Source organism: Xenopus laevis, chromosome 4S (assembly GCF_017654675.1).
Source record: "Xenopus laevis strain J_2021 chromosome 4S, Xenopus_laevis_v10.1, whole genome shotgun sequence".
Classification (NCBI taxonomy): Eukaryota; Metazoa; Chordata; class Amphibia; order Anura; family Pipidae; genus Xenopus; species Xenopus laevis.
Window position 1 is genome coordinate 100,944,012 of NC_054378.1, and position 144,179 is coordinate 101,088,190.

At 40.6% G+C, this 144,179-nt stretch overlaps 4 protein-coding genes across 15 annotated transcripts in view; 3 read left to right on the forward strand and 1 right to left on the reverse strand.

Annotated features, from left to right (window-relative positions):
• Positions 1–5,045, forward strand: part of sgsm3.S (small G protein signaling modulator 3 S homeolog) — a 51,019-nt gene extending 45,974 nt beyond the window's left edge. For 6 of the 7 annotated variants that reach the window (XM_018259257.2, XM_018259258.2, XM_041591110.1 and 3 more), the window contains 3 exon segments: positions 701–823; positions 3,067–3,127; positions 4,581–5,045. In XM_018259257.2, the coding sequence (XP_018114746.1) occupies positions 701–823; positions 3,067–3,127; positions 4,581–4,664 (268 nt within the window). In that variant the 3' untranslated portion in view covers positions 4,665–5,045. 7 annotated transcript variants of the gene reach the window in all.
• A 10,800-nt stretch (positions 5,046–15,845) lies between these two features.
• rangap1.S (Ran GTPase activating protein 1 S homeolog) lies at positions 15,846–39,372 on the reverse strand. The gene is given in 16 exon segments (NM_001172197.1): positions 15,846–16,956; positions 18,568–18,689; positions 18,847–18,935; positions 19,034–19,136; positions 21,210–21,329; positions 22,120–22,294; positions 22,581–22,665; positions 23,238–23,337; positions 26,996–27,109; positions 27,591–27,749; positions 27,850–27,984; positions 31,863–32,042; positions 32,138–32,197; positions 33,855–33,982; positions 35,012–35,140; positions 39,343–39,372. Coding segments are annotated over 15 exon segments (1,752 nt in total). The 5' UTR covers positions 35,124–35,140; positions 39,343–39,372; the 3' UTR covers positions 15,846–16,886.
• On the forward strand, positions 38,529–73,989 carry zc3h7b.S (zinc finger CCCH-type containing 7B S homeolog). Of its 3 annotated transcripts, none has more exons than XM_018261241.2 (23): positions 38,529–38,669; positions 45,858–45,918; positions 46,003–46,042; positions 47,751–47,948; positions 48,711–48,869; positions 48,954–49,034; positions 50,831–50,890; positions 52,663–52,705; positions 53,670–53,812; positions 53,982–54,261; positions 55,357–55,406; positions 55,875–56,016; positions 56,738–56,893; positions 57,683–57,882; positions 59,694–59,785; positions 60,370–60,551; positions 60,738–60,805; positions 62,180–62,298; positions 65,205–65,307; positions 66,719–66,827; positions 68,518–68,654; positions 72,364–72,527; positions 73,527–73,989. In XM_018261241.2, exons 2-23 carry the CDS (start codon positions 45,866–45,868, stop codon positions 73,717–73,719), a joined length of 2,772 nt encoding a protein of 923 aa, XP_018116730.1. In that variant the 5' UTR covers positions 38,529–38,669; positions 45,858–45,865; the 3' UTR covers positions 73,720–73,989. The 3 variants fall into 3 exon arrangements, with proteins under 3 accessions (XP_018116730.1, XP_041417584.1, XP_018116729.1); XM_018261240.2 differs by lacking the exon at positions 38,529–38,669 and adding an exon at positions 42,516–42,715; XM_041561650.1 differs by lacking the exons at positions 38,529–38,669; positions 72,364–72,527; positions 73,527–73,989 and adding an exon at positions 42,515–42,715 and having other exon boundaries at positions 68,532–68,625.
• Positions 73,990–87,697: 13,708 nt separating this feature from the next.
• On the forward strand, positions 87,698–105,622 carry tef.S (thyrotrophic embryonic factor S homeolog). 4 transcript variants are annotated; one of them, XM_018259675.2, is made up of 5 exons: positions 87,700–87,837; positions 98,407–98,712; positions 100,653–100,879; positions 102,425–102,636; positions 104,695–105,622. In XM_018259675.2, the coding sequence occupies exons 1-5, from the start codon at positions 87,747–87,749 to the stop codon at positions 104,714–104,716; spliced, it is 858 nt and encodes a 285-aa protein (XP_018115164.1). In that variant the 5' UTR covers positions 87,700–87,746; the 3' UTR covers positions 104,717–105,622.
• Positions 105,623–144,179: the final 38,557 nt, after the last annotated feature.

Below are 144,179 nucleotides of genomic sequence, written 5' to 3' on the forward strand. Positions count from 1 at the left end.
CATACAATCATGTTCTTGACAATTCTGGGCTTCCCACTTTGCAACAGTTTGGGGAAGGCTCTTTCTTGTTTCCAAGCAATAATGTCCCCTATACTCAAAGTAAGGTCCAGACAAACTGTGATTGTATAGAGGGGAGCGGAAGCAGGATTGATCCCCAGCATTAGTCCGCAACTTCTTACATATGGAGCAAATTAGGGATGCACCGAATCCAGGATTTGGTTGCAGATTCAACCCTTTTCAGGATTCCTCCAAATCCAAGTGCCTGGCCAATCCAAATCCTTACAATCATGTGACCTTTCGTCACACAAACAACTGCTTGCAGCGCAGTTCTTTGTAACCCCTCCCAGCTCTAATATGCAAATTAGGGTTTGGATTCAGTTCGGTATTCAACCAAAATCGTTCATAAAGAATTCAGGGTTCAGCAGAATCCCAAAATAGTGGATTTAGTGCATGCCTACAGCAAATCCCACCAACAATATTTCAACATCTTTCAGAAAGTGTTCCCAGAAGAAGAACCACTCTTAAAAGTACAAATATGGAGCATAATGTAATTTTTATATAAGAAAAGTAATTCATTGCCAGTAATTGTCCCAATCTGAACAAAAATCCGGAGCCATTTTGTTTACCACTATCTGACCCAATCATTTATTGTGGATCTTTTATATGAGGTGTCCTTATGAATACCCTGTTTTTGCCCCAGTGAGCAGGTGTTGCACTTGTGGCTTGAAGTGTTGTGTTCCAGCCTGCCAACAGTAGAGAAGTGGTACCAGCCGTGGTCTTTCTTAAGGAGTCCTGGGTGGGTGCAGATAAAGTGTGAGTTGAGGTAAGTGCCAGTTTTTTTTTTCTTCCTATGTGCCACCCGCAACATTAGCATAAACATGACACTATTAAGATACAGAATTATACAAACATTGTCTTAGGAGGGATTTTACCTTAAAATTAATTTTCTTGGAAATCAGGCTGAAGAGCTAATTATCACTTTATTAATACTTTACCACTTTAAAGATCAGTGGTGTAACTAGAGCCCCCCTTTCAGTCTGTGCTACACGCATGCGTTTACCTTGGGACCATCATATAGTGCACACTAGTGATGTGAGGGTGGGGCTATTCCCCACCCGCACCCACCGCCATCTGCCCTCCCATCACCAGCCCGCGCCCGACTTCCGGGTTCCTTTTATAGAGCTGACCCGCCCTGCCAATGAGGTCACAAAAGGGGCGGGGAATTTCAGCCCAGAAGTCGGACACCGGCATTTGGAAGGTCACGGCCGGAAAAGTAAACCCCGCAAGCATTCTGCCAATATTTGGGGTCACCCTTTCATTGGTGTCTATGCATGATTTAATTTTAGCACAGCAGTATGGCAATACAAGAACTGGGCAGATATATAGGCTTTCTGTGCAGAATACTAGCAATACAACATAGATGCTTAAGGGGGAATTTAATTAAATATCGCAAGCAATGTTTAAAATTGCATTCTTGCGAATGTTTAGCACTGCTCGCAATGTGAAATCTGGCGACTATTACATCGCTAAGCAAAGGTTAGCATTAACACCTGCTCTGAAGTTTTGTCCCAAGATGCATTTTGCAATTGTGTTATTTTATTACATACACTGAGAATATTCGCAAAAGCCATTTGGTTGCAAACTTTGCGAGGAAGTCGTTGAGGTCTGTAATCGGTCAAAAAAAGACACAAACGCGGTCACTAATATTCGCAATGGTCTTTGTGAAAGTTTTTTGCACTAATGAAACTTTACATTCCCCCAATGTTTTATTACAGTTTAATAAAGTTTAAAAGCCAAAAGTACAAAACACAAAAAACACTTTGTTGTGCATCTCTAAATGTGCAGTTGGAGATATAAGGGCTCGTCCACAATGCTCTATGCAGTATGCAAAAAAAGGGCTACAATTTGGTATATTGTGCAAATAGCCACAGGCCTCAGACTGTATATAGAACAGAGTTCAAATGAGAGCTTGATTCAAATGAGGAGGGCAGGAGGGAGACATGTAGGCATCCCCCTATCTGCCCCATACTTTGCATGCCAGACAAGGTACAGAGTGTGAGAAGGTGCAGGCTGCAACAATAAGGGCAAAGACACACGGTCAGATTAGGAGAGATTAGTCGTCCGGCAACAAATCTCCTCTTCTTCAGGGCGACTACTCTCCCGAAACTGCCTTCCCCTGCCTTCCAGCTGGCTAGAATGAAATTTGCCGGCAGGATGACGATCAGAGCGCTTAGTTTTCCGAATTCGCTCGAAGTTTCCATTCTAGCCAGCGGGAAGGCAGTTCAGGGAGATTAGTCGCCCTGAAGAAGAGATTTGTCAGAGTCTGACCGTGTGTCTCTGCCCTAAATTCTGAGTCAGCATAACACTCCCCAGGAAAACTGTTGTGGCCACAGTCCACCAAACACATAACTTCAGTGAAGAACAGTACCTGTTATAGATTAAAAAGATTTATTATTTCATGGCTTAGACCAGAAAATACAGAACCATTTCAAGCCGTTCCCTGGCTCTTTTTCAAGCTGCAGGCTGCCCCAGAGCCCTGTCCTTACCTCCTTCCATGAATATCCTGTAAATTATTTCCTTATAATACACAAAAGCCATGAATATCCTGTAAATTATATCCTTATAAACGGTGAGTTCTGATGTCATCAGTTATAAACGGTGAGTTCTGATGTCATTTCTGTCACATGACTCACTGAAACTTGTGTATTATAATAAATAAAGTACCCCCAGTTGCAAAATATGAGGATATTAGAAGTTACCTTGGAGTTTCATGACCTGTATAAAAACACTCGGCCTTCGGCCTCGTGTTTTTATATGGTCATGAAACTCCTCGGTAACTTATAATATCCTTATATTGTACAAGAGGGGGTACTTTATTCACTATATAAATGCTGTTAGTGATGTCACCTGTTCAATAATCAGATCTTAGTGTCACATGGCAGCACATACTGCTCTCTCCAAAAAGCTCTTCCTCCACCCTGTCCCCCTCCTGACTGACGTCCAGCACGTCTCCATTTCATACTGACTGTTCAATCTGTTAAAATCTGCGTTCCCTCTGTTTTCCAGAGTCCTTTCAAAATTTGCCTTCAGTTTGTCTCCAGACTGGGAGCTGCCAGTGAAACGAGAGGTAAGTTTCATTCATGTTTGCTCAGGAAATTGTCTCTGCCCTCCAGCCTTTTGCCAGAGGGTTCTGTTTAATTGTGACTAGTTACAGGTATATTGGATTGATCCATGCCATTTAAGCTATGGATAAAGTCTCAACCATAACCAGTTCCACCATCTCAATGCATTAGATGACGATTGTGCAGCTCAACTGTATCCCAGTTATAGATGTTTAACCTAAACTTATACCCTGTTTTTGACATGAATTCATTAATTTAGTTGGGCTCATGTAAGGGGAGCAGCCATATCCATTTGTGAACAATAGTGATCCACGTATCGCTTATACCGTATATACTCGTGTATAAGCCGACCCGTGTATAAGCCGAGGTACCTAATTTTACCTACAAAAACTGGGAAAACTTATTGACTCGCGTATAAGCCTAGGGTGAGAAATGCAGCAGCTACTGGTACGTTTCAATAATCAAAAATGGAGGCATGAGTGGGTTAAATCACTTGATTAATAAATAATATTAAATTATAAAGTGCAGTGCAAATGAATTACCATAATTAATCACCATAAATTGATTAGGAATTAATTTGAAAATCCCAATTTAAAAACACCTAGATAAATAGTACTCATTGGTTTAATAAATTGATTATTAATAATTAGATTATGACTGAGGACAATTTAAACAATTAATTAAAATTGAGTCATAATATACTGGTGATATAAAGTGCAGTGCTAATAAATATAAGTTAATAATAGACTAAAGTAGATTCTAAAAATATTTAATAGTGACCATCAATTGAAAAGGATAAACACACCCAACTGCTTGATTAATGAGAATAGGAGGAATAAGAGCATCTTGAGAAAGTAGTAAATGTTAAATGAGGGAAATGTGTTAAGCACACACAAATGTGTAGGAGTAGTTTGCAATGGTATTGTTTCCCAGTCCCTTCAGGCTGCCTCTCCAGACTGCTTCTAACTCTCTCCCCCGCAACCCCCCTTCTCCTGAACAGTGGCGCTTCTCTATTCTACTCACATTCTTGTGCCTCTTCTCCAACTTTAGCCAGCCTTTCTTCCGAAACAGCTTCTTACACACTTACTCTAGCCCCCACCTTCTTCAATTTAGCAGCCGCTTCACTTTCCTCGATGTGTTCTTTTGCCACGGTCCCTGCTGCTCCTGCAGTCCAGCACCTCCCTATCAGCGTGTCACGTTACACGCACGCTGCATCCATTTAGAGTTCTAACAAGTAAGTTTGTGCACGCTGCATAGAAAAGGTGTTTGCTAATAAAATCGATCGGTTCGCAAGGGACAGGGGACTTACGGCAAATTGGGGGTTACACTGTAAAGAGCTTTGTTTGTGTTGTGTGACGCGTGTATAAGCTGAGGTAGAGTTTTTCAGCACATTTTGGGTGCTGAAAAACTCGGCTTATACACGAGTATATACGGTACTTCATTATTACTTTATTGCAGGACAAAGAAAAGAAGCCACTGAAAGAAGGAGTACAAGATATGTTGGTAAAACACCACCTTTTTAGCTGGGACATTGATGGATAATATGTGGAACTCTTCTTTGCTTCACAGGGTACATTTTTGACCTGTGGAGCCTAAAGAACTTCACTCCAAACTGCACTTTTATAGACCTGCTGTACTGCCAAGAACATGCTAAATGCTCTCATTCATACAAACTGTGTTGGAGATCACTCCAAGCTGAATTTAAGGCAGAGTTGCACCTGGGGATCCCTCACACACACAACCACATGAAGACTAGACGAAGGCACAGGGGAAGAAAACAGTATTGAGTCTGTGTGAGGAGCCTGCCCTTCAGCCATATCATGTGACTGTGACAAGATGGCTGGATGTCTCCTGATCACTTTATCCTGCTGGAAATGCTATGCCTGTGTGTATATAAATACATATCAAGTGTATATTTTGTGACCGATGTGTAGACTTTACTTTCCTACCTCCTCATATTTCCATTCATGAAGAGAACACCTACTATAGGCGGAATTCTAGTGTAGCCGACAGCATGTCTGACACAGTCGCAGAGATAAACAGGTAGATTCTTTGTTGGCAGAGACTTGTCCTGATCCTCATGTCATTGCCTATAACCAAAATAAATGGTCACTGTGGTTTCTAAGCATTTTAGGGCCAAAAACCAGCTGTCACCAGTGGTTTCCTATAAAGCCAAAGATAGGTGGCACGCGATGTGGGTGCTTCTCTGCCAGCTGGAAATTGCTAGTGGAGGATTTGCTCTGTGTGGCAACAGTCTAACATGTATTGATAACAAGAAAAGAAAAATTAGAAGGCGCTTACCCAAAACATCAATGTGAGGTGCAATACTTACAGAACTCCCCAGGAGAGTCACCAAGGTATCCAGAATATTTAAAGAAAAGCGGAGATTACACACTCCAAAATAATAAAAATTAAAAATAATTTATTGCATCAAAAGAACATAATTACAAAAATGGCCCCAAAGCATAGGCCCTACGCGTTTCAACCGTTAAGGTCCTCATCAGGGGAAAAAAATACAAAACAAAAGAAAAGCCAGGCCCCTGATGAAGACCTTAATGGTCAAAATGTGCAGGGCCTTTGCTTTGGGGCCATTGTTGTAATTGTGTTCTTTTGATGCAATATATGATTTTTTAAAAATATTTTGGAGTGTGCAATCTTCGTCTAACATGTATTGAGGCTCTAGCAATGCAATGGGGCAAATTCACTAATGGGCGAATTTTCACCAGCGACCGTTTCGACACACTCCACTTTGCTTCGCCGGGTGCAAACATGTTACACTACGCTAGTTCACTAAAATGCGAAGTTGCGTCTCAGCAGCCGAACGCTACTTCGGCAGTGCGAGCATTTCTAAGCAAATTTTCGCTAGCGTTTTTCTTCCTACTGAAACTTCTCTAGCACTCTTGTATTAGGGTACCTAAAAGTCGTATGGACGTCTTTAATAGTAATGTTGGTGCAAATGCTTGAAGTGGCCACTTTTTCAAACACATGTCCAATGAGCCATAATAAAGACAGAAGAGATCCTCTAATGCCCTAGACATGAGCACACCCTTGTATAAATGTGGCCTGCCCCTCAGATTCATTTTTATAAAATTGTTCACACATAAATCTTTAATAGTTTGGACTTTTGAAGGCAATCCCACTTTAAAAAGAGAAGTCGCCAGACATTTCCGGCATACAGGATATGATGTCACTGACATAAGATTGAGGAAGATGCAGCTTCATCTTATCAGTTCGACCTTGTCTGGGGTGGTGAAGGAAACTGTGACGAAAGAGGTAACCTAAAGTAAAATTCGAATTACTTTTGTGGATTAATGGCCTATAACAGAGCGATAGGGTGCAATGAACGCTAGCGACAATCTTGTTTGCTAGCTAATTGTCTTCTACGCCTGTTAGTGTATTGGCGATGTCCCTGTGGATGAGATCTCTGGCTAATTGACACTAGCGTCGGCCACTTCACCCTTTAGTGAATCTGCCCCAATGTATTTGTTGAGGCACTGATACATACCTCCCAATTGTCCGTTTTTAGAGGGACAGTCCCTCTTTTGACAGCTCAACCCACAGTCCCGCATTTGTACTGGAAAGTCCTGTTTTTCTCTTCACTGAACAGCCAGAAAAAGAAACAAAGTTTCTAACCTAATTGGCTTGTTAGAGAGCCCAGAACAGCCACATCAGCAGATAAGATACTTTTGTAACAATTTTGAGATAAGCAAATAAGTAATTGAAACAATATAAGATAACAGGTCTCTTGGGAAAAGTTAGACTCACAGCTTAAAGGTCAATTCACCTTCATTAGCAAAACTGTAACAACAGAAAAAAACACAGAAATATGTTCAAACTTTCATAACCTGCCAAATTTTGTAAAATGAACATGGTAATTAGGGAGCATGGCCCCACAAATGGGCGTGGCCAAATGCTTGTTACTTTTTTGTTTTGTATTTTTTTTAAAGAATCATCACTTAAAATGTTTTCAGTATTTTGATGATATCAGAAAGGGAAAGCCCATATCTACTCTGTGCATCAGGTAACTGCAGAGCTATAAGGGAAGCAGCCTTGTGCTGTGTATAAAGCCTGATTCCATCCTGCTCACCTGCTGACTGGACTATACCAAGGAGGAGTGGGGGTGGGGTTATACTGAATGTCATGTCAATAAACTAAAGCAAATCTACATTTCTTTATTTGTTATGGCTCTAGGTTGCGCAGTGCCTTATTGCTCCAGCTGCAAAAATTGCATCTCTGTGGAATAAGTGAAAACTTTATAAATACAGGATGTATGACAATAATATATGGCCACACTTGCCCGTTTCTGTGCATTTTTCCCCACTGTGTAGGACGTTGTGCAAATAGAGCTTTGAATTGAGCACAGTCTGTGTGAGGCCAGATAAATGCAGGCCAAGAATCTGCCCCGAGGCTCCTAAAAGCTTTTCAATGTACCTGCACCTCATGCCATTGAATCAGCACAGAAATCCACTCTGCGTTTCTACTGCCGGGCCAATGTTCCAACTCCAGGCACATCAAGAAGGTTTTAGGAACATGGGGACAGATTAGCCCAATGCTGTTGGGACTGCCATGACTGTAAGTGTAAGGGGGACACAGACTAATGAAAGTTAAACTCTGGACGATGAATGTTTGTGTGGGTTTGCTGAAATGTGCCCCTGGTTATATGTTTGGGTTGATTAAAGTGGAGTAGAACCCCTTATGGTGATTGGATGACTATGTATAAATATATAAGGGCTCCAGAGTATACATGCTGCATGTGTGCCTACCCCTGGGTGTTGAAAAAGGACACAAAAAGGTTGGAGGTCTTTGCAGTGACGTAATTAGATATTACTGGGCCCCAATTTTTGCAAATAAGTAAATACAAGGCTAAGGGTATGAGACTGGTCCAACTGCTTTCCAGTGAGGCTATTCTAAGAAATTATGCAATGAACATTCATTATTATTTGTTTATTTTTGTTACAACAGCGCCACCAGTTTTCGACCAGTCTGACCCCAGAGTAGTCAAGAAAGCACAGACAATCACTATAACAGGATTTTTGTACTCACCGTTAAATCTGTTTCTCTGTAGTCGAAAGGGGGACACAGGGACCGATGGGGTTAAGCTCCATCCTCCAGGAGGCAGGACACTTGAAGTAATTAAAGTGGGCGTGCCAGGTTAGGCTTAACCCCACACACTGTACTCAGACTTCAGTTTGTTCCAAAGCTGCTACTAGAATTACTAAACTTATAACAGGCAGAACTAGTAAACCAAGGAACCTATTCAGAAAACCAAATATGGTCTGTAGCTCGTCACTGGGCGGGAAGCCCTGTGTCCCCCTTTCGACTACAGAGAAACAGATTTAACGGTGAGTACAAAAATCCTGTTTTCTCTGTCGTCTTTAGGGGGACACAGGGACCGATGGGGACTTATCAAAGCAGTCCCAAACAGCAGGGTGGGTGCGAGCATAGACCGAAACTGCAGAATTACTTAATAACTGCTTGCAACACCTTACACCCGAGAGAAGCCTCGGCCGAGGAAAAGGTGTCAACTTTGTAAAACTTGGTAAATGTGTTAACGGATGACCAGGTAGCCGCCTTGCAGATCTGCTCCAAGGAAGCAGAGTTACGCCAAGCCCAAGAGGCACCTACCGATCTAGTGGAATGAGCCCGGATACCTTCAGGCGGTGCTCTTCCCTTTGTAGTATATGCTTGCTTGATAGTTTCTCTAATCCAACGAGCAAGAGAAGTCTTAGAAGCCGCCTGTCCTCTTCGAGGTCCAGAGGGAATCACAAACAATGACCTTGAAGTTCTGAAGGCTTTTGACCGTTCAACGTACCAGCGAAGAGCTCTGACTACGTCAAGGCTGTGGATCCTGCGTTCCTTATCGTTCTTAGGTTCCGGACAGAGGGAAGGAACGATAATCTCCTGATTCAGATGGAACTCCGAAACAACCTTCGGCAGGAAATGTGGAAGTGTGCGTAGAACAGCCTTGTCTTTGTGAAAGATGAGATATGGAGAGTCGCAAGACAGAGCGCTAAGTTCAGATACTCGTCTAGTAGAGGATATTGCCATCAGAAAGACCACTTTCCACGTCATCCATGCATCGGAAATTGAACCCAGGGGTTCAAAGGGAGGATCAAGTAAGGCTTCCAGCACCAGATTGAGATCCCATCCAGCTGTAGGCGGTCGGAATGGGGGTGCCACGTGAGCGACTCCCTGTAGAAAGGTGCGAATCGTCTCCTCAGTAGCTAGGCGCTTTTGAAATAGGATAGAAAGGGCAGAAACTTGCACCTTGAGGGAGCTGAGTTTAAGCCCTAATTGGAGGCCCCGCTGAAGAAAGGACAAGATTCGAGGGATACAGGGCTCCATGAACGAAAATTCTGACTCATTGCACCACTCGAGGTAGGAGTGCCAAACTCTATGGTACGACTTGGAAGACGATGGTTTTCGAGCTTTGAGCATAGTAGCAATAACCTCTTCCGTCAATCCCTGATTTCGCCAGATGGATGCTTCAACAGCCAGCCCGTCAAAGCAAACAGACCGGGATTGTGATGAGCTATGGGCCCTTGCTGCAGAAGGTCTGGCCTGCCGTCCAGCCGGACCGGTGGAGCCACGGACAGTTCTTGAAGATCGGAGAACCAGGTTCTTCGCGGCCAGAAGGGAGCTACTACGATTACTGTGGCTCTGGACTGCTTGAGCTTCTTGAGCACCCGAGGGAGCATTGGAAGTGGAGGGAAGACATAAGCCAGCTTGAACTGCCAGTGTTGTGTCATGGCATCTACCCCTGCCGCTAGAGGGTCTCGGTATCGTGCAAAGAAGGTTGAGACTTTTCGATTTCGCCTCGACGCCATGAGATCTATGCTTGGTCTTCCCCAGATTGACACTAGTTGATCGAAAGCCTCCGGGTGAAGCTCCCACTCCCCGGGATCGAGTTGATTTCGACTGAGGAAGTCCGCCTTTGTATTGGCCACGCCTGGTATGTGAATGGCTGATAGTCTGACAGAGTTCTGCTCTGCCCACTGCAGAATCTCTCTGGCTTCTGCCAGAGCTTTTTGGCTCCGAGTCCCTCCCTGTCTGTTGATGTAGGCCACCGTGGTGACGTTGTCGCTTTGGATGCGGACTGACTGTAGCCGAAGGAGGTGGCTCCACTGACTGAGTGCCAACTTCACTGCCCTGAGTTCCAGAATGTTGATAGGAAGTCTGGACTCCGCGGGAGACCAGCGGCCCTGCGCAGAGTGGTTCTCCCAAGTTGCTCCCCAGCCCTGAAGGCTGGCATCCGTGGCCATCACCCTCCAATCTGGCGTCGCCCAAGATTGTCCTACTGCTAGGTTCTCGGGGGACAGCCACCACCGTAGAGCTTCTTTCGTCGCCGGAGATAACCGGACAGGTTGGTTCAACGATCCCCCCTTCCAGGTGGCAAGAATGCTGGACTGAAGAGGACGAAGATGTATCTGTGCGAAGGGGACAGCCTCGATGGCTGATACCATCGATCCGAGGACTTGCATTGCTCTGTGTACTGTGGATACCGGGCTGTCTATCAGAGACTGTACCTGACCCCTGATTCTGTTCTGTTTGACCAGAGGTAGACTCACGGTCTGCGTGAGGGTGTTGAATTCCAACCCGAGAAAGGTCATGTGATGGCTCGGAGTCATATTGGATTTGGACCAATTGATGGTCCAGCCGAAGCTCTGGAGAAGTGAAATCGCCCTTTGGAGATCCACCCTGGCCTTCTCTACTGACCGGGCTTTGATAAGTAGGTCGTCGAGATAAGGTGTCACCGAAATCCCTTGCAGTCTCAGGGTGGCTGCCGACACTGCCATTAGTTTGGTGAAGACCCGCGGGGCCGAGGACAGGCCAAACGGTAGTGCCACAAATTGGTAATGTCTGTTTTGAAATGCAAAGCGGAAGGTAGCGATGATGAGGAGGCCAAATGGGAACATGGAGGTAGGCATCCCTTATGTCCAGGGACATCATTAGTTGACCCTGTTCCATGCCCCGAATTACTGATCTCAAAGTCTCCATTTTGAAGCGCACAGAACGGATGTACTTGTTCAGTCGCTTGAGGTCGAGAACAGGTCTGACCGTGCCGTCCTTCTTTGGGACTGTAAAAAGGTTGGAGTAGAACCCGGAGAATCTCTCCGGCTGAGGTACTGGTGTGATAACCCCCGATCTCTCCATCTTGTCTATGCACTCCAGAAAAGGTCTTTGTTTTAAGGGATTGGAGGGTACCCTGGACATAATGAATCTCCTGGGAGGCTGTGCCGCCAGGTCGAGATGGTAGCCCCCAGAGACGATCTCCTTGACCCAGGCATCTGAAGAGTGACGGATCCATTCCTCCCGGAATCGTAGTAATTTTCCGCCGATCTGTTCCAACGATTCCGGAGGGATTGCCCCGTCATGCCGACGTGGGCTTATCAGCGGATGGTTTGTTGTGAGGTCGATTACTCTTCCACGGGGGGCGGTTCTTGTCGTTGGTTTTGGAGCGAAAGTGGGATCTTTGTGGCGGACTACCCCGCCGCGCGAACCGGCCACTCTGGCCACGAAAAAATTTTCCCCGTCTGTTGGCTGATGATGCTCTACTTCTGGCTTGTGGAAGGAAGGTGCTCTTACCACCTGTCGCTTGTGAGATAATCTTCTCGAGTTCCTCGCCAAATAATCGTTTGGCCCTTGTACGGAAGAGAAGTTAAGGACTTCTTGGAACTAATGTCCGCTGACCAATTCTTCAGCCAAAGCGTTCTGCGTGCGGCTATTGACAGAGCCGAAGTACGTGAAGTAAGCTGTGAGGCATCCAAGGAAGTATCACAAAGATAGCTTGATGCTTCCGCAATTGCTTGTGCAGAGGATAGAAGATCAGTTCGGGGAACACCACCCTGAATGTCCTTGACGAGTGACTCGGACCAAGCCTGAATGGCTCTTGAGACCCATGCTAAAGCCAAACAGGGCCGCAGTGTAGATCCTGCTGAGGAATATATTGCCCTTAAAAAACCTTCTAGTCTTTTGTCAGATGGATCCTTGAATGCCGCTGCGTCAGTGACTGGCAGCGTGGTAGATTTAGAAAGTCTTGACACTGGTGCGTCGACCACCGGGGGGTTAGACCACTTATCAATAAGCTCTTTAGAGAAGGGATAGGACTTTGTGAATTTCTTAGTAGCTTGAAACTTCCTTTCAGGAGCGTCCCACTCCTCTTGAATGATCCCTAGTAACTGATCATGTTCAGGAAAACAGACTGTAGATTTATGCTGTCGTTTGAAAAGAGATTTTGTCTCCCCTGTTTTAGACTTCGGTGAAATGTTAAGTACATCGAGTACCCCTTTAATAATGCCCTCAACATCATGAAGGCTATCCTTTTCCCTTGCCTCATCTTGTTCTTCTTGCTCATCATCAGAAGAAGCAATAGATGCCGGAAGTTCTCCCTCTGACTGGGAAGAACCCTGTTCAATAGAGGAATCCTCAGAAAAATTGTGAGTAACAGAATCCGCTTTTTCGTCATCAGGACGTTTGCGTTTACCACCGGATTTGTGGTGAAATTTAGCCAGCGCCTTTCCTAGATTATCAGCAATGGCTGGCAATCCCTGAAGAGAAGCCAGTGACTGTGACAACTGTACTGCCCATAATGGAGGGAGTGGGTCTGTTGCTGGCCCATGAGATAATTCCTGAGAAGTGCCTTGCACTGTATCTTCAGCTTGTGTTTCTGGTAGAGCCCCAGAGACCATAGCTGCCCCCTGCCCCATGGTGCAAGTTCTGCAAAGCGACTCACCCTGTGCCCCCTGAAATTTTTGTTGACACTTAGCACACACAAAAAAATTCACCTGTGCTGTGGGGACTCGTCCCCCCGCCCTGCTGAATAGCCCCCCTGGCCTACCTTCTGCCATCCTATGTAGAGGGTGTGGGGTAGCCAACCTGTGCCGTCACCAGACAAGAGCTGCTGAGCCGCGGGAAAAGACCCAAAATGGCCGCTGGAACGCACATGCGTTCCACTCGGCGCGCGCGTGTAACAGCCCGCCGAGGAAACCCAAAATGGCCGCTGGAACGCATCATGCGTTCCACTCGGCGCGTGCTGTAATACAGCCCGCCGAAGAAGCAGACAGCCGCCATTTGAGCAGTGCTGGAACGCTAGACGTTCCCTCGCTGGGTTCCTCCTATCTTCCTCCACCCACACTACTAAGGGAGAGTAAGGTATGGCTAGTCAGTGAGGCGACGGACGGGCGGGCGGGCGGGCGGGCGGGCGGGGGGGGAAGTTGGGGGTGAAAGGGGTCACCGGAGACAAAGTCATGCAGAATCAGCAGACATAGTGAACATACATTATATAACATATATGTAGTCACTTACCCCCCCCCTCACACCGGCCAGACCCTCTGCGCTAGAATTAGAACAGGCATACGTCTGGGTGGTCTGTATAGCCCATAGGCTAGAGTTATGACCCCGGTGGATGTCCTCGCGTAGGGGGCTAACCATATAAGTACAGGTAATCCTGCCTTAGGTGTCACCCCTGGTGTCAGTCACAGACTGACCGTAGATTTCTCTCAGAGATAGAGATGTCCATCCTCCAGGTAGCAGGACACTTAAAAAACTGAAGTCTGAGTACAGTGTGTGGGGTTAAGCCTAACCTGGCACGCCCACTTTAATTACTTCAAGTGTCCTGCCTCCTGGAGGATGGAGCTTAACCCCATCGGTCCCTGTGTCCCCCTAAAGACGACAGAGAAATATAGATGCATGATCCAGAGCTGGGGACGGTGGGCTCCAGCAACAGTCAGGGCTAAGACCCCATTAATGAGGTTCAGCCATTGTAGGACTAGAGCCCTGTGGTGAGTTTGTGTAGGAAACAAGGGAAAGTTGTGCTCACCACTATTTTTTAAAACCATTAGGCGGGGGTGCAATGAGGCTGTGACCACAAAATACATATAGTCAAATACAAGAGTCCTCTGCACTCAACCCATTATCAATATATTTAAGACAGAGACATTTTGTGCATACTGCTACTAGGAGCAAGAGTTAAGCTGCCCATTGATTCAAAGATCTGATCGTTTGAATCCTCGAACGATCGGACTTCCCCATCTCCCGACCTGCCACTAACCATTCAGATCAAATAAAGTAGTAAAAGAACAGATCAGCCGATGTTCTGCCCCTGACAGCAATCGTATGAATGTTATGTCCGACAAAAGCTAGTGACAGTCTCCCACTGAAAATCGTACGATCGGCAATACATCCAGAGATGCCCTGGAGGTTTATGCTGAAAGCAGGTAGTCTGATACAGAAGCCCACATGTTCACAATCGAAGGAAAGAAATGTGGTGTCTCTTTTGGCAGAGCAATATTTCTTTGAGGGTTGACTGGTGTATTTATATAGACCTTTCTGATAAAGCTTCCTTAGTTTTAACCTTTCCTTCTCCTTTAAAAGAGATCTAAAGGAGGAAGTTGGGTTCTGGCATCTGGATGTCCGGTTAGAGATCCAATCACTGCAGCCATTATAGATGACATTTTTGGCTAACTATATTGAAAACATCTCATTTTCCACAACCTATTTACCCAGTTTTTACACTGAACAGTTCCTTTAAAGGGCATGTAAAGTCTAAAATAGAATAAGGCTACAAGTGCTGTATTTTTTATACTAAATATAAACATGAACTTACTGCACCACAAGCCTAATCAAACAAATAATTTATACCTTCAAAGTTGGCTACAGGGGGTCACCATCTTGTAACTTTGTTAAACATCTTTGCAAGACTAAGACTGTGCACATGCTCAGTGTGGTCTGGGCTGCTTAGGGATCATCATAAACAAAGCTGCTTGAGTTCTGCATGGCTGGGAAGTAAGGTGGGGGCTCCCCCTGCTGTTCATAAGTATGATTGTTTCCCTGCTCAGCAGTTAGGGACCGTCTGACAATTCCTATCCACAGCAGTAAATGAAGGTGCATACAGTCAGGTTTCTTATAAAAACTGTACACAATTTTTTAAATTATAGTATATTGGAGATATTTTTCATTAAAGAAAGTAAAAATGGGATTTAATTTTTTTGCCTTTACATGCCCTTTAAGAACAGAAATGAGACTAAGTGGCTGGATCTTCCTGGCTGGCCACAGTCACTGCATAATGTGCCAAAGTTACTAATACCCAACAGAGTATTTCTCCACCCCCCCCTGCCAGATTAAGCAGAACAAGTCACTTTTGCATTGGAACCAATGCTGTTTTTATTATCTTCAGTTGATGATTCAGACTCCTTACAGCCACTAGAATTATTCATCAAAATGGAGAACATTTACATTGCACTCGGTTTTCCAGTTTGTGTTGTTTTATAAATGCAGGTGTTTGAGGAAAGAGAGCAAGTCTATATATACATACACAAGCCAAAATGGTTTATCAAGGAGAGCCATGATAAGATATGCACAAATCTGAATATCCATTTTGGAATAGTCCTTCTAAAATGTCTGTAGATGGCCTGGATGACTCCTAGAAGTAAAGCAATATCTGCCCTGAAGCAGTGGGGGCTTTTCCTTGGGAAGAAATACAATTTATTTCCAAATGAAATCACTGGCGACACTGATTCATATGAGTAAGTACCTCAGTAGGCACGAAACGCGTTAGGCGGTCATCTGTATGTCCTAATACATTATTTGAATTTTTAATTATAATTCTGGTCTTTACTTTTGGAGAAAACTCACAACCTTTTGCTGTTCCAGATCTTTGCACCCATGGACTGCGGTCAACTGTGAGTATTTTTCTCCTCTCAAAATTGTTTTGGACACTTTTTCTTTTTTGATTTATAACGGTACAGTTACTGACAAAGTCCACCAATTTTTTTTAACGTTTATAAGAAAAGTCTCAAACACTTCTGCCTGCAATTTCAGTGAGTAGGCAGAAGCATTGCTGGATGCGTTTTGCTTTTGCAAAGTTACTTTCAACTCTACTCCAATAGATGTAAAAAAATTTTTAGATGACTAATTCAAAGTCAAATGTCTATAAAAAAGTAGGCACCGAAGAGGATTCAGCCCTACATACAAAACTATACAGGAACAGCAGCAATACCTTCCAGCCATCAGGTATCATCATATTATGTATCTGTAAGGCCCACGGTACATCCTTCCTGTAGAACAATTACAGAATAAGAAGGACTGAGCATCATTGCAATTCTATTGTGTCAACTAATAACTGCACAGGCATTTCAGAACAAAGCTACAAGTTAAATAAAACATGAATATGATTTGCAGTGTAGACAAATGTAAATAAGAGTAACCGGTTACCCTTTGATCACTATCCTTGAGCTTTCCTTAAGCTTTAACCCTTCCAGACAGACAGGCCAAAGCATAGAGCAGGAACAGAAGTAGATTTTCTGAATTTACAAGGGCTAAATATGTAACTGCACCAGATTTCCAGAATAGCTTCACGGTTCCAGGAAAGAATACAGTGTATACACATTCAATGGCTTATGATAATGATGAAGTAGCATACAGTACTTTTACTGTCCCTAAAATAATTTACAAAGTGGCATCAAACACAGGCGTGCCACTCAATGTAACTATGAGAACTGTCCAATGATATTACTCGATGAACCTATAAAAATGTCCTCATTGGAGTCCAATCTTGGCCTCTGGATCCTCAAGGTACTGAGAGGTGAACAGTTCTTTTCAAATGTAAACAGAAAGACTGGAATGGGGGCCCCTGTAGGTAAGACTAGAAGGAACTGATTCACCATCTATTTGGCCTAAAAAATCCTTGATTTTACAGAACGTGATTCGAAGAGCTTTTACATTTTGTGGTCTGGGTAAAGTTTAGTCCAGTTGAAGCAAAGCAGGTTACAGATTATGAAGGTTGCACAGCAATGTGTGTCTGGCACTGGCGTTATTTTCCAGGACACCGTTGGGCCTAAAATGTTAAGGAGAGAAATCAAATTATTCCTAAAGTGAAGCAATGAACGGTGCTGCCAATATCATTGAGATTTTACATTTGCATTAACATTTGGTTAGAGTATGTTGAAAATAAAAAGTATTTTATTAAGATAACATATAGTAATCATAAGCCATCATAGCTGAATATCAACAGCACCTTACGGTATTTTCAGGAACAGTCACTTCTAATAGAGATTATTTTTTTTTTTTTAATTTAAAAATCTTTTTCTCTTCTCCTATATTCCTATACACAGGCACCATGGGGATCTAGATCCTGCAGCTTAAGAAAGGACACTAAGAGGGTTATTTTTCAAAGTCCAAATTTATCTCAATATTTTCTGCTACCAACTCCGATCAAATCTGGTCTGGTTTTTTACGCTTATTTATTATTGCATTTTCCCGAATATTTGCTTTGCGTGAAAAAATAAATCATATTTTCACGATTTTTTCATCCGATTTTCCAGATTTTTCACCCGAAAACTTCGGGGTATTGCATGAAACCCAGTGCACATCAAAAAATCATTGGGACTTCTCCTATTGACTTATCTGCAACCTCGACAGGTCTGAGATGCCGGATTTTCTGATTCAGACTTTTCCATGCTCAGGGTTTAATAAATTCCAAAAAATTCGTGATTTTTTCCAAAGTCAGATTTTATAAAAAAAAATCTAATCTTTTGTGATTTTTGCATTCGGAGTTTAGTAAATAACCCCCTTTGGGTCAGGTCACACACTCAGATTCGGGGAGATTAGTCGCACAGTGACAAATCTCCTCTTCTTCTGGGCGACTAATCTCTACGTACTGCCTCCCTCCGGCTAGAATGTAAGTCGCCAGCGGGATGGCACTCTGAGTGCTTCGTTTTCCGAAGTCTCCCGAGTAAGGGCGAACATCCGACACCATTAAATCTTCTTCCTAAGTTGTTTCAGTCACACTGAGCTGGGAGCAGCGCGATCCTTCCATAGGCTAATTACAAATGAAAACAGGACTCCAGCCTATGGAGGGATCACGCTGTCCCCAGCCCAGTGTATCACTTTAACTTTGCATTCTGGTGCATTATTGGAGCAGGCCACTAGATGGCAATACTCTGTTAAGAGAATTGTTAATATGTATTTCTATGTTTCCTAACTATTTTAATAGTACAGATGAGGAATGTCCAACAATTTACTGTGTGCCTATGTCTTTATAAAAAAGCAATGGTGACATGTAGTATATGTCCTGAGAGCCTTAGATTTCCATAGCCAGTTGAAACAGATTGTGTGTAATACTTTTTAGCATCTTACTGTTTAATGGTTGCAGTTTAATGTGTCCCAATGATTGCCAAAAGGTACAGATCTCTGGTCAGAGATTTCCTTAATACCTTAACCTGCATATTCTATAAAAAGTGGGGCAACCATCTATTTATTCCCCATATTATTGTACATCTGAATTACAAAAGATGAAGCGCTCAACTCCATTAGGTGGCCCATATCTTTGTGGCTATTTGTGGATCTTATGGTCTTATTCATTAATAACACATACTCCAATACATTATGTAGATAAAACTGCTGAAGTATTGTAAAGAAAATCATATAATGTGTTATATTTACTTACTTGGAGATGAAAGCAAGAAGAGTAGAAGCAAGAGACTTTGGGAAGTAATTCTGCTGTACCATGTGATTCAGAGTTAGCAAAGGGCCATTTAAGTGTGGTATTGTTTTCATTTTGTCTTCACTCTGAGCATAAGGAAAAAAGGATATAGAAAGTATATATTATGTACAAGTACACACACACAAATTGCCCATGCCCTTGTAATCTAAAGGAGAAGGCTAATTAGCAAGTAAAGGGGAGATGGTAAAGCACTCGACACTACACAAACTATTCATACAATACCTTAAGAAGTCCCATTTGCACCAGTAGACTAGTGATAAACACATTTGCTTGGAAACCTCTGTTTTCAAAAGCCTCCTTCATTAAACCATCTAAGGTAATCAAAGGGAGACCATTAGAATAGAATATGCTTTCACAAGTTAGTGAATAAAGCAGAGAAAACTGAACAACAACAGTAACTATAACGCACCAATAGTTTCTTCAACAGCCGCCTTTATTTCACCATCCTCCCTATACACAGAGGAGACCTGAATGAAAGCTTGGACCACCTTTTCTGTATCTGCAACATTGACCTGAAAGGAGGGGTTAAAATATAATTATATTGGAAAGAAGTTACGTCAGCATCCTAGTATGTATTTATTAACAACTGGATGTGAAGTGATCATCTTTATTCTATTTATGTTTGGCATTATGAGTGGATATAGGCATATTACATACTCATCTCATATAAAAACAATTCTCAAACATTATAAGCTGAGCTGTCCCAACTGCAAAGACATGGATGAATCTGAAGTGGGAGAACAGCGCCACAGGCTAAGGAAAAAAAAAAAATCAGAACCTACCACAATATTGTAAATATTTAGTGCAGGCACCAGTGTGTTACAACACAAATCTGTGTGTGTCTTGAACCATAGAAAGTTTATGCACAGATTTATCTTGTGCGTTTTTTTTTTTTAACAATTCAATTTTATTGATTAAACACATGATCCAAGAATGACTTTTGCGTTACATATTTTGACAGGTTTATACATTATGATGTTGCATTAACAATAAACGTACTAAAAACCTGTGTGGTGTGCTGTTTGTGTGTTTCGGGCAAGGAGACCACTCCATGGACTATTATAAAGTGTTTTAATACCTATTATAAAGTGTTTTAAGTGTTACAGTCTGCCCTGCTACTATTTTCTGTTTCCTTTTATTTGAACAGGGGGGGGGGGGTGAGGGAGGGTAGAGATAACAGGGACAAGGAGGGGGGGGGGGATCATCCAGGTCTTTACTCCTGTGCATAGGGGTATTCAGGGGGGTACTACCTGGTAGTAGTTCTGCATATGCTATAACAGATATAGAGATACTATAGGTCCTACAGTTTACTCTGTACAGAGTGCTTCCGTTTTGCACGTTAGCTACACTATTGTTCTTGTGCGTTCTTAAGTACAAAGTGCCATCTTCAGTTATAAAAAGCTACAATTAAATAAAACAAAATGCTTGAAGTGCTTTTTTCAAATGGTAGAATGAAGAAGACTCTGGACAAACAGTCATCAGTGAAACAATAAACATATATAAAAATAGATAAAGTATCAGCACACTCTGTATACTGTGACACACACACAAACACAATTACGCCAGGTTCTTTTTTTTTTCCCGTAGCCTGTGGCGCTGATCTATAATCTAATCTTGATTTGGTGATGCAGTGGAGGAACTGTGAATAAGATCATCAAAGGAGAAAATTCTGACGGTTTACTTTCCCTTTGATCTTGCAAATTTTGCTTTTTTTGCAATTTTATCTCTGCTATACCTTTAGTAGACTTGCTTGGGAACAGCTCAGTTTTTAATAGGAAGTGGTTTTGACCACAAAGATTCTACCTGAGGGACCGTAACATTTAAAATGTGCCATGAGCATTAAAGGGCACCTATTGGGCAAAATTATCCCCAACAAAAGGTGTGGGCAAACAGAGCCGGTACTCCAGTTGGGGGGTGGCAAGTCGCACTCTGAATGAAGTCAGAAGCACTTTCCGGTGTCCTATTGCTGGCAGAGGGGCAATTTAAAAAAAAATGCCAAAAAACCCCCAAATCACATGCTACTTTTACACCCAACCGGAGTGCAGGCTCTTTTAGCCCACACCTTTATTTGGGGATAATATTTTTGCCCAACAGGTGCCCTTTAAGCACAACATTCTACATTATTTACTGCAACTTAAAGCCTTCAGTTATTTACCAATATCTTTATATTACAGTAACACAACTGTTTAATAGTCTGTAAGCCAATGGCACCCAGTCTATTGCTCTACAGATAATGCACATTTAGCATTATAAATTAACTCATTAACCACAAGGCAAAACAGAAGATGAAAACAGAAGACACAGAAGACTGTTGTCCAACTCTGCAGATTTATAGCAGGTCAAGATACAGGGAGACTTTAAAAGAAATAAGTGCTGTGGGGAGGAAGCTTGGAGGTGGGTAATGGGCCGGCATTGGAGGGGGGCTAGGGTTTAGTTCTCCTTTAAGAAAATAATACAATGATCATGAGACGGAGGAAAAAGGAATATTTTAATACTTGATTTTGCTATAGCATGATCTTTTTTTGGATCAGAACTGATATTTTGCAAAATAAAACCATACTGCAAAACTAAACTAATACACCAACCTGTTGTGCTATCATTGCAGAACGTCTAGGACCCATGCGCACAAGTTTCTCTGGGGAAGGAAAGCTAAGAAAGGTGGATGCATCAACAGGAAGTTTAGGTGGAGAAGCTGGTGCTGATCCCTTAAAAAAAAAAATTAAGATTCACTCCCAGTGTTAAAACTCAATTACAGGTAACTGCCATAAACTAAAATATAGGTAACTATATCAGTATATAGAGCTTAAGACTGGCATGTAGGAATTCATACAGATGTGAGGAGATGCCATGCTGTGTGCTGTATATATTATATTATATAATTTAACATACTCAGAAAGTTTCATTACACCATATGCTCTGTCATTAAAACACAGGGCTGCTAGTTTCTGAAGATTTGTTTCTAGTAGCAGAAGGTTGTATTACACTGTACATAAATACACATCTATATCAAGGTGCCACATCCCTTTAGAGACCAGTATATATTAAGATGCACAAGGACCAGTCCATTTCAGTTCCATAACAGGGACTTTTCAGTGAAATCTTTGACTAATATTTTTGTCAGAAAACCACTGTACTGTTTTGGAAGAAGTAGACCATATAATAGCAGCTCTATAACTGGAGCAGGGACAAGTTTAAAATATGGTTTTCAACACAAAGTCAGAGAAGGAAAGTATATCATAAAAATGCAAACAACTTAATTCTTTTCTGAAGCAATATGAACAATAGAAATATGCTCTTTAAGAGCAATGTCACCTTTGTGTGGTTGCTTATTTATATCTTGTACGTAAAACATTCCTATTGCTTAATCATTTAAGGCAGAACAGAAAATGTTTTACAAATGGTGATTTGAATAGACACCTTCAAGTGCCATGCAAATTAGTTGTAGCAAATTAGTTGTAGCAAATTAGTTGTAGCAAATTAGTTGTAGGCACTTACACTTAAGCATGGAATTTCTTTGGACTTCTCTTTGTTTTCATTATCTCCTCCTTCCTCCTCCTCTACTTCTTCTTCCTCCTCCTCAACTTCCTCATCATCATTTTCATCATCATCATCTTCATCATCATCATCATCATCATCATCGTCATCCTCATCCTCATCACCCTCATCATCACTGCAACATAGTTAAATATAATGATAGATAAATGCTTAAACAAATTGTAAAATCCACATGATTGCTTATTTTTAAGGATGAGATTGTCTCATTGCTTCATAAATTCCCATTTAATAATTAAACACACAATAATAATTCCTGTTACTTAGGGTATCATTTTTATAGACTGGCATATTTTAAAACACAGGGAACTGTCACATATCACTTTCCATTATAGGTGCCCCCAAGTACAACTACATACAAATGACTGTATTACAATATGAAAGAGAGACGTAGAATATTGTACCTTAAAGAGCCTAATATGTTGGCCATGTTAATGCTCTCTAGGATTTCCTGCACCTGCTCACAGCCCTCCTCACCAAGACAATTTCCTGCAATAAAGGTAAAGAGTAGCTGATGACAAATTCTTGAAACATCACACATACCTATATAGACTATATATATAGCCTGAGAGAAATGTGCAATTTTCTAGATAGTTACACTCCATATAAAACTGCTTCACCCAGCCAACCCAAATACATGATGCAGCTATAGATATACCAGTAGGCACCTGGCATCCAATTTCCACAGTTTATGCCTAAAACAAAAATACACTTAGCCCTGTAATGTTTTTATAAGTTTTCTAATGATAGAACACAAACTTTAAGTAACATTAAGTAACTGTCCCTTTAAAGAATAAGTAAACCCTTTACTTAAAATCCCTAACAAGACTAAGCCACTAAAATAGACACATAGAACACATGTGAGAAAATAATTCAGGAGATCGGCCACCGCACTGTTGCACTTCAGTGGGGGGGGGGGGTCACAAATTTGCCTGTGTGCAATTACCCATGAGTCGTTTTAGGGATTTTAAAATAAAAGGGCAAACCTATCTTTAAAAACAAAACCTTTACGTTTTTAGAATCTACAATTACTTTTACTGCCCGATAACTGCAGAACATACCATTTAAATCCAATTTCTCTAAGTCAGACTTATCTTCCACCGATTCTGCTAAACTCACGGCTGCATCTGCTTTAATTTCACAATAGGAAAGGTTAAGATCCTACAAATTAAGAGAAAAAAAAAAGACAGTAAATAGGACACCTAAAGGATGCCAAACAAAATTTCTTTTGCAATGCACTTGATTTGTTAGTTTTGACTCTTGATACGACGTGGCAGAACTCTGCTTTACTCCAGCAATTATTTCAAATTCCCATGATACCTTGCATGCTTTTTTAGAGTGTGTTCATAAGCTAGCTTGTGCTCCATTCTTTCAGATCAAGCAATGCAGAAGGACATGCTCTCATTGTAGTGTCACATTTTCACATTGTGACACTACAGTGTAGTAAATGTCAGCAAGGGATTAAAAGAAATAGAACACCCTCGCCTATTAACACGTGGCAGTATGAGAAACACTGGCAGAGTTCCTGAAAGTATATCTAGAATGCCTAAAATAAAGCAAAATAGGACTTTTGTTGTTTGCTAGAAAAGAAACGAACACTCAAAGCCCCAAAACATCCCCCCCCCAACACCACTTTATTGTACAATGTTAAATATTTAAATATGAAGAAGAATCCATTTTAAATAGGTTGTTCACCTTTGAGTTAATCCTTTAGTAAGATGTAGATGTACCCTAGCTGATTTGGATAAGATTAGAATATAAGTAGGGGAAGGGCTGAAAAGAAATATGAGTAATAAAGTCACAATAATAATAATAAATGTGTAGTCTTACAGAGGATATGTTTTTAAAATGGGGTTTATTTGAAAGCTGGAAAGTCAGAAAGCAGCAAATAATTAAAAACTATAAAAAAAAAAATGACGACCAACCGAAAAGTTGATTAGAACTACCCATTCTATAACAGTCAAAGTTAACGTAAAGGGGAAGGAAACCTAGTCGGCGCAAACCCCCCTCCCGTTTGTTGCCCACCCTCCCTCCTCCCCCCTGGCCTACCCGTCCCGCTGGGCAAATGCCCCTAACTTGTTACTTACCCTTCGGCGCAGGTCCAGTCAGGGAGTTCATAGACGACATCTTCTTCCACGCGATCTTCTTCCTGCTTTGAACGGCGCATGCGCAGTAGGATCATTTCGCCGGTATGATCTACTGCGCATGCGCGTGACTTTTGGCGCATGCGCAGTAGATCCGTACCGGCGAAATGATCCTACTGCGCATGCGCCAAAACGCCGTTCAAAGCAGGAAGAAGATCGCGTGGAAGAAGATGTCGTCGGTGAACTCCCTGGACTGGACCTGCGCAGAAGGATAAGTAACAAGTTAGGGGCATTTGCCCAGCGGGACGGGTAGGCCAGGGGGGAGGAGGGAGGGTGGGCAACAAACGGGAGGGGGGGTGGGGGGTTTGCGCCGACTAGGTTTCCTTCCCCTTTAAAGGTGAACCACCATTTTTATAGCAAAAAATCTTTTGCTATAGAAGTTCCCTGGATCTACACACCATCTCTTCTATGCTCATTTTGTATATAGATAAGGGCTAGTTTATAAACAGGGGCATAGCAACCAATCAGTGATTAGCTTGCCAGTTGCAAGTAGAACATTGAATGCAACAATTGGATTGGTTGCCATGAGTTACTGCCCACTGTTGAGGATGACCCCCGAGCATCTTCTACAGATCAGGAATACCAATCTGTGCCAAAAGACAGCAGCTCAGTTAACTGAATAGAAAGGCATCTAGATCACATGGCATCCGATTAAAGAGATCAATTTTGGAGTCTTGTGGGACAGAGAGAAACACAACATATTTCCAACCCCAAGTTCAGGATTTTACTCTTGCCAGTATGACAAGAATCCTTTTTAAGAAGACCAGAGAAAAAGAGGTGGCATGAACAGGGAACGATCAGAATTGGCAAGTCTACAATAAGGGCCAAAACATGCCTCAGTAGTGAAACTGGGGCGAAGATTTGAAAACGATTTATTTAAAAAGCAAAAGGCCCAATCATGTTCTTCAGTTAACAGAATAAGGTTGTAGGTGTCCAAGTTCACAAATGGCATGAAATCACCCAGGGTTATAGCATAGTCCGACTTAAAGGGCACCTATCACAGCCAAAATCAAACACAAATTAACAATCTGACCAGTACAAGCTAAACACGTTTAATCAAACTACATATATAGTTTTTTGAAAAAACTGCAGGTTTTAAAAAAATCCCTTACTTTGTCAAATGGGTTCTTTCACTGAGGGAGGCCATATTGAGACTCTAACAGAGACTCTAATGTGCAAATTTCAGGAGCATGCTCAGATTGTAACACTGCTTTGTGTATTCTACCCAGAATGCCTTGTTTTAGTAAACTCCTCCACTAGAAGTATCCACTAGAAGTGCTGCCACCTGCTAACTTCCAGCAGGTGGCACCACACAGCAGCTAACACAGAGGTTTGGCTGATTTGAAAATAGCTTAGAAGGGTTGATAAGCAAACAAGGAATTTGAACTGAGCATGTGCGAGATTTCAGAGCTACAGTTGGCTGGGAAGATATAGGTAGGAGGAGCCAGTGAAATCCAAGATGCCTGCCTCAGCTAGAACTGCAGTGGAGATAGGGGAGATCTTGCAGAAGGTATAGTGAGCTGATCATTTACATTATACAAACAATTCTAACTGTTTTAAAAATCGGATTTCTTGAACTTTCACATAGTGTATTTACTTAGTAAATGATTTTGGTCATGATTGGTGCCCTTTAATGTTCAGATTAAAGGGATACTGTAATGGGAAAACTTTTTTTCCCCAAAATGAATCGGTTAATACTGCTACTCCAGAAGAATTCTGCACTGAAATCCATTTCTCAAAAGAGCAAACAGATTTTTTTATATTCAAATTTGAAATCTGACATGGGGCTAGACATTTTATCAATTTCCCAGCTGCCCCAAGTCATGTGCCCCAAGTCATGTGAGCCCCATGTCAGATTTCAAAATTGAATATAAAACAATCTGTTTGGTCTTTTGAGAAATGGATTTCAGTGCAGAATTCTGCAGCAGGAGCAGCACTATTAACTGATTCATTTTGAAAAATGTTTTTTTTCCCCATGACAGTATCCCTTTAAACTTAGATTTTGAAAGAAACTGTAAAAAGTAAAAAATGGAAAGTAATTGAAAAAAATTCTTTATTTCTGGGGAAAAATCTGAAAACAATTGAACTGAAAAAAAAAAAAAGTGTTTGGAGGGTGAACAAACCCTTAACAGAACTTCCATTTAGTTATTCATCTGCACAATTATTCCTAGACCAAATCACACTAGTTATTTTGTCCACTAGGGATGGTACTGGAACCTAGATGGACTCAGATGTTACTTCTGCAGAGTGAACTTAGGGTAGGACTCCACGAGCGATTTTGTCGCGATCCGACGCGCTGCGACAAAACTGTTGCATGGTGTCGCAGCGTTGATCCGACTGTCGGATGCAGATGCAGCATCTGAATCCGACAGTCGGATCGCGTTGGATCAACGCTGTGACACTTCTATCTCTTGCCTTATTTTTGTCGCAGCGTGTCGGATCGCAACAAAATCGCTCGTGGAGTCCTACTCTTAGCCCCAGTGGTTTATGGGTCTTGTGGCGGTAAATAAACATATTAAAGGGCTGCAGTGGTAATGCAGCAAAGTGATTTATGAGAGAGAAGGGAAGGAGAGAAAAAAGGTTAAATACCACATATTCTGCATTGATGACTATGACCTCCCTCTGTAGAGGTATGTATGCATCACTGTGTTACAGCACAAGTTTAAAGAATTTACCTTTAATTTATGAAGCCCTTCTTTAAGTGCAGACGCTATAGCCTGTGCTCCCTTTGAGCGGACCAAACAGTCCCCAAAATTGATTACTTCCACTTGCCTGAGTGTCTTTAATGCCTTTAAGAAGTAAACAGAAATGCCCTTCATTTAAAGTTTACATTTACAGAATGCACAACACATATTTAATATTTTCTTGTATGGACAAAACCACCAGATGGTTTATACAGTACATGATTTCTAAGCAGAAAATATTTTCTTCACTAATAAGCAAAGAAACAGAAATACATTAAGAGAAAGATATATTTAAATTTTCACATAAAATACTTGAGTTTTAAATTTAAGTGAATTTTGTCTATAATATGTACTATACTGTACTGCAGCAAGATGAAATTTAATGAGTAGTTGAGGGTCCATGGGCAACTCTCCCAAATTTTTAAATGCGCTTGTCCACAATTATTTTAAAACTTGGAATGCTAAATTTAAATGAGGCTGGAATAAAAATTAGGTAGTCAATATGTTTTATATATACAGTATGCCACACAGTATAAGACTTTTAAATACAATCCGGCCCTGCCTTTCATCAGTATAAAGTCAGTACCTCAGCCATAGCGACGCCACCCTTTTCTGTGAAAGTATTATCATTAAGGTTAATCACTTTCAGCAAAGAGTTGGCTTTAAAAGATTCTGCCAAAGCGGTGATGCCAGCGTGATTAATGCCATTTTGAGGCATGTGTACTTCCTCCAAGGTGCCGATGAGCTAAAACAAAACAAAACAAAAACTCTAAATATATACAGAGCGCATCATCGATTATTGGCTACTGTGTCAAGGAATATTACTAATATTTTCTTGCACTAACCCGAAAAGCCTCAGAGAGTGCAGTGGCACCATCATTTTCCAAGCGGTTCCTTCCTGCTATGAACACTTTCAATGCCAGAGGCTTACCATGGGCGCTAGACTTCTTGTGGCACTCTGTTAGTGCTGCAGCCAGGATCTGAAATAAACATCCAAATAACATCCGTGTTAGCACATGTTTCTTTATTTGTGTTACTGGATTAAGAAAAGAATATCATCATCAGGATTGGGACAACATAATGTCAGTCTTGGAGCACAACCTATGCAGTGTCCCAGCAGTTTTATGGAACAAATCCAGACAAAATTGCAGTACAATTGCAGAAAGGTTACTTGACAAAATAGGTTTGTTTTTGGCCAATGCCTCTCTGTTCTCTTTAGGAGTTCCTTGTGAAAAAAACATTTGTCCATAAACTTTTTATGACACCCATGGCAGAACATAAATTACTGCAATGAAAAAGGTGTGATAATGATCTATTTATCTACAGTATCATGGTGAGACCCAGCGGGCCATATTAGTCTAATGTTCTCGCTATCTGTATGGTGTATCACACATAGTGTATCACTATAGCGAACAAACACCTTTTTCTCTGTGGGACCAGCTGCATAAATATTTGGGTTGAAATAAAGACAGTTGTTAAACATCCCAATTTTTAAAAGGGAACTATCAAAAATGAAAATGTAATATACAGTTGTGCTCAGCAGTTTACATACTCTGTCAAACAACTGTGTTTACATTTATTGTCAAACAACTGTGTTTACTCTTTTTAAATTATAATCACTACACAAACTACCCAAATGACCCTGGTCAAAAGTTTACACACCCCAGTTCTTAATACCAAGTATTGCCCCCTTTAACATCAATCACAACTTGAAGTCTTTGTGGTAGTTGTGGATGAGGCTCTTTATCTTCTCAGACGGTAAAGCTGCCCATTCTTCCTGGCAAAAAGCCTCCAGTTTCTGTAAATTCTTGGGCTGTCTTGCATGAACTGCACGTTTGAGGTCTCCCCAGAGTGGCTCTTATTGTCATGTTGGAATGTCCAAGTACGTCCCATGCGCAGCTTCCGGGCTGATGAGTGCAAATTTTCCTTCAGTATTTTTTGTATTTCACCTGAAGTTATTTGTGGGTTTTTCATTGCATCCCAAACAATTTTTCTGGCAGTTGTGGTTGAAATTTTAGTTGGTCTACCTGACTGGTTTTGTTTCAACAGAACCCCTAATTTTCCACTTCTTAATTAGAGTCTGAACACTGCTGATTGGCATTCTCAATTCCTTTGATATTTTCTTATATCCCTTTCCTGTTTTATAGAGTTTATCTACCTTTTTCCGCAGATCCTTTGACAAGTCTTTTGCTTTTCCCATGACTTAGAATCCAAAAAACATCAGTGGATGAAAGATGCAAGGGTCTGTCAGGAGTTCAGAAAATCATTGACCTTTTATACACACCCACTATTTACAGGCAAACAGATCACAGTTGAAGATTGTTACCTTTAATAGCCATTCTAACCCTTTTGTGTCAAGGTGTGTGCATGTTATCAGGCCAAATCACCAGGGTATGTAAACTTTTGAGCAGGGTCATTAGGTTAGTTTGTGTAGTGATTATTGTTTGACAATAAATTTCTTCAGCCAACCATTAACCATGAGTGAAAGAAAAGTTTTTGTTTTATAATTCATATGCTCTGAAAAATCATAAATTCTGCCAGAGTATCTAAACTTATGAGCACAACCGTAAGCTTCAGCACACTGAAATAAGAAACTTTGTAAATACAATCAATTAAATACTCTGCATCGTTTCTGAAATAATCAAGTTCATCTTCACTATCCCTCTCTCAGCATCTGTTTCTCTTCATTCTGTCTTGATGCAGGAATTGGGTGTCAGATATTCATTGACAGTTAGATCCGATATATCTTATAGGGGGGCTCCTTTTGCCTGGAAGATGTTTTAGAGCTCACTATTAAAATGACCAGACATCATGTCTCTCTACAAAAAGGCAGTAATTTTGTTAGATTTTGTTTATACTGGAATCAGTTATTTGAGTGAGCTCTAATTCATCTGCTAGGAAATTAAGGCCCCCCCTATAAGATAGATTGGATCTAACTGTCAACAAATATCTGACACTCAACTGCTGCATGAAGACAGAATGAAGAGAAACAGATGCTGAGATAGGGATAATGAAGATAAACATGACTATTCAGTAACTATGCAGAATATTTAAATATGTACAAAGTTACTCATTTCAGTGCGCTGAAGCTTATATTTGCGAGGGGACATGATTACACTTTACAAGTACATTAGAGGACATTATAGACAAATAGCAGGGGACCTTTTTACCCATAAAGAGGATCACCATACCAGAGGCCACCCCTTTAGACTAGAAGAAAAGAACTTTCATTTGAAGAAACGTAGGGGGTTCTTCACAGTCAGGACAGTGAGGTTGTAGAATGCACTGCCGGGTGATGTTGTGATGCTGATTCAGTTAATGCCTTTAAGAATGGCTTGGATGATTTTTTGGACAGACATAATATCAAAGGCTATTGTGATACTAAGATCTATGGTTAGTATAGGTATGGGTAGATAGAATTTGATTATAAGTAGGGAGGGGTGTGTGTATGGAGGCTGGGTTTTCATTTGGAGGGGTTGAACTTGATGGACTTTGTCTTTTTTCAACCCAATTTAACTATGTAACTATGTATATTTAATTTTCACGATAGTGGTCTTTTAAATTTGGTTGCATACTGTGCACTTTTACCAGCTCAATAACAGTTTGATATCCAATACTGCAGTGTATGCTCAAGGTCTTAATAAAGTAGTTAAAAAAGGAACCACAGTTATCGTTCAAAAAAATATCAGAAGCATTCTAACTCTGGTCCCCAATAACTCCTAAAGCTGTAGTAATGAAGTCCAATATTCATCACTTATCGCTTTTAAAAAAAAAACAAGAACAGGCAAGGGATCCTTATCTGGATACCCATTATAAATAACAGAAGCCTGCGCGGAAAGAGAACTAATAAAATGTAACAACAACAGTAGCATAGTCTTACGCAGCAACAGATACTTGGCTACCAGAGTCAAACAAACCAAGAAATATAAAATTAAAAGCCAATGGAAAGGAATAGGACTAACATTCTAAAAGTTAACTTAAAGGTGAATTACCTCTTTAAGATACACCGATTCACATTACTGAAAGATCGCCCATCCAAAAATATCCACGTCATGCCTCCCACATAACAGATGCTAAATTTGTACTAACAATTAATTTTAATACGTTAAACCTTTGAGGTTTGCATTTACTGGAATAAGAAAGCTTAGCCAAACCATGAAAAACAGCCACAGACCATTATTCATCCACCGTCAAACTTTCCAGGTGACATTTCTCAGTTACACATGTAGATTTCTTCCCATATCGACCATAGCCAAACTTGTCCAGTCACACCTCAGAGACCACTTGTACTTTGAACACTTGTTATCGAAGGCACACTGGTACCACATTTTAACTGCTGCAAAGTCCAATGACAGGGACCTTTTCACCACTCCAGCCCACACTGAACATTGCACATAGCTGAACAACTAATAATAATAAAAAATATATATATGGGCAGGTAGGGCAGTGCTATACATAGGCGCATGGACTTCAAACTGTCAACAATGGCCAAGTTGACCGCAAATATCTGCCTGTTTATGTCTTAGGAATATGGATACCAGAGAAAAAAACACCAATGTATTAAATCATTTAAAACCAGAACTTTCTCTCCAATGATTTTCTTAACTTGTTTATGCAAGTTCTTGCTGAACGTGTACTTCTATTTTTGCTTTTTAACATCGTATTTTCATATGTACAGCTAATGAGATGATGAGTCCATGTGTGACTTCCAAGTGCCTTCTCTTACTTCATGGAGAAGTAGAGAAAGTAAAGCAGAAAGTAAGAAATAAGGGTGGTGGGTGGAGAACATGATGCAACTGACCATGGAAAATACAATGGTTTAGGAAGGACAAAGTAGATTATGGAGATATTAAATTACCTTTCCTCCCCCAATTCCCATTCCACAGTTGTTCAGTTTGAGCTCCTGTAGAGTAAAACAAGTTGGACTTTTGAGAAGAGCTTCAAATCCACGCACTCCATCAGGTCCAAATGCATTGTCACTTAAGTCCAGTTCAGTCAATTGAGCTCCAGCTGTAATCAAAGCATCACCAAGAGATCTCTAGAAGCAAAAGGATTGTGAAGGTTTGATTAATATTACACATTTTCTACAATTTGCCAAACCAATGGATCAAACATACATATCAGTATACATACCAAAGCAGTTGGAATCTCGGGCCTTAACCTCCCTGTAAACATATCACTCCAGTGGCAACGCTAGAAAGAACATCAGACCCAGAGTGGTTAGAAAGCTTATAAACAAATAAATTTTTGGACATATGCCTTGCAGACAATTAACTTGAATGGTGCTATCCCTGAAGCAGTGATTAAATGATAGGGAAAGCCTGAATTGCTGGGTGAACCAATATTTAAGGATACCCCTCGAAAAAAAATAAGTATAAGCAAAGTCGGCCATGTTTCTTACCTTTCCAATTTGCCCCTTGAAAGACTTGGACTCACTCTAGAAAACATGGCCAAATCTAAAACCTGCGCTATAGACACCTGGGAAAGATAAGTAAAATGGCAGTGGAGTTTCTTTTTTTTACCCAGGGGAGGTGCATTCTTTCCTGAAAGAAACACCAGTCTGATGGAAGTGGGTGCCTGATTGAGAAACCATTTTTTTCTGTCTATTATGAAACAGGATTTTCAATTCCTGTATCACTCAGAAGATAAAAGGCTTATATGAGTTAAGGGTAAGGTCACACTGAGCGATTTGGGTAGATTTAGTCGCCTAGCGACTAATCGCCTCCTCTTTGCGGCGACCAATCTCCCTGAATGTAAACTTCGGGCAACTTCGGAACACGAATCGGCGCGTGTTCCATGCCGCAGGTGATTTTTCATTTTAGCCGCCGCAAGACAGAGGTAAGGCATTCGTGGAGATTGGTCGCCGAAGACGAGGTGATTAGTCGCCAAGTGACTAAATCTCCCAGTGTGACCTTAAAGGGGTTGTTCACCATCAAAACCCTTTTTTTAGTTCAGTTGTTTTCACATTGTTCACCACAAATAAAGACGTTTTATTCGAGGTGCAGAATCTGAAGTTAAAATTTGCTACATTTCTCAGCATCATCTGTGGGAATATTAGCAACAATTTTATCAATTCTGCACAGTTGCCTTTAAAGGATAAGCAAACCTTTAAAATAAGTGAATGTAAAACCTTACATTCATTCTTTTTTTTTTATACCATATTAAGTTGTCAGGAAAAAAGAACCCTCTCATATCTTTTCTAAGCAGAAGAACCTCAGAGCAGCCTCTTTCTTTCTCCTGACAACTTCCGTGACTACTTGGTGGTCAAACTAGTTGGAAACTGACCAGCAGGTGGCGCTGTTGTAACAAAATTCATTCATATTAACAGTATAGATACACCTCAATATCATGGTATAAAAACAAAAATGACTGTACATTGCAAAATTTCTTTGAATAGCATCCTCATCAATTTTACACACTTATTTTAAAGGCTTATTTATCCTTTAATGAAACTCGGGAATTCTGCTCAGCAGGGCCAAAGATAAGAAATGTATCAACTAAATGCATCAATTTAGAATAGAGCTGCTTCAGAAAGACATAGGAAGGAAACTTTGAACTTCAATATTAGAAAAACAGTCACAATTTGAAAATAATTGAAAAAGTCTATTTCTGGTTAATTATCTAAAAAACACAAAAAAAGGTGTTTGAAGGTGAACAACCCCTTTAAGGGTTGAGCCGGATGGATTCTTTTTAGATTATTGCCATCATTTGATTTCCTTAGCCATTTGCACCACATTCTTTTTTTGCAATATGGAAAAAAAGCTGGCTTGAAATACTTTAACTATTAAATCACTGTGAAAACCTAAATGCATCCGGTGTTACCCCCAAACACATAAGAGTTAGTATATACCTTCAGATCAGGTTTCCTTTGCAGAACTTCGGCTATTGCTTTAGCTGCCTCCACTCCCACAGTATTGCCTTCCAGACGCAGAGCCTGCAGCCCTTCATATTCTTCAATTTCCCGAATCACTTCTTCGGCTATATATTAATTTGTTACAAAAAAAGTGCCTTTAGAAGGATTCCAAATACGTAGTTACAATTTACATTATACATTACTTAATTATTCACTACATCCCTGTCTAACTTACCTAGCTTTTTTCATTTATTCACTAACAGCACTACCTTAATATAAAAGCATACTGGGAAAATATAACATACAATTAAAGGACATGTCAACTCCTACAAAAGTTTTATAAGCGATATGCCTCGTTACATGTTTTACATACCTAGTATTGCAGCCCTTGAAAAGTGATCCGATAAGCAGCTCTGTTGATTTTGGCTGCCTGCTGCTGTCCTGCACTATCTGTCTCTCTCCCCCCTCCCTTCGGAATGCGAGCTGTAGTTTGGCGAGACGCACATGCGCACTTGTCTAAACTAATCTAGCACATGCGCAGTTTAGTTGAATCGGCCTCGGCAAAGCCTTCCAGCCGCATCATGAGTGACCTCTGGGTCTTCATTCCGCCAATCAAAAAATAGCATTGGCGGTTGCTATAGTGACTGTATTCTGCCAAGCTTTTGCTCTCTCTGCTCCCCCATCCCCCCCTCCCCGCTTCTAGCACATAGTTCTTGTGCTGACTGCAGGGAGCAGAGCAAGAGAGCTGAGACATTAACTATTACACTGCCAACCAGGATAACTACTGTATGTAAGTTACTAGCAAGTTAGCAAGTCAGACGGATGGGAGTATTGGCGCATGTGCATTGCTAATAGGAAGAGCGCACGCTTGAAAAAATGGCCGCTGGGTTAATGAAGGCACAGGGAGGCAAACAGTGCGTCGGTGCAGGGAAGGTATAGTGTTTTTCCAAGTGAAAATAATGCGGTTTGATTAGGGCTAAGGTAGGCTACACAGGCATGGTAAAAGTCAAAAACGGCTTGACATTTCCTTTAAGATGGGCGTATCTTCCACGTAGGGTGCTACAACAGTCAAGAGACTCTTGTTTGATCTTTACATGCCCTTTAAGCTTGCTTTATACACAGAATTAAGTTTCAACGGTAAATAAGTGTCTTACCATCTTGGGCAGTGTTGAGTTTCAGAGTTTTCCCTTTAAAGCTCAGCTCTCCGTCTCCAACGTTTGCCTTTGCCAAGCAATCTGCCAACTGTGCGATATCTTCAGCAGCCATCTTCACGCTTTTCCTCACTTTAATAAACCAGAGAAATAAGAAGGATAACCGAGAACCTGTTTAACAGGTAACACATGCTTGAAGATTATTTTAACAATGCCACGATCTTAAAATAAATTGGGGTGGAGAATACACGGCGATACGAACGTGGTCCAGCTACTCCAACTATAGTATCACTTGCAACTACAAGCCGTAAAATAACTGCTACATTAAGTGAATTGAACGGCTTTTGCTGGGGAGTTCTTGCAATACTTTTAGCAAAAAAGGAGATGTAATATAAAGCTTTCTCTTCTGTTTCTTCAGCTGTGTGTTCCTTGCATGTGTGCATAAAAAGTATAGCATTTCTTTGTCAAAGTGTACTGTGCACGGATCAATCACCTGCAATGAACATGCAAGAGCTTAAAGGAACAGTAACATGAAAAAATGAAAGTGTATTAAGTTAATGAAAATATTATGCAGTGTTGCCCTAAACTGGTAAAATTACTGTGTTTGCTTCAGAAACACTACTATTGTTTATAGAAATCAGCTGCTGTGCAGCAATGGGGGCAGCCATTCAAAGGAGAAAAGGCTCAGGTTACACAGCAGATAAGCTCAGTAGAACATAATGGTGTTATCTGTTATCCACTATTTAGTGTAAAGTGTCATTTTTCACCTTCTAAAGCAGCTCTGGGAAGGGGGGGTCGCCGACCCTGTCAACTGTTCTAAATTGATACTTTTAGTGGATACATTTCTTATCTTTGTCCTTGCTGAGCAGAATCACTGGGTTTCATTACAGGCAGTTGTTAGAATTGATACAATAGTTGCTACTGAGAAATGTATCAAGTAGACAGGGACATTCAACTTTAAACTTAGATTTTGGAAAAACAGTAAAAAATAAATACAGGTAATGGAAAGTAATTGTTCTGGGGAACAATCTGAAAACAACTGAAAAAAGTGTTTGGAAGGCTAACAACCCCCTTTAAATGGAAAATCCATACAGCAAGCAAGAATAACTCGAGAAGATAACTGCAAGTGAATTTATTAAGGGTAGTGGATCCTATGTTTAAGTGGAGACATTTAAAGCCGCTTGTCCAAGCACCACCATATCTCATTTACCACTGTGGAATTGGAATTTGTCCTGTTAAAGGAACAATTTAGTGTAAAAATAAAACTGGGTAAATAGATAGGTTGTGCAAAATAAAAATGTTTCTAATATAGTTAGTTAGGCAAAAATGTAATGTATAAAGGCTGGAGTGACTGGATGTCTAAAATAACAGAACAGAACTCCCTGCTTTTCAGCAGTCAGTGGCCACATGGGACATAACTGTTCAGTGAGTTTGCAATTGATCCTTAGCACGCAGCTCAGATTCAAAATAAACAGTTATGACCCATGTGCCCCCCTCAAGTCACTGATTGGTTACTGCCTGGTAACCAATCAGTGGAAACCAAGAGATCTGAAAAGCAGGAAGTAGTGTTCTGGCTGTTAGACATCCAGTCACTCCAGCCTTTATACATTACATTTTTGCCTAACTAACTTTATTGAAAACACAGCCCTCAAAGGCAACTGGTGGCATTAAAGGAGAAGGAAAGGCTAAAACTAAGTAAGCTTTATCAGAAAGGTCTATATAAAACACCAGTAAACCCTCAAAGTAGTGCTACTCTGAATCCTTTCTATCTTTCCTTACATTGTGTACACATGGACTTCTGGATCAGACTTTCTGCCTTCATCTTAAACCTCCAGGGCTAAGGCTTGAGCATGCTCAGTTTGCTCCTCTCCCACCCCCTTCTCTGCTGTAATCTGAGCCCAGAGCTATAAAAGAGCAGGGAGAGACACAGGCAGGAAGTGATGTCACACCAAGCTAATACTGCAGCTGCTATCCTAAACAAACAGAGAGCTTCTAGAGCTTTTTACTCAGGTATGGTAAAGTATTCTACAGAATAAATATAGCATTCTAGCTTTTGCAGCTAATATATTGGCGACAAAATGCCTCTGTAGCTTTTCTTCTCATTTAAAAGGGGTAGTTTACCTTTATGCTAACTATAGTACAGGGTTTTATTTTTTGGCATATTCACTTGGTCTTCCTTTTATAGGGTTTTTTTTGCCTTCTTCTGTTACATTACAACTTTCAAAGTGGGTCAGTGATAAAAAGGAACAGTAATGCTAAACTTATGATTTATCTATTCAGGACTTCTCCTATTCATGTTTCATTCTCTCATTCAATCCACTGGTTGCTAGGGTAATTTGGGCCCTAGCGATCAGATTGCAGCTGAAATGCAAAACACCAGAGCATCTGAGCAAAATACTAAAGAATTGAGCTTTAATTAAATGAAGCCCAGCTGAAAACTGTCTCAGAACATCACATCATACCGTACGTAAAAAAATAATTTAAAGGGACTTCCCTTTAACTGGAGACTAGAAAGGCAAAGAAAAAATTCCAAATCATCAGATTACTACGATTACTGAGATTCTGTTCTTGGTTAGCATCATGTCCCACGACCGTGTTGTAAAATCAAATTATCCAGTGAAAGGAAAGGGGCAGGGTTGCCAGGTTGGTGGTTTTCCAGCCAAATTGGGCTACTTATTTATAGCCCAGGTGGGTTTTTGAAGAATAAACTAGCCAAGGTACAGATTTGGCCTACTTTTGGGGCTGGTTTGTTCTTTAGAAACCAGCCAAAGTTTTTTCTTGCCTTAATGTGCCAAGCCTGCTTCTCCCAAAGCATGTTGGTTAATGTAGTTTTTGTTTAACAATTTGTCAACTGCCAAGTTTAATGTAAGACTACAATACCCAGCATGCAATGGGACTGCAGAAGTCGGGAGTTACCAGATTTTGGGATCTGTACCCCAGTCTCCCGTCATTAAGCATTCTTGCATTTTCTGGTGACTTTTCTCAATTTCAGACAATTTTGGGGCAAAAATCTGCAGGCCACCAAAATGTATAGAGGTTGAGCTGTTTTAGCAATATTCATTGAAATTGTGTATGTATTATATGCCTTATGGGGCCCCTTTAACTATTGGTAGGGTTGCCACCTTTTCTAGAAATAAATACCGGCTTAACTATATATTTATCTTTTTTCCCTGCGGGTTGCGGATAGAAGTTCCGGGAGCGGGTATAGACACGGGTCGGCGGTTCTGTGTTTTTGTGTGGGGCTTCTCAATTGCGATACTCCTTTTTTCTGGCCACGTCTACTTCTGATGACGCCACTTCCGGTTTACAATGGCAGCACTTCCTGTTTTACTCCTTTTTTCTGATCACGGCTACTTCCGAAAATGTCACTTCCGGTTTACGACAGCACTTCCTGATTCTTGATGGTCAGCGGGTCCGGTTTGCTGATAAGGTACTTGCGGGTCGGGTAGCGGGACAAGCGGGTAAGAATTAGGGTTGCCACCTTTTAAAAAAAATCTCTACCGGCTGGTGGAGGGGGCGGGAATAAAAGGGCGGGCCCTGGCTGCAAAGGGGCGGGTCGCGACAATTAAGGTGGATCCATGGCGCCATTGCCTGGGCCGGTCGTGATGTCAAAGGGGGCGTGGCCACAACGCGCGTTTGGACTCAAGCCAGAAGCAAAAAGGTTAGTTTTTACTAGGCTGGGTGCAGGCCACAGGCATTTGTTTGATGTATTACAAATTTACCAGCAGCTACATTGCCGGTAAATTTGTAATACCAGCCAGGTGGCAACACTAGTAATAATGCGGCTATGGGTCCCAAAAAAATGGACCCGCGCAGGACTCTACCTCCTGGGCCCTTGTGATGGGTTAATCTGGCCCATTTTGCTTCATGGAAAAGTTTGAAAAAGGCGTATTTTCACATCTATTCATTTTTTTTTTTACTTTTTCACTGCACATATTGTGCTATTTTTGGGCTACTTATGAAGTGCCTCTTGGCTTGTTTTGGGCTGGTAGTAGCCGACTTTGGCTGTTTTTGAAAATAAGACCTGGAAAGGTAAAGCCCCTGGCAAAGCAGGAAGCCTGCGGGTACTTCATTCTCTACTGAGCCCACACTACAGCTCTCAGACTCGGCTCAGTTATTATTCAGTAAGATTTGACGCAGTACATGATTCCCCTTGCCCAAGGTAAATGTTCTGCCATTCTGTGTAACCAGGCCGGACTTTAAGGGTCAGGAATGACAGAACACCGGCAACATCCCGCCAAAACCACGAGGGCTGTGAATAGTAGAACCTTCACTATATATCGGCTACATAAGCTCCCAGCTATAGCCTATTATAAGACTCATATACCGGTTACCTTGAGTTCCACAAGCTGCCCGGCTTGAAGTCGTCACACTGCACGATGCTTAAAGCGAGAGAGTTTTTTTCCTATTTTTTTTTTTTTTTTTTGCCTTGTAACCGGCAGATTTCTTCATTTTAGCCGCACCCCTCCCTGAATGGCCTCTTGGAACTTGTAGTCTTCATTGCTGCTAAATTGCCGGCGCCACAGTCACTGGGCCTGCGACGAACTACAGCCCCCATGGTGCATTGCGCACTTAGGCTCGTACGCCCATGCCCATTGCGTATTTCATATTTAAATAGTAGTCAGCCATTTTGGCGGCTAGGTGCGAGTGTGGAGAAAACGTGGGTCGAACTTGTGACAGGGGATAGGAAGTAGCCGCTACCTGTTCCTCTGTGGGTTTAAAGGGCAACCGTGCTCAATATTACACAATTGCGCAGCATGGAACGCATTGATGGAGCGGGCAAAGAGATTGTTAGCGCAATGGGCAGAGACCGGCTTAAAACAGTGGAGTTCATTTATAAATACTGGGCAAATTTGCAGAAAACCATAGCAACCAATCAGTGGTTAGCTTTTTTTCAGTCACTTGTAGGTTGAACACTGAAAGCAATCATCTGATTGGATGCCATGGGTTACTGCCCAGGAGCAGATGTGCCCAGTGTTTATAAGTGAACCCCAGAATATCTTATCACTTTAATTAATCATTTGCCTTCTTCCAGTGACTCTTTCCAGCTTTCAGATGGGGGGGGTCAACGACCTCCAGCTAAAAAACACATAATTTGTAAGGGCAGAGACACATGGAGATTTGGGCGACAAATCAACTCTTCTTCGGTCGACTAATCTCGCTGAACTGCCTTCCTGCCGGCTAGAATGTAAATCGCCAGCAGGATAGCACTCAGAGTGCTTCATTTTTCGAATTTGCCCGAATTCCTCGCAAAACACTACTGGTGCTATCCCGCCGGCGATTTAGCTTCTAGCCAGCGGGGATGCAGTTTGGGGAGATTAGCCGCCCAAAGAAGAGGCGATTTGTCGCCGTGCGACTAATTCTCCCTGAATCTTCTCATCTGTGCCCTAAGGCTACAAATGTATTGTTATTGCTACTTTTTGTTACTCAACTGTCTGTTCAGACCCTTCCCGTACCTCCCAACATTTTGGAAATAGAAAGTGGGTCAAAAAGGTTGATCACGCTTGTTTTTGTGGCCACACACTCGCTAATTACCATGTTCATTTTATACAATTTGGCCGGCTATGAGCCCCAACTCCAGTTGGGGGTAACAGTATATTTTTTTTAATTGCCCCCGCCAGCACTATGCCATCGTTACCAGGACAGAGTTCCCATTTCAAACGGCCATATTGGGTCACATGTATGCAAATGAGCGTGTTCCACGAGTCGCTCATTATACGCATACGTGTGTCAGGAGCGCATTTGCTCATGCACCCTGACTGACATGGCCACTTACACCTGGAGCTCCCTCTCGATGCCAGTGCCATAACGCTGATGGGGAGGCAATTTAAAGCAAAACAAAAAACTAGAGTGTGGCTCTATAAGCCTGCACCTTTGGTTGGGGGATAATATTTTTGCCCAACCAGTGCCCTTTAAAGGAGAAGGAAAGTCATTATCACTTGTGGGTGCAAAATGTTAAGCAACCCCAAGTGATTGTATTGACTTACCTGAAACCCCGGGCCGGTGCTCCTATCAGCAGAAAACTGCACCAGCCCGGGGTTATACCAGTGAGCACCACGGAGCACTTCCGGCTTATACTTTCTTCAAATTTTCCGGGGCAGACACAAACGCAGTAGAATGAAAAAGCTAACTTTTTAGTTAAAGTTCTGCTTTTCACTCTAATACGCATGCGCAGCCGCTAGAAAAAAGAAGCGATCCGTGGTGCTCGCTGAAATAACCCCGAGTCGGTGCAGTTTTCTGCTGATAGGAGCACGGCCTAGGGGGTACATTCACGTGGGGGTGCCTAACATTTGACACCCCCAAATGGTAAATGGTAAACGAATATACAGTTGCAGAACAGGGGTTGTGCTTGTGATACCATTCCATTGCTATAATTATTATTGACATGTATTTATATAGCGCCAACATATTGCGTAGCACTGTGATGACCAGGCTGCATGCCATGCCTGATAAATGTAGCATATACTGTCTTATAAAAGTATTTACACCGTTGACCAATCCTCTTATTTTAATCCATAATAACATTTGTAGAAGTTGTCCTAAATTTTGCCCTGTCCTACACTTGTATCCAATTGATAACTACCGTATATTGTGTTACCAGCCCAGTACGACCCTGAAGCATTGAATCACTCTGTGTTGTTAACTTACAATCTGTATACTGTACGGCTATATGATGCCATAGACAGTCACTATTTATTGGGACTTCTGGGTGCTATTTGGGCCTCTGTGTACATGGAATTGATGTTGTTGGAAGTGACATCACAAGCATGTGCAGACCTCTCCTGAAGCCAAAAATGCAATCACTACCCTGACGTCCACTGCATGCGCATATTGGATTTTTCTTGCAAATTGTCCAAAATATTCGGTGCGTGTATGGTGGGAGATGAGCCGACTGATATCGGCAGAAAACTTGGATATCAGTCGGCTCATCGATCGTGCTGGCCAGAAGATTTGATCGGGACCCTTTGAAGGCACCCGAATATTGGTCATTGTTAATGCTGAATCATCAAATACAGGTAGAATTCTATTGTTTCTACCTGTATATATGATGATTCAGCTCTACATGTCTGTATTTTTCAGGATCGTAATTGTTGTGTCTATGGCAGTGATCGCCAACCAGTAGCTCACATGTTGCTCTCCAACCCCTTGGATGCTCCCAGTGGCCTCAAACCAGATGCTTATATTTGAATTTCTGGCTTGGAGGCAAGTTTTAGTTGCATAAATACCAGGTGTACTCGCAAACAGAGCCTCCTCTAGGCTGCAAGTCCAACTCCATATAGAGGCTACCAAACAGCCAATCACTGCCCTTATTTGGCATCCCCATGGACTTTTTCATGCTTGTGTTGCTCTCCAAGTCTATTTACATTTAAATGTGGCTCACAAATAAAAAAGGTTGGGGACCCCTGGTCTATGGCCACTTTAAGCCAATGTAGCAGGGAGTCCCAGTGTGAGGGCGTTCTCTAAGACCCAGCAGCAGCTCAGTATTTCTTATGGGAGGAGGAGCCTCTAGCGTCTCTTTCCAGCCCCGAGCTGACCGAGACCTGGAAATGAAAGTGAAGGGAAGAAAAAAAGGAGACACATGGGAGGAAGTTGCAGCCGGCCAAAGAGAAGCATTAAACTAGAGGATTCCCTGCAGCCAGCTGGGATTGTGGAAGTGATTTCTATGTGCTGCTCCTTGTCTGCGGCCAGAGAATAGTAACAGCCTGGGTAAGGAACTATATACTGCCTCTCCAGCATTCTGCCTGCACATCTTCCCACAGGGATAGGGAATGATTCATCATACACTGACACATGAAACATGAGTTGCCCCTGCCCTACAATTACTGGGCTTTCATATGGCCGTATGTATCTATGTATAACTTTATTTGTAAAGCACTGTTAAGGAGCTGCAGCGCTGTACAGTGCATAAAAGTACAATATAATATATATATATATATATATCTAAAGTATACACAGGGAAGACAAATCACAATAAATAAATATACACAGAATTCATATCAGGACAAAGAGCTTAAGTGCTCTGTGGTAAGATACATAATGGGAAGGAGATCCCTGCCCCATAGAGCTTACAGTCTAAGTGGATGGGAGGCTAACATACAGGCACAAATTGGAGATGAAAAATTGCACAAGGTAAGGCATAGTCAGAAGGCACAGGACTAGGCTAATGTTCTAGTGCTCCAAACTGTAGGCTCTTAGTTTTTTCTTGAAGAGATTAAGAGAGGGTTTCTTACGGAGGAATTCAGGGATGGAATTCCAAAGGTAAGGAGCAGCAAGATAGAAGGGTTTGAGAGGAGAGGTGGCAGTGAATGTGGATGTTGTGAAGAGAAGGTGGCTCTGAGAAGAGTGGAGAAGACAAGAGAAGAAATGTAGTGAGGAGTGAAGGGCTTTGAATGTTAGTAGAATGGTTTTATATGCTATCCTTTGCTTAACAGGCAGCCACGCTAAGGATTTTAGTTGGGGTTGAGCAGGTTCCCTTTTAGGAGAGAGCAGAAGGATCCAGTTTTTTTGTATTCCTCCAGCCATCCAACTCCCTGTGGCCAAACAACTCCATGCTTAAAGGGGTGATCACTTTTAAAGAAATGTTTAGTATGTTTTAGAATGGCCTATTCTAAGCAACTTTTCAATTTATTGTTTATAGTATTTGCCTTTTTCTTCTGACTCTTTCCAGCTTTCAAATGTGGGTCACTGACCCCATCTAAAAAATAAATGCCTGGTAAGACTATACATGTATTGTTATTGCTACTTTTTATTACTTCTCTTTCTATTCAGGCCCTATCCTATCCATATTCCAGTCTCTTGTTCAAATTAATGCATGATTCCTAGTGTCACTTGAACCCTAGCAACCAGATTGTTGAAATTGCAATCTGAAAAGCGGCTGAATAAAAATCTAATAACTCAAAAACCACAAGTAATAAAAAATTAATACCAATTGCAAATTGTCTCCGAATATCACTCTCTTCAGCATACTAAAAGTTAACGCAAAGGTGACTTTATATGGACTGTGCCCCTTGACAGCTGTTGCAGGCCAGTAGCTAACGAGCCAGGCTTGGGCAACTGATACAACCTGTATATATGATTTCCTACAAAGATAAATATCAAAGTGTTCACACCAGAGGCAAACCTAGCCTAGCCTAGGCACCCCAGCCGGGCAGCTCGCATCCCATCCCCGTCTTCTGCGGCTGCGATTTAGCAGCGTAAGCACGCGCATTAATGGCGCTCTCGTGCATGTCAGCGTCATTCACGCACATGTGCATCCGTGGCACTCACAGGTGGAAGTCTAGTGCCATGTCCGGTCTAGGGGTACGCAGTAGAGGTAGCTGCCCAGTGCCCCCCAATCTTTGCGCCCTAGGCAGCTGTCTCTTCTGCCTACCCCTAGTTCCGGCCCTGGTTCACAGTTCATTAGCACACTCACAGTTCTTGTGTGTAAGAATATTACACCTCTTGGGGAATATCTCTATTTCTTTTATGCAAGGACTACCAGGCAGTTGGAATAAACAAATCCATCCTAATAAGATTATTTGTGCCAGTGTCAACATACACCGACAAATCTTTATAGTGAAATCAATTACTAATTAAGTGAAAAAAACTGAGTGCAAGCATATTACACTTTAAAGCACTTAGACCAAACATATGTTACTTTGTTTTTCTTGTTTTTCTTATTTTTTCTTGTGTGTAATCCTTGTGTGAATAGGTAGAAAATTAGATAAAGATCCATTTTATGTCCGTTGTACAAAATGTCGAATATCTTGACAAATCCAACAAATTTAGTATTCAAACCACTTAAATCCTAAAACCAGTGAATACGTTAATTAGCTATAAAATACATTAATACATACAATTAAATAGCAGTTAAGACCAACATTATACAAAAGCTAAGATGGAAAGACTACCTTACCCTGGTTCAAAAGCTTACCCTGGATAGTTGCTTGTTCACTGAAACAATCTATAGAAAATAAAACACACAGTTTAAACCATAACATTTAGTTACTCGCATGGATATGAAATTGCAACATTTGTTACAGATAACGGCTCATATTAAACTCCTCATTAAGTCCTCGAGGTTGTTTTGTTTATAGGAGCCATATCCAGAAACACTCCCTTTGCAACAGTTTCTTTTTTTATTTCATTTTGAGTACTGCCATAAACTTTTTCCAATATTTGCCACCTTAATTGAAAAAATTCTATGTCCTTGTTCATGAAAATGTCGTGCCAAAGTGGTTTTTCTTTCTGTACCTATTTTTTCATCCTGCTCAGGGGGTATATGGAATTACTAAAGTTTAACCTTATTTTCATATTTCTGCTCATCTGGCCGATATACACTAGCCCACAAGTACATTTAATACAGTATATTATATTGGAACTTTCACATGTAAAAAAAACTTTTACCTTATGTTTCGTTCCCTTTAGGGGATGTTGGACAGGATGTTGGACACAATCTCCTTGAATAATTCCATTACAGTGTCCGCAATTTCTACAGGGGAATATACCATTTACTGAAGGGTCTTCTATATTCCTTGACTTTTGTACCTGTCTTATTTGTTTTAGATGATCACCTACACTTCTCCCCCTCTTATATTATAGATAATATTATATATATCTATATATTATAATTATTCAAGGAGATTATGTCTCCTTGAAGTAAGGAAAGTAATGTTTTGGTAGCCGAGGATGAGTAGACACTAGTGTTCTGGCTATTATGTTTGCTAACTATATTAGAAACATTTTTTATTTTGCACAGCCTATTTACCCAGTTTTTATTTTTTTTTTACTGAACAATTCCTTTAACTACTAAATACTACTTGGCCCAAACCATTGAAATTTTTGCGGTGTTGCTTTTGTTTTCTTTTAGAGGTTCTTATGGCAAGACAGAAGCGCAAGGAAGATATTGAGAAAGGCCTGCAGTTTATCCAGTAAGCCACACGTATTTTATCAGTATGGTTATGAAACAGTGATCCCTGGTCAGGTGGCTAACATGGCTGTTTGTATTTTCACAGGTCTACGATACCCTTTCATGGAAGTCAAGCTGATTATGAGGTACTTACTATTAACAAGTTTCTGTAATATGTTTTGAGTGAACTTTGAAAAAGGCATGTAAAGGCAAGTAGAAAAGGAAAGTAAATTTTTTTTTTTACTACCACTTCTGAGCTTACATTCATTTTCTATTTTAAACTGTTTAAAGGTTGTTAGCGGATTTCTAGTGCAAGGCTGGTCCTTTGGATCAGCATCTCTCACTGGGTCAGTGTCAGAGATAACTGATAATTCAGATAGTGTCTGACTCTGCATACAGCTAGGGATATTGGGACTGTGCTAACAGTCAAAGTAAAATAGCTGCTGCTAGCGAGACCCTTGAGCTACCAAACATATTCACTCCCGAAATCTTACTCCTAGGGATAATAGATTACGTTTTCCCCATAAACCGCTATTTTGAGATCCCTTATGTTTTATGCAAAAACAATGCTAATAACGCATTGAATTTCTCTGGTGCCCCACAATAAGACTGAATGGCTGAACTATGTAAACAAAATGCTTCCAATAATTAAACTTTCATATGAAGCAAGGGGTTGCCCAACTAAATTTCAGAAGGTTTATGAAACATGGTGTTATATACACTTAGGTGACAACTTATGATGCTGTAATGTGTTACTTCTCTAAGATCATTACTTGTGAAAACGCCAGTATGATGCTGCTGTACCCACCCCCCCCCATTTTGCTTCTGTACCCAACTTGGTTTTGAAACACAATTAAAATGAAACCTGTTAAAAAAAAAAAAATAGCTGCTGCTGTCCAGCCCAGTGCACCTTGTTAATTCCCATAATGACTAATTATCAGGTTCTTTTAGCAATCTGATATTGACCCATTCACTTTGGGAGAAACCATTCTTTCCAAGGTAACTGAGTGAGCACATTGGGTCCATATTAGACCACAAAAAGGCCCCAATATTAAGCAAGTATGGCAAATGATTTTTCCCCTAAGTACAGCTAAACCCCCAGAGGGAAACAGAGATCTGTTTACAGAGCAGCTTGTCATATTTATTTAACCAGAAGTCTATTGACTCGTCAGATTCAAAGGTCTCCCTTTAGCAGTAGCAAACCACTCTTGTTTGAGAGAACTGAATATAATTTTAAAATTCAAGTAACTTGGAAAAGTGCCCCAAAAAGATCTTTGTGTTTACTTTAACTTTTAGTTTTACATATGTCTATAATTGTCTTATGTGGCCCTTATGTGGCATTTGCTTGACTCATATCTCCGATACTATTTGCCTGTTTTTTTTTCATTAAACAACCTTATGTGATTTGAAGCTCTACCAATGGCATTTGAACTATGAATATTTTGCAGATGATCATAGAATCTAAGGCACTTGTATAAAAGAACCATAGCCAGTGTTGTTCTTTTCTGGGTAGGGTCTTTGATCTGTGCCACACTGATGTTTACATCGTTACAGGTGGTACAGCCTTCTTCAAAGAGCCGACTAGCATGCAAAGAGTTAAAGCTAAATACACTCAGCTTAGAAACTATAGAAAGTAGGTAAAACTTCAGTGGGAATCATATTCTACACTTTTGTGACTCTTCTATAAACATATACTTAATTTGCCTGTAAATGGCAAGTATATGGTGTCATTGGCATGCAGATCAGCTGCAAATCAGCCTGTTTGTGGCCAGCTTTTCTGTACTGGGCTGCATAGAAATTATTTTTTCTGTATACAAATCATAATAGTGGTGTTTCCAACTTCTTTCTTTGCAGCATTTTTTGCAGCAGTTGGTCAGGAACTTATTTGCTGAGGGGAATGACCTGTATCGTGATGGGGACACCAAGCTGGCTCTGGGGCAGTATACAGAAGGCCTGACAGTGGCTGAATATGCCATGTCTGAAGAGCTTACCATCCCAGCAGAGCTGCTTTCCAAGCTGTGTGTGAACCGTTCCTGCTGCTATTTTACTATGGTGAGTGAGGGAGTGTGAGCAGCATGGACTGCTAAATAATGCATATAATGCAAATTAGTTGTGTTTCATATTAAGGTCAGTTGCGTCTGTCTCCCCTCATTCAACTTAAAGGAACAGTTCAGTGTAAAAATAAAAAACTGGGTAATTAGACAGGCTGTGCAAAATATTTTTTTTTTCTAATATAATTAGTTAGGCAAAAATGTAATCTATAAAGGCTGAAGTGACTGGATGTCTATCATAACAGAATACAACAAGCCCCAATGCAATGTGGCAACATCCTACTTTTCATTAGAGTGCCATCCCACCATCTTATTTTGACTATACGTAGAATGCACAGGCCGAGGGTGGTGCAAGGGATCCCTATACAATTCAACAAGATGAAAATGCAGCACTAAAATTGAAGTACCCCATTAATAAAAGTGTGCTTTAGGGTGGATGGCACATGGGGAAATCTGCCCTATCTGCAAGCAACTAATCTCACCTAAAAATACCTTAGCATTGGTGTCCATGTGAAATACCTGCACTAAAATATTTGAATATAGATGCCCCTGCATTTGAAACATGATTTGCATCTCATGTGGAGGTGCAAATGAAGTGTGTTTGTTGCTGAAATTTTCTAGTTAATTATATATCAGCTCTACACATTGTGACCTGAACTAGGCTGTACATTACATACACATTAATATCACCAAGGATACTGACATGTTGCTTGGCACTATCAACTAAAGCAGCTTCATCTATCTCTGTTATTATTCTATGCAGGGGCTGTTTGAAAAGTCACTGGAAGTTAGTGAGAGTGCTCTGAGCCATGACAAGGAGAACATGAGAGCTTTGTACCGCAAAGCCAAAGCCCTGGACCAACTGGGACGCCATCAGGAAGCTTATGGGTGCATTAGTGACAAACTGTTAGCGCTGGTGCAGGTGGGTTAAAATCTTTTATTAACATTCAGGTTACTGTATTTTTTTTTTCTGGGAAAGCAACCGTTTTCTGTGTTTCTTCACCAGGATGAGAGTGTAACAGAGCTGGCACAGGAACTTGTGCAGAAGTTAGGATTAAAGCAACGCAAAGCGTATAAAAGGCCGCAGGTACTACTACACCGGTGTGTTGATTTATAGCTGTTAACTTTGTTGTTCATCATTTTGCCATCCTCTTTGCTGAGATAAATTAACAAAACATGGGCTCTTTGTGGTCATCCTTTTTGAGTTATTAGTCTTTCTAAAGTAGTGACAAAATCTGCCCATTTTCCCTGACTCTTGGAAAGAACTTTATATGTAATGTTTAAGTTACATATAGTAGTAGTAGTAGGATAATGTCTTTCTTGAATTTTATAGCAACAATCTGTACAACCAAACATTGCATTGTTTATAGAGAAGTAACTGTTAAATAAATATTAATTGTTAGTGGCTACCACTGCTGTCAGACTCAGCATAGAAGGCGTTTGTGGGACTAGAACATGTTGTGTAGTCCAGGGCACCCCTAACATGTTTCATTGATCTCTACATGAGTGTATGTGGCTCCATCAGTGGGTTGATGTGTTGGGTCTGTCACAGGCACAATCTAAAATGCATTGGATTGTGTATCTCCTGTCTACTCCTCTATTTTAATAACTCTAATTTTGTTCCTGCGCATTACTGGTGCAGAGTCACAGAAAAATGTTCATATAGGTTGTATTTATGTAATGCTCAACAGCAAGTGCACTTTTAAAGGAGAACTAAACCACCCATGGTGATAAGTCTCCACTGGCCCCCCTCCCTGCCTCCCCCTGCACAGTCTTACCTCTGAATTCTTTCCCCTCTAGAAATAGCGACCACACATGCAGAGTGTGCGCAGCGGAGCTCAGTCATGGGTGCCATATTCTTCTCTTCAGTAATCTTCATGTCTTCTTTCTCCCCTTCGGCAATTTCCGTCTCTTTCAGCGCATGCGCAGTTGTCGCAAACTGGGAGATTGCTCCAACTGCACATGCGACAATACACCACTCACTTCATGAAGATTACCGAAGAGAAGAAGATGGCGCCCGTGAGCTCCGCTTTGCTTACTCTGCATGTGCGGTCGCTATTTCTAGAGGGGAAAGAATTCAGGGGTAAGACTGTGCAGGGGAGGGGGCAGTGGGGACTTATCACAATGGGGGGTTTAGTTCTCCTTTAAGAGGATACAGACAGTTTTTACGTGTTACCCAAAGGTTCAGACCCCTGAAGGTGACTGCTTTCACAGTGAGCACAGACCAACCTCTTAACAGCCTCATAAGTGATTTGAGCTAGGAATTTTGTGCTAACTAATGTACACAATGTTACCCCATGCCCCAGCTCAACTGAAAGTGCAGCTTTCACTTGAGCACAGGCACACACAGTGAAGTGGAGCGGGGGCAGGGAGAGGGTCTGCTTCTCTTGCTGACAGCAGCAGAGCCAATGCTCCATGTGCCCTCAGCTTTACAAATTATGGTAACTGCTTCCTATGTTTTATCAACCTTTTTTTTCATATGTTCTTTGCAAGGTGTAGTAATTGTTTGTCTAATGCAGGGATCCCCAACCTTTTGAACCAGTGAGCAACATTCAGAAGAAAAATTTTCTTGGGGTGCCAAATAAGTGCTGTGATTGGCCATTTGGTAGCCTCTATGTGAATTGTCAATCTACATTAAGGCTCTGTTTGGCAGTACACCTGGTTTTTATACAACCAAAACTTGGCCCCAAGCCTGGAATTCAAAAATAATCACCTGCTTTGAGGCCACTGGGAGCAACATCCAAGGGGTTGGAGAGCAACATGTTGCTCACGAGCTACTGGTTGGGGATCACTGAAATGTATCTGTTGAGTATGCACCTATCCACAACCATTTGGCAGACTGCCTGCACTCACCCCTTCGTGTTTTGTTTTTCTTTCATGCAGCAAGAGCTAGAATCAGATGGTTTCCTTAGCAATGGTACATCTACCTCCACTAGTAGCCAGGTATTGTTTCTTTTTCCTTTTCAGTCTAAAATTTAATTATTTTATTGTACCTCACCACTTACTAATAATTAACCAAGAAATAACCCAGTTCAAGTTGCAGTTCAAAATCCAGTTAAAGCTTAAAGGAGAAACAAACCCTTAATAAAAAAAAACCCTACCCCCAACCATACATAGACCCCCCTCCCTCCTCCCCCCCCAGCCTAGCTTCTACCCTGGACAAATGCCCTTAACTCTTTGCTTAGCCCTCCGTGCAGATTCTTTCCAGCAGAGTTCACGGGCGCCATCTTCAGCCACTTCGGTAATCTTCGGAATGAGAACAGCGATTTGGCAATTTTAGTGAGTTTCGGCGCATGCGTAGTCGTCGCGAAACAGAAAATTGCTCCAACTGTGCATGTGCCGCTCCACCGGTCTCATCCCAAAGATTACCAAAGAGAAGAAGATGGCGCCTGTGACTCTTATCATCTATTTATCTACATGCATTTATCTACATATCCTTATTAATTATAATTGGTGCTTAGTGATGTTATATCTGTCACATGACTTACTGATACTTGTGTATTATAATAAATAATATACCTCCTACTGTAAAATATGAGGGTATTAGCAGTCACCTTGGAGTAAAAAAAGTAGTATACAAGCCAAAAATGTAATGTATAAAGGCTGGAGTGACTGGATGTCTAACATAATAGCTTTTCAGCTCTCTTGGTTTCCATTGATTGGTTACCAGGCAGTAACCAATCAGTGACTTGGGGGGGACATAGGTCATAACTGTTGCTTTTAAATCTGAGCTGCATGCTTAGGATCAATTGCAAACTCACTGAACAATTATGTCCCATGTGGCCCTCCTTCAAGTCACTGACTAACTCAGAGTTAGAGAGCTGAAAAGCAGGAAGTTGTGTTCTGTTATGTTATGTTAGACATCTAGTCACTCCAGCCTTTATACATTACATTTTTGGCGAACAATACTAGAAACTATATAAGAAACATTTTTGATTTTGCACAGACTGTCTATTTATCCAGTTTTTATTTTTACACTGGACTGTTCCTTTAAAGGTTATTAGGAGGATATTGTGAGTTATTCTTTGTTTTATGGGAAGCCATGGAAAAGACTTCAGCCAGTGTCGGACTGGGATTCCAGGGGCCCACCAGAAAACCTTAGACCATGGGCCCACTTTCCAAACTATTATTCCTCCTCACTAAACGCCTAGTCTTTCATAGCTACTTACAATATTCTTCCATTATTATTAAGAAATAGGGAATGACCATGAAATTGGCAAAATGGTTAGAAGCAAAAGGGCCCACTGACACCAGTTCCACTGGGAGTTTTCCTTGTATCCCAGTGGGCCAGTCCGACACTGACTTCAGCAGCGGAGGGGCCTGTACCCTTTTGGAAGAGAGGAGGAAAATTCTGGCACCAGTGTTTAATACAGACTGTAAAGGGCAGAGATGACAGTTAGGGAGACCATTTAGTAGAAGTTTTCAGTAATCTAGTCTGGATAGGATGAGGGCACGCATAAGCACCTTGGCTGTAGCAGGTGAAAGAATATCCTCATATATTTTACCACAGGGGGCTATGTTATTTATTGTAATATAAATATTGTAATATGAGTTTTAGTGTGACACAAATTGCCTCCGCACCATTTAGAAGAATATAATTTCTACATACATACAGTATCTCCTGTAAAGAAAAATTCTACAAATCAGAGTTACTGAGTGGTAAAACACAGTTTTCGATCTTATGTAAATTAGAGTTTAATTTCTTTACTTTTCAGGCATCCTCTAATAGCCTGGGATCGTTAGATGATATTGATGTAGGTAAGTGGATATAACATACTTATCCTGGGCAGTAGTGTTTTAATTTGCTGGTGGCAATATTATAGTAATATCAAAAGGCCAGAATATAAATATTAACCAATTGGTAATATTATTATACCGATATTTGCAAGATACTACACAGGCCACGCTGTGACGCTAGTTTTGTTGGAGGTAAACATATATAATGTATTGCACTACACCGACAGCAGTGTCATATGTGATTTGCAGTGAAACTAGAGAGCCATAGGTTGAGTTAGTGATAGTGATGTGCGGGTCAGGAAAACCTCAACTTGCACCTGACCCTAAACCCCCACCCGACCTGTATGTCCACAAAATGTTGCCATTGTAGGACCCTTACCCACGTCATCTAGTTCTATACACTACTTCTGTGTGCCACTCTGGTTCTAAAGGTGTCCATAGACTTAAAGATCTGCTCGTTTGGCGACATCGCCAAACGAGCGGATCTTTCCCCGATATGGCACTAAACTGCGTGGCTATATCGGGGGTAATGCGCCAAGCGGCTCCGACGGGTCGGTCGGGTAAAATTCCAACCTTCCCGATCGATCTCGTGGCCAGATATCGATCGGGATGACCCATCGGAAGCCCCCATACATGGGCAGATAAGCTGTCAAATCGGTCCAAACGACCGATATCGGCAGCTTTATCTGCCCGTGTATGGCCACCTTAAGACACAGAATCTTCAGGAGCAGAGGAGGAGTGTACTTCCCCAGTTTGATCCACACCTAAATCCAAGCCAAAATTCAACCCAAACCCACCCAAGCAGTGGTCTATGCGTGGGTCCCTGCAGTTTTCAGGTCAACCTGCACATCAATAATTTGAGTCTCTCAACAGACATTGTAATTAACGCAAATAAACACCCTGTTGAAAAACTGCATGATATTCAAGCAATATGAATGTGTGTTATTAGCTAAGCTGAATGCCAAGCTCTGTCCCTGTTTTCTAGGTAGTGACCTTCACATTGAAGGGCTGAAGGCAGCTGTTTCTCCAGCCTCCACTGGATTTCCGTCAGCATCCGGTTCCTTGAACGACTTTGCAGACTGTGACATCATTGGGGATGAGCTGGACTCTTTCCTGGACACAGGAATAGTGAGAAATAGCAGGGAAAGGAGACATACAAAATATATGTTATGCTCTAGAAAAGCATTTTATGGGGTTTTGGCAATAGTATTGTGTCTGGGAAGGGGGGTTATGTTGGTGCAGATATATTCACAGATAATCTTTCTAAAGTGCATTTCATGCCTTTAATCTCTTACAGTTACAGACATCCATTCCACCCAGCCAAGTGTCCCCATTAATACCAGTGTACACCACTGGCTCCCCTTTGCTTTCCTCTCTTGGCATTAACATACTCCCAGCCCCATCCCCATTACCTCCAGCCTCCTTTGGTCTACTGGATTCACAGAAGCTGACCAGGCACTGTGAAAAGCCAGGCTATAACATGAATCTTATCAGGATGGCAGAGCCCCGTCTGGACACACTGGACGGCTTTGAGAGCATTAGGGAGCCAATGGACTGTCTGAACACCTTCCCGAATGGTAATCAAGAGGCAAACTCTGTGAGGGCAGTGCATGGCTGATGTCACACACGGCTGAATCTCGTGCTGATGAAAATGTAGGCTGAGAATCGGCACCTATGATGGCATCAGTCTTCTTCTTTGCCTGCAACCAGAATTGCATCAGTCTCTGTGCAGGCAAATGTGTCAGATTTCAGCATTAAAATGCAAGCTCTCAGAATCCGCTGTGTGTGCCAACCCCTGGCCTGACACAATGGTTCTGGGTGCAGGCAAGAAAGTAAACTGATGCCAAAATAGAGGCTACATTTTTCAGCTGTCTGAAAGTTTATTTGTTTTAGTACTGAGGAATTAGTAGTAACTCTAGTAGTAACTAGAGTCCAAATATTAAAATGTTAAGGAGAGGAGAGAAAGATACTACAGTGCCAATTTTTGGCACTGTAGCACTTTATTGATTTAATTTTCTAATGAATTACTCTCTCTCTTTTTTTTTTTAAACTGTATCAAGCACTGGCTATGAATTTCTAATTAATTATATATAATATATTCTAAATTATGAATTAAGCATCAATCCAGCACTGATTCACTTTATCAATTGTTGGCACATTTAATTGAAGCCTCAACAAAGGTTAATTATTTAATTTAATTAAATGTATGCACTAGCACTTTATATTTGTATCTAATTATTTATTTGGTGGGAGTAAGAAACTCTATATGAGCGAATTGGTTTAAGTGCTTAACACAATACATAAATAACAGTAGGGGATAACTATCACCCTCTGTTCTGAAATTACTCACTTTTTCAAATACAAATTTGTGAGTTACTTGAGACATATTCTTTGTCCTTATTGTTTAGGTGACCAAGAAGGGACATCTTTTTCTCCTCTCCTTAACTCTAAACGTACTGACACAGATCCCTTTCTTGGTCATTCGAATATATCTGTGCATAGATCTGTTTTCTTTCTAAACAAAATATTAAAATGTAGCACAAGGCTGTCTTATAACAACCAGGGTCTTTCTAAGAAAGGATACTTTAGACACCTTACATAGAAAGGTCTCATATGATAGTATGCATTTTTAATGTGTTTTTGTTTTTACCTGTTTATTTTACATTTTGAAGAGCCCAAGCATTTAATATACCCTTCAGCAAAAACAAACCAGAAGCACAAGGTGAGTACTCTTCATGGTACACAGATCTTACTAGATACAGGTCTGTACACTCTTTTAAATATGCTCCCTCCCCCATGCACAACATAGGGGTACAATAGGCCTGCCCTGGAAGTGAGTTTCAGTCACTCTTGGCTTCACTAGACATGCTGCTTGTTGTTAGAATGCTTTACAAAGAACTCTCTTTACAACATTACTTAAATTTTTAACTAAATATATGCATTATGTGTGCACAAAAAAAGTTAGAATTAGTAAAAGTATATTGTATGCATGGGGGTTTATTTTTTTTCAGCCTCTCCTAATGGATGCTGATTGGTCAAGTCTCTTAAGCTGGCCATACAATTAAAGATAGGTTAGAGTGACCCAACTGCAGAGAGGACATACAAGCGTTGTGTTACACTAAATCGATGTCCGTCAATCACATTTAGAATAGCTGTGAATTTCATAAATCAAAAAAATTCTGCTCTACAGCCTGGTGTGAACAACATGAACCACATAAAGACGGATGCTGCTTTGCTTCATGCGAGAAGGCTGTTATCAACACTACCAGCCAACCCCCTGGCACAGACCTATGAGTTTAAACAGGCATGCCCACAGTGTTTCGTGAAGACAGGTACCAGACAAGATTTTATCTCACAGGGTGAAAAAACCCCCCCACCAAAAAGACATAGTTTTAAAGGAATTGTTCAGTATAAAAATAAAAACTGGGTAAATAGATAGTATATGCAAAATGAAAAGTGTTTCTGATATAGTTAGTTAGCCAAAAATATAATGAGGGGGGGCACATGTGTCATAACTGTTGCGTTTGAAAACTGTGCTGAATACTGAGGATCAATTGCAAACTCACTGAACAGTTATGTCCCATGTGACTCTCCTTCAAGTCGCTGACTAAGTCAGAGTTAGAGAGTTCAGGAAGTTCTGTTATGTTACATCCAATCATTCCAGCCCTTAGGGTAAAGTGACACTGGGCAATTCAGCGAGATTAAGTCGCCCAGCGACTAATTGCCTCTTTTTTGGGGCGACTTATCTCCCCGAACTGCTTCCCTGTCTTCCGCCGATTAGAATGAGAAATCGCCTGTGACATGGCACTCGCAGCGCTTTGTTTTCCGAAGTTGCCTCATGAGGAAACTTGGGGTGACTTTGGAAAACGAAGCGACGCAAGTGCAATGACGCAGGCGATTTCTCTATAATAGAAAAAAATAGGAAAATATGGATTTTTTTAATAAAAAATATAGAATGTGATTTCAACATTCAGTTCCTATTTAATATGTTCATTTGTAGCAAATGTGTATTCTGGTGTATACTGTCCCTTAAATGTGAGCTGTCATTTCTAGGTCTCAAAGCTCTGGACTATGCTCACAGGGAGAAGCTGGAGCACAAGTGTAAAAGGAACATATTGCTGGCCAGACAAAAGAGCTCCGAAAATAAGACATGGCTTAGGATTCGCTCACGACCGCCAAAAGTTACTGGCCCCTATGTTCTGTGCAAAGGTGATTGAGAACCCCAGGAATTGTTCTAGTTTACAGAAAGTTTTTTTTTTATTGTACATACATGTATACTGAGGTTATTAACGAGAGAATTGAACAGGAAGCTTGCTTCCTTTATGTTATGAATAGTATCACATTGGGCAGTTGCTCCATGAAAAATGGAGGAACCATAACATATAGGGGCCTATTTATTATACTGTGTAAATGAAATTCACCAAAAAAAATGTAAAAAAATTGTGTAAAAGAAATGGGGAATTTACCATGGTGTGTTTATTTTTATTTACGCTGTGCAAATGCCAGATTTTACACTGCTTTAGACCTTTGTAAGTAAGTTCCAGCAGAAGCTGCTCAGAGAAATAGGTGTGAAAATATTAACATAATTTTTATGCCGTTTTTTTACACTGGGATGCCTAGCGATGCGTGGTGAATTATTCTTCCATTTTTTACACCACATAATAAATCTGCCCCATAGTTTTCTTTCAGTTGAAGAAATGGCCAACGACAATTTTGAGTTGTTTTTATTTTATATGCCGTGGAGGTGGTTCAGAAACTGTTCCTTGAAGCTGTTCAGAGAAGTCCCTAGTTGCACTTAGAATGACCAAAACATTTCAAATAGGGAGCATTATGATCATTATCTATGGAAGAGTGATATTTGGAGGTCTGAAATTCACATTTATTATCACGTATTAGGGCTCAATTTTCAGTACAGCTGGAGAGGTGACTTTGTCATATCTTTGTTTTTTTAACAGCTTTTTATAGATATTTATATTCCTAATTTCCTTTCCCCTACAGATATTCAAATGCGCCAGGACTGTAAATATAGAGAAGACTGCACATTTGCATACTATCAGGAAGAGATAGATGTGTGGAATGAAGAGAGGAAATTGACTTTTCGACGTGATCAGCTTTTCCTGCTCCCATCAGTGGTGAAGGCTGGCACTGTGGCCTGGTTACTGCAGGAGCATAAAGGCATATTTATCTTTTTATGCCAGGTAACTTGGCAGTATGTTAAGATTAAATAGCACCCCTATCTGCATAGCATAATGTGAGATTATAAAATAAGGGTTGCCAACTTGACTGGCGTTTTACAGGCCCACCCTTTAAAAATGGCATTATTGCAAATTTAGCTTATTGCAAACTAAAGCTTAACTAAAGAAGTAGCTAGAAATGTTGTACATTATGTTTTGTTCTTCTGTACCAGCCCAAGGCAACCACAGTCCTTTAGCAGTAAAGATCTGTGTCTCCAAAGATGCCCCAGTAGCTCCCCATCTTCTTTTCTGCTGATTCACTGCACATGCTCTGTGCTGCTGTCACTTACTGAGCTTAGGGACCCACTCACAATATACAGAACATAAAGAATAGAACTATCACACTATAGGGCGTATTAGTAATTAATACAAATAATTACTACATGATCGCACAGAAACCAGTGCAATTAGCATCAGAATTTAATAATCAGCCCTGTTTTCATTACAGACAAACCTCATTTTCTGCTTGATAATTTGCGACGACCCCTAAGCTTAGCTTCTAAATAGCTGCTCAGAGCCCACTCCAAGATGTTGACTCCCTGTGACAAGTTTAAAGTCCTGGTTCATTGCTGCTATTGAGAAGCTGAAACTTTAGGCTGGTGCAATAAGTTCAGTATATGAAATATGGCATTTTAGCTGCATTCAGATTTAGGGTTTAGTTCTCCTTTAATAAGGAAGATAGAGACAAAAGATGGCTGTTTTTTCTGCAAATAAAATGGCAACACTAGAGGTGGTGGAATATCATAACATTGTCTGAATCCTATTTATAATTTTCCCATAAATGTATTTGCCTGATGCTTTTACATGACGTTTCTTAGCCCCATGTTCCTCTATGAGGGGGCTGCCATATTTGTGCAGCAATAGTCTGTTGGCATTAGAAACTCTGACCAGTTAAGAAGGGTAAGTAACAATTACTTACAAAAGAAGAACTGTTGGTAAAAAAAAACATGACCCATAGGTAACTTTTAATGTGGATTAATATTTTGAAAATTTTTTAGAATTTCAGTATCACTTTAATGTGATTCGAATGCAGAGAACAGCAAAAAAAATAAATTATTGTAAAATACGACGCACTGCAATGTCTCCATTATCCAATTCAAGAGGAATTGACATATGACAATGGATATATTTAAAGAAGTCAGACTGTGGGAATATTTTGAGTTGGGCAGTGGAAATTTAGCATGGTATCCGCAAGAAATCCTGGATAGTAGGGTAACTGCAAGTTCATTCACTGTGAATGAAAAAGCTCACACTGGTTATCTGGATTTTACCCAATTTGCCCACCCTGGCCAAATCTGTTTGATCTGATCACCCTGTGATCCCCTCTGGTGAGGACTACTTCAGTGAACCAATGTGGTTGTTGTCCATGAGATTTTTTTTTTAATACAGTCAACCCCAATTTTACATCACCAGATTTTAAGTTTTCCCTCATTTTGCATTGTTGTTTTTTAGTCACACCTATATTTTATGCATAATACATTTCCCTGATTTGACACCATTTTTTTCTGGTCCTGAAAAACATAAAATAGGGGTTCTACTGTAATACAGGAGACTTGATACTGATACATGTTCTGCTTCCATCACTGTAACATAATGTAAGCTTAGGGCTCACATATGTTCTGGTTTTCCTGGAGACTCTGCACGATCCAGATTTTTCTCTTCTACCTTTTCAAAGTTTGGCGTATAACCCCCACCCACAATATTTGTGTGCGATTTTCTATGAAATGAAAGAATTAGCCTTCTTTTATTCAGAATACTGTCTAATTTTTTTACAGGCCTGCTTTGACAGTAAGCCTCGGGTCATTAGCAAGAAAAGTCAAGAGAATCAAACTGTTTGCATTAATGAGCACTCTTTTCTTGATAACAAGTGAGTATATGTAACCAGATAACCAAGGTATGTGATCTGTTGTCCAGAAACCAGTTATCTAGAAAGCTATGAATTATGTGGATACCATCTCCCATAAAGTCCATTTTAAATCATTCAGATTTTTTAAAAAAAAAATTCTTTTTTTTCTCTGTAATAATAGAACAGTACCCTGTACCTGAAGATATACAGGCATGGGATCCATTATCCGGAAACCCATTATCGAGATAGGTCGTCTCCCATAGGCTCCATTATAATCAAATAATCCAAATTTCTAAAAACGATTTCCTTTTTCTTTGTGATAATAAAACAGTAGCTTGTACTTGATCCGAACTAACATATAATTAATCCTTATTGTAGGCAGAACCAGCCTATTGGGTTTATTTTATGTTGACATGATTTCTAGTAGACTTTAGGTATGAAGATCAAAATTACGGAAAGATCCCTTATCCAGAAAACACCAGGTCCCAAGTATTCTGGATAACAGATTTCATACTTGTACATTAAAATAATGTCTATTTAAATTTAGACACCCATCTCCCCTAAGCATTTCTCTGAATGGAATATATTAATGTTTCCTGCTGCAGGTGTCTGGTCCATGTGTACAACTCTGGCACTATTAAATATTCTAAAATCCGTCCACTTCAGTCACATTTTCATATGGATTTGTGCCGCCATGAAATGCAGTATGGCTGCATACAGGAAGATACCTGCAGCTTTGCACACAGTCCTGTGGAGCTGAGTGTATGGATTCTGCAAAGACAATCTGGTATGAGAAAGATCAGTATATCTTGTGTGGTGATGGGTGACAGTCTGGGCCTAACCCCAGGTTTATACCAGGTTATGGTATGGGAAATATTTCTGGGCCTTCTGATATGATTAAGTGACTTCTAATGTGTTAAAGATACAATGCTTTTCTACAAAACTAAAACCTTTTGCTGCATGTTTCTGTTAGGATCCACACAGGAGGAAATTGTGCAGGAGTCTGAGTGGGCTTGGAAAGTGTCTGAACCTAAAGGAAAAGTATGTAACCATCTCAATATCATGCTTTACAATATATAGCCATATGGAACCCAAAGTCCTTTCTTAATTCAGTAGATTTAACTAGATGGTATACCATATTATGAGGTGTATGCTAACAGTATTTTCCTAAAAATGCTCATTCTGATCCATATCCAGTAGATATACCCAGATGCCTATTAGAGGGTCTCTTAGGTAGAGATCTAGGGTAAACTCTTATTTTCAACTTAGATATTCTTGGAACTGTGACTGATACAGCAATGGTTTTTATTTTTATTTAACAATGTTATAGGCTAAGGGGGCCCTGACCAAAGGTTAAAGGTCTAGTTTGAAGTGTCTAGTTCCAGATAAAATAACACCGTGTTTGGACTTAGTATTTTAAAAAGAAGGCAGGGTATAGAGTTTTTGTTCAAGTATGTATAGAATGAGTAGGAGCAGCTTGTAACTTACAGTTGTTAACTGTAACGGTTTGGTTTGAAAGAAACCAGGCATAGAATTGCATATTCACAATATATATAGTACACCTAGAATATAAATGTCACAATATAAGGCTGACTAATAATTAATACAGATAATTACTACATGGCATCCTAGAAACCAGTGCAACTAGCATCAGAATTTAATAACCAGCCTATTTGCAACGACCCCTAAGCTTAGCTTTTCAACAGCTGTTCACAGCCCACTGAGCATGTGAGTGTCGCAAGATGGTGACCCCCACCCCCCAGTGACAAGTTTGAAGTCCTGGATCATTGCTGCTATTGACTAAGCTAAAACTTTAGGCTGGTGCAATAAATTCAGTATATATAATATGGCATTTTTAGCCATATTCATTTTTAGGGTTTAGATCTCCTTTAAAATGATTTTTTTCCCATTGATTAAAGGTACATGAGTCCAAAGCCACTGCATTTACATATAATTTTATTGGGTGTTGCTGCTTTTTGACCTGCCTCCTGTTCCAAATATTGCTTGTGTGGCTATTGATATAATGGCTTGTGTCAATAGATGCACTTGCCCTTAAAGAATCATGTGCAGTACAGATGTCATTTTAACAGTCAGTGCTGGAAATTATGACTTCCCAACAATGAAGATTTCCAGCACAATTGCAGTCGGTTTATTTCAAGTGCAAGTGCTATTGTGTGCATTTTAATGCAATAGCGAATCTTCCCTTTATAACCACAGATCTGCTGAAATTATTGGAAAAACACTGCATTATGGATAAAAAGTGGTAACTTGAGCCCTGAAATTGCACTTTGCTCTTGCGGTCATAAATGACCCCTATTGTGACAATTCTATACATGTTGTAATTGTTCTCTCTTGTTACTGTGCGGTTATATTTTATTATTGCACATTTTATTCATAGTCTTGTGCCATCCACAGACCTTTCCAAAATGCCTGGATATAAAGATGAAGTTTGTCTGTAGCCAGTGTCTGAGCACGGGACAGCACATAGAATCAGATCGGGATGGAAAATACTGCGCAGCTAAAGCTAGGCACAGGTACCCTTATCAGATTACTTGCCTTTTGTGACTAATGAATATTATTATATCCAATATAATGCAAACTATACCCACAAGAACAATAGGAAGTGGCACTGTATTATGCATTATGTTTGAATTTGGCTAAAATTAGCTGAGTTCATTAAATACAGCAGAACCTCTCAGACATGGTTTGCATGCAAAGACTTGCGTGGGCTGGTGTCCTCCCTCCAGAAATATACTATTTTTATACTTTTAAGATCAATACTAGAATGTTCCATCTGCAGGTATCTGTGGGTGTCCATCTCTGTAAGTTATTGAACTGAGGTGTGTGCATGCACAATATGTATTGTACAATTAAATATCCCAAAGTGATCACTTGGTGCAGGTGTTAGAGCAAGGGACATAAGTGATTCTTAACCCAGCTCACATACACTAAATCAGGCACTGACTCATCTCTGCAGAGTTCCATATAGCAAAGTTATGAGAGAAAACATAGGACTTAAAAAGTAAATACGGTTTTCACTTCAGTAGAATGGATGCTGCTGAAAATAGACTGTATGAAAATTAAGTGTATAGTTCTAGCTCTTTTGCCTCTGAGTCTCTGGGATTTAGCTGCTGTATAGTAATGGATGAAGTTGTTGCCTTCCCAGTTAAAACCTAGCATGGGGATCAATTCAAAGTAGCCTTATGAGGAAGAGCCATTTTGGTGGGGTTGGATTTTGTTAGGGCACTCAAGCAGCAAAGCAAGCGATTATTGTAATCCCTAGACTCAAGTAGCATTATATGCAGAGACACCTTAGAAGTCAGCAAAATATTAAGTGTAAGGCTTAGGCTGGGAGTTGTCCTTATAGAGGGGTGGCAACCAGTCAGCCGGAGATGGAAATGATGGATGCCAGCAGATTAACTGTCCTTCTGTGAGTCTCAATACTCACAGGCTAGTTACACAAAATATAAACCAAAATACATTTAACAATGTAATAAGTGTAATTTATATCTTGTATTTAAAGGATCAGTAACATAATGGTTTTTTTTTAAAAAAATTTGTTAGTATAGAACGAAAAAAAAACCACAAGGACAAATTAAACATTTAAAAGTCTTTATTAAAAAATAACTTACCGAAACTCTGCTTGTGCTCCTCTTCAGAAAAGGTGACATGGCGACAATCCATCATGCGGCGCTCGATTTCTCCTCCCTGGCTATCTCATATAAGGAAAGCAGGGAGGAGAAATCGAGCGCCACACGATGGATCGCCGGATCGCCTTTTCTGAAGAGGAGCGCAAGCGGAGTTTCGGTAAGTTATTTCTTAAGAAAAACTTTTAAATGTTTAATTTGTCCTTGTGTTTTTTTTCGTTCTATACTAACTGCATTTATTTTTAAAAAAAATTTGATGTTACTGGTCCTTTAAAGGAGAAGGAAAGGTTAGGCACCCCCCTGTGATACTCTAAGCCAGTGCTCTTGTTAGCAGAAACCTGCTGTGGTCCGAGAGAATTCTGAACGAGAACCAAAGAGCCATCCTCCTCTTTTTTGCTTTTTTTCCCCCCACAATGGGCAGGGGCTGATGCATGCACAGTAGAGTAAAAATGGGTTGTTGTTGGCTTTTCACTCTACTGCACAAAGAAAGAAAAAGCAAGAAGAGGATGACTCAGTGATGCTTGCCGAGAACTACCATGGGCTTATGCATTTTTCTGCTAACAGGAATGCTGGCTCAGGGTATCTGGTAAGTGATTACAATCACTGGGGGGTGCCTAGAATTTGGCACCCCCACCCCAGTGATTTCAACATTTGTTTTCCTACTGTTGTTAGGCTACTGTTACACGGGGGGGGGATTCTTGGCCTGTGGATAAATACAGATCAAGAATCAGCCCCTATGGTCCTATAAGCTTTCTGATATGCCTGCATACTCGCATGCTTCGACACTGAACTTTGCTCTGGGTGCAGACACGTCACAAAGCAAATCAGAGTGTTCTAACTGACACTTGACCTGAGAATCAGCCCCAACTGATTCCCTAAAAGATAAAAAAAGTACATAATTTTCACAGCATCAGAAGTAATTTATTATATGATTATATACTCTCCCAAGCACACCAATACCATATACCATAGTGGTATGGAGATTCCTGACTTGTATAGCATTTTATTAAACTTGATAAACTGTGATAAACATGTGACATGGTCCTAAATGTTACACACTTATTAGACACAACCCTTTTTTTGAATATTGTATCCCTTTAAGTATGTTTTGAAGAAGGAATGAAACTGGAGTACTGGAAAAAAAGAATAAAAGTTGTGTTACAATTGTAAGTGGTCGGTTCATCACTATTTGAGTTTGCTTTTCTTTTTCATGACTTGAGAAAACAAATATACTCAAACAGCTGCCGTTTTTTAAACAGTAAAACCATGATAAGTCGCCAGAAGAAAACAGTAACGGAACTAGGTGGGGGCGGGCCCTGGTGCGAGCTGTGCAGCCGGGCTCCCCCCACCCTCGTCCATGCGCGTTTTCTTTGCGGCTGCAGCGCGCGATCTGCCGGAGTGGCCCTGCGGGGGTGCGGGCACGGGCCCAGTTGCACCCCCTGTTCCCCCGGTAGTTACGCCACTGGAAGTAAACTAGGAAAAGCTGGCGTGGTTCAATAGGAATCAATGGGAACAGCTTTAATCATACATTTCTTTTCCCTGTCTATTTAAACATTCAAGTTTTCTTAGCCATGTTGAAAATGAATGGAACAATGTCTCGCTGGCAGGCAAGAACGTGAGCAAATATTCTGTTGTGTTTTTTTCTTAAATAAGCTAGCATTTAAAAAAAAAGTCTCATGAGTCTCTGCAGTTTTATTTCTGGACCTTGAAAATTACAACAATATGTTGTTAAACGAGAAACATCAAAATTTGGGGAAAATTTAAATTTTTTTCCCTCTTCTGGTTATTGACAGTTGGACCAAAGAAAAGCGAGTTCTCCTTGTGATGTCAAAGGCAAAGAAGTGGGTCTCAGTGAGACCTTTGCCATCCATCCGCCAGTTCCCACAACATTATGAGGTAAGACTGAGTGAACTTTGTCTATACCCAAGCTCATGGTTTGATTCTAAGTAAAGAAATATACAGGAAAGTACTTTTTGGAAAGTGTGTTGAACCCTTTAGAGCAAAAGGCATGCATTTATTTTTTAAGTGCCAGATAACATAGTAGATGAGGTTGAGAAAAGTTAAACCTTTTGTCCAAGTGAAACCTATGGTGATACCATACACGACTCACACTGGTGATGTAGCTGCCCATACCCCATAGGTTGACAAAAGTGTACCCCAATTAATTGGAAGGGAACTGAAAAAAAAATCCAAAAGCCCCAGGCACTGAAAACTCATAACGGATGGCTTGCATCTGTCATATTATTGTGTGTGTCTAACATTCTTTCTATGCTGGAGGATAGTGCACATAGCAGCGCTTTTCACTTCTTCAATTGTTCATTTTGTTGTTAAAGAATTGTAAACACTTGTTGGAATGTGAGCCCTCATTTAGCACATACAGTGCCCTCCATAATGTTTGGAACAAAAGACACATTTTCTTTCATTTACCCATCTGGTCCTCCATGTGTAAAATTTTAAATCAGACAATTTAGACTTGATTAAAAGTGCACATTCCAGACTAATATAAGGTTATTTACATACAATTCAGTTTCACCATGTAGAAATTGCAACACTTTTTGTACATAGTCCCCCTCATTTCAGGGCACCGGAATGATTGAAACAAAGTAGTGGTAGGTATATTAATCATGTTTAGTACTTTGTTGCATATCCCTTGCTTGCAATGACTGCTTGAAGTCTGCAGTTCATAGACATCACCGGGTGCTGAGTATTTTCTCTGGTGATGCTCTGCCAAGCCTAAAAATTTTTACACACTGAGAAGCAGTGGGATCAACCCCGATTTGGCCAGCCTTTCCTCATAGCTAAAATTTTCCATAACTTTTACTATCTTAGTTGCCCTTCTTTGCACCCTCTCTAATTCAATAGTGTCCTGTTTGAGCACTGGAGACTATATGGTGTCTTACGAGCTCTCTGTACAGTGAAAGAATGACCCTCTTCCCCCGCGTATATATGCCCCTTTTAATACAACTCAAGAGTTTATTTGCCCTTGATGCTGCTGACTGGCATTGCTTGCTACAGCCAAGTTTATCATCTACAAGGACTCCAACGTCCTTTTCCATAATGGATTTGCCTAGTGCAGTCCCATTAAGGGTATAAGTGGCTTGGATATTCTTACATCCCAGGTGCATGACTTTACATTTATCAACATTGAATGGTTGGTTAGGCAAAATACACCTGCAGAGGGGAGTAAGTGATACCGTTTATAGTAGATATAACAAAATGCAAGCTTTCAGGACTACTGAGGTCTTATTGTTCATGCATGGTAGTAAGCATGCTGTACACTTTGTCCCACCTCACTTGTTCTACCCAGATCTGCATCCATGTACAGAATGGGAAGAAGTGTCAGTATTCTTGGAACTGTACCTTTGCCCACAGCACGGAAGAAAAAGATTTATGGACATTTATGAAAGAAAACAGAGGTTAGTTCTGTTTGTTGTTGTCTAAAAATCAGTTGCCACGTCAATAAGAACTTTTAATAAGATGGCTGCCTTAATATTAAATCGAAGTAACACTGGACTATACAGAAAGTGCATGTCATTCTCTTTGTAACCCAGTGTTCTTGCTCTACTAAATGCTTGCTCTACAGGGGGGTCTCCATCCTGTCTGTAAAGTTTCTCTGTCGTGTTTTGCATCCTGGCAATTTCAGAGCCCAGTCGTGTAAGAAAGGGGGACACGAGGTGCAAGGTTCTAAGAGGGAGCCCACGGTGCAGGGTCTTAAAGGAGAATGAAAGCTACCAAAGCAGTTTATTGGCAATATAATAACCACAATGGTGCGCTATAACACTATATCTATTCTGCAGAATGCTTTACCATACATGAGTAAACAGCTCTAGAAGTTCTCTCTGTTTGTTTAGGATAGCAACTGCCATATTAGATTGGTGTGACCTCACTTCCTGCCTGAGTCTCTCTCTCTGCTCACTTATAGCTCTGGGCTCAGATTACAGCAGGGATGGGAGGAGGGAGGGGGAGAGGAGCAAACTGAGCATGCTCAAGCCCTGCCCTGGAGGTTTATGCTGAAAACAGGAAGTCTGATACAGAAGCCCATGTGTTCACAATAGAAGGAAAGAAATGCAGTGTTTCTTTTGACAGAGGACTAGGAGCAGCATTACTTTGAGGGTTTACTGGTGTAAATGGTAGCCCGGTGCAGCTCTTGATGAATAAAGACATAAAATATCTTACTACAGTAATACTAAAATAATTTGGAACATTTATATGGAACATGTATATTTCACATGTGTTGTATTTATACGTATTGCTGCCGTAGACACGCGAGAAGTGTTTTCCCTCCTTTGTGCCCAGATTGGTGCACGCACACATTACACAAACTGTGAGGTTTATTATATCTCCCTAAGAAGCAATTAATCTTAGCAATAGCCAACTACAAGGGGCACATTTACTATGGGTCGAATATCGAAGTTAAATCCTTCGACTTCGAATATCAAAGTCGTAGGATTTACCGCAATTCGTTTGATCGAAGGAAAAATCGTTCGATCAAACGATTAAATCCTTCGTAGGATTTTAATTCATCGATTGAACGATTTTCTGTAGATCAAAAATTGCTAGGAAAGCCTATGGGGACCTACCCCATAGGCTAACATTGGTGCTCGGTAGGTTTTAGGTGGCGAAGTAGGAGGTCGAAGTTTTTTTAAAGAGACAGTACTTTGAATGGTAGAATAGTCGAACGATTTTTAGTTTGAATCATTCGATTCGAAGTCATGGTCGAAGTAGCCAAAAAAAAAAACTTAGAAATTCAAAGTTTTTTTCCTTCTAATCCTTTACTCGAGTTAAGTAAATGTGCCCCCAAGTGTGTGGCATACTAACACCGTAGCTGACATTAGGCGCATTAGTGAATTTGTGCACTGGTTTGTTAGCATTCATTCATTTTTTTGCAGGTAAATCTCCAGTGCTAATATATTGTGAAAATAGCACATTCATTTACTTTCCCTTTCTGTTCCCAGCTTATTTAAGCTATTTAATTTTATTTATTTAATTGTGTTGGTTTTCTCTTTACCAAGACTTTTTTTGTAAAGTTATGGTTAAAGAGTATTATTATAATATTTTAATCTTGATTCTGTCCATCATGCCACCTTCTTCTGCTTCACTAACTAGTGCTTGACCTTCAGCGGGTTTTTGAAGTGTGTCAGAAGAATAACTGCCCACCTGAGAAGGCTGAAATGGGGGCTTCAGGCCCACAGAAGGAGTTGGAGAAGCAGATCCTGATGCCCACAGATTATGCTGATCTGATGGTAAAATTTACGCATCTTTCCAAAATAATTGTGGGGTTTTGGGAACTCAGTTGCCATACTAAGAAAGCACTCTCCAGCAATAATGGTTGATATGGTGCTACTTTCAGAAAATTTAATGTTTCCAGCTTCATTATGGAAACTGCATAATATGCATGAGCTATTTGCCAGAATAAGTAAAAAAAAAACATAGCTGAAGCATTCACTTAAGCATAGAAATGCAGCCCAAATGTGTTTAAATGGGAAAAAACCAGAGTGGGTGAGCCAGTAACTGGTAGTGAAGCACATCTGCTTATAGACATCAATGTCAGTACTCACTTAAAGGAAAAGGAAAGCTACCAAGGCAGTTTAATACCTGCCATATACAGCTGCCATATTAGCTTATTGGCATATTATCACTTCCTGCCTGAGTCTCTCCCTGCTTGCTCATAGCTCTGAGCTCAGATTACAGCAGGGAGGGAGGGGGCGAGGAGCAAACTGAGCATGCTCAAGGACAAGCCCTGGAGGTTTAAGTTGAAAACAGGAAGTCTGATACAGAAGCCCATATGTACACAATAGAAGGAAAGAAATGCTGTGTTTCTTTTGACAGAGGACTCTGAGCATCATTACTGTGAGGGTTTTCTAGTTTATTCATATAGACCTTTCTGATAAAGCTTACTTGTTTAACCTTTCCTTCTCATTTAAGTAGCTTCAATAAGAACGAAGTAGAAATTGTTCGTGCCTTCACAGAGTTCACCAGTATAGCTGTTACTCACTTCCTGTTCTACTCTGCAAAATGCTCCTCCAACCCTTAGGAAAACACTGTTCAGCCAGAGGCGAACGCATCAACTTTTAAGCAGATAGGGGTGAGATCATAGATGCCGTGGAGAAATTGAACATAATCAGGATCGTGGCACAGTGCTCTTCCATTCAATTTAAACCCACTTTTAAAATTTAAAACCATGCAACCAAAGTCACAATCATGGTTAACTACCACTTCACCAGAAGCTGTAGTGCCCTCTCATGGTGTTCTACATTTAAAACAACCAATTTAAAGGTGAAACGTATGCCTAGACCCAGTTAAGACCACATGAAGAATCTACACACTACACTCAAGCAATTCATCCACTTCACCAGAAGCTGTAGTGCCCTCTCATGGTGTTCTACATTTAAAACAACCAATTTAAAGGTGAAACTTAAGCCTAGACCCAGTTAAGACCACATAAAGAATCTACACACTACACTCAAGCAATTCATCATGGTTCTACTGTTTGAGCACTCCAACTCTAAACCTATGGGAACATATACACCATATTTGATGTATATATATCAATAAAATGCCATATAAATAAATTTGTTTCCTAAATAGTGCAACAGTCAAAATTGTCAGTCTTGAATTAATTGGATCAGAAAAGAAGACAATTATTATGAAATCCATATTAATCATCTTAGTTGATAATACTATCCAATAGTTTAATCCAGAAAACAATCTAATTCCCATTCTCTATTCACACCATAAGGATACAGTAGTTTTCAGTTTGAAAATCCACATAGCTTCTCTCTGGAGGAGGATTTTAACACTGTCACCTCCTCTAACACCAGGAAGTACCCTATCAATAATCTGGAACATACAGTATTATTAATCTGGCCATAATGGTACTGCATACAATGTTTGGCTATTGTGGAATCTTTATCTTTTTGTGCCACACTATTAATAGGTCCTATGAGTCTCTTAGATAAATATTGTTTCGTTTTCCCAATATACTGTGCCCCAGAGGCACACTGGCCAAATATAAAACATCTCTCATTTACAGCTCCCATAGTATCTCCTATACTGTAGAATCATCGGTGGACTTGAAGGTGTGGGATGTCCCCATATGCTTACAGGCAATACTGTGCCACTGTTATATTTTTCCAAGGCATCGTTGCTCTTTTCCCGCTACTTGCTTGAAAGTTGATGGTTAGAATATGTATCTAATGAAGTGAAGAAAAAAAAATACATAGAGTAAAACACACCACTTAAGGTGGTCATACACTCTGCCAGCTGTCAAACAAAATGGCCTGGTTCTAATTACGTTTGAAAAATATCTGTATTGTAATAACTGTCCATCATCTTCAACTGATAGGAGCACAGGATGATCTGTCAAAACTGGATCTTTCTGCCTCCCAGTAGATTTTGGGGCTATCTAGGATCTGCACAATGCAGTCCTTGTTAGATTACAAAGCAGTGCATTTTACAGTTATGGATTCCATTTTCACATACTCAAAATTGATGTATCTGTTCGAATTATGAACCTGGACATCTATTCTGAGAAGGAGAACATAAACACAGTAGCATGTAAACCCTGTCCCTAAAACCCTCTCTATAAATGACCATGTAGTGTTTTCCCAAAGTGAAGGGGTTTTCATGTATGCTGAGGTTGTGGAGATCAGTGTGTAGCAAACAACGTATTTGCTCCTTATATCATATGTGCTGAAGTAGAATGAGTTATATTGTTCCAAATCAAAGGAAATATATTGTGACCATGTAGCAAGTGTCCATCAGAGCTATCAAGGTCTGTGTATCATTTCCAGGAGGCTAGAAAATCAAACCTATACTGTCTGAATCAAACTGGTTGCGTCATGGAACTAGTACAGGGGAAATCTATTAAACTGGTTCCCAATCCATTTCTGGTCCCACAGGAGGATATTTTATAGTTATGCATTGTAGGAGGAAGGATACTGAATTTCATATACCCCATACAGCACTAGAAATTCATTAGTGTACCCTCAAATGGATGTCTGGAAAATGAAAAGAAACACCCAATGCAGTATATTAATATCTGTTTTATACCAAAACATGTGTTTAGTGTTACAATAGGATAGGAATCCTGTTAAATCTGATGTTAATGGTGATAACTTTGATCTGCTGATTGCACATAATGTGATTCCCACACACCTGAAATGGATGCGGCCATTGGTTTTTGTAAGGCCCATGGCACTTAGGGTAACTTGAAACAAAAAAAAGAGGAAAAATGTGCTCCAGAATATCAACATGATTAAAAATGTAAATGCTCACCAAGTAAATCAAGTGGTCCAGGTGCACATGCTCCAGCTCCACGGAGCGGCAAACCAGTATATATAGAAAAGAAGAATAGGGCTATCTGGCACTCAAGGAATCCACGGGGCCAAAAGAATAAAGTAAAAAGACTGCATTTATTAGTTGAAGTTAAAAATTTCACATCTCCATAGGCCTTGTGCGTTTTGTACCCATGGGCTGAGGAGCAACGTGCCATGGTTTTCTCAGAAGGAAATGCCCTTTCCTGCAAAGAGCTACGGTACTTTAAAAATATTTCAAAATGCACTGTATGTCATGGTCCTTCTGGATTAGAAGGAAATTACATTATTTGTTTGTTACTGCATTAGCGTCTAACATGCACAATGAACTCATTATGAAATGTGCTGCATGGAGCTTCCGAATTTACTGATATACAAACATTCCAGTGCTACACTGTCTCTGCCTGAGTTTAATCCAGGAACTCTGATTTTACCTGTGACGATACTGACCCTATTGAGTGTTATACTAATGCTATAGCGGATTTAGATTTTAAGCTCCATTGTTGTACGAGCCCTGTTAAGCATTGCAAATATTGGTGATTTATAAGTAAAGGATAACAAAGTAATACATTGCTAGCAGAATAAAGTGCCCCATCCTAACCATTCCTGTCCCTTCTCATCTCTTCTTCCCATTTAGGCTGGTTTCCACTGTTACTTGTGTGGGAAGAACAGCAATAGTGAGCGGCAGTGGCAGAAGCACATCCAATCAGAGAAACACAAAGATAGAGTGTTTACCACCGAGAGTGAGGGCACAACCTGGAAGTTTCGCTTCCCAGCCGGCGAGTTTAAACTCTGTGATAGGTGAGGCCTTGGATCAAGAGTAATGTACCAAATGCAATGTCGGCAAATATTACCTTTAGTTAAGAAGTACCAGCAGGCAAGATTTAATGCAAGGTTTCCCCAGTCAGTTGAGATAGAACAAAAACAAATCCGAAAAGAAATAAACTTGGTTACCGTAAAGAGATTCTCTTATGATTTTATGGTGTTGTTTTTATTTTTAAATTACACTGTTTACACAGCAAATAATTCATCTACCATGTAAAATTTCATTCCTAATCCAACAGTTTATATTGGTGTGTAGGCAGCCATCTCAGGTCATTTTGCCTGATCATGTGCTTTCAGAAAGAGCCAGTGCTGCACTATGGAACTGCTATTGTTTCTCCTACTCAATGTAACTGTCGCAGTGGGACATGGATTTTTACTACTGAGTGCTGTTCTTGTATCTACCGGGGAGCTGTTATCTGGTTACCATCCCATTGTTCTGCCGATGAGCTACTGGGGAAGGGGGGTGATATCACTTTCAAACAAATTCAGGTAGCACACACCTTGTTTAATTCTTAGTAATTTGGGTGCATCCCCCTCAGTGTCCTTCCACACTTAGGAATACTTGTAGAAATCCAAAATAGGCAGTACTCTAGCATTTAATTAAAAAGCCTTTATTTTCAGTAGCAGGGCAACATTCACAGCAAAGTTTCAAGCCTGTCACTGGTCTTTATCAAGATGATAAAGAGCCGTGGCAGGCTCGAAACGTGGGGGGGGGTGATATCTCTCTAAATTGCAGTGCAGCAGTAAAGAGTGACTGAAGTTTATCAGAGCACAAGTAAGTCACATGACTGGGGCACCTGGGAAACTGACACTATGTCTAGCCCCTTGTCAGATTTCAAAATTAAATATATGTTTGCTCTTTTGAGAAACGGATTTCAGTGCAGAAGTCTGCTGGAGCAGCACTATTAACTGAGGCATTTTGAAAAAAAAAACATGTTTTCCAATGACCGTATCTCTTTAATATCATACTTGCAGGTTTGAGGAGACCAAGAGCTGCCCCCATGAAAGCAACTGTCTGTTTGCACATGGTCAGGAAGAACTTGACGAGTGGCTGAAGAGAAGGGATGTACTCCTGCAGAAGGTTTCCAGAGCCCGGAAAGATATGCTCCTGGAGCCCACCGACTCAGACTTTGGCAAATATACCTTTCTGTTAAAGGATGTGGCATGAGCTATGCAGGGATATAAAATGAATACACATTGGAGTTAGTCTGAAAAATACAGAAATGCCTGTATGTTCCATCACACTTCAAACTTGTTACCCAGGGCCAGCTCCAACCAGATTCATAGTGCGTCCCTTATTCCAGCTACAGGTATCTGTTTATATAGTCTGCAAGTTTTATGTGAGAGCAGATGTCATTTTTTGCTTCTTTCAAAATTCATTATCTAAATCAAACCCCTACATTTACCTTATATATAAATTATGGGAATTATTTTTCATGGTCACGTGTGCCACATTGGGCTCTGGAAGATTCTTCAAAGCAGCTGCCCAAGTCTTGCTTCCAAAGACTTCTGAGAAAGGGTAAAATGACAGATCAGTTGCTTGTTAGACCATAATCTAGTGTTAATTAATCACAGTATTTTGTTTAACAAAAGTCTATTGTAATTGCATGTGTTTGGCAAGTGATTTTTGGACACTGTTTTTGTCATTGCTGTCCTTGAGAACTAAATCTGAATGAGTAATAATTAGTCTGTATGTAGTACCCATAGATTTATAGATATTTAATACGTTGGGTACTGAAATCGACACAGAATTACACTGAAAATATGCTGCTTAAAAGTGAATCCGAAAGAATTCTTGAATAGGGTAAGCTGGCAGCTCATTTTACAGAGATTGTAAAGGTGGCCATACATGGAGAGATCCGCTCGTTTGGCGATGTCGCCAAACGAGCGGATCTCCCTCCGATATGCCCACCTTGAGGTGGGCAATATCGGGCTGATCCGATCGTGGGCCCTAGGGCCCAACGATCGGATCCTAACGATGCCCAAACGGGCGGTCGGATCGCGGACCGCATCAACGAATAGATGCGGCCGCGATCCGACGGGATTTTCTGTCCCATCCGATCGAGATCTGGCCGACTTTCGGCCAGATCTCGATCGGTGAAGCCCGTCGCGGGGCCCCATACACGGGCCAATAAGCTGCCGACACGGTCTGTCGGCAGCTTTTATCGGCCCGTGTATGGCCACCTTTACTGTAAAATCATCCATTGCTGCAAAGGTGTAATGTTTTACCTTTGGATGTTATCATGCATTCATTTCTCATTTCAGAATGCTGCCTTCAATGCAGAGAATAATGCTTTCTGGATGTTGTGTGTTTTATATGAAGATTTAATTGCAGTATTATTTATATATATATATATATATATATATATATATATATAGATAGATAGATAAGTTATAACTGGGGTTTTTGGTTTCAAAGCTAGAGGAATTTCAAGAACTTTCTAAATCGATGTGCACTATAATAAGTTATTGTTCATAAAAAAAGCACATCTTGGGTAAAGACAACTGCAAGGCACACTGGCAAACTCACGTATTGATCAGACCAAAAAATAGTATGTTGGTTAAAATTATATATATATATATATATATATATATATATATATATATATATATATATATATATATATATATATATATATATATATAATATATATATATATATATATATATATATATATATTATATTTATTATATAGTCATCTCTCGCCTGACTCGTTTCGTGTCACTGGGACACTTAATCATAGCCTATGATTAAGTGTCCCAGTGACACGAAATGCGGCAGGCGAGAGATGACTATATAATAAAGCTTTCAAATTTTTAACCTACTATTTTTTGGTCTGTTCAGAAAACGTGAGTTTGCCAGTGTCCCCTGCACCAACAATTACGCTTTTGTATATGGATTGTCCGCTCCCATGAGCTGAGGGCCTGGGGCTGGAGCACCTCTATTTTGGTGAGTGATTCCACAATATTTGCTTCATGCTTAAAATACTATTGGTCGAAAGACAACTGCAAACCCAGTCCAGTCGTATTCGTTGTCTAAAGAACTAGTAAAACAAAAATGAAAAATCGGTCATTTTAATAAACAAGCAGTTATTATCCCTGCTGTACATGTAGTCATGTTTCCACTGGAGCAGAAGTCCTGCTTTCAATTATAGTGTGTTTGCTCACAGATGTCTTAACTTTTGCCAAACAAAGCCCCACCCGGACTGTTGAATTCAGTGGAACCTTAGGTAACACATTTATAACTTGGGTCAGAGAATTCTATGGGGAAAAGGTACTTTAAAGTAGAAATCTAAAATACAGCTACATGGTTTGCAAGTCAATTAAACGGAATGTTAAATGTAATTGCTTACATGGCATTTTCCTTTTTTGCTGTTACTTTATTTTTTTTGTTGCCCTTTAACATATAAAAGCATGGCATTTGTTGGATTGGGCATTTTGCTCTGCTAGACTGTGTAACTTTTATTGTATGGAAAAGAAGTAGAAGCACAGGAGTACTGACTATACCAACAAAGATACAACTTTTGGCTTGTGTTTCTACCTGATTACAAACGTAAACTGCTTCGCTCTACCTGTAAAGTTAGTCATCATCATTTATTTATATAGTGCCAGCAAATAATGCAGCACTTTACATTAATCTATAACAAACAAGAATCTTACAGTAATTTAACAAAAAGGGTTTACAAAATAATAATAAAATCAGAGGGTCCTAATTGCAAGAGCTTACAATCTAAAGGTGCTATGATGGCATTGGATGCCCAAAAACAGTTGCTTTCATTTTGCTACACAAACAGTATTGAAGTCACAGCAGCTCAAATGTATATAAAGGCATTCTAGTTTATTTTATTCTGTACATAATCATGAAAAAGCCTTACGTGTTTCCTGCCTCAAGGGGGCACTTAATCATAGGCTGAAGTACAAAAGTAGACACACATAAATTAAAAGAACATTGACCAATCATATTACAGCACTGATTAACTAATCAGAGCCATAGTACTTCTAACTGATTATCTTAAATGACACAACTAGAAACAACTTCTACAGAAAAAGAGTCAAATCAACCGAAAAACATATTAGGAATTAAATCTGTTACACCACACATAAGGTACTGCCAGAACACTGGTCCCTTTCTCACTCCTCATTGGAGCCTCAACTTCTTATAAATAACTTTAAATCTCGACACCTACTGCAAGCTCAACCAATCAAACGTATCTAATGCTTTTCCTTAGTACCTCTCTTAGGTAGCAGGCCTCAGGCTCCCCAGCATACACTTGTTCTTCTTCTCATCCAAAGAGAATAGATGTCCTGTTCCCCCTCCTTATATAACTTCTCTTGGAGTACCTCTCCATCCAATAGCACCACCCGGTTACTAATCTAGAAATGAATGTCTTTTACCAGAGATAAAGGACAAGCAGCCATGCCATGTTCAGCCTTGGCATTCTTCACAGAGAAGTAGTAGCATGAAGGACCTAGTTGGTACCACTGCATGCAGATGTTTTAGCAGAAGAGAACCTGCTAAAATATATATGTTATGGGCACTTTTGCAATGAACTAATATTATTTTTGTTTTCAAGGTAATAATTGATTTTGTAATAAAAGTCTTTGCTCACTAACAATCTGAATAAGGACTGCTAATATCATGAAAACTAGGAACAGAAAATTTACAAACATTGCCCAGAAGCACTTTTTACAATTGTATATTCATTTGTATCAAGGGTTTACATCTCCTTTAAGTTTGTCTGTGTAAGGAAATTTTTGCGATTGGCACCCTATACCCAAAATAAACTCAAGCTCCTGGTCTCGGCTCACTCTTCTCTCTATAGCAGCTGCCTTTGGCTTCGGGAGAAACCCTCAGCGACTCAGATGCCACCAGGACTTAAGAGTATGAGAGTAACAGAGCAAAGGGGCCAAATCATAGCAGATGGGGAGACAGGAGGAAACACCAGTAACCCAGAAACAATGTTTCAAAAGAAGCGTAGTAGGAGAGAGGCAATGATTGGTCCAGGAGTTCACTCACATACAGATAACATGCAAAGGTCAGTCCAGGAATAGTTCAAGCAGGGTCAGATAACAGGCAAGAGTCAGTAACAGAAAGCAATCCAGAAGCACACCCAGGAACTATGAAACAAAGACCTACAATGGGCACTGAATCTCTGTTGAGATTGGTTTAAATATACACATTTTGCACCAATATGATGAAGCAAATGCCGCCATTTTTCAAAAGCCCATTTTAAGCTAACAATTCCCTATAGCCTATATAATAGTTGTACTCTGAAGAAGAAAACTTCTTAGAAAAAAAAAACACAAGGGTGTACATTGTTGGTCATCGTTGACACAGGACAGCTCCTGCCCCAACCTCAGAAGCTTCCACTAATTTTGTATCAGAATGAAGGGGGATAGGAGCTGAAACAAATTCCTTTTTCACAAAAGCTAAAAGCTGAAATAGCCTCAGTAGGCCAAATACTAGGATCTGCCCTCTCTTGGTTAAATTAGTAATAGGAGCAACAAGGATAGAAAAGTTTTTTATATACTGCCTATAATAATTTCAATTTGGCATAGAGTTGGCTAAGTTGCACTTCTCGCACATGTTGACGGTGTTCACCCAAACTACAAGAAAATAAGAGAATGTCATCAAGATATACAGTACTAAAACAAATAGACCAAATTATGGGGTATGTAGTTTTTGGTCATGTACTTTTAACACACCTACATTGGAAACCTTTTGAAAATAAACAGATTTAATGCTGAGTTTTCTGCAGTAGAAAAGAGATAAAATCATATTCAAAGATTAAGAGGTGGGGATTTTTGGATGCTTAATATTATTTTACATATTAAGGCCACTCTATTGAAGATTTTATCACAAACCCATAGTTCCTCTTTAAGTGCAGCCATATAACAGGCAAGGGTCGGTTCAGGTAGAGTTCACTCACAGTCAGATAACAGGCAAAGATCAGTCCCGGTGGCAGATTAATATTATGTGAGGCCCAGAGGCTACACTTTCCACAGGGCCCCTTCTAGGCTACAAGTTTAAAAATATATCACAATTACAACATATGTGCCTTGCTGCCTCCCCTCCCCCTCCCGGGCACCGCCGGTACCTGCTTTCTGCTGGAATTATTGTTTTTATTTTCTTTAAAAATAAATATTTAACTGTGCTGCTGCAGCTTGCATCTGCTGCAGGGCCTGGCCTGGTGTTGTGCTGCCCCCCATGCATGGGCAGTACCTGCTTTCTGGCTGGCTGGAAGAAGATTAGGCAAGGTAATGTGTGTGCGCTCAAGTTCTACATGCTGCGTATGTCTCGGCATACGGCGGTGACGTCACTGTCGCTTGACAATTCCGCCAATGCATCTTGCACAAAAAGTACAGACGTGCTTGAGTCTTGCTACCTTGCCTAATCCTCTATAAGCCAGCCACAAAGCAGGTACTGCCTGTGCAGGAGGGGGGCAGCACGGAACCCTACTGGGCTCAGCAACATCTGCAGACCTGCAGCACAGTTAAAAAGTTTTTTCTAAAACAAAATAAAAACACAAATTGAAAAAGCCCCATGGGCCCCTCAGGACACCTAGGCGATAGCCTAGGTTAGCCTATGCATTAATCCACCCCTGAGTCCAGGCAGGGTCAGATAACAGGCAAAAGTCAGTAACAGAAAGCAATCCAGAAGCACACCCAGGAACTATGAAACATAGACCTACAATGGACACTGAATCTCTGTTGAGATTGGTTAAATATACAAATTTTGCACCAATGTGATGTCAACTCACCGCAGTGTTGCGTCATTGCCGAGTTACGGGTGCATAGAGGCACTGAAAAAATGAAGGTTTGTGTGCACATCTGACATGCATAAAGAAGCTGTGGGCGTCCCCGCAATGGCAGCAGTGTGCGTCCCCGCCTCTGTCACACTAGACTACCAGGTAATCTTACAGAAATGTAAATGACAGGTTTGGTGCTAATCACCAATTACACCTAGAGACATCTAAACCAATTTTATCATCTGCATAAATGTATTCAATATTCAGAAATATATTCAAAAACATCCTTAGATTCAATGAAAAAAAATAAAAACAGAAGAAGAGGCCCAGATTTACTTAATGGGAGAAAACACCTCATCCCTCACTAATAAACAAAAAAATACTTACTCTACCTGTTTTTTTCCAGTTTTTTTTCTATTATTTTGCTTTTTGACTTACTGCACAATATATTTATATGCCCTGAAAGAAATTCAGAAGGGCATTACAATGTACATTGACACTTGAAGCATTGTTATACATTTGTTCTTTTTTATTCATTAAAAACTTGTTCAATACAAAAAATTTAAATAACACTATGTTGGAAAAGAAGTTTGGGGTATTAAATTCAGAATTCAGGCTGTGGATAATATCTCTGCATGCATTGCCGATTGTAGGATTTTCAGAGGGAGACTGTCACCAGCTTTGGTCGGACATAGCTTTCGTATGATTGCTGTCGGGCAGAACATCGGGTCATCTGTTCTTTTACTACTTTATTTGATTGGAATGGTTAGTGGCAGGTCGGGAGATGGGGAAGTTCTGATCGTACAATGATTCTGAAAAATTCTGATTTTGAAACCCACCAACAAAGAATTCCAACTCTCTTTGTGGGAATCCACAGCTTGAATGCCCCAACAGTAAAGAAACCCTTCCTACTGGTACAGAAACTGCAGTTTTAGTGAGAATTCCTGCTTGTCACGTGTTTCGTGACAGGGAGGCAACACAACAAAATTATGAGCTGATACACCAAGTTAGACAGTGTGTTCTGTGATTGGCATCTTATTTTAATCCAAGCTCAAACAAGTGGAACAAAAGAAAGGCAGCCATTCCAAGGCCCTTCATGATTAGCTGAAAACCACCTTTAAAATAAGGTAATATGGGAATAATAAAGCAGTCAGGGCACTGGATTTAGAGTCCACGTAACTAGACAGTAATTCAGAAATGTCATTCTTTAGGGGTTGATGGTGCTTTCAAAAATGAAAGTGTCAAATGGCAGAAGAAGCGCAATGGTGGGGCTTCTGACCAGCTTAGCCAACCACTGCCCACTACAATTGTCTGCAAAAATGCACTGATTATGATTTTTTTGTAACTATGAGATGTCTTGTGAAATACAATTGATGTATTGAGACAAATTTTACATAAGTAGAAAATTCACCCTCTATCAGCCAGAAAGGCAAATTTCGGTGGAGTTATATTTGTAGAAATTCACCCTCTATAAGCCAGAAAGGAGTTTGCTGCATTAGTAATGCCTGCACGGAGGTGGAGAGAAAGGGTCCTGAAATCAGAAAACAACAGACCAACTGCATAGCATGATGGCAGCTTTGGTCTGGGGCAGGTCTGGACTGAGGATTAAAATTGGCCCTGGCATTTGAGGTACACAGAGGCCCAATCAGCCCACACAGAGGCCCAAACAGCCCCCACCAGCCCACAAATACTGACTTTCTATGGGACTTTATAGCAGCCCATCTGGCATTTGCCAGAACCCACCGATTGCCAGTCTGGGCCTGGTCTGGGGCAGCACATGGAGTTGGCATGGTATGAACAGTGTTAATAACAAAGCAAAAAGAGTCATATTATGTACTGATAAGTATCATGAGCTGTCCTGAAGCTGCAATGCAGTAAAGTGTATGGTCAACAAACCACAGATGCAGTGCCGTTTTTCCTATTCCCGTCAGAAAGTGACCCTTTTGATATTGTAGGGAAGGGTAACCATTAGTGTATTGAGACAGCTGACCAAACATTGCCTTGATGTGTTCTTTCTTGCAGCTGCTGCGGCAGGCCCAGAAAAAAACCTACCATACAGCCACAAGTGGCGGCTCCTATTCCTTGTTATGCTGAGCTGTAGCATATGCTGATGCTTAATTAATAGTTTCGTCCCCTAACTCTCTTGTTATAAAACCTGTAAAATAATAAAGGAGAAGCTGCTGCCTGTTAATAGTGACCAATGCTGCATTCCTGTTGAGGAAAAAGTCAATGGCACCTTCTCTTAAAGGGCATGTAAAGTCTAAAATAGAATAAGGCTAGAAATGCTGTATTTTGTATACTAATATAAACATGAACTAACTGCACCACAAGCCAAATCAAACAAATAATTTATGTTTTCAAAGTTGGCTACAGGGGGTCACCATCTTGTAACTTTGTTAAACATCTTTGCAAGACTAAGACTGTGCACATGCTCAGTGTGGTCTGGGCTGCTTAGGGATTGTCATAAACAAAGCTGCTTGAGTTCTGCATGGCTGGGAAGTAAGGCGGGGGCTCCCCCTACTGTTCATAAGTATGATTGTTTCCCTGCTCAGCAGTTAGGGACCGTCTGACAATTCCTATCCACAGCAGTAAATGAAGCGAAAATTTCACTGCATACAGTCAGGTTTCTTATAAAAACGGTAGACATTTTTTAACTATAGTCTATTGGAGATAGGTTTCTTTTTCATTAAAGAAAGTAAAAATGGGAATTTATTTTTTTGCCTTTACATGCCCTTTAATGACCAAGCCCTGAGTGCTGATTGTGTGGCCTGTTGGAGACAGGGAATGTTGCACAGAAGTAAATCTTCTACACCCTCCCACTAGGGTTGCCACCTGGCCGGTATTTTACCAGTTTGGCCGCTAAAAATGCTGCTTGATGCTAATGTTATTAATAGGGAAAAACAGCAAGAATATAGGAAGGCCGGTATTTTTTTTAGAAAAGGTGGCAACCCTACCTCCCACTAGCCTGAAAATGTAAGTGCAGTTGTTATTTAATCATCATCATCATCAGTATAACCATTACCACTGAATGACTGGTGTAAATACAGTACAGCCATGTCATATCCTTACAGACACGGAACTGCAGGTGGGGATAGTAATTATAAACCAACATTTCTTATGGCTAATATAATCTGTCCCTGTTATAGGGCCATGTAACTTCTGTACCAGATAGAATTACACACAGAGTGAATCAGAAGTGTTCCACTTAATGCAATTATATCACTTGTATCATAATGAAGCCTACAACATGATAGACTGACCAGAGATATGAGATCCCCTGAGGCAGCTGAACTATTTATACCCTCTAATAATAAAGCAGGCAAACTGGAACTTGCTGTGCACCTCTGTACTATCTGCTGGGAATGGGTTGTCATCTCTTCAGTTGCTAAATATACAGCACAAGTCTCAACTACTGCTCCCTAAGTCTAGGCTACTGCTCCCCAAGTCAAAGCTACTGTGCCATAAGTCTGTAAATATAGGAAGAAAGAGAAAAAGTGGCCTATAAATTGCACCAACCCATAATGTTATCCAAAAGTGCCATAGACGTAGTTAAAATATAACTTTTATTGTCTGCATTTAAAAATGGTGTGTCACGAAAGAACACTTAATTAATTAGTAAACCAAAATTAAATATTAAAATCAGGGAGGAAAGCTCTATAGTATAGGTCTATAGTTGCTAGGAGCTTTAGCGTAGGAACAAAAATTTAGTATTGTGATACCGCTACTGTTATTTCACGTTTTTTTCCTACATACAAAAATCATTGCTCCCTGTTGTGTAAGTGTTTCACAGTACTAAAGAAGAATCACTGGGTTGACCCCTAAGAAAGATACACGTTTCCGTGAACCCACTACCCTCCTTCATAGGGTGGGTAGTTGCCGCGTGCAACTCATGCAGCTCATAGCAACTCATACGATAAAGCTCTCCTCCCTGATTCTAATATTTTATTTTGGTTTACTAATTAATTAAGTATTCTTTCATGACACACCATTTTAAATGCAGACAATAAAAGTTATATTTTAACTACTTCTATGGCACTATTGGGTAACATTATGGGTTGGTGCAATTTATATTCAACTCTTTCTCTTCCAATATTTACATGCAATTCACTTGGCCTTGCACACCATTACATGTCTTTTCTTTTGGATGGAAGGTGCTCCCAACTTTCTTTGTGAATACTAGTGTTCCATAAGTCTGTACTACTGTTCCCTAAGTCTAAAGGTGGCCATACATGGGTCAATAAAAGCTGTCAACAATTTATTGGCCCATGTATGGGCCCCTCCTACAGGTCTACCCAAACAATACCTGGCAAAAAATCTGCCAAATTTCAATCAAGCAGGTCCCTGACAGCCCCATCCCCATCATTGTGATCTGATACCCAAAGCCAAACTGAAAACACGAACTGAATGTAACCGTCCACCTATAACAAATCGCTAAGATTCTCTTATTAATCAATAATCACCTCTGCGTCATTGTTCCACCAGTAGTATGTTTGCTTGGTTGAATATGGATTCTACCAGCCATACCCACATAGGGAGCCATTGCCCAATGTAAGCTGAAAGTGCATAAGCTGAAAGTGGGAAGGCTGGAGAAGAGGGCAAAATGCAGCAGTAGTACCGCACGTGGAGGTTACACGTGAAATTGAATAATACAAGTTCAAAGGTGTTCATCTTACAATGTTATCTTATCTTCTCTAATGCTAGGGGAAACCCTGTCACCCAACCTACCATTCTACTGTAAATTATATGCTCCACTCACCTTTCACACAGAATATTCACATTGCAGCTTTTTTCTATGAATGAATTTAATTTCATTGTTTGATTATACTAAATACACTGGGAAAGTCTGGTATCTTGATCACTGTGGTTTTTCCTCAGAGGGTTATCTCTGGCTGTTACCCTGAAACAGAAGATGCTCACTTTACCATTGCTTAAAAAAAGAAGGCCCATACTGTCTTAAGAGCATTCTACAACCTTTACCTTTAGAGCACACGCTCAGATTCGGGAAAATTAGTCACCCGGCGACAAATCTCCTCTTCTTCGAGGTGACTTATCTCCCCGGCTAAAATGTAAATCGCCAGCAGGATGGCACTCAGATTGATTTTGCCCAAAGTTTCCTCGTGAGTTTTGCAGCCAGGCAATCTTCCCAAATCTGAGCGTGTGCCCAGACCCTTATAAAAATGTCCAGATTATACAAAAGTACTGGAAATTGCAGGAATTTCAGGCCCTAGTGCTTTGGGGGACAAGTGTTTGAGTTGGTTCCTAGAGTGATAGGGTTTGAAACAAACACACCATAGTGTTATAAATACAGGGTGTATAACCAGGGGCCACTCACTGAGACACAATGTACTCTCTACTTTGTAAACACCTACTACTTCTTTTCACATTTTCACAAAATACCACTTTCTTTTGAGATTCTCATTTCAAAACATAAAAATCGGACACACTGCTATTCGGTTACACACAGGCCATCCCGCAGGTAATTTACATTCTTGTGAGGCTCAGCGACAAATCTCGTCTTCTTTGTCTAATCTCCCTGAAATGCCTTCTCGCTTGCTAAAATGTGAATCGCTGCCGTGGATGGCACTCTTTGTATTCCGAAGTCGCCCGAGATTAGTCGCCCGAAGAAGAGGAGATTTGTCACTGCGGGATGGCGGGTGTGTAACCAGAAGTCGCCCGAAGTTTCCTGTAAACGAAGTGCCGCAAGTGCATTGGCGCAGGCGTTTTTTCATTGAATCAGGCGGAAGACACTGGGAAGCAGTTCGGGGGGTTCAGTTGCCCCAAAGAAGAGGCGTTTAGTGGCGACTAAATCTCCCCGAATCTCCAGATTTGCCCTTACCCTTATAGTTTTTTTTTATTATTTGCCTTCTGTAACTCTTTAGAGCTTTCAAATGGGGGTCGCTGACCCTACATCTTAAAAACTATTTTATTGTTTTTGCTACTGGTTGTAATTATTATTATTATTCTGTTTAGGCCCTCTCCTATTCATATTCCAATCTCTCATTCAAATTAGTGCCTGATTGTATGGGTAATTTGGAACCTAGGAACCAGATAGCTGCTGAAATTCTAAACTCAAAAACAAATAGCTCAAAAGCCACAAATAATAATAACTATTGCAAATTGTCTCTCTATATTATGCTATAAAATGTAAAAGTGAACCTCTTTAATGCAATAATCTGGCAGTTTAAATGTGGGTGTGTAAATTGCAAATAATAACTCTGTAATAGCTCCATGTTGGAGCTGGGAAAAGTAACTGGAGCTGGGGCAGCATGTGAAGTTACACAGGAGGAGTGGTTTCCTTGGCAGCATATGTTGTGCTTGTATAGGGGAAGCCATTGTACTCTAAGCTCAGCCAGTGCCATATAGGCCTGTGTATGGCAGTATGTGAGGCCAAAATCTGGGATGCGATTGGTCAGTTACCTATTAGGCAGGTTTCAAAGGCATCAATTTAAAAAGTTGTTGACTTAGCCCCAACTGACTGAATCAGCATTTTATTCATATTGGCCAATGTATGGGGAGCTTGGGACTGCTTGTTTATACAATATCTGTTTGACAGCTCTGGCCAACAACTGGATTGTCCTGATTTACACAAATAGGAAAAATGGACAGGAGGAGGCTGGGTACATCCAAGCTCCCCAGGAGGTCCAGTCCCACAGTTTGGGGACCACTGTACTAAATAACATGAAATAGGTCTCCTAAATCCTTTAGATTGATATATCCTGATAATGGAATGTCATTTATGACAGCCGTTACTGCATAGTCCAACATGATATGGCCCATCACCTGGATAGTCGGATTCAGCTAACACCAAATTGGTGACTTTGCATAGGCCCAGTTTAATACCTAACGCATTTAGGTGCCAAAAGCGCTCTGTAACTGGTCAGACACAGTGGCTCCATGAACATCTAAAAGTGTATTTTAGCCATATCTCCCAATATTTTGGAAATAGAAAGAGGCACAAAAAGATTTTCCACGTGTAGAGTGCTCACATTTTTTTAACCACGCCTATTTTTGTGGCCACACCCCTAATTACCATGTTCAATTTATAAAATTTGGCTGGTTATGAAAATTTGAACACATTTCTTTGTTTTTTTTTTGTATTATTACAGTTTTCCTAATGAAATTGAATCGCCCAGATTCCCCAAGAGACCTGCTTATCTTAAACTGTTACAAAAGTATCTAAAGTATCTATTCTGGACTCTCTGCCAAAATCTAATTAAGTTGCAAATTTTGTCTCCTTTTCTGGCTGTTCAATGCAGGAGGGCCCACCAGGAGTTTTACTTGTTATAACGAAGGGGCATTACAGGATGATTATAGGATACTATAGAGCCAGTATTAGGGTTGTCACCTGTTCAGTTTTGACCCGAACAGTTCGGTTTTTCTAAGGCCTGTTCGGGTCTCAACTTCCCGTTAGGTTTTCAGCCTTGTGAAAACCGAACAATAATCTGGCCAAATGAAAACCAGTTAATTACCAAGAAACTCACCTTGACATGTCTTGCAGTTAATTTATTGTTATTAAAGAAACAGAAATAAGCAAATCAATTAAAAATAAGAGAGAGTTTTTCTAAATGAGCATTGCTGTATTTCAGAGCTTTCTGGATAACTGATTTCTGTATAATAGATCCCATACCTGTAGTTAAAGGATTGGTCTTACTCATCAGGCAGACTAGATAGAGGTAGGGTTTTAACTGGGCATCTCATTTGGTCAAAGTGCTGTCTGTTCAAAACTTTCTGTCCCATTTACAACATTGCGAAAACTAGACAGAAATCCAGCCATTTGCATATTGCAAGTGATTAGGCTGAGGGCCCACTTTCCAAACTACTATACCTCCTCTCCTCACTCAGCCTCTTTATTCTCCTGGTCTCTTTTCTTTACATACTTTACTCTATTCTTCCATTATTAAGCCTCTTTGTTCTCATAGAAATAGGGAATGACCATGAAATAGGCCAAATGTTTAGAAGCAAGAGGCCCACTGACACCTGGGCCCACCGGGAGTTTTCCTGGTATCCCGGTGGGCCAGTCCGACTCTGATAATATTACCTTTGAAAGCAACTTATAATTTTGCCATAAAGTATTTGCACAATGCTTTCAACATGACCTATAGGTAACTTTTAATGTACATTCATATTTTAAAAAGTATTTTTTTGTGTCAGTATCACTTTAAATAAGCACCACACATTTTGCCTGTAGGCGCACGTGTTTATATGTCATTACACAAGCAGATCTAGTAACAATCCTCCTTATTTAGTTCCGGATTGGCTCATAGTACAGTCCTGGCATCTGATCCGCACCTTCCCTGAGAGAGGCGGCCGCATCCATTGGTGGGAGAAGTGGACAGGGGCTGGACAGGCGGGAATTATCTCCTCCTCTCTGTGGATGTGCATCAGCTCTCCAGCTCAGGCTCCTGTCACTCAGTAAAGTTATCTTGTCTGTGGTATCACAAAGAAAATGTCCCAGACTGAGAGCATCAGGGGATTCCTGGATATTCCAGAGATGCTGAAATCACTCTTAGACTACCCTCTCCCCCAGCACATGACAGGTATGTCTTGAGGATTTATTTATACTTATCAGTGGGAGAAAAATATTGTGTGAGATCTTCCCGGCATGCATTATTGCAGCTGTACATGCGGAGCAAACTGATCTATACAAATGCATATAATTAAGGGTTTCTCCTGCGGCCCACCTGCTGTAAGGTTTCTTATACTGCCCTCTAATATTATCTAATATGGATATATTAGATTAACACGGTAAGAGATGGAAATGCATCGTTGATCCGACGCGACACGACTGTCTGATGCAGATGCAGCCTGCAGCGTCTGCATCCAAAAGTCGTGTCGCGATGGGTCAGCGCTGCGTCACCATACAACAATGCTCTTACTTGCCGACGTGACGCCTGCATTTTTTGCAGAGCGAGTCGGATGGGGCGGAAATTGCCCGTGGAGTACTGCCCTTATTTTGGATTTTTTATACCAGAGAAAGGCAAATTTAAAGCCTGATAAACTAACCAAGCACCCCAGATAATAGGAGACGGGAGTTACAGTTCAGTGTTTGGAGAACAGCCGCTTCCCCATCCCACCTCTAAATGCAACAGGCAATCATGCAGGCAGGGAAAGGCTAATGCTCTCATGAAATCAGAAACTACGGGCGACTTTGAAAGACGAAGGGGTCCAAGCTACGCAATATGTTGGCGCAATATAAATACATGTTAATCTATAATTCTATGCCCCCCCCCCCCGAAGAAGAGGAGATTTGTCGATGGGCGACTTAACTCCCAGAATCTCAAAGTGTGTCTCTGTTCTCTGGGCGGTAATTCTTTATTGTGCTTGCGATTGTGGTGCAACTTTAGTGCAGACATCAGTAATGATGAACGACCAGATTTTTTTAGAAGAAAAAAAACAGTAACCAACTCCTACACAGAGGGGTTTTATCTGTAGCCAGTGTAGTGCCTGTGTTCTCTACATTCTAATGGCTCCCTGCTTGGCACTTTGACCTTCCACCCAGCACTGATTTTGTTTGATGTTGTGCAATGGAACAGCCTCGCCTAATTCCTGCAAGTCAATGATTGCCAGTTGCGTATGACTTCTGCTCCAGTGCTCTTTTTGGCCATGGGAAATTCTCTGAGGCTTTAGCTGTTTTAGTTTAACAACAACTTAAAGGGTAAGTTCAGCTTTAATATGTTATAGAATGGTCTTCTTTGCTCTGTATGGCTTGTAATGGACTCCTGGGAGTGCCATTCTCAGTACCTGAAATCATGAGGCTGGTACAGTTTTTTGTCCAAACAAATTTATTTTCAGAGCCACAGAAGCATGAAAAAAACAGACCCCCACCCAGAGGTTGGGGCAGTGCCTGTTATTCCTATGGGGAAACTTCCACTGCTCAGTGATGAGTGCAGCTACGAAAATACAGGGGAAAAAAAGGCATCCCCAGGATATGAGAACCAACTCCAGTCACTGTTTTTATTTCCATCCATCTGTTTTTAAAAGTTAAATAAATCCTCCCTGCCACGAATAGGCACATGTATACCCTTTTATTTTAAAGGAATTGTTCAGTGTAAAAATAAAAACTAAGTAAAATAATTGGCTGTGCAAAATAAAAAATGTTTCTAATATAGTTAGTTAGGCAAAAATGTAATGTATAAAGGCTGGAGTGACTGGATGTCTAAAATAACATAACAGAACACAACTTCCTGCTTTTCAGCTCTCTAACTCTGAGTTAGTCAGTGACTTTAAGCATACCTCCCAACTGTCCCTTTTTCGGAGGGACAGTCCCTCTTTTGACAGCTCAACCCGCAGTCCCTCATTTGTACTGGAAAGTCCCTCTTTTCTCTGCACTGAACAGCCAGAAAAAGAATCAAAGTTTCTCACTTAATTGGCTTTTAGCAGAGAGCCCAGAACAGCTAACAGGTGCAAATAAGATACTTTGTTACAATTTTGAGACACAAAAACACAGTTTAGATAAGGAGAAATACTTTCAAACTTTCATAACCTGCCAAATTTTGTAAAACAAACATGGTAATTAGGAGGGGTGGCGACAGAAAGGGGTGTGGTCAAAAAATTGCTGCGCTACATGCGGAAAAAATTTTTTTGTCCCTCTTTTTACTTCCAAAATGGAGGTATGCTTTAAGGGGGCCACATGGGACATAACTGTTCAGTGAGATGTAATTGATCCTTAGCATTCAGCTCAGATTCAAAAGCAACAGTTATGACCCATGTGCTCCCCCTCAAGTATCTTGATTGGTTACTGCCTGGCAACCAATCAGTGGAAACCAAGAGAGCTGCAGAGTAGTGTTCTGTAGTGTTCTGGCTATTATGTTAGACATCCAGTCACTCCAGCCTGTATACCTTACATTTTTGTAACTAACTACTGTATATTAGAAACATTTTTTTTATTTTGCACAGCCTATCTATTTACCCAGTCTTTATTTTATATTGAACAATTCCTTTAAAGGGGTAAAGCACCTTTCAAACAGCAGTGTAACCGAATAGCTGTGTTTCACATTTGCAGTGCAACTTGCCTGGGAGCTTTTCAATTATTATTTTGCTGTCACAGTGGCAGGCTTGAGTTACAGCATAGCTTTGTGATTATGTTGATAAATGTTACATGAGGACATCGTTTCTATCTATCTAGGTCATATTGTAAGAGTTAAAGGCATTCGCCTGAACCTGATCCAGTTTTATCCGACTGACCTACTTAGAGAGATTCAGGCTATAAAATTAGAGAATGGAGTGGGCGCAGTTTGAAGGGTGTAAATTTAATAGATCATGAACATATTAACCACTGCAATGCCAGTGTTATATGCTGTTATTGGTCCTTTTGGTATTGGAAAGGATGTTTTTTTTTTTTAATAATTGGCAGGAGGACCACTGAGGCTTTCCGTGGTTCTTATTCTATGGCTTGGGACCCAATTCCTTTTAGAATAGAAAATAGTTCATAAAATATGGTGGGTAGTTAAAGGGCAAGTCAACCCCCAAATAAATATTTGCCTAATAAAAGAAAACATTATTGTAAGCAACTTTGCAATATACATTTATTACAAATGTCCTATGGTTTTTAAGTTATTTGTATATGTATTGCTATTGAAAGAAGTGTTTATCTGTCCCTTTCTATTTTCTGCCGTGTTTTCTAAGACTGTTTATACAAGGTAAGACAAGGCAGCTGATTTAACAGACCTGTCTTTGCTGGGGAACCAAGACTGTTGCAACATTGTTTAAAAAGTACCAACTGGGAGTTAAGCCAATGCTGCTTTCAATAGCAATTTTTTTTACAAATAACTTTAAAAGCACTGAAAATTTTTAATGAATGTATATTGGTAAGTTGCTTAGAATTATGTTTTCTTTTATTAGGCAGATGTTTATTTTGGGGTTGACTTTCCCTTTAATTCTAAACAAATTAACGGTTGATGGTACTGTAAGGAAGGGTTTCTATTATTCCCTTTAAAATAGATAAATATGATTTTTCCATTGTGCTGGGCAATATCAAGCCAAACCAAACAATCGGATCATAGTAAGCATCTATGCAGGTCATTGGGAAAGGACCGATTTGACTATCCAATACGGTTCTTATTCCGACTGGATTTTTAAACATGTCTGATAGGTCGTCTATACACAAGCAAAGAAGCTGTCAACTGCCAACACATGTATGGCCATCTTAGCCCTGTTATAGAGGGTTTTGCAGGGTTGAGTTTCTTGGACCTAATGTACTATTTATTATGAATTCCACATTGGTATCAAGCACACTGTCAGATTGCAAGGAAAGCTTTATGGTCTAACATTTGGTTCTGGACACCCCTTAGCTTTTAACAGTGTTACAGACATTGCTGGCCACACGGCCAAGATTATCTAGAGAAGCAAGTATATTTATACATTTGTACTTATAGTTTGTGAGCCATAGTGTAACATATTTTGTGGTTGTTTCCTATCTGGAATGTCAATTTTAATAGATTAACCTCGGGTCAGCAGAAAAATATTTTGTTATCTAAATTAATAATTGTCCTCTTCCTTTTGTACTCCTTTAGTGATGTACAATAGGAATCCTTCCCTTTCTGTGCACAAATGGAGTATTCACGTCTCTGTACTCATGTTGCAATAATAAAGGAATAGAAATTTGTAGCTGCACCTCCTCTTGGAAACACTCTCTAGCGAATTTGCAGAGAAAGGCTACAGTATTAGGGTTTCCCATCATAACTGGGGTTTACAAAAAGATACATGATTAGTATTTTACTCTGATGAAGTGCCTAGCTTGCGGGCATGAAATGCGTTAGAATTGCACACCCACCCTTTTAATGTATCTGTATTTTCCCTTGAATAAAGCCGAGTTGATATTAAAGATATCGACTCCTAGATATGCTTTGATCTGCACTCCGCACCGATTAAGGAGGAGATAAGTATTTTAATTACATAACAATTCTGGATTAGGGTTAGTGCCAAGGAACAGGATTAGTGCCAAGCCTCTTGACATAACTACAGGATAAGTGGTAGGCAGCTGTTTGGCAAGTTCGCACCTCTGTGTATTGTTGGCACATATTAAAAGAGGCAAGAATCACACCTGAATAAGAGGCATGCTAATACTGAAGTAAAAGCAGACAGTGCAATCTACAGCTTGACCAAACAAGCCTTTGTTCATCATACATTACTTCAGGATATCTCCAAACCAACAGATTTATTGCCATAATAAGGTACAGCCTCGGCATCTGGCCGCCTGCAATTTCTCTACAGTCGGAGATAAGTCTATGCCTGCAAATCTGCTCAGCTGAGTGTGCTTACAGGCTGACGGCATGTCTGTCTCTCTGCAGATACAGTTCTGCATTTCCACTCTGTTATCCACCCCATGTGTCTGCAAGCAGGCCAGAGCTGTGCCTGGCAGTGCAGAGACTCAGCAGAACAGATAGGAGCACATCAGTTTCTCTCCGTTTGTGGAGAAACAAAGATGAAGAGAAGCCAAGGCTGCACTTTATGTGCCCTTCCCCTTATGTTATACTTTAGTTTTGTTCATTTCTGTTATCTGGTCTGCCTAGAAGAAGGTTTCTGAGTTGGTGATAGCCCGATGGGCCCTGGAAACCCCAGTCCAACACTGTCTGGTGCAAACAACATGTTACAGATAGAGCATTTATATACAACTTGGCACCATTGCAATAATTCACAACATCCAATCAGAAATTGTCCTCGATCAATGACATGAGTTAGATGAAAAACAAAACACAACATATCTAATTGAACACTCTAGTTTAATGCACTAAAGCTGCAATTGTTTACATTTCTTTATATCTTGCAAATAATATTTTTGAAACGTTATTTTTAGGCAGCCTTTCCTGATTTTTTATTTTGCCACCAGTGTTGGATGTCCTGGATTTCCTCTATTGTAGTTGCCTAGTTTGTCATTATAGGTAAATGCCTCTCTTCATGTGTTCCCTGTCTGCTCAGTCCAAGGGTGATTGGTCACAGCTCTAGCTCTTTAGGACTCAGTAATATTACTACTCAGTAAGAATGTATGCTGTGCCCCATAGAAAATAATTGGTGACAAACTATTTGTATATTGTATTAGTAATATACTTTCATATTTTATGTATCTGCATTTTGCCATAAAATATTAGCCTTATTATTTGGGATATTGTTTGGGATATATCATTAGGAGCTTTGCACACTTAGGGGCAGATCTACCACAGTGTGAAATAAGAACTCACCACAGTAAAATCCAGCCACTTTCTATTCAATCCTATTGGATTTTTGGAGGCATATTTAGTAAATGGAAAACTCTTTCACCTATTGATAAACACGCCTTTAAAAATGCCATAGGAATGAATAGAAAGTGGCTGGATTTTACTGTGGTGAGTTCTTATTTCACACTGTGATAAATCTGCCCCTAAATCTAACAGACATACTGTACCTCCCAGTTGTCCCAATTTGACAGCTCAACCAGCAGTCCCAGATTGTTACTGAAATGTCCCAACTTTCTCTGGGCCTAACTAGCTATGAACCACAGGAGTGTTAATTTACTATACAATACAGACTCATAGACATGAGTCTACAAGCTGCGTGCATCCGACACGACTGTTGGATAAAGACGCAATGTGCGGCATTCACATCTGACAGTTGTGTCATATGCACTCAGCTTGTAGGTCTGACATTCCTATTACATACATTATATTCGGAGCATCCGTCTCGTCATATCTGCTTCCTCTCATCTCGTCAGATCGGAACAGGCCGCACCGTGTATTTCAGCCCTAAATGATACAAAAGTTAATGCAACTTGCACCAGTCCAGGCCAAGATATGTGGGAAGCTCCCAAAGGCGCTGGATTTTAGAGGTGGCAGACTGCCTGGGTAACATTCTCCCAACTGTACCATTTTCTTGAGAATTCCTGATTTTGACAGCTCAGCCTGCAGTCCTGAGTTTCTTACCAGAATGTCCCAATTTTCTCCTTCACTGATGCCAGAAAAAGACAAAAAATACAAAGTTTCTGAAACTTTTAATTAAAAGAATACGCTTTTTAGCAGAGGGCCCAAACCCCGGAGCAGCTGCACTTCAATACATTTGTAAGCAAAGTTACAATCGTGAATATTTAAGATAAACGTGTCTTGTGGAGAATTGAGTCTAGTGCAGGGGTCCCCAACCTTTTGAACCCATGAGCAACATTCAGAAGTAAAAGGAGTTGGGGAGCAACAGTAACATAAAAAATACTCTTGTGGTGCCAAATAAGTGATGTGATTGGCCATTTGGTAGCACCTATGTGGATTGCCAACCTAAATTGAAGCTGTTGGGCAGTACACCTGGTTTTTATACAACCAAAACTTGCCTCCAAACCTGGAATTTAAAAATAAGCACCTGCCTTGTAGCCACTGGGAGCAACATCCAAGGGGTTGGTGAGCAACATGTTACTCACAAGCTACAGGCTGGGGATCACTGGTCTAGCGGCTTAAAGGGCAATTTCAGCTTTATTAGCAAAACTGTTATAACATGTAAAACATGACCCTAAAACTCCCAGAAATGTGTTCAAACTTTCATAACCTGCCAAATTGTGTAAATGGACACTGTAATTTGAGGGTGTGGCTATAAAAGGGCGTGGTCACACATAGATAGGGGTTGCCACCTTTTCTGGAAAAAAATAACGGCCTTCCTATATTTTTATGGTTTTTCCCTATAAATAACATTGGCATCAAGAAACATTTTTACCGGCCAGGTGGTAACCCTACACATAGATGATGTTTTTGTCCCTTGTTAAATTTTTGGAAAGGTATTTACTGAGGGCGCGCAGAAGATTTGACAACTCTTTTAATCTCCTGTGTTCTTAATTCCCAGTGCTGCAACAGGCTCTTGCGAGGGGGCGCTGGCTTGGGGAGCAGTCACAGGACACTCAGGCCTAAAGCTGGCCATAGACGTAAAGATTTGATTGTACGGATCTCCGCTTCGTATGATTTTCGGACTGTGTGTGGAGAGTCCCGACATTTTTCGTGAGATGGCGATCGGTCGTTCAGTTGATCGGACAGGTTAGATCATTTGTGTCGGCTGCCGATAATATCTCTGCATGTATTGCCGATCTGGGGATATCAGTGAGAGACTGTCACTAGCTTTTGTCGGACATAACTTTCGTACAATTGCTGTCAGGAGCAGAACATCGTCTGATCTGTTCTTTTACTACTTTATTTGATCTGAATGGATACTGGCAGGTCGGGAGATGGCACCGAACGTTCGTCGATATGAAGGTAAATCTGCACGTCTATGGGCACCCTAAGGGTCTGGCCACACGAGCAGACACAAAAAGGGGCGGACCGATGAGGGCGCCGCAAAAGGGGCGGAGTCATGGGGAGTAGCGTCACAAAAAATGTACGTTTTCATCGGCGGGCAGGGGATTTTGTAAATGGTATTACAAATTACCGGCAGCTACATTGCCACCTGGCCGGTAAAATACTGGCCGGGTGGCAACCCTAACATCGGGCGACTTCGGAAAATGCAACGCGGCGTGTGCATTGCCACAGGTAGGGTTGCTACCTGGTCGTATTTTACTGGCCTGCCCGGTAAAAATGATGGTTGATCCCAATGTTATTAATAGGGAAAAAAGATATATAGGAAGGCCGGTATTTTTTTCCAGAAAAGGTGGCAACCCTAGCCGCAGGCGATTTTCATTTTAGCCGGCGGAGGAGAGGTGGAAGGCAGTTTGGGGAGATTGTTGCCCCGAAGAAGAGGAGATTTGTCGCAGGAGCGACTGTCTAATCTCCCCAAATCTGCTTGTGTTGCCATCACAAGCCCTGCGTTTATCTATAGAGCAGGAAGTTGATGCAATGGTTAGCAATGATATCCTGGGTTCAATTCTTGCCACTATCAAGGAATTGGTTGTTCTGCGCATGCTTGGGTTTTCTTGGTACTTTGATCATAGCCAGCACGTGTGGTTGTCTTCTTATTGCCAATAGTCTAGGGGTTATACCTATAGAGTTGTAGTACTTAGTGTAGCACCTCGTATAATAATAAACGATCCTTGTTTTCATACAGCGACTCGGCGGCACAATCATGTGATCGTTCCACCCCTCCTCCCCCCCATCCGCACATGTTCTTGCCCTGTGACAGTTCTACCATAAACAGGAAGCTGCTACCTCAGTCCCAACAAACCAATCGGTGACAGAAGGCCGGCAAAAAACGCAGCCAACTCGACACCCCATTGGCTGGTAGGTTGTACTAGAGGCGGAGCAAGAAACGTGATTGTGCTTTTTGCAAAACGTGCCATCTCGTGACAAGTAGTTGCGTCACATCAGCCTCACGGGCCAATCGTCGCATTTGTTTCGAGTTGTATGCTAATAAATGTTCAGCAGCCAATAAAGTTGCGGCATTTTTAGTTAATTAACTCACAATGTACGTCTAGTTTACGGCGTCCGGGTTCTTGCTGCTGTTTGTTTTCGCCTAAGGAGGAAAAGGCGGGGCTTGGTTTTCTCTAAGCCGCCAATCAGAACGGGCTTCTTATACGTGATTAATAACCTTGCATTCGGAAGTTACTGAGCTTCCAGCCGTCCCCGCCGTCTTTGCTTTGCTCGGATCGTAGGTTGTTGAGCTCGTCATGATGGATTCCTCGTCATCTCCTTCCAGTCCGGTTGCTCCGTCTCCTCTTGTCGGCGGCTCTTTTCCTCTTGCGCTAAGGAAGCTCATAGAGAACCCGCCCAAGAACTTTCTGGAGGAGAGAGATGTCGGTGAGGGACACGGTGTGTTCGTGTTGTGTCTGTAGCTGCCGAGGGCTTGTTCACCTTTAAATGAACGTTTAGTATGATGTGGAGAGTTTGCAATCGGTTTTTATTATTTGTTGTGGTGTTCAAGTTATTTAGCTTTTTATGCAGCAGTTTTAGCAAGCTTGTTGCTAAGGTCCAGATTCCCCTAGCAACCAGGCACTGATTTGAATAAGAGACTGGAATATGAATAGGAGAGGCCTGAATAGAAAGATGAGTAATACAAAGTAGCAATAACAATACATTTGCAACCTTACAGAGCATTTGTTTTTAGACGGGGTCAGCGACCCCCATTTAAAATGTTGGAAAGAGGCAAATAATAAAAAAACGTATAAATAATGAAGTTAAATTAAAGGATGAACCTTCCTTTTAAATATCCTGCTGGGATCGCCGTCATGGTATATCGAGCCCAGAAAGTCTTATTGCTGGAGCTGCCATAATGCTTGCACTGCAAAGGCAAAGTCAGCTTCCCATAGAGTCTATGAAAGGGCGCCCCCTAGTGGTACTGGATTGGTTTTATCATTTGAAGGAAACAAGATTTTTATATCTTAAAGGAAACATTCAGTGTAAAAAATAACAATGTACCAGTGCATTGTACTTATTTAGATATAGAAGAATTGTGCTTAAAAAATAGTGTTTCCTGCTGCTTTATTGAATATTTCTGTAAAAACCCTAAAAATCCCTCCCTTCTCTTCCACTTCCAACTCCCTGAATTCCCAGGCTGTGCAGGGGAGCCAGCACTCTCAGCTCACTGCACTGTAGGACAGAAACCAATCAGCAGCTAGCAGGCCCTGATAGGGAACTGAATCTTGTCTGTGCTTGTGTGACTGCAGGGCTGTGATTGGCTGTCCCCCTCCTACTGTGCTTCTGGCAGTGACAATTAGGACACACCCACCCCTCATTTGAAACACAGACAGGGAGCAGAGAACATCTATAGGGAGCTCCAATAAAGGGGCTATTTTTAGAGATAATCATTTTTAGCACCGTGTAAAAGCAACACCATATATTGCTTACAATTGACTACAAAATTAGGATTTTTTTTCATTTATCCTATGTCTCCTTTATTTTTGTGTATTCAGAATCTGTAATTGTATCTGATAGTTTAATTGGAATGTAGCTGTGAATAGTACCCATGTGCCATTAGTAGGATTCCTCACAACTGCTGCTTGAACACCACTGAAGCCACATGATTGGGTACAAGGCACTTCCTGGACACTGGCAATTAAAACTTTTCTCACATATAATATAAATTCTTCATTCTGGGGCAAGGTGGGAGTTAGATTGCAGTCAAACAGGCAAGGGGCTATGGGTAGCTATAGGGTGGATAGTGTATGCTTGTAATAAGGAGGGTTAGATTTGGTTAGATTTGTGTCCCATAAACCCTTCTCTCTGTTCTTTTTTTAGAGAAGGACAAGACCAAGTTGGACAAGGATGATGATTATGATAGTATTGTGGCCTCTGCATCACTCATGCCCCCTATCTGGGACAAAACCATTCCCTATGATGGAGAGTCCTTTCACCTTGAGTATATGGACCTTGATGAATTCTTACTGGAGAATGGAATTTCTTCCAACCCAACACAGCTTGCCCGAGCCATTCAGGATCCACTTATGTCTGTAGCAGATCTTGAAAGTGACATTGAACCAGCTTCAACTTTATCTGCCTCACCACTGTCTCCCTCTGTGCTGCTGGGGAACTCAGAAGATAGAGGTAAGGTTTTCTATATGTGATTGCTTGTCCCATGACATGCCAGCAACCAGAAATCAATAAGGGTCATTAATAAAGTTCTAGTATCCAAAAACCCAATATCCACAATGCTCTTGAATGTCATTTCCCATAATGTTTTGTACTAATTATTTTATATTTATAAATAATTTTCATTTCCCTGTGGTGATGATACTATATAATACTTTATACTTAATGTTACAGAACACAGCATAAGTTTATGTTAATGGCAAAAAACCCTATTGGGTTTTTTGATGTTTATATTTTCTAAGTAGCCTTAAAGGGAATCTGTCGTCATTTTAAACTTTTTTTTTTTTGCATTTTTATAAAAAACACACATCCAATTCACACTGTCTGGCAAATAAAATGTTAATCCACAAATCCAGGCATAAATTATTTTAGTTTGTATTTTGTCATGGGGGCTTCCATTTCTGCTCATTACACATTCATCCTGTGCTGCTCTAACAGCAGGCACAGCATTACCTGTGTGCTTGGAGGCAGCCACTCTGTAATGAAAAGCCAGGTCGCACTACCACATGAGAATCTAGCTGTACACTCCCCCTCCCCTCTCTGCCCATGCGTGTGATGTTTGGAGGAGAGAGTCACATGGTTTGCAGGGAAGCAATTACTTTCACTTTCCTACGTTCTGCTCTACAGCTGCACTAGCAGCCCCTCCTCCCACAGACACTATCAAAGCTCCTGCCGTTCTGTAAGTTTGATCTCTGCTTTCCTTTGGAGGGGGGAACTTTCTCTCCTTGCTGCCTTCCTAGTTTGTTTTACTGGTTACTAGATGTGGTAAAGGAGCTGTGAGTTCCCTCTGCTATCCACCTCACACAGACCTTGCTCCTTTACTGCCTGCAATACTTCTTTTTTCATTAACTACTTTCTGCCCCCTTTCTCATGAGCTATTTTAACCCTTCATAGACTTCCTCTTAAGTTTTCCTGGTTTTCAAGTATGTCCATATTTTATCCTTTTTTCTATTCCCTGTCATCAGTCCTGGGAGTGTACTCCTGTGTTTCTGCCATTCATTTTTGTGTATATAAATAAACTATCTATATAAAATATTTTTTCCAATGCCCAAAATGAATTGTGTGTGTGTGTGTGTGTGTGTGTGTGTATATATATATATATATATATATATATGTATATATATATATATATATATATATATATATATATATATATATATATATATATATATATATATATATATATATATATATATATATATTTATTTATTTTTGAAACGTAAGTGGGGGCAGGACTATCTTATTTCAATCCTTCTGAAGTGGTGTCAGTGGGAGCTTATCTTGATTCCTGCCTATTGTTCAATTGACAGGCTCAGCAGACAAGGCTCTATTTACATTACAGCAGCTTGTAGGAGGGAGGGGTAATGACATCACTCCAACTTGCAGTGCAGCAGTAAAGTGTGACTGAAGTTTATCAGAGCACAAGTCACATGACCTGAGGGCAGCTGGAAAATGTCAAAATGTCTAGCCCCATAGCAAATTTTAAAATTACATATAAAAAAATCCATTTCTTGTTTTGAAAAACGGATTTCAATGCAGGATTCTGCTGTAGTAGCACTATTAACTGATACATTTTGTAAAAAACATGTTTTTCCACGACCGTATCCCTTTAAGGCTTTGGTGCTTCCTTTAAAAACATAGCAACTTATCTGAAAAGCCCCAGATTCCTAACATTCTGTATAACAAGCTTCATACCTGTAAATTAATGCAGTAGAGGCTTCTTGCCTGTGTTTTGAGCAAATACAGGTTTGGCCCAGTTCTCACCTTTGCATTACTTCTCACTTTACTCAAATGCCTGTTGCGCCAGAAATCTTTTAGTGAAAGGGGAAATGTATGGAAAATGTGTCTGTTTCTCTGACCTTTTTTCCAACTTGGTTGTGTCTTTAAAATTGCAGACTTAAAGGTTGACTCAAAGGCTGAGGAAGACCCTCCTAGTCCTGTTGAACCAGAAAAGGTAGAGGTAGAAGTGAACTTTAACCCAGATCCAACAGATCTTTTACTCTCCACTGTGCCTGGTGAGGAACTTTTTGATCCCAGGAAGCATAAGTTTGCAGAGGAGGAACTGAAGCCTCAACCCATGGTCAAGAAGGCTAAGAAAATATATGTCCCAGAAGATTTGAAGGTAAGTGGGATTATGTCCGGAGTATTGCAGTTTTAACAGGGCACTTTGTGGAACCTGTATCTGTAGAGATGAAGTTTAATTACTATTTTCAGCACTGTGGCATGTGAAGAGCTGTAGTTTAGCAGTATATGGACAGAACAGAACATTTAATAATAGTCATGTTAAACATTCTTAAGCTGACCATACACGGTGCGATAAAGTCGATAAAAAAAGAGTCTGCAGCTTATTGGCCCGTGTGTGGGGTCCTCCGACAGGCTTCCCCGATTGATATTTGGCCAGATGGGCATATGTCGATTGGGCAGGGTTAAAAATCCTGTCAAATAGTGGCCGCATATGTTCGTTGATGTGGTCCCGCGAACCGACCCGCCCATCTTGGTGGCGTAATCTAGGGCCCACGATCAGATCAGTCTAATATCGACCAACCTCAATGTGGGCAAAATCGCCAATCTCTACGTGTATGGCCACCTTTAAAGCTGGCCATACATTGGCCGATAAAAGCTGCTAACAGATCAGGTCGGCAGCTTATTTGCCCGTGTGTATGGCCCTCAAACAGGCTTCCCTGATCATTATCTGTCAGAAATTCGGCCATATGTTGATCGGGCAGGGTTAGAAATAGCGGCCACATGTATTCGTTGACAGCTAATATTGGCTGGTCATATGGCCCAATGTGGGCATATCGGGGAGAGTTTTGGCAAACAAGCGGATCTCTACGCGTATTGCCTACTTAAAGCTCACCATAGACGCAAAGATCCAATTGTATGAATCCTCAATTTGTACGATTTTCGGACCAGGTGTGGAGAGTCCCGACATTTTTTGTTCCCCGGACATCGGTCGTTTGGTCGATCGGACAGGTTAAAAGTTTCCTGTCGGCGGCCGATTTCTCTGCATGTATTGCCGAACGTACAATTTTCAGTGGTAGACTGTCACTAGCTTTGTTGGACACAACTTTCGTACGATTGCTGTCAGGGGCAAAACATCGGCTGATCTGTTCTTTTACTAATTTATGTGATCTGAATAGTTAGTGGCAGGTCGGGAGATGGGGGAAGTTCGAGGATTGAACGATCGGATCTTTGTATCTATGGCCAGCTTAAGTGAACACTACATTCTGAATTATATTTAAAGGGATACTGTCATGGGAAAAAAACATTTTTTTCAAAATGAATCGGTTAATAGTGCTGCTCCAGCAGAATTCTGCACTGAAATCCATTTCTCAAAAGAGCAAACAGATTTTTTTATATTCAATTTTGAAATCTGACATGGGGCTAGACATATTGTCAATTTCTCAGCTGCCCCAAGTCATGTGACTTGTGCTCTGATAAACTGAAGGTAACGAGATAGCAGCTCCCTAACACAAGATAACAGCTGCCTGGTAGTTCTAAGAACAACACTCAATAGTAAAAACTCATGTCCCTCTGAGACACATTCAGTTACATTGAGAAGGAAAAACAGCAGCCTGCCAGAAAGCATTTCTCTACTAAAGTGCAGGCACAGAGATGAGTGCTCTGTTATTTATACTTTTAGACCTACCCTTCATTTTTATTATAGGATGAAAAATACTGGAACAGACGGAAGAAGAACAATGTTGCAGCAAAGCGTTCCCGTGAAGCCCGGCGACTCAAAGAGAATCAAATCACTGTCCGGGCAGCCTTCCTGGAAAAAGAAAACACAGCACTGCGCTCAGAGGTGGCTGACCTGCGCAAAGAGCTGGGCAAAAGCAGGAACATCATTTCCAAATATGAAAAGCAGTTTGGACTGTTGTAAGCATTCTTGTGCACTCTTGTCCCAATATCTTTACAATCACCTTGTTTATAGCATGTTCTGACAGTTTTGTCATACTAGCATACCATATTCTATATGTATTACTGAAGACATAGTTGGTGAGACCTGTATAACAGATTGGGTTTAGATTGTGGCCTCTCTTGTACAAGGTTAAAAGTTCCCCACCCCTGCAGCAAAGGAAATACTGGAAATTTGTTGGATGGAGAACAGCTATAACTGAAATCCTCTTTGTACAGCAATACAGTGAGAAACAAGGACTGGGTTGAACACTTGTGTTAGCAGAAGTCCAATTTTGTTTTTAAGCGACTTGGGTGGGTAGATTGTTGCCCGTTTTTATATTTGCGGACAACAAGTCAGATGTATGGGTTATAACATTGATTGTTATGGGTCAACGTTAACACTTTAAGGGCAAGTCAAGCCCAACATAAAAAAATGGCTAATAAAAGAATACATCATTTTAAGCAACTTTCCAATATACATTCATTACAAATATATGTTATTTGTAAAAACAATTGCTATTGAAAGCAGCATTGGCTCAATTCACAGTTGTTACTTTTTAAACGATGTTGCAAAAGTCTTGGTTCCCCAGCAAAGACAGGTCTGTTAACCAGCTGCCTTGTCTTAAATTGTATTAGCAGTCTTAGACTTCAGGGCAGATAATAGTAAGGGAAAGACAAACCATGCTTTCAATAGCAATACATTTACAAATAACTTAAAAAGCATAGAAGACTTGTAATGAATGTATATTGCAAAGTTGCTCAGAATTATGTTTTCTTTCATTAAGGAAATTTTTTTTATTTTGGGGTTGACTTGCCCTTTAAACTACACTAGCCTCAGTTGGAGCTGATACTGCCAACTTAGACAACCTATTAATGTCCTATATTGACTTCAGGATTCAGTCGAATAAAATATGGCAAAAGGGCCTGATAATAAAGCTATAGTCCTTTTCAGTCAATGCAACTGCTCATGTTATTTCTGCGCATAAAATAAAATAATGGGTCTCTTAAACCATGAGTATGAAATGTAAAGTTACTGTAGAATCAAGTCTGTGTTTCAAACAATAACTGGAAATTGCTCACAATATTGCCTCTTGGCCATGGATCAAGTTATATTAATATAGTAAATAAGGTTGAAAAAAGACAAACATCCATCAAGTTCAACTTTTTAGTTTTTTTTTTAATCTGCCTAACTGCCAGTTGATCCAGAGGAAGGCAAAAAAAAACCCATTTGAAGCATCTTCAATTTGCCTTAGAGGGGGGGGGGAAAAATCCTCCAAGATGGCAATTGGACTAGTCCTGGATCAACTTGTACTATGAGCTATTTCCCATAACCCTGTATTCCCTCACTTGCTAAAAAGCCATCCAACCCCTTCTTAAAGCTATCTAATGTATCAGTCTGTACAACTAATTCAGGGAGAGAATTCCACATCTTCACATCTCTCAATGTAAAAAACCCCTTCCGAATATTTAGGCTGAACCTCTTTTCTTCTAATTGGAATGGGTGACCTTGTGTCAGCTGGAAAGACCTACTGGTAAATAAAGCATTAGAGAGATTATCATATGATCCCCTTATATATTTATACAAAGTCATCATATCACCCCTTAAGCGCCTCTTCTCCAGCGTGAACATCCCCAATGTGGCCAGTCTTTCCTCATAGCTAAGATTTTCCATACCTTTCACCAGCTTAGTTGCCCTTCTCTGTACCCTCTCTAATACAATAATGTCCTGTTTGAGTGATGGAGACCAAACTGTACGGCATATTCTAGATGGGGCCTTACAAGTGCTCTATACAGTGACTCTATGCCCTTTTTAATACAGCTCAAGACTTTATTTGCCCTTGATGCTGCTGACTGGCATTGCTTGCTACAGCCAAGTTTATCATCTACAAGGACTCCAAGGTCCTTTTCCATAATGGATTTGCCTTTATATTCATAGAGCATTGATTTGGGAAGCCTTCTTAATAATATTCTCTCTATGCACTGAAACTGTCTGTTTATAACTCTCTTGTACTGACACTGTTCTGCTTTCATTTAAAGTGACTTCAACGATTCAGAGTGAGGCTTCTTTCAAATTTCAATTTTGTCCAAACGACTTTTACTGTAAAACCTTCCAGCACTGAGTACCAATGGAAATGACCTTTTTCAACAGATATCAATGAAACTAGAATTCTTCCTAAATGCTGACTAAATCCATTTCCTCAAGAACAAGAAGGCGCAGATTTCTTCAGACAACCAAGCCAATCAGAATTGCTTAGAATTATATATATTTTTTTTCTTTTTCAGTGGTTTTTTTTTTGGTGTGGAACTGGAGATGGTAACGTTCTCTGAGTGCCTTGCATATAGAATGCAGTGCCGATGCCTGAGTGGTGAAATGACTTTGCATGACCAGTATATGTGGTTGGTTGTCATGAGTAGTAAATACGGTTCTAGGGTTGAACTGCAGCCATTTCAGATTATTCTGTTTAAACCTTAGTTCTCTGTAGGAATAATGGAATGTTCTTACTGGGCCAGTATAACAGCAGCACAATATAATGTTTGGTTTCATGTTCACATGACAAACAATATCAAATACTTCTTTAATGTGTACAGTTTATTCTGTTAATACAATGTGGTGTTTTTTTCAGGGTTTAGTCATTTCTTTCTATTGTAGATTGTAATTTACCTGCAGATTTCCAAACAATGTTATACTGCAACTCCCAGCATCACACCGGCATCTGTAATAAGGATTCTGTGAGTAGTAGTTCAGCATCTGGATAACTTCACGTTGCCTATTATTGTTTCATAATTTTAAAAATAGTGGCAGAACAGCGGCAGTGAACCTAAAACTGGCGGGATGCAGAATTCTCAGAGGTGGGCAAAGAGACGTAGGTAGGGTGGAACCCAAGCAAAGGCAATAGAAAAACATGTATGCAATATTTTTCTACTTTTGTGAGAATGTTCAAATTAAATTGAGTTTATTTGAAAAGAGAAGTATTTTTGTATTATTGAAGACCTGGTGGGGGGGGATCACTTTAGAAAGAAGTTCTTTACACAAATATGTTGCCTGAGAAGTCGGTAGAGTGGACGTGCTGTGGTTCCAAATAGATATTTTTCATTAAAGACTTCAAAGTTATCAGATTTATTGATTGTGGGGGAGGCAAATACATGGGTAAAGTTAAGTCTTTTTTTTCCTTGGATAATCCGCTTTGGTCCTGGTTGATTCAGAGGAAGCCCCTACAGGGAAGCTGTCTCCAGTATGTCTCAGATGGGGAGGAAAGGAATCTCATAAATTCCTCAGCAACCTACAATATTAATACCCATAACCCTTTCTTTTCCGCTTTTTCTAATGAACCAATCAGTCTCCTCATCAGGGGAAGAATTCTACATCTCCACTGTCTTTTTGTAGTTTCAGATGGAATCTTCTTCTAATCACCATGTGATGTGTTTTCTTCTAAACCCTAGAGCAGGCATGTCCAAAATGCGGCCCGGGGGCCGATTGCGGCCCGTTATCAAATTTACACTGGCCCCTCAGCCTCAGGAATCCCATAGTAATATTAAAGCACATTAGTGAAATGATCTGCCACTTGGTCTATACTGCTGCCTGTGTCCTGAAGGTGTTAGTAATGACATGTACTGGCACGTAGAGACACACTGTTTTCACATACTTCTTTAGGGCTGAAGGTGTCAATAGACATACTGACGTGCCAATACAGTAAACTAAAGAACTATTTCCCTTTACGAACTCCATGTCAGTACTTACTGGGTTAGCCTCTCCCCCATGCTCCCATCAGAAGGACCCTCCCCAAGTCTTTAAAGACCGGCCACACCCACCTACCGGCGTCTTTTTTTTTTTCCTTCTCATTTTGCTCTCATCGGAAGCAAAAATGGTTTTCTTTTAACCTTGGGAAAGCATAGGCCTGCCCATAAGGCGTCCTAGGGACAGGGGTTTTTGGGCCATGGGACCTTTTGTTCCCCAGCACTCGGCCTCATATCCTGTAGTCTTCTGTGCTTCAGCTTCTGGATCAGGTAAGGCACTGGTGTGCAATGTTTGCTACTCCTGGTCTGCCTGTGTTTCAGTTGCGTTTCTGTATTGCTGTCAGAGCATTCGACGGCAAGTGCTTGTCCCCCCATCCGGTGTGCCCTCCTGACCTGCCCAAAAGGCGTCCAGGGGCAGTGGTGTATGTGGCCCCTACACACCCTTTATTTTTTCGGATGGGTGAGGGAGGCGGCAGTTAAAGGGTCAGCCAATTATTAGGCAAAATTAGTTTGGGGCCTGAGCCTTACTGCCTCCTGTTTTTCTTATCTTTTAAATGGAGGGCAGGTTCCATGGCCAGCTGCCTCCCTCAGCAGACTTTCCTAAGGTAGAGGTTATTTAAAAAAAAAAAAAAAAAATGCCTGCCTTATAGGGTTTCAGCTAGAAACGGTGCATGGCTCTGTTAGGAGATACCAATTATCCAATTTGCCTCTGTGTAACCACAGCAGTTGCTTTTGGTTACCCGCTTCTGCAGACAGCAGCTGAGTTTAATCAGCGGGTTCCACTGGTAAAGTGACCCCCCATTGAGTACAATTATGGGATTTCTCTGTATGTGCAGACACCAGCTGAGTATAATCAGGTGATTCCTGTGCAACTGCCAGCTATAGCAAGTGGAGATGGCCCTGCCCACTCTCTAACTCTGCAGACTGGAACCTCTGTCCAGCAGCCTCTGGTAAGTACTGCTATCAGTAAACTTGTGAGGCCTGTTAACTATGAACCTGGTGTCCTGCAATATGTGGCCTGGCATTAGGAGCTACAGGTAAGGAACATGTTCATATTCTGTTCTGAAGTAGACTGAGCTAATCCTTTGCTGATCTGCACTGAGCAAGGTTCTGACCTTTTGCCCACCTGAAACCAGCAGTGTATGCTGAGTTCTGGCTAATTGCTGCTCACCTTATTCCAATAGTTCTAGTGGCTAACACTACCCTATGCAAAACTACAGTGTACTGAGTCCTGTACATTTGCATACCTAACAACAATAATCCTAATGAATGCTGCTATTTGTTCTGTGAGGTGATGTGCTGAGGTTTTTGCTATTCCTGGAATCAGTATTGCTCTCCTGGAACCAGTAGCCCTTATAAATGCATCTCTGGGCTGGCTGGCGGCTAGGCTCTGATATACTGTATGCTTGCTCTAAACAGCAGCTAATCCAAACTATGTATAACATGTTGCTGTGATTGTATCTTTGCTTTGCAGGATCTAATACACTTACATCTGAATGACTTATAATGCAATGCATTCTTCTATGTTAAGGTATTATTTAATTCAATTAAACATGGAATTGTATCAGGTTAATGTTCTCCCTTTGCTAGGTGAGTTTACATATTATTTCTGATATACACAGCAGGAGCGGCTCAAGCCTGTCTGCTATATGGATTACAGGTATTAATTGTACAACACAATGTTTGGGGCCCTTCTCTGCAAGTTTTCCCTGTTTTGTGTGGCAATTCACTGTCGGCATTACTGGAGGGCCAAGGCAGTTTGCTCCTTATTTCGGTCAAATAGGCAGTATTATTCAATATCCATAGCTGGCGCTCTGGGGTTGGTCAGCAGGGCAGCCATCAGGGGGGAGAGTTGTAGGGGGCCCTGAGGGTAAGGGGGCCCTGCCACACCACACTTACTTGATTAGCCAGGCCCCCCATCTTTCTGAGAGATGCTGGCTTCGGGAAGGCATGGACGTTTAAGGGGCCCTGGCCACCAATTTTTCTTTTCTCATAAGGGGTCCTAGCCACCAATATTTTTTAATGGGGGGGACCTGGCCACATGTTTTTTTTATGGGGGGCCCTGACCACCAATATCTTTTTATTTTTTATTAACATGTGGGAACCCTAGCCACCAAAACCAATATTGTTTTTTTACTGTGTGGTGGGGGACGGACCTGTAGGTGGGGCTTGCGGTGGGTGCAGCCCAGGGGGCCCAGGAAATTTTGTCGTATGGGGCCCTGCGATTTCTGATGGCGGTCCTGTTGGTCAGTATACTCTCCGAGAGAGCAGTATCTTTAGGTCCTCAACAGAGGCCTATGTAATAATCTGCCATTATAATACATATGGCTTAATACATGCTAGCACCATGGCTCTACACCCTGTTGGTGGTCTCTAAAGGATCACTTATGGTGGCTCTATATAAGACTAAGTCATCTAATCATCCGAGGAGTATGCTTACCCTAAGAAAGCCAATACCTTCAGAATGAATGCTTAACCAATGATTAACTGTAGCGTGTAAGTGTTCTGCATAAGAGTCTTACATGTGTGCGTATCATGCGTGTGTGTGTGTATATATATATGTCAGTATGTATGTATATAGGTGTATGGGCCATCTGCATAAAAGTGCATGGGGGGAGGATATGTGTGATTTTAATGGTCCTGACAGAGACCGTAATAAGGCAAGAAAGCGCGCAACTATTTTTTTTCTTGGCTGAAATAACCCTATATGCATTGTGCCCAGACTGGCAATCTGTGGCTTCTGGCTAAGGCCAGAAGGGCTGCCTTAAGAGGCAATAGAAAGTCACTATTTAGTGGGCTGGTGGGGAACTGATGGACCCCTGTGTACAGTGGTGTAACTAGATGTTTCCGGGCCCCACAGCAAATTGATTTAGGGCCCCCAGCATGTCCAGAGGTTCACCTGTTTTTTCTAATGCATGTTGAGATCAAGCATTATTTTGGCCTCCTGGGGCCCCTATGCCTCCTGGGCTCCCTGCAGCCGCGGGGTCTGCTTCTTCAGTAGTTACGTCCATGTCTGTACCTGGAGGTCCAGACCCGATTGTGCCCTTAGCTGGATAGCTCCTTAGTCCCTCCTAAGGGCCGTAGGTGGTGACTGCCACACAGAATTATGCATTGGCACATACTACTAATAAACCTACTGTCATAACACACACATCACACCCCTCGAAGATGACCTTTGTTCAGTCACTAGGGTTGCATAACTAAGTTTAATTGTTATTGAATGTTACCTATGTAAGCTCTCCTGGCAGTTCGATTGCCGTGGTATAAAATATGATACAGGCTGAACATTGCTGTTGCGGTTTTAGTCATACTACCAGCAAAGCAGAACATTTCTGTGGCCCAAAAGCCAGGTTTCTGCTCTGTGTCTAGAAGACAGACTTAGAGTCAGTTGTCCATTTGTTTGTCTAGTCTCCTAGTTAAAAAAAAAAAAAAAAATGGAGTATCCATGTTTTGAGGCTAGCTGTTCTGCATACCATATGGGTACTGATTTAGACTGCAAATGATGGAAGCATCTAGTGAGTGTTGATTCTTCCCTCTCTTTATATCGGTGTCCTCCTGAACCACCAGTATGGACTCTGCATCGTCACGGTTACATACCTACGGGTTCTACCCATTTTATTGCCTCACAACAGAACATCTTAAAGAATGTCTTAAAGATTATCTTGTCTTGCATTTCTTGAGGTGTGTGCACTTCTCTTACTTCTATTTCATTGGTGCATAACTGGGGAAAGTCATCGGTACCGAAATTGTCCCAGTTCAGCGTGTATAGTTCACCTGACCTAGTGTGCATAGTTCACAGTCTACATGGTTCCCGGTAGGATGGTTCACCTTTCCCGGTAGGATGGTTCACCTTTCTCGGTAGGATGGTTCACCTTTCCTTGTAGGTCTGGTTCACCTATCCCATTAGGTCTAGTTTGCTGGACCTAGTATCTGACCCGGCAAGTCTCGGTCATCTGACCAGGAGGTTCATTCATTCATCTAACACAGTAGGTCTAGTCTGGTGGATTGGAAGCCTTCTGATGCTAGTCAAACATTATGATCAGTCCAGTCCTAAGTACTTGAGCAATTGATGCCTACGCACATCCTCTGCATGCCCAATGGTGGGCAGCCTGGTACTCAATGTAAGAGGATTCAGCTACCTCGAATATAGTCAATATGAGGAATACACTGACACAAAAGACATATGGCCGCAGGGCTAACCCCTGCCATTTTAATAATACAGAACATTGAGGAAGTTCACATGATATAGGATGGTTGAATTTCCTACATGTACACATGTTCCTTTGCTGGAAGGAGGAAATCTGATTGGTCTCATGAGACTCTGAGCATCTCTCCAGGTTACTCTACAACCTGCCTCTGTGACTCTTGTGGCTATCATAGTATTGCTTGGGTTATTTTATTCTGACTCCGAAATCCTCTAGGGGTTACCAGTTCTATGTCTCACAAGGCTATGCTCTGCCATCCAACCGGGGTTTTATTCTTCAGGTAATTGCCCTGTCTCCAACTTGCATTATCTTCTAGATCAGGAGGTTGGTACCAGTGTTTCCATCGTAAGGATCATACACGGAGTAAGTAATTCTCACCCCAGATAAGTTTCAGGTTCCCATGTCCCTGTTCTCTGGGTTTGCTTTCCAGTTAGAGCAGATCTAATTGCTAGCCAATCAGATAGTTAGGCATTATAGTACATGCCTCAAGTATGCCTCATTGTGCATTTTATGCCCGGCACTTTTGTTTATATTCTAAACAGGCCACACATACAAAGGGGTCTGTTTGTGATTCTAACTCCTACCAAGTGTTTTTTACAGGTGCTTTACAAATCTGCACTGAAACTAAGCATACATGTGATGGATGCTTTCTGGTGAGTAGGAGAGTAAGTATTTTAAACTGTTGAGTTTGCCAGGTGAAGGGAGGTCTTCATCCCTCTCTCTTTTTCTTCTGGAAGAGTCAAGCTGTTATGGAATTCATCTTTTCCTCACACTGACGCTGGGCTAACGTCTCTTTTTCTGGGGTATAGAGCCTATGATATAAGACTATTCTTATCCCTGTCACTTATTCTGGAGCTTTCACCGGGAATCTTAACATTCACTTATAGAAGTTGCATGATTGGTCTCTTCAAAGTCTTGCCATCTATGGCTACAGATTCTTGTTAAGAGCCTATTACCCTCCCACTGGGAAAATACTAGCTTGCTACGTCCCAGTAAGTACTGACATGGAGTTCGTAAAAGGAATAGGGAAGATTGTAACATACTTACCGTGATCTTCCTTTCCTATACGAACAGTGTCGGACTGGAACACCAGGGGGCCACCCAAAAACCTTTGACTAGGGGCCCACCAATAAATCTTAGACCAGGGGGCTCACTCTTAGTAGTAGTATTATTCCTCTCCTCACTCAACCTCTATTCTCCTAGTCTCTTTTCTTTACATACTTTAATACTATAATCTATTATTCAATCTCTTTAGCCACTTTGTTCTCATAGAAATAGGGAATGGCCATTAAATAGGCCCCATGTCTAGCAGCATAAGGCCCCACTGACACCTTGGCCCACCGGGACTTTTCCAGGTATCCTGGTGGGCCAGTCCGACACTGTGTACGAACTCCATGTCAGTACGGCCCGCCCTTTTTCAAGTGATTTTAGAAGCTTGTTGGTGGGTGTGGCCAGTCTTTAAAGACTTGGGGAGGGTCCTTCTGATGGGAGCATGGGGGAGGGGCTAACCCAGTAAGTACTGACATGGAGTTGTACAGGAAAGGAAGATCACGGTAAGTATGTTACACACAGGCAGCAGTATAGACCAAGTGGCAGATCATTTCACTAATGTGCCCAAATATTACTGCTACGATTACTCGATTCCTGTAATTTAATTGTTCAAAGAATGTCGGGCTGAATGGTCGGCCCCCAAACATTTTCACCTCACCAAATCTGGCCCTTGTTGCAAAAAGTTTGGGCACCCCTGCCCTAGAGCAATGCTCCCCAACCAGTGGCTCATGAGCAACATGTTGATCTCCAACCCCTTGGATGTTGCTCCCAGTGGCCTCAAAGCAGGTGCTTATTTTTCCAATTCCTGGTTTGCAGTAAAGCTGTAGTTGCATAATAAAAATGTGTACTGCCAAACAGAGCCTCCTGAAGGCTGCCTGTCCACACAGGGGCTACCAATAGCCAATTGCAGCCCATATTTGGCACCCCTGAACTTTTTGCATGCTTGTTACTTTTTTTTTTTTTTTTTTACAATTGAATGTGACAAAAAAGATTGGGAACTGGCATAGAGCCTTACACATTTACTTAAAAGTGCCACTCCTCTAACCATAACTAGCCTGCTTGTCTTCCAGCAGAAGACTTAAAGTTGCTCCTCGTTTGACTTTATCTAGTTTTATTAAGCCATGTCAATGTAAGACTGGTGCACCTACTGTACACCCTGACAGCAAACCTGACCCCATACAAGATAGTAGCAGCTTAGAAGGGGCCAGTGGGGTTTTTCATGATTGACTCCCTTCTGAGCCAAGTCTGCTTCCACTCCCATCATGAGAAGAACCAGCCTGGCTGGTGATGTTAGCAGACGTGTGTACAAGAATTCTTGGGCCTTGGCAATCCCTGTCTGCAGTGGGATAAATGCAGACTGACAGTTCGGTGGTGAATCTTTGTAAAAAGGGTCCACGTGGCCAGCTAAGGACCCACTGGAGTTTTCCTTGATGGGCCGTGTGACTCTCCAGACCTGCAGGACGGTATTATTGTTGAATGTCGAATAATATATATTTTTAATTAAACATGTTTTTGTGCTTGGCTTTTATTACACAGGGAAATATATCAAACATAACTGAATGCCATGTATATGGGGAAAACCATTCCAAAAGTTCTTTGGATGCTTCAAAACTTTTAGTTGCTTTCGGTTCCTTTACTGCCCTGCATGCACATTATTCTCATAACTTGAGCCCTAATCACTGTGTTGGTTGCTGGATGGAAGCGAGTGCGATAATGTGCCAAGAAGCCCTGTTCAGTCGTGTGGCAGCAGGGGGTGCTACAGGCATTCTGTATAGCATGTAAAGACATAGTCCAGAGCTGCACTCTATGTTTATGGCACATGGAGCCCTGTAATTGAAGGGTTACCTTTACGTTACACAATCACTGTATGTGTTGTCCTCAGCATACATATAACTAGAAAAGTGAGGAGAGCAATCCAGGGCAGAAGATCTGCAACAATGTAGTTTATTAGCTGGTAATAAATTACATTGTTGCAGATCTTCTGCCCTGGATTGCTCTCCTCACTTTTCTAGTTATATATGTATGCTGAAGACTTGCGGTGAAGTCTAAGAGGAAAGAAGCACCACTACTTAAAAAAACTGGGCTGTGCGCTGAAGTAATTCTGTTGAGTCCTCAGCATAATATCTGTGTACGTACTGTTCTCAGCAGAACGTTGTTCTCTGCAGTTGTTACTGATAAGCCATGTATCTTTTCGCAGGATGTGTCTCGTTTCTATGCCTTAGACCAAATACTTCTTATACGTCAGCACGTTGGAATGTTCTTCGTCCTTGTACTCAATATAAGCTGTTGCAATACTACCAATAAATTGAACTTGTTACGAGTCTCACTGCTTGCTAGTGTCTCTCTGTACAAGCTCCCGGATCCGAGGAACATACGGACGCGCTGTGAAGGTGACCCCGGGTGTCAGTAGCCGGTTACCCCAACAGTAATTACCATTTGCCAAGGGTTTAAAGGGCACTGTGCACACACGTTGGTAAGTACTCGTGTAACTATACCTGTGCTTATGCCCGGTGCTGCCCAACTTGACACTATGGTATAAAAGCCAATAAAATGAGATAGAAGATCCCAGTTAGTGCTTTGGCCACTGCTCAAGTGACTGGACGGCAAGAATAAGGCGGGCTCATGGCCCATGAGGTGGACTCCCTGCTGCTGTTTTTCAGATGAGGCAGAAGCAGCAGAGCTTGTCATTTGCATCCATTTATTCCTCCTGTCACCAGCAGATTTGTGCCTGAAACTGCATTCATCTGTAGTAATGAAAGCGACCGGTTGCCATACAGGATTTTGTAACGGTTTTTCGAACTCTACCTACAATAGGAAACATTAATTAGACATTGTTACAAAATACCATTTTGGGGTGGTTACACAAAATAACTGACAGAAATCTTGTGCTATATATTATATTATTATATCCAGACAGAAGAGGATCAGTAAGAGCTCATGACCCCTCAACCTCCTCATATTTGCAAATAAATAGGGCACAGGCTATGTTTTTAGCCATCCAGAAGGCAATAGTGTAAACAAGCCCAAATATGACAGCCAGAGCTTCTTTAAACCAACAGTTAACCATGTATTTGCTGAAACTAGTAGCCTCTCAAATGTCAGTTAAAAACAGCAATGGCTTTATAGTATCTCATTGTTACTTTCCTTGATGGAGTTAGGCACTGGCAGGTTATTAGTTACAGCTAGCAGTTGTACTTACTAGCAAGTATCCAGTCCACAGGGTACAAGGCCTTCATATGGTAAACAGTATTAACAACACGCAAACTGTGTTTAATTCCATGCAAACATGAATGCAATCAAGAATGCTTTTGGTGGTGTGTTTGCAAACACAGTTTTGTGTAGCTGATATCAATACAATACATAAAAAGAGAAATAATTACAAATAATATACATACAAAAAGAATTCCCTTAAAGGGATACTGTCATCGGAAAACATGTTTTTTTCAAAACGCATCAGTTAATAGTGCTACTCCAGCAGAATTCTGCACTGAAATCCATTTCTCAAAAGAGCAAACAGATTTTTTATATTCAATTTTGAAATCTGACATGGGGCTAGACATTTTGTTTAACCTGGGACAAGAAACAGTCCCCGCTAATGGAACAGACCCAGCACAATGCTGGATTAACCCTTGAAGCAGCTTTCTTAATTAAAACCTGTAGGGTAGACGCACACAATGCTATTTGGGAGAGATTAGTCACGGCTAATCTCACCACAATGCCTTCCCGCCGGCTATAATCTAAATCACCCGCGGGATGAGCGCTTTGTTTTCCGAAGTTGCCTGGTTTCCTCATGAGGCATTGCAGGGAGATTAGTCGCCTGAAGAAGAGACAATATGTCGCTGGGCGACTAATCTCCCCCAAATAGCATTGTATGTCTCTACCCTTACACTCCCAGACCTGTAGCAAACTTTGCTGCTTTTATTACATTATATCCATAGGGTTTACATCATTATACAGGGCACAAAGGTCACACTCTTATTCCATAAACATTTGATTTGCGTAGTACAAAGATATTGGTCGGGATCATCTATCCAGTGCATGTATGAAAAATGGCAATTCACAGCTTTACACTGATTCAGTGTGAATGGCTCGGGCATTGTCCTAACTTAGCAACACGGCATGCACCTTGCTACAGAACAAAGGAGAGTGCAAAGATCTTATGTGACCTCTATACTGTATATGGCAAAGTGCTTGCAAGTGCATTAGTAGCCACATGGGAGCAATATGCAGATGTACAGTACATTTTCTGGAACACAATGCCAGCTCAATGGTTATTCATCTTTTCTGCTTCCCAGCCTCTTACTCAGGTATATTGATTCTACCTCTTGGTAATAATTTATCATGTGTCCTTCAACATCAGAAGGCACGTTTAGCTCACAAACGACAACTTTATTTTGCTCTGCATGGAAAACCCTTCCCTCTAATTGCTGCTGTGATCTGTGACTGCTACAGGATTAATGAGTGAAATGTTACTGAATGTTTCATACAATTCCTGTTATTTTAGACTTCGCAAAATCGATTCATCACTGAGAAAAAGCTGCCCACTGTCCTCCAGGAAAAGTCCTATATTTTACTGCGGTCACAGTAAATAACTTATCATATTCATTCTGTATAATGATAAAAATTCAATTTGCTCTTTGGCTGAACTGCAGCGAAATCCATCAAAAGTCGTGTATTTCTTTGTCCTGCTCGATATGCTGGTTGACTAAAGCATTTTTTCAGATTCCTACAAATTTTTCACCACTTCAAAAATCAGATTAACCTCTCTGCAAAATGGAAAGGATCAGCTTTTTCTATTAAAATCCTTACACTGTCAATGAACATCAATGGCAAATTTGGCAAGAAACATTATTTTGAAATGATTCTCATGGGAGAAATAAAAGCTGGTATTATTATTATTATTATTATTATTATTAACAATGTATTAATTATTATTATTAATAATACAATTTTTATTTTTTTTTAAGGAATTTTCTATTAAAATCCCTACACATCCTTGCACTATCCTGGCAATACAGTGTACAAATGATTTCATAATTCCAGATCCTCTGCGTAACCATTATACAGTTAGAGCTGTCCGATGTTTCCTACAACTTTAGCGTTGGAATGGGTCAAGGGAGTGGCCAGCATTGCAAAACCGAATTTCCTTTTTAAAAAATGACAACTTGCCGCTCACTCCCACCTAAAACAAAGTTTTCACCTTTCCTTATGGCAGGAGTGGTCATGGTTAGGGGGCAACATACTTTAACTACTCTTCAAAGGAGTTGACACTAGTTAAAGCCAAGTCTGGATCAGCCTCAGTTGCAAATGCTCCTGGCATGAGATCACAGGAAAGAGAAAATTAAATGGAGACATGGGCATGGCACCCACCAACATTACTTCACTACCCAGCATTCTCACAACAGGTAAAGCAAATAGGGTAGTGTGGATTGGGGCTAGGGTTGCCACCTTTTCTGGAAAATAATACTGGCCTTCCTATATATTAATCTTTTTTCCCTATTAGTAACATTGGGGTCAACCATAATTTTTACCGGCCAGGGCAGTAAAATTCCAGCCAGGTGGCAACCCTAATTGGGGCACAGTGGTGTGGTTCAGGTTGGGGGTGGAGGGAGGACTCTACTAACTTGTATATGTATATATGCCTTTAATCAGGGTGATCTTGGGGCTTCTGCCTCCTGAGGCTGCTACCACTCCAATGCCATCCCCCTCCTGCTCTGCGCTTAAAAGATCAGCATCAGAGTGGGGGGTCAAATGGGGCCGCATCATTAGTGCAATGAGAGCAATAGCGCTCTCTGCACTAGTTGAGCTGAAATTTCACGTTAAAACCCAGAAATACGGTCCTTAGGGGCAGATTTATCAAAGGTCAAGGTGAAGTTCCGAATTTTGAGCTATTTTTTATGTACTTCGACTAGGGAATAATCCAAATTCGATTTGAATTTGAAAAAAATCAAAATTTATCATGTACTGTCTCTTTAATAATTCGACTTCAACTTTTCGCCATCTAAAACCTGCCGAATTGCTGTTTTAGCCTACGGGGGACCTCCTAAAACCCATCTGGAGTCAATTGGTGGACTTTGAAAAATCAAAGGCTTTTTTTTTTGGAAAAAACTTTGAATCGAATTCTGTCGAATGCTATTGAACGATTCTATTCGATCGAATTCTACCAAAAAACCGACTTAATTTCGAATGGTCTTTTTGAATTTGAATTTCGAGTTTTTTTTCAATTTGAAATTCGACCTTTGATAAATATGCCCCTTAATGTTACAAGAAGCAGCTTTTTGCCTCCCCTTGTAACTGGATACTCGCTGCTGCAAGATTCTCACAATATTGGGGCAAATTCACTAAGCGCAGAAGCGCCGAACGCTAGCGTTAATTCGCTAGCGTTTGGCATTTTCGTTACTGCGCAAATTCACTAAAGAACGCTGGCGTAGTTTCACTAGTGTTACTTCGCACCCTTACGCCTGGCGAATTTTCGCTAGCGACGTAACTACGCAAATTCACTAACTTGCGCAGTGTACTGAACGCTACCTTTTACGCTAGACTTCCTTCGCCACCTCAGACCTGGCGAAGCGCAATAGAGTAGATAGGGATTGTTTCAAAAAAAGTCAACATTTTTTCTAAGTCCCAAAAAACGCTGGCGTGTTTTCTACATTATGGGTGATAGGCTGAAAAAGATCGAAAAAATTTTTGGGGCTCCCCTCCTTCCCCCCTACATTTCCTGACTCATGGCAACTTGCCTAGACAGTGGGCACATGTGTAGGGCAAAATAAAAATTTTATTTGATGATTTGAAGGTTTTGTAGGCATTTGTAGTGCTGATACGTATTCCTCCATTGAAATTTGAATTTGGCGCCGTATGCAAATTAGCCTTCGCTAGCGTAACTTCGCTTTACATAGCGAATCAACGCTAGCGCAACTTCGCAACCTTACGCTACCCCTGAGCGCAACTTCGAATTTTAGTGAATTTGCGGAGCGCTGGCGAAACTACGCCTGGCGAAGTGCGGCGAAGTTGCACCTGGCGCAACTTCGCATCTTAGTGAATTTGCCCCATTGTCTCATGACAGGAGCAGCCCTGCCTTTCATTCTCCTTGGATTTGTCTCCATTATTTCAGGAGTCAGACAATAAATCTACCTGCTGCTACATTTACATATCATTTTAAAACCACTGGCAATTTTTAAATAAATATATATATTGGAAAATTGCTGAGAATTTCTCTAGAAAACTGTTTTTGGGTGAAGATCCCCTTTATAGGAATCCTAGGAAATACATTGCAATCGAATTAAATTGCAATCCAATTGTACCCATTATTTTAACCAATTTCTTTGCTTTTTTTTGCCTTGTGGCCTGGGTGAGCTAAATGTATGATCACTGCTTCTTCAAGCACTGACTCGCTGGCTACTAAGAATTAATGAGTAACAAAGGTATCTTGACTGATACAAGCATTCAGCATTGATCCTACAGCTCTGAGAAACAAACCGGAGCAAACAATTTCTCTCTGACTGGGAGAAAACACTAAAAGGGTCACAGTTGAATAATAATCTAAGTGGTTTATTCTCCGATTTAGTAATGGATTCATCCACGTACATAACCACTACAGGAGGGATGAAACGCAGAGAAAGGATATATATTAGCCCAATAAATAATACACACGTTTCTGTGCCACTGCCTGCTTCTCTCTACACCAAGCAATTAGATTCATGTTTTGTCATCCTCAGTCACTCACTTTCCATGTATAATAAGAATGATACGCCAGTTGCCAGGACTCAGCTCTCCATTGTTAGGCCCTTTATTAATGCATTTAATTTACTGGGAAGAATCCTGCGAATAGTATGGGCTCTCTCAAGGGGGCTTGGGGGGCATTATGCCCAGTTTTAAATACAGCTGCTGCACCATTAATTCGTGAGTTAAACTTTAAAGCAAGAGGAAGGCTGTGAATCTGTATTATATATTGACTTTATCCAACAATTATGCAGAATGATTGGGCAATGAGTCTGGTGGACAAAGGGTCATGATGGTGCTGTTGCCCCAGGGCCAGTTCATTTTCTTTGCCCTTAGGGCTAAAAGAGGCATAAAACAGGGGCACTGGGTCATAAGACAGGTGATCTATATCAGTCTTAATAGTTGTCCACAAGCAGAGACAATTCTCAATATTGTCTATGGCAGGATTTTTTGACGTTTTGTAGCTGCAAACAAAATGCAGGCGATAAATAGACAAATAGTGTCTCACTGGCCTCACAGTAGAGGCAACTTATAAAGTTGTGATGGTGTAAAAAGTCTTCAAGTCCATAATCAGTAATCATCATGGTTATTGTGCACATAGTAAGGTACTAAATGTTTTGCATACCCACATTTTTTTGGCATGGTCCCACCAATATAAGCAGCAGTGATCCTTTATATTTTCATACATATAGGGGAGCAAGAGAAATAAATCAGAGCAGAAGAAGAGGGCAATGCATCAATTTACATTGCTGGAAATACTGGTCCATTACTGTTCCAAGAGGTAGGGTTTGAGTTTGTGCTGAAGAGAGAGAACATGGAATGGGTAACTTACGGTGGAAGCATGTTGTGTGGGCAGAGATATAGAGATATATTCCTGTGAAAGGGACACTATTATTTAGAGAATTTTACAGTTATAGTTGTTTAATGGGAAGATATTGTTTTCCCCTTGTTTTCTCCTTGATTCTATGACTGCGTTCCTGACTGAAAAAGCTAGCTTTTTTAGTCCTGCCTAAGATGTCACTGTTTCATCATTTCTCACCACTTTTCATAGTCCTTACATTGTGTTATAATTGTCTTTCAAGGAGGTAGCAGAAGGGTAGACCTAGGCACGCTCTGGTGGTATTAAGAATGAGGGTTTGAATTAGGTGTCACAATGTACTACACAGAATAAAAACATTGCACATTTCATTGCAAGTAAATGAAAGTTTGAATCTTACACTTGTGTTCCAGGTTTTCTTATCTTGTTATTTATTACGGATGTGGGTGACTGCTTAATAGGGACAATTTCATAGGCTGCCTAATAGCCTATTCTAAATAAAAGGAGATTTTGCTTTACTCATCGTTAAATTCATTAATCTCAGGTTTCTGTGGATACAGGAACCATGGTGTACAGTATAGGTTATTGGAAGGATACTTTTTGGCTCCCCCTATGTTCCTTTCAGCCTAGAGGAAGGAGATCAGTTTTGCATACGAAAGAGAAATAAGAATAAAATATCATTGCATGACGATATACTGTACTGTGCACTTATCAAATCTCCCAAATCATGGTAGAAGGTACTTTCACTTCCAGTGAGGAAACTCCTGTATGTCACAGGTGACTGATAATGAAAGGAATTAACTGTGAACACAATTAACACAAAATCCCTTTTTTCCTTACATCATATCAAATCTGTCCCTTGTTAGAAAAGCACTGTGTAACTTGTCAGCACTATATAAATAAATTAATGATGATGAAATAATGATGATAAAGGAGGGAGAAAGAGAGGCCAATTAGATAATCAAATGACTGTAGTACCTTCCTGCCAAAGCAAGCATCCAATGCTGAATGAACCTAAGATTTGTAAGATTTGGTTAAAGAATGTATGGATGAGCCTGTTGCAGCCCCTCACTGTTGTTCAGCCATAGGGTAGGGGCAAATTCCCTAACCGGCGAAAATTAGCCATCGACGGCTTCACAGCCATCGCAACACTTTGCCAGGCGTTACTTCGGCAATCAAAACAAAGATGCGACGGCGTTGCCTAATTTGCATACGGCGCGGAATGATAAAGTTACATGGCTGTATATGTTGCAGCAAATACATTACATTACACAAGTCCAGGGAACCTTAATAAAGAAAACAGAGTTGTTATATTGCCCTGCACATGAGCCCACTGTATATTTTATGTTCCGTATGTTAGGAAATGGAGTTGGGAACCCGGTTACCCAAAAACATTTTTATGGACCTTTGCAGGCTATCACTCAGAAAAAAACGTTTTCTGGGACTCAGAAAAAAACGTTTTCTGGGACTTAGAAAAAATTTGCACTAAAAATGGAGGAAGTCCTATGTACTCCATTGCACTTCGCCTGGTCTGAGCTGGCGAAGGCAAGTCTAAGTGAATTTGCGGAGTTACATCCGTCCGCCAGAGCAAAAATTCGCCTGGCGTTAGAGTGTGATGCAGCGCTAGCGTCTATCTTCTTTCGTTAGCGAAGTGACGCCTGCGCCCCTTAGAAAATCGCAAAGTCCCTGTGGGCGGTAACACTAGCAAATTGATGCAGAATCAGCCACTTCGCCCTTTAGGGCAGAGGACGGTAGCCTAAGACTGGATGACTCAGCTTCCCCTGACAGATGCAAAAATGGGTCACATAGATTCACTTGACTCCTTGAATGAATCCTCAGTCAGCGGCATATCCAGGATCGACTATGGAAGTAGCCCAGGCAAATTGATGTGACTTGCAGGAGTAATGTAGTAGTGGGCTGTGAGAGGATGGAAATATTACATAAGTGTGATAGGTCATAGCTGCTTGGTTTGTAACAATCCACTGACCCTCATTAAAAGACATGGGCGGCAATCTGCTCTAGTGCAGTAACTGATAGCAACCAATCATACACTGCCATCAAGGCATCTGCAAAAATAACAATGCAAGTGCCCCACTATTATTCAAAAAGACGATATTCAACATAAATGCCTTGGAAAGTGAAAAAGCAGCTCATTAAACAACAAATGGAAAATAAATACTGTTGTTTACAAATTAGGATGTTTTTTATCCTTAAAAAACGATGCTTTATGCTCTGTCTTGATCTTTCAAACTAAAGCAAATATATTAGTTATTTAGCTTATCATTGAACTGAAAGAAGCACAACTATCCCTTCATTGCAGGGCAAACTATTTACATGCTTTACTGCATTTTAATTAAATCCTTTTCCAGGATGTGAAATGAGTCACTTCTTCAGAAAAATAAATTATGTGCTAAACCACAGGACTCAAATCATTTTAAACTGTTATTCAATTTATTGAGCAACATTACAGCGACAGTGACAGCTGCAAGCATTTTACTGTGTTACTGATCATTACAAGTTGCCTGTGTTGTACCATCAGAAGTTGGTGTGTAGGGAATTACTACCTGTTTGTGTCTTCTGGCTGTGTACAGAAAGTATTGCAAAGCATTAATATGGCAGTTGGGGGCAGAGCTGTTTGTAGATAATGACTGACAGTTTTTCATCTGGCGCAAAAACGCCAGAAATTAATTCCTGGCTCTTCCTATTGAGGCGAGGGGGACATGCCTTACACTTTTGTTGATGGACTGTTGAATCCAGGGCTGCCATCAAAAATTTTTTATATATGCGGCCCCCATGCATGCAATACCAACATTTTTGCCCCTTTTATGTGCAACACAAATTAACTAGCAGTTTTGTAGGCTTTGCTAGGACAAAAGGTCAAGCTACTATGATACTACCCAGGAACTATAGGTGACTATGTGAACTGTTAGGGGTCTAATAACTAGTCATTCCACAGCAAGGAAGTTCATGTGGGAGACACTCACATCATTTGATTAACAGCTTCCAATAGAAACAGCTGATGTTACTCTATAATAAGTAGTTCATATAAATAGTTCCATTAATTAATGTACTAATTAACAATGATTTCATTGGGAGCAGAGTTTGGTCTGCACCGTAAATACAGAACCAATGCTAAGCACCCTGTTCACGGCTCTTGCTTCTGCCTTTAACAGCCGCCTTTCACCCCGGGAGGAGCCCTCGGCTAATCGGATGCCGCCAGCTCTTAATAAGAGAGGTGCCAAGCTAAGGGGCACGAACGTAAAGGGAAAGTCTTTAGGGCAGAAGGTCACAGTGCAAGGCGTAGGCAGAAAGCGTAGTTAAATCAGGAGTCAGACAGGGGTCAAACCAGGAGATCAATCAGGAGGGATATGGATATAGAAGAGTCGGTTACCAAGCAGGGTCAGGATTTCAGAAGTCAGAATAGTCAAAAACAGGCAAGGGTCACAGCAGGTATCAGAAAACAGAAGCTTTACAGCACAGAAGCACCAGGAAAACTCACAAAGAAGATCCTATAACGGGCACTGAGAAATACAATTTGTCACTTTAAATACATTTAAATTTCATGCCATTGCAGTCTTCTTATTTATAGAAGACGCCAGCACGCCTGCGCCTATAAATAAGAGACTGCACACCGCGCGTGCCCTAGTTTACCATAGTGGAAGAGGAGCAGCATCCCCGCCGCACCACTAGACCTCCAGGGTGAGTTGTAACACCCTACCTGCCCCTGTCACTGCTCTGCCTGTCATTTGTTGATACTCATGTTACCTAAGTTTCTTTAAAGGGATACTGTCAGGGAAAAAAACATTTTTTCCAAAATGAATCAGTTAATAGTGCTGCTCCAGCAGAATTTTGCGCTGAAATCCATTTCTCAAAAGAGCAAACAGATTTTTTTATATTCAATTTTGAAATCTGACATGGGGCTAGACATATTGTCAATTTCTCAGCTGCCCCAACTCATGTGACTTGTTCTCTGATAAACTTCAATCACTCTTTACTGCTGTACTGCAAGTTGGAGGGATATTACCCCCTCCCCCCCCCCCCAGCAGCCAAACAAAAGAACAATGGGAAGGTAACCAGATATCAGCTCCCTAACACAAGATAACAGCTGCCTGGTAGATCTAAGAACAACACTCAATAGTAAAAACCCATGTCCCACTGAGACACATTCAGTTACATTGAGAAGGAAAAACAGCAGCCTGCCAGAAAGCATTTCTCTCCTAAAGTGCAGGCACAAGTCACATGACTGGGGACAGCTGGGAAATTGACAAAATGTCTAGCCCCATGTCAGATTTCAAAATTGAATATACAAAAATCTGTTTGCTCTTTTCAGAAATGGATTTCAGTGCAGAATTCTGCTGGAGTAGCACTATTATCTGATGTATTTGGAAAAAAACATGTTTTCAACAAAAACAAGTTTTTGCGTAAATTGCGTGAGTTTAGGGGGCCCCATGATCTTGCTATGGGGCCACCGTCTGCTTGATATGCAAGTTACATACATTCTATACAAGCTACGTTAGGTACCTAGGCAAGTCAGGGCAGTTTTCGCAAATGTTATCTATCTGACATTGCTTGTACTTTATCTAATCTGCATTCTGCACTATTGTGATGTCATATTCAATATTTTTGAGTAATTGTTCTTACCATATTGCAAAATTGATTTTTTGTTCTGTCTTTTCTCCTGTAGACTGTCTTCCACAGTCTGTCCCTTTCTCACCTTTTATTCTATCCTATCAAATACCTGCCTTCTTTACCTGTCTCTAACATCCACTCACCTGCCTTCCTCTCTTATCTTTACCACCTACTAACCAGCCTCCTTCCCTTATCTTTATCACTCACTTGTCTGCCTTCCTTTCCTACCCCTATTACACACTCAGAGGCCTACCTCTCCTCTCACTCACTAGCTCACATACCTTCCTCTCCTCTCTATTTCTGAATTAGTTGCCAACCCATCTTTTTCCTAACCCCACTAACCTACCTTCCACTCTTACCAGCTATATCTACTCACCTTTTATCCTTAGCTATCTCTACCTCCCATTCACATACTTATTATCCCTTATTATAGTAGTTTCTAGCAGCTAATTGGAAATATATAGACTACACTACAAATGCATGTTGTGCAGGTTTGGAGAGAAAGAGGGAAAAAAGCTCTGAAGCAATACAGAAAAAACAATGTGCCCTTCTTAAGTACATATCTACCCTCAAGGCTATTAGAGGCTGCTGGGAGTGTCAGTTGAAGAATAGCTGAAGATAAAGACTGCCATATTTTATATAAATCGTGAGGCCTGCTAAGTCTGAAATGACATCTCTAAAGACAACCCTCAATACACTGCTTCACTATATCCAAAATCATTTTAGTATGTTTTTATGGACTTCTGCATTTCACTATATGTCTCGGTATGAGAAAACCTTTTTAATAAATTTAGAACATGCTGGATGGAGACTGTAATGAAAGAGCACTTCCAAAGAAGGTTGTAATTTGTATTGTTAGTCTGCCCTTAATGCACTGCAATGCAGCTTCCTGCTCTAATTAGTACACTGCGTCATGGCCATTAATGGAACCAGCAGCACCAGGGTAATTGGACAGGTATCAGAATTTCTATACAAACATGACAATGTACTAATGGTATAACCTCACCGCAGTACCAAATGTTGTTTTTTTAATTAAATACATTGAACTAAATGTGAAGTGTTTCTTATCCGCAGTGTTTTGCACACAAAAAAACAGCTTCTTCAGAGGTTAACAGTCGGTTGGACACCTCTGCAGATGGAATACTTAAAACAGCAATTAGACAACGAAATAATACATTCAGTGCCCTACCTCCAAGCCCTGTACTTAACAAATCCAAACACTCTATGATAATAACAGTGCAGACAAATGATTATTAATGTAGGCTGCTTAGTACAGTAGTACAGAAACAAACAGCAGAAAAGAAACACTTGCTTTGCCAAGTTTGTCCATTATAATCTTTAATTTTTATTCCTCAACAGACAAGCTGTTGTGCCATACATGAATCACTGTTCTGATCAAAAGAAGCAAAGCCAGAGACTGTATTGTCGCCCAATCTGCTGCAGCCAGAGTTATGCCATGACCCCGGCAGCATTACTATGTATACTCCCTACATGTGATCAGTCAGCAAAGCCTCTTTGTTACTTTTCCTTGGAATAAAGAATATTGTACAAAATCTTAAAATGTAACCTTTTTTGTGGGTTTTGTTGATCCTTAAACAGCTATATCAGCAGTTCTACATTAATGCTTTATAGATCAACCTATTTTTATTATAAAGCATGCTATAATATGTTTTGTAATAAGTTTGGTAAACCTTTAAAATAAATGTATGTAAAATTGATGAGGGTGCTCTTCTAAGAAATTTTGCAAAGTAAATTCATTATTTATTTTGTTTTTATTCCATGATATTAAGGGATACATGTTCTATTAACATCAATTAATTTTGTTACAACGGCGCCACTGGCCAATCAGTTTTCAACCAGTCTGACCACCAAGTAGTCAAGGAAGTTGTCAGGAGAAAGAAAGAGGCTGCTCTGATGTTCTTCTGCTCAGGAAAGATTTGAGAAAGGTTTCTATATTTTTTTCCTAAGCAGAAGAACATCAGAGCAGCCTCTTTCTTTCTCCTGACAACTTCCTTGACTACTTGGTGATCAGACTGGTCGGCAACTGACCAGCAGGTGGCGCTGTTATAACAAAATTCATTCATATCTACAGTACCTGTTTCCCTTAAAATATTGGAATAAAAAAATAATGAATGTAAATTACAAAAGTGCTTAGAATAGCCCCCTTGTGAATTTTATATTCACTTATTTTAAAGGTTTACGTATCCTTTAAATGTAGTAAAAGTGTATATGGACTTCCATAGAACTTATGTTGCTCTCAGTGGGAATGGCTTCGTTATTTTGCCATAAAGCTGAAACTCACAGTACTGTTATACAATGCAGTTATAGACTCCAGACTAGAGCCTATTTGGTCTCAGTCCACATCTAGTTAAATGGAGGACAGTTGAGTGAGAAATAATACCTAAAAGTCAGACACCGGCTGTCTAACCACCACCATCTTATCATATATATATATAATTTTTTTTTTCTTTTCTTCTTCTATATATATATATATATATATATATATATATATATTATATATATATATATATATATATATATATATATATATATGTATATATATATTCAGTTAATTTTAGAAAATAAACTCCCATTCAGCGTGCAAGGTTTTAAAAAATCTGAAATGTTTCACAGCGATTATTTTTTTGGCTTGAATGGTCTGAAACTCCTTACTGTAGAGTGAGCTGATCCACCGCTCTTTCATTATGTTCTGTTATGAGTCACACATTAAAGGGCTCACATTAAAGGGCTCTCAGCCCCTGAAATGCAAGAAGGTCAAGAATAATTGTAGAGAAAATGTCTTGTGTGGTGTCTTGAAAACATATAAGGAACAAAGATAATGAACCGCAATTGTGGTTCATATATATATATATATATATATATATATATATATATATATATATATATATATATATATATACACAGTATATATAATTTTTTTTTTTTTAATTGAGGCAACCTAGACTGACTCAGAAGATAGATTTATGAATCAAAATGGGTAGCTTACAAAACCATGGGAGTACAGCCAATTGTGGAAAGCCAAGCCATCTGTGAAAAGTTCCCCAATGTGCATTATTCTAAAATAAAGGGATATTAACCACAATTAGGCAGGTTTTACTTTGGCAAAAAGGTTGAACTTGACAGACGTGTCTTTTTTCAACAGCATCTACTATGTAACTTTGTTACTGTTACCTCAATCATATAGTTATCTATGGTCTTAAAAGTGGATTCATTCTTTTTTTATACTCTTACCAAAGCCATATTTACTGTTATTAGCAAAGAGCTCATAAGTGACCAAACACAGGCCAAATAAGAAAAAGAATCATATAGTATAATACTGTATGCATAAAGGACACAATAACTGTGTGCAATTTCACAACAAAAGGAGTGTCCAATAATAGTGCATGAAGATTCACATACAGACCTTTTAAGAGTTAAAGTAATTGTTCAGTATAAAAATAAAAACCGGGTAAATAGGCTGTGCAACGTAAAACATGTTTCTAATATAGTTTTGCACAAATGTAATGTATAAAGGCTGGAGTGACTGGATGTCTAACATAATAGCCAGAACACTTCTTCCTGCTTTGCAGCTCTCTTGGTTTCCACTGATTGGTTACCAGGCAGTAACATAACATACAAGAAGGACTATGAATACAGTTGAACCCCCATTTTGCATAGGACCAGAAAAAAATGGTGTAAAATCTGGGGAAATGTAATAGGGAAATTGGTGGGACCACAAAAACAGTGTTTTGAGGGAAACCTTAAAATCAGGAGATGAAAGGAGAAGGAAAGGCATTTTTACTTGGGGGTGCCAAAAGTTAGTGAATGTATCTACTTACCTGACACCCCAGGCCTGGGCACCTATCAGCAGAAAACTACACAGGCCCTGGGTTATTCCAGCGAGCACCATGGAGCTGTCGTCTTTCTGCATCTTCTTTCTTAAAATGTCCAGGGGCAGTCGCATGCGCATGAAGAACAAAATAGCCGACTTTTTCATTAAAGTTGGACTTTTCCCACTACTGTGTGTCAGGGCCGGAACTAGGGGTAGTCAGAGTAGGCACGTGCCTTGGGCGCAAAGCTGGGGGGTACCTTTTTTGCCTTACTCCATGTCCGGTCCTCTCTCTCCCCAACTATCCGCTATTTCTCTGTCTAATTGTGCTTCCACGCATGCTCGTGCTCGTGCGCAAAAGCGCCAACCCGCACATGCACGCATTCAGCCAGCACCGCGACCGCCCCCCCGCCAGCTTTGCGCCCCAGGCACGTGCCTTATTTGTATTACCCCATGTCCAGTACTCTCTCCCCGACTGTCTACTATTTCTCTGTCTAAATGCATAATTGAATCATGCTGATTCATGAATGCGCACAAGCGCCAACCCGCGCATGCATTCAGCCAGCACCGCTACCGGCCAGGTTGCCTAGGGCACTTGGCCGGCCTGGTAAAAGGAAAAGGATCACTCCGTGGTGCTGCTGGAAAAACCCCGGGCTGCTGCAGTTTTCTGCTGATAGGAGCACCAGCCTGGGGTTTCAGGTAAGTGAATACAATCACTTGGGAGTGCCTAACTTTTGGAACCCCCAAGTATAACATGCCTTTCCTTCTCCTTTAAATTCACTGTACAATAAGTTATATAGGCTTAACCTTTGTTTTAAGACAGTTATAAAATAGGGCCATTACCTCTTTGTTCGGGGGCCCCAAAAAAGAATGCATAAAAAATGATCTCTCCATGGTGCTAGAGGATCTGACAATATTTGTGTTGAGGCTGTGCTAGGATCCATTTCAGGGGTTGTGAACATGCAATTTCAGTTATATCTGCTTGGTATATCTGGTTATTTGCTTGGCAAGCAGGAGGTATGCAATCCAACAACACAGCATGAGAATATTTGCCTCATTATCATTTTTGTTGCTATAAACATTTCTACGCTGTATATGCATAAGCAATGCGCTACCAAGGCATTCCTGCAAAAATAAATGTAATTCTGTACCTAGAAAAAAGTCCTAATAACAAAGTAGACTGATTTATAAGGACCTAAGAAGTAGCAGGGTATTACTGCTCAGACTATTACAGATCTTCTGAAACAAGGGAAGGCCTATTTATAAAAAAACTTCATTTGTGTAATGTTAGAGTTGTTTTTTTTACTTTGAGTAAAATAGAAAAGAATGTTTATTAAGCACATTTTTTTTTTAAATTGAAATTTGGAATTTAAAAAGCTGCCTAAGTTTTACTTGTGCGAAATAAATATTGTACACTTGAGTATTTGAAAGCATAATTTGAATACAGGAGTTTTAGCCCAAAAAAAAAAAAAAAATTAAATTGCTGCAGAAAATCAAATTCAAACTTTTATAAATTGCCCCCTTAGACTGGGCTATGAGAATTGTAAGGTTTTTGGTACAATTGCCTAAACAAAAGCCAAACCGAAAACGGAAAATTGCATAAAGGGTTATTGCTCTGACCATATGCCATGTTTCAGTTCATTAAATATCCTGCGATCATTATACCATCTTTATTCCCTTCTGAGAACTATGGTCTATAATGAGTTGATATGGCAACAGCAGCTGTGATGTTGTTCTCCAACTCACGTTGCCTTCAACTTTAGTAAGAGATTTCATGGCTACCAATTACATACCAATTGTTACGTACTACACATCTGAAAATAGATAATACTTTGGTTTTGTTTGATATTACAAAGTAACACTTTTGAAATGAAAAACAGCAGAATTGACATCCAGCTGATGGCTTTATTGAACAACTAAGGCGTTGTGTGCTTTCTGAACAATATTACATGTTTCTCTTCAAACATGGTGCCCTTGAAATGTGTGAAATGGCCAACAGAGAACTATACCACTGATAATAAACAGTAAAACACTGAAAACCCCCACTAAGAAATCAGATTTTAAGTCCTAGACATAGTCTAAATTACCTTCCAACTGTCGTGGGACAGTTCTGATTTTGACAGCTCAACCTGCAGTCTCAGATTTGTCCCGACTTTCTCTTTGATCTCCTCCACTGAACAGCCAGAAAAAAATACAAAATTCTAAAACCTAATTGGATTGGACAGCCCAGAATACATGGCAGGTGCCATTTTTTTGTAACAATTTAAGATAAACTAAGAAACAACTGTAACAACTTAAAATAAGCAGATCATGAGGAAACTGTGACTTGCAGCTTAAAGGGCAATTCACCTTCATTAGCAAAACTGTAATAAGACATAGGGGCACATTTACTTAGCTCGAGTGAAGGATTAGAATAAAAAATACTTCGAATTTCGAAGTATTTTTTTGGCTACTTTGACCATCGAATTGGCTACTTCGACCTTCGACTACGACTTTGAATCGAACGATTCAAACTAAAAATCGTTCGACTATTCGACCATTCGATAGTCAAAGTACTGTCTCTTTAAAAAAAACTTCGACCACCTACTTCGCCACCTAAAACCTACCGAGGTACAATGTTAGCCTATGGGGAAGGTCCCCATTAGCTTTCTAAGTATTTTTTTATTGAAGGAAAATCGTTCGATCGATGAATTAAAATCCTTCCAAACGTTCGATTCGAAGGATTTAATCGTTTGATCGATGAATCAAAATCCTTTGATTCGAAGGATTTTTCCTACGATCGTTCAAACGAACGAATTGCGGTAAATCCTTCGACTTCGATATTCTAAGTCGAAGGATTTTACTTCGACGGTCGAATATCGAGGGTTAATTAACCCTCGATTTTCGACCAATAGTAAATGTGCCCCGTTATAACCACAGAAATTTGATCAAACTTTCACAACCTGACAAATTTTGTAAAATGAACATAGCAATTAGAGGGCGTGACCACAAAAATGGGTGTGGTTAAAAATGGTGCCGTACTGAGCGCAGCAAATCTTTTTTCCCTCTTTCTATTTCCAAAATGTTGGGAGGTATGAACTATGCGGCCTTCCCAAATGTTTTTATGGCTGAATTCTGCTCAACGTCTCCCCAGACTTCATTGTATGACATTATCATTTCATCCGCTTTCAGCCCTTGAACAAGATGAATAAAAAAAAGTATTGTCCTACTACAATTGTCCTACTATAAATTGGATAGCAAAGGCATAAAGGAATTATAAACTGAGCTCCAACACAGACTAAACTGGCCTGTAGTTGGCATTGCTCAGCTGCTACCCTGACTCTGCCTTTAATCCCAGTGGGTGAGCTTCTGCCTATAGGATATTACATAGAAATGTTAGGCCTGCTTGCTTAACTTGGTAAACAATAAAAACAATCTAGAAATTTTAGGAGCAAAATGTGTTTCCTTCTCAGGTTTCCTGACTTTTTTCCATGTCAAAGAAGAGAGGGTCTCCTCACACCTATGTACAGTTCAAGTATCATTCATTTTCTTTATAAATTTAGAAAACAAAACATCTGTCCATATTCCATCTCAATCCTGCACTCCTGTGGTTTGTGTTCAGCTGCTCCTTGTCACTTTGCCCCTTTGGGCTAAACGGCAGATGTCAGATTGTCAGATCAAATCATACAAGTCAGATGTAGATGTAGTCGCTTGGGTTAAAAATATAATGTGAGTGATGCAAACGGGGCACGCTGCATCTTCATCCAAGATATAATCTAGCCAAGTTTTTTCCCATTGAACTGCATTAAAGGTCGGATGTGGATGCATGAACAACTGAGACCATCTGACTTTATCTGATCTGATCTAGCTATAGATCAACTTTTGTAGTATCCTGCAAATCTTGTATGATGTTGCATGGCAAGATCAGATTAAATCTGACACACAAAACCTGATCAAAATCTCCTATGTAGTTTAGCCCTTTCTCCGTTGTTATTCACATTCCCCTTTCATTTTTATTTCATTGATATGCTCTACTTAGACTTTGCTAAAGCATTTGATGCAGTACCACATAGAAGGCTACTGACTAAGGAAAGTACTGGTCTGACACATAATATTTGTACTTGGATTGAGAACTGAAGGATAAATAACAATATTGGAGGTAAATGGAACACTTTGTAAATGGTCCAGTGTTGTTAGTGGAGTACCACAGAGTTCTGTCCTTGGTCTCTTGCTTTTTATCTTGTTTATTAATAGACATGGAGGTGAACATTGTCACTGTCACTATCTATGCTGATGATGCTAAAAGGTTCAGAACTATAAGTTCCATGCAGGGCGTTGCCACTTTGCAGAGTGTTTGACAAAATTAGAAAATTGGGCAGTAGTGATGGGCGAATCTGTGGCGTTTAGCTTCGCCGAACAATTCACGAATTTCCCGTGCAATTCACTAAATGGCAAAAAAGTAGCGAAACTGCACCGGTGTCTCTCTTTTGACACCGGCGTCCATTTTTGATGCCGGCGTCCATTTTTTTGACGCCGGCAAAAATGCACCAGCGTCCAAAAAAACGGACGCCGGCGCAAATTTCGGCTGCCCAATAAATTCACCCATCACTATTGGGCAGCAAATTGGAAAATGAAGTTCAATGTTGATAAATGCAAGGTAGAAATAAAATAAATGTTAGTTATGCACTTAGCGGGTTATTAATCAAATTCCGAAATGTTCTCAATATTTTCTGAAAACCCCACAAACTAAACCTGTACAGACTATTTCCATTATTTATCCATATATTTTCATGAAAATTTCTTGCGAGGGAAAAGACTCCATAAAATCATGAAAAAATCTGAATCCTCTGATTTTTTTTCTGATCTGACACCCTGAACCCCAGATCCCGCACACAATCTTTGGATTATTGTATGAAACCAGGCGCAGATCAGGATATCTTCAAAATATAAACGGGACATCTGCCATTGACTTTTACATGAAGTTGGCTTGTCTGAGTTGGAGTACTTTTTTATTCTGACTTTTAACACCATTGGAGTTTAATAAATCTCAAAAAAATCACGTTTTTTTTCCCTGTGATCTGACCTGAAAACAATTGGAGCTTAGTTGCCATTAAGTACACTGTATTATTTTATTTGTACAGAGAAAAAGGTAATACTTTTTTAAATATTAGAATTATTTTCTTTAATTGAATCATACAAATTTTTCAGAATTGTTGCCAAAAACTGTTACTTTTTCGGATTTGATGCCCAAAAACCATGAAATCTTTGGATTATTGTATGAAACCCAAGCGCAGATCAGGATATCTTCGGAACTTCTCCCATTGACTTCTACATGAACTCAGCAGGTCAGAGATGGAGTACTTTTTTATTAAGACTTTTACCACCATTGGGGTTTAATAAATCACGAAAAGTTTGATGGTTGTAGGAAAGATCGTAATTGTAACTTCTATTGCCATCTTTAGACTGAACCCAAAAAGAAAGTTGAAGGAATGTTGCTCTGGTTGGTTACATATTATAGTACAACCAGGTACGGATTTGTGGAAAGGCCACAAGGCGCAGGCCTAGGGCGACAGGATTTTAGGGGGCAGTGTGCTGTCCAACCACACCCACATTGGTTCAAAAACACTGGGAATGTGCAAGAGATAAAATAATTTTTTACATTTCCAATGCGCCAATTCCTGAATCTCCAGTCCTGATGATGAAAATTTGCACAAATAAAAGGGAGGGTCATGGGGGTCATGTCAGCAGACCCACTATGTAAATCCGAACCTGCATATGACTTCAATTTCCATCATTTATCTCAACTTGGAACATGTACAGTCAACCCAAGATCCCCAGTTTAGCTTCCAATGTGTATGGATCACCAAGATGGATACCTGAAACAGAAGTGACGTGGATAAAAGTGGGACCAGCACTGTTGAGCATCTCTGTAGTTCTGGGCATGATGGTGAATGGGCTGTGTAGCAGTACAAAAACAAATAAATTGCCAGGGTAGCTTTATTTCCCCTTTAAATAAAATCTCTAAAATATATTCACTTAAAATGCTCACATTGCCTAGTTCATTGAGCAAAAATAGCAAAATAATGCAAATGTGGCCTAAAAACATGAATTTTTGTCACCTGTTTTATGTTGGCAATAAATTCCTTTTAAATATAAAATTATATAAAATATATTTTTTACTTGCTTATTAACCTACTGTTTATTGGTTCTGGTTATATTACTTTTTGTAAAAAGTTTTTAAAAAGGCTGGAACTGTGCTCATTCTCCTTCTCTTTGTGTTAAACATACACTTACATTCATATCAAATACCCAACATAATCATTGATTTCATATAGCAAATGATTTCATTCCAACAAAAAGCTACATTATTAAGAAACCTAGAAATTTTAGAAAATCTGGATTTTTAGAGAGCATGTATAACATGGTTAGTATAGGTACTGGATCTATTATCTGGAATGTGACCTGGGGTGTTTCTGTAATTTGGATCTCCATACCTTAAAGTGGACCTGTCACCCAGACATAAAAAGCTGTGTAATAATAGTCCTTTTAAAATTGAACATGGAATCCAAAAGATTTTTTTATTAAAGCATTCATAGCTGTTGTAAACTCATTTTAAAATCTCAGCTGTCAATCAAATATTGCCTGCCCCTCCTCTATGCCTTAGAGCATAGAGGCGGGGCAGACAAGTACTTTCACATTCCATTCAGCACTTCCTAGATGTCACTGCTCTCCCAACATTCCCCCACTCTCTTTACCATTTAATAGTGTAACCAGGGCATGGGGATGGACATCAGGTCCCCCGTTCTGCACAAACAAGTTTTTGAGATGATACAAGGCTTGTCTTAATAACTGTGTCCACAAAATTGCCCCTGCCTGCGTTGTGTAATTAAAGTTTATTTTGCTTGACTAACATGATAAAATAGGATTTGGAATAATTTTTTCGGTTGACAGGTCCCCTTTAAGTCTACTTCATGAATATGGATTCATGCAGCTGTAGCACCCTATTATGTGTGCAGACTGTTTGAACATTATAATGCGGGACTATAATTAGTATTAATGGACAATGGATTACTAAATTGCTCCCTGATGTGATAAAACAGAGACTGCAAACGTTTGATATTTCTGGAGGCAGAACTATTGCTTGGGGTTAAGAACTACATTTCCAACAAGCCCTTGCTACAGGAAGTGCATGGAGACAGCCAATAGGAGCCCAACCCAGGAACCGGAAGGGGAGGGGGAATTAACCAGCAAGGAGGACTGTGCTGTGCTGGAAGACTTAGTGACTGGGGCAGTTGTGTTGCAGCCAGGATTAGTGATTAGTCAGAAAGAGAAACTGTCACTAATCTGCAGAGGAAGACACTGCAGTTTTGCTGAAAGTTGGTTCCTGTTATTCCCTGGAGGGAAAGTGCACAAGGTCCCAGTAGCCAGTGTGATCCTGGGTTGTGGCCTTCCAGACAATTTTGATCAGGAGGAAAATCCAGTGAGAGGAGAAGCAGAGTTCCTGATAAACTGTGAGTCATCATTAACCCCTGCCCTGCCAGTTTGGAAGATTAATATTCAGCCTTATTCTATCTGTGAGACTGTGCGGTTTCTACGGACAGAGAAGCCCCTAAGTTGCTGGATGTTCTCACATGTGTTCAGATGTGCCTCCTTTTTGTTATTACAATCATCAGCTGAGAGAGTTGCAGTGAACCAGTAAGTTACTGAAGGTGATTTCAGGGATTGCATAGTCACCTCATCAACCTGCAAGGATTATAAGTAAGGCTGACAGCATTGCATTCATCACAAGGGGCCCCCACCGGTACACACACTATATCCAGCTGGCAACTTGTTGGGAGAGACTTAGGTGTGCACACCAGGGTTACACTGGGCTATTCTTACAGCTGTTATTGTTGTTATATTATTGTTATTTACTACTATTCTAAGTAACTAATCTCTTTTCTTACAGCTTCTGCTGTTAAATAAAATAAGGCTGTGCCTGTTGCATTGCCATTCTTGTTTGTCTGTTCACTGGATCTGGGGTGTCACCAGTATACTTTGCAAGATCATACCCAATAGCACAATTTCATAACACACTCACGGGTGTGCTACACAGCTTTGTCACCATAAAGTACAAGATACTGTTTCATTGTAACAGAGAAAAGGTAAAAAAAATATTAAATTATTCCTAAACATTGACTCTATAGTAGATGGCCTTCCTGTAATTTGCACAAATAAAAATATTTGCACACTAAGCCTATTAGATAAAAAGGAACATTGCATGTGAGTGTGAGAGATACCCACACTTTGATACATCTGCTTAAAGGAGAACTAAACCCTTAATTAAAAAAAAACTCATACCCCCTTACCGTCCTTATCCTACATAGATCCCCCCCAGCCTCAGTGCAGATTCAAGGCATTGCAGTTCACGGGCGCCATCTTCTTCACTTCAGTAATCTTCGGGTCTTCTTCCGGTGCTTCGGCAATTTCCGTGACTTTGGGCGCATGCGCAGTTGTGGCGGCATGGAAGATTGCTCCAACTGTCCATGCGCCAAAGTGCCGCTCTCTTCCTGAAGATTACGGAAGTGAAGAAGATGGCGCCTGTGAACTCTGATACTCTGAATCTGCACAGAGGGGAAAGTAAAGAGTTAGGGTCATTTACCAGGGGTAACAGCTAGGCTGGGGGGGGGGAGCAGGGAGATGGGGTCTATGTAGGGTAGGGTTTTTTTAAAATTAAGGGATTACTTCTCCTTTAAGTAGCAACTTGTGAAGACATTTCCAAATATATTGGGGGAGGTTGAGGTTGGATTTATGGAAGGAGTCAAAATCAATACGTATATGGAGCATGCCACTATTACTTCAGTAGGGTTGCTATGTACAGATATACCTGTAACATTGGATTATGCTTCACTAACATCATCTGCAATGACAGATACACGGAATGTTTAATAGGACCCATAATAACCAGGCAGAAATTGTGCTGTAATTTTGTCTTAAGAAGTCAGTTGACTTCTTATTGCCAGTGATGAGAAACAGATTTTTCTGGTGACACTTGCTTTCAGCTGCAATAGACACTAGCTCTGATGAGGAAAAGTAAATATAGCCACTGAAAAAATAAAAGCAACCAAGCTAGCCACTATACATATGCACATTGCCCATATATAAGCCCACTTGATATGCCTGGACATGGGAGGTTGAGTGACTTATCCAGGTCACAAGGAGTTGCTGCTGGGAATTGAACCAGGGTCTCCCACGCGGGAGTCTGATTGCTCATCCTTTAGGCCAACCCCTCCTCCTAGTTGTAATCGGTTCTTTGTTGTATATATGTCTCATCTGCCTGTTGAAGAACAATAGTATGTGGGCAGCCAATCACAGCTCAGCTTTCACACAGGAGAGGGCAGACAGCAGTCATATTCATCTAGTTACTGATTGGCTATTACTACAGTGTAATGTGCAAAGTGGAACAGCTGGGTGGTGCTTGACAGGCTTTGGGGACATTTTCAGTTAAGCTTAGCATGTCAAGTGATGCTCCTCTCATTTTATAGGACTATGCATGCAGGTACATCTCCAAACCAATAATGCTTAAAAATACTTCAATTTCAATGAAACAATTCAGCGAGTTTTAGCCCTGCAGCAAAAGCTCATAGGGCTGGATGTAGAATTTAGCCATGGGTTCTTAGAGAATGTTTGTTCTGCTATATAGCACATAAGATACAGGGATTGAACAGGACCACTTTCAGAGGTGGTTTAATCATGCTGAAGACGTTCATATGGCTGGTCATGGCAGTTGAGAGCAACTCAACTGCTATAACTATAACTCACTGAAGTGGATTAAAGGAAAACTATACCCCCCCAAACAATGTAGGTCTCTATTAAAAGATACTGAGTAAAACAGCTCATGTGTAAAACCCTGCTTCATGTAAATGAACCATTATCATAATAATATACTTTTTTAGTAGTATGTGCCATTGGGTAATCAGAAATAGAAAATTGCCATTTTAAAAAATAAGGGCTGCCCCCTGAGATCGTAAGATTCACTGTGTACACATACAAACCACATGTAAGGTCACATGAGCCAATTAACAGACAGAGTTCTGCCTTTTGCTTCCTCACTTCTTCCTGTTACAGTTAGTGTTGTAGTATTTCTGGTCAGGTGATCTCTGAGGCAGCACAGATAGAGTCACGAAATGGTGGTTCAAGGCAAGAGATGTAAAAGGGCAATATTTATGTAAATATATATTCCAGTTTGGTAAGATTCTTTAATATGTCATTCAATTTGATATAAACTATCTGTTGCTTAAGTATTCATTTTGGGGGTATAGTTTTCCTTTAAGCAGAGTTTATATGTATGGCCATAGTAATTTGAGGTTCATGATGCTGCAAGAGATCATAGAAATGGCTGTAGTGATTTGGACCGGTTTAATTCCCTTGTAGGGGGTCATATGTGTGAACCGACACCTGAAGAAGATAGAGGGAAATAGCAGTGGAGTGTACTGGAGTGGGGCAGAGCAAGAGGGAAGTAACTAGCAAACATACCTGAGTCTATATATATTTCCCCAGATCACTTACAATATGATAACACTGTAATACAAACCCTCCCTTAACTTGTTCGATTTGGGATTTATTGCTGGGAAGCTACTTTGGAGAATGTGTCGCTGCCACAGGGGTGTTCCTGCCATGAGCAAGATGAGAACCTCGGGTGGCAGTGCCCTGCAGGTTACTAGGGGTGGCAAAAGGCCTAAATTCCATTTCTTAAATAGGAACTCTGTCTCTAGTATTGCATAGAGCACAATTGGACTAGTAATCCAGCCCTCCTCACCCTTGTATGGGCACAAAAAAGATAAATGTGGGGGTTGAGGAGAGAGGCATGGAGAAGCTTTCTAGTGGCAGTATGGGGGGCAGTATTGACCCTGAGCTGCTGGGTAAAATGGTGAAGAACTTAAAGATTGTTTTTTCCTGGATATAATTGCTTTCAAAATGCCCTAACTGATGTATGGGGCAATTGGCTTTCTGTGGGGAAAACCTTTTACCTGTGGGATAGTAATAGTAACTACCTGTAGCAATGAGTCTTTCAACCATTAGCTTCCAGCGTTTTGTTCCATATGCATAAAGTAAGTGACTACTTCTAGAGGTGCCGGCAGTTGCAACCTTTATTATCATAAATCAAAATGTGAAATCACTAGCACAATACAGGAATTACAGTTCTATCAAGGCTAAAGTGCCAGGTCCTCTCAATGGCTGTTGAGATAGAATGTTCCCACAACTTCATTTACTACTAATCTCCTCCTTCTCCTCACTTTGTTCCAAAGGATGGGAATGTTATCCCCAACCATTATTACCCCTGAGCCACATTGAGTTTGGGGCAACACAACCATGAAAACAAGTTCCTGGGGTGTCAAATAAGGGTGTGACTGGCTATTTGGTAGCCTCTATGTGGACTGGCAGCCTACGGGTGGTTCTGTTTGCAATACACTTGTTTTTTAAGCAACCAAAACTTGCCCGGAAGGGAGGAATTCAAAAACAAGCACCTGCTTTGGGACCATTGGGAACAACATCCAAGTGGTTGGTGAGCAACATGTTGCCCATGAGCCACTAGTTGGGGATTACTTCCCTAAGGTATAATTCATCTCTTATAATAATTTAACTGCAGGTTCTTAAGGTCAAATTTTGACCTTTAAAAAGTTATAGCTCTAGTGCCCCTTGGTCTTTATTTAATTGTCAAGCTTTCACTTCATTTTGTACAACACCCACAAAGTTATGCACTAGGACTTTATTCTCAAAGGGCAGAAGATTGGGAACAAAAGGTGAGAAAGCAGCTTCCACAGAACCAGAAGGAGGCACCAAGAGCCCAAATGGAGACAGAGTTGTCAAATACAAAAGTAAGTGTGTAATAAAGCTGGAGGTCCTTGGAAGATAGGGGTTTTATAGCAGATTATTATTAGGATCCCATTCCCATCCAAGGAACAGTGAGTCCCTGTGAGAAAGCCCAGCTGGAGGAACATCCACCCACTATGGGGCCTCATTTGAATATCTCTGAAGGTCCTGAAGCTTTAATGAATGGCCTGTAAGTGGTAGATGAAGAGTAAATATCAAATTACTGGAAGATGTCTAAGGGATGCTGTTCATAAAAATACTTTTTATAATAAGACTGTTTATAATAATTAAATGACTACAGTTCTTCACATGCTTTCCATTAGTTCAGCACAAGTGCCATCAGTTGTAAATCTTACCTTGTTGACCCATGTAAGGTGGCAGTAAGATCACTGCCTGATTACCTTTCAGACTGAGTTTAAAGGATAATGTGAGCTTGTTAGTTGATAGTTTGGTTGTTAAATAGTGAACACCACCATATCATTTAGTCTGGACTATGCGATCTGATGGTTCTTTGTTATAATTGGCATCTTTGGCCTTATGACCAGGCCCAGATTTGTGGAAAGGCCACCAAGGCCCAGGCCTAGGGCAGCAGGATTTTTGGGTGCAGCATGCTGCCCAACCACACCCACATTGGTTCAAAAACACTGGGGATGCAGGTAGACTTAAAGGGATACTGTCATGGGAAAAAACATTTTTTTCAAAATGAATCAGTTAATAGTGCTGCTCCAGCAGAATTCTGCACTGAAATCCATTTCTCAAAAGAGCAAACAGATTTTTTTATATTCAATTTTGAAATCTGACATGGGGCTAGACATATTGTCAATTTCCCAGCTGCCCCAAGTCATGTGACTTGTGCTCTGATAAACTTCAATCACTCTTTACTGCTGTACTGCAAGTTAGAGTGATATCACCCCCTCCCTCCCCCCCCCCAGCAGCCAAACAAAAGAACAATGGGAAGGTAACCAGATAGCAGCTCCCTAACACAAGATAACAGCTGCCTGGTAGATCTAAGAACAAAACTCAATAGTACAAACCCATGTCTCACTGAGACACATTCAGTTACATTGAGAAGGAAAAACAGCAGCCTGCCAGAAAGCATTTCTCTCCTAAAGTGCAGGCACAAGTCACATGACCAGGGGCAGCTGGGAAATTGACAAAATGTCTAGCCCCATGTCAGATCTGTTTGCTCTTTTGAGAAATGGATTTCAGTGTAGAATTCTGCTGGAACAGCACTATTAACTGATGCGTTTTGAAAAAAAATGTTTTTCCCATGACAGTATCCCTTTAAGGTATGAAGATCCAAATTACAAAAAGATCTATTATCCGGAAAACCTTAGGTCCCAAGCATTCTCGATAACAGGTCCCATACCTGTACTAGTACATTTACAGTTCCCTATATCAACACTATGGAAAAATGTACACCAAGATCAATTCCTTCATGAATATTTAATTAAAGACTATATTTCACTTTATTAGTGTGGCTACTGTATATTGAATAAAAGCACTGTGTTATAATTTACTGCAAAGGGGCGTGTCCCCAAAAACATTGTATTTCTGCACATTAAAACAAGCAGGGTGCTCCCTGCAACTTGAATGCCTTGTGTGCCGATATCTTCTCCAATTCAATAATTTACTGCATGTCATTGTACGTCTCCAAAGTATTGCTTTTTCTGCACAACCTGTGGTCCATTCTATTTTTAAGACACTTGTCTGGGTACAAGAGCTGATTGAGTGCCTGGGGATGATGTCAGAGTTACAGTTCAGGAACAGCTGGAGGGTCGCATCTCTGATATTGATCTAAAATTGTTTTAGTAAAAAATCCAATTAGGATTGGTAGCATTTTATAAAGGGCTAATACCAGCAATGTAATGTGTATTTGTATGTGCTGCAAGAACAAAGAAAATCTATAGCTTTCTTTCCCCATCAGTTATTTTGTAGCTTGGATCAATAACAACACTGTACTTATACACTCATTAAAATCATCTGGAATGCATGTTTATTCTCTGCCTCATGCAGGGAATCCACTAATATTCTATACACCAAAGTACACACTGCACACTAACGCAGTATATTACGAGTGAAACATAATATTAATTATATACGGGCCATGGAACTCTGTGGTGACTTCCAATATGTTTATACTATAAAGTAGGGTCGTGCCATTTCTTATAGTACCCAAGTGACACCATTAACTACAAATTATAGTGAATAATGTTACTAATTGCTATTTATAAGGATGTTATGCAAGGTCTTTGTGTGTTTTCCTTTAATATATAAATGTAATTAATGCCTTTTGTAAATAAATGCAATTTTTTTACCAGCAGAACAGCCATGCAGAATTCAGAACAGAATTTTTGCTCCTATTAAGTCAGCTTTTTAAAAAGTTTTTAAACTTTTAAAAAAAGTTCCTGTATGCTGTAACAGGGGTTACAGTCAGCCAATTAGATGTCTGGTGTCATCATTTTAATGGAACAGTAACCCAAAAAATAAGTGTTTTAAAGGAATGACACTATAATGTACTGTTTGCTTCGGTTAAGAATACTGATATAGTTTATATAAACAGGCTGGTGTGTAGCCATGGGGGCAGCCATTTAAGCACAGGATACACAGTAGAAAACAGATAACCTCTGAAGAATTCTATTGTATACTACAGAGTTTATCTGTTTTCTGCTGTGTTTCTTGTGCCTCTCCTTTTCCAGCTTTGAATGGCTGCCCCCATGGCTACACAGCAGCTTGTTTATATAAACTATAGCAGAGCCTCTGAAGAAAACACATCCCTTTATCCAGTGCAGGGCAGTAGGACATTATCTTTACATTACTTTAAACAAACCCTTTCATTTGTTGCTGTTTTTGTTCCTTTAAATACATTAAATGGGCCAGAGCTAAATGCTGATTGGTTGATATGGGATATTGCATGGGACCAATGGATGGGGGGCATGTTACCACCTTAGAATACTTTACATCTGAAGGCAAATTGCACATTGACCTGGGCCTTCTAGTATATTTCACATACAGAGGAAGTTGAATCAAGGGGTGGCAGCAACTCTCAGGAATGGTCACAATTATAAAGCTTGTCAGAAATTGATGGGAGTGGTAGTTTAAAAACAGTACCTTTAGGACCTGCAGAAGAGCTGTTAGGCAACTGCAGGTATTTTACCGAAGTCCCTGGGTGCTGCCGATGGAAATCTAAGGGACAGATTTATCAAGAGTCAATTTTCGAAGTAAAAAATACTTCGAAATTCAAATTCGAATTTTTTTCATCGAATTTGTGTATTCTGCAGTCAAAGTAAAATCGTTCGATGGAACGATAAAATCCTTCAAATTGAACGATTCTAGCGATTTTAACGTATGATGGAACGATTTTACTTCGACTTCAGAAAAATGCTGTCGAAGGTCCCCATAGGCTAACATAGCACTTCGTCAGGTTTAATTTGGCGAGGTATTGAAGTCTAAGTTTTTTTAAAGAGACAGTATTTCGATTATCGAATGGTCGAATATTCGAAGTATTTTACTTCAAATCAAATTCGAAGTCGAAGTCGTAGTATCCTATTGGATGGTCGAAGTATCCAAAAAATTACTTTGAATTTCGAATTTTTTTACTTCAAAAATTCCCTCGAATTCACTTCGACCCTTGATAAATCTGCCCCTGAGTGTCTATACAGTGCAAAAGATAAAAGTGCCATACACTTGTGCACCATTAGCCACA

Coding starts and splice junctions, on each gene's coding strand:
- tef.S (XM_018259674.2), top strand. CDS start 96,840: ATGATGGATTCCTCGTCATCTCCTTCCAGTCCGGTTGCTCCGTCTCCT. Junction 98,713..100,652: donor GGGGAACTCAGAAGATAGAG/GTAAGGTTTTCT, acceptor TTAAAATTGCAG/ACTTAAAGGTTGACTCAAAG. Junction 100,880..102,424: donor ATGTCCCAGAAGATTTGAAG/GTAAGTGGGATT, acceptor TTTTTATTATAG/GATGAAAAATACTGGAACAG.
- zc3h7b.S (XM_018261241.2), top strand. CDS start 45,866: ATGGCAAGACAGAAGCGCAAGGAAGATATTGAGAAAGGCCTGCAGTTT. Junction 47,949..48,710: donor CCTGCTGCTATTTTACTATG/GTGAGTGAGGGA, acceptor TATTCTATGCAG/GGGCTGTTTGAAAAGTCACT. Junction 60,806..62,179: donor TGTCTGAACCTAAAGGAAAA/GTATGTAACCAT, acceptor TGCCATCCACAG/ACCTTTCCAAAATGCCTGGA.